At 35.9% G+C, this 144,179-nt stretch overlaps 3 protein-coding genes and 2 long non-coding RNA genes across 5 annotated transcripts; 2 read left to right on the forward strand and 3 right to left on the reverse strand.

Annotated features, from left to right (window-relative positions):
• Positions 1–33,841: 33,841 nt before the first annotated feature.
• On the reverse strand, positions 33,842–34,787 carry LOC114292803 (uncharacterized). Its single transcript, XR_003639852.2, has 2 exons — positions 34,624–34,787; positions 33,842–34,498 (listed from the first exon to the last, which is right to left on the reverse strand). It is a non-coding gene; the product is annotated as an uncharacterized LOC114292803 (long non-coding RNA).
• Positions 34,788–42,945: 8,158 nt separating this feature from the next.
• Positions 42,946–52,268, forward strand: CRK (ARP2/3 complex 16 kDa subunit (p16-Arc)). The gene is made up of 4 exons (XM_028236818.2): positions 42,946–43,145; positions 43,238–43,310; positions 43,397–43,497; positions 51,993–52,268. The coding sequence occupies exons 1-4, from the start codon at positions 43,057–43,059 to the stop codon at positions 52,126–52,128; spliced, it is 399 nt and encodes a 132-aa protein (XP_028092619.1). The 5' UTR covers positions 42,946–43,056; the 3' UTR covers positions 52,129–52,268.
• Positions 52,269–57,401: 5,133 nt separating this feature from the next.
• On the reverse strand, positions 57,402–84,133 carry LOC114292815 (uncharacterized). The gene is given in 3 exon segments (XM_082913314.1): positions 57,402–58,221; positions 58,273–59,073; positions 83,373–84,133. Coding segments are annotated over 3 exon segments (2,382 nt in total).
• Positions 80,896–82,980, forward strand: LOC114292810 (uncharacterized). The gene is made up of 2 exons (XR_014362212.1): positions 80,896–80,936; positions 82,602–82,980. It is a non-coding gene; the product is annotated as an uncharacterized LOC114292810 (long non-coding RNA).
• A 4,308-nt stretch (positions 84,134–88,441) lies between the features above and the next one.
• LOC114292807 (homeobox-leucine zipper protein HAT4-like) lies at positions 88,442–92,080 on the reverse strand. Its single transcript, XM_082916452.1, has 4 exons — positions 91,752–92,080; positions 90,826–91,133; positions 90,116–90,195; positions 88,442–88,966 (listed from the first exon to the last, which is right to left on the reverse strand). Exons 1-4 carry the CDS (start codon positions 91,915–91,917, stop codon positions 88,615–88,617), a joined length of 906 nt encoding a protein of 301 aa, XP_082772578.1. The 5' UTR covers positions 91,918–92,080; the 3' UTR covers positions 88,442–88,614.
• Positions 92,081–144,179: the final 52,099 nt, after the last annotated feature.

Here is a 144,179-nt window from a genome sequence, read left to right on the forward strand (position 1 = left end):
AATATATGTTATCTAGACCCATGTTGAGGGGAAAAATTGACAAATGGATACTAGCTTTATCAGAATTTCATTTAGAATATGTCCCCCAAAAGGCAGTAAAAGGACAAGTTTTAGCTAATTTTTTGGTAGGCCATCCATGTCAAACGAAAAGCCAAGAAATAATGGAACTTGGTATGGTTAGTGTTGAACCATGGCAAATGTGGTTCGATGGGTCAAAAGCTAATGGTCTAACTAGAATTGGTGTAGTAATTAAGTCGCCACAAGGGGTAGAAACCACACATGGTTTCAGAGTGGATGAAATTACTTGTGTCCAATAATCAAGCTAAATATGAAGCCTTAATAATGGGACTGGAAATACTTATTGGATTACAAGCTCATGCAGTTGATATATTTGGAGATTCTTAATTGGTAGTTAACCAAGTGAAGGAGATTTTCAAATGTCAAAGTGTAAGCATGTTACCATACTATATTGTTGTATTGCATTTGCTGTCTCAATTTCAGATGGAAAATATAACTTATGTCTCCAGATTCTTGAATAGTACAGCAAATGATGTGGCTCAGAAAGTTTCGAATTTCAAGAGAAGAGACAACACTCAAAGGAACATAAGCCAAACAACATATCAGAAGGTAATACTACCTTTAAATAAAAGGAATATGGTCTTAGAAGTCAATCATAATGACTTACAAGAACAAGATTGGAGGCATCCAATAATGCAGTATCTGGTTGGCCCATCTTCGAAAGCCAGCAGAAAAATTAAATTGCAATCTGTGCAATACATAATGTATGGTAATGCTTTTTACAAAAGGGAGGCAGATGGGTTATTGTTGGAATGTTTAGGTCCAAAGGAAGCATTGATAGCTATGGTTGAGGTTCCTGAAGGCATCTGTGGTGCTCATCAGCCTGGTGTGAAAATGAGATAGCTGCTTCAAAGACACTCCTACTATTGGGCGACTATGCTTAAAGACTGCATAGAATATGCTAGAGGTTGCCAGGCATGCCAAAAGCATGGCACAATAAGGCACGTGCCCATAACTGACCTGCATGCAGTTGTGAAGCCTTGGCCATTTAAAGGATGAGCCATGGATATGATGGGAAAAATACACCCACCCTCTTCGAAGCATCGTTGTTTCATCTTAGTGGCCACAGATTATTTCAGTAAATGGGTTGAAGCTAAGCCATATAAGGCTGTAGACCGGATCAAAGTTATTGGATTCACTAAAGATCTGATCCACAGATTTGGCATCCTACAAACTATAACTGTCGATAATGAGACTATATTTGATGGGAAAATGGTAAAGTCTTTTGTGGCAGAGTTTGGAATTAGCCTTGTTAATTCTACCCCCTATTATGCATAAGCCAATGGTCAAGCTGAATCATCCAATAAGTCTTTGAAGAAAGGAATACAGAAAGTTGTGGAAGACAATCCTAGAGATTGGCATAAGTTGTTGTTGGATGTATTGTGGGCTGATAAGACTTCTCCAAGGTCGAGTATAGGGATCACTCCTTATGCCTTAGTATATGGGCATGATGTGGTGTTACCTGTGGAGATTAATGTTAAGTCTTTGAGGGTAAGATGCCAAGATCAGTTAGATCTTGAGTAATACCATCAAAGTATGTGTTTAGAATTAGAAAGTATAGATGAAGCTAGAATTCTAGCATTAAATAGTATTCTTTTCCAAAAGAAGAAAGCAGCCAAAAATTACAATAAGAAGGTCAAGCACATTAGCTTTGATGAAGGTGATTTGGTATGGAAGACAATACTCCCAATTGGGATTAAAAGCTACAAGTTTGGCAAATGGTCACCTAACTAGGAAGGACCCTATCAAGTTCATAGAGTCTTGCCTTTGGGAGCATATCATTTGAAAATTTTGAATGGATATGTACATCCCAAGATGATTAATGGCAGGTATTTGAAGCTTTATTTTCCAACCATATGGGAAACACAAATGATAGAATAAATGCTAAGTAAAAGAACATAAAAACACTCAAATGATGAATAAGAATTTTATTTCATAATAAGTTAAGTACATGTAGCCATAGATTGGCCCAAAAGTCAGTACAGTGTTTTAATTGTTCTTTTACAATAGATACTCTATTCTTGAGAGATGGGAACAACTGAATGGCTGTAGTCATCTCTTGCTTTCGATCAGCCAGCTCTTGATTAGTGATCTGCAGCTTGGTGGCAGTTCGATCCAAAGCCTGATTGACTGCTAATAATTCTTCTTCAAGTTGAGCCTTCTTTTCCAACAATTGAGCTTGAAATTGAGAGACAGAAGAATGTTGCTCTTTCAGTTCTGACACTTCAGCATGTATTTTAGAAACAAAACTCTGATCTCTCAACAATTTCTCCTCTGCAGCCTTGGCAGTATGACAGATGTTGATGTAGAAATCAATGGTGGCTGCTGCCTGAGATAAATGACTTGAAACAGTCATGCCGGACAATCTTGCAGCACTGGAGGAAGCCATTTTTTATTATAGGCCTCTGTAAGGCTTCAAAAGGAATCCTCAAAAAGGATGTTAGCAACTCCAAGCAGCTGTCTAAGTCTATTGGAGGCAAGAAAGTCTTACCACTGGAGGAAGAGCTTTAAAAAATTTCTAATAAAGAATCAGCTAGAATTAATGGCTCAGTCTCACTACTATCTATTGGAGAGGAGGAATGTATGTCAAAGAGACTAGCTAACCTAGCCTCGAAGATGTCCACTTCATCCACAGACATGGAGGGTGTAGAAAGAGCGCTGGTAGAAGGAAGAAATGATTGCATAGGAATAGGAAGAGAAGGTAGAGTATCCTTAGCAGTCTCTATAGTTTTGGCTACTAGTAGGTTGAGGGAAGAGGGACTGGAGCTAGGCAAAGATAATGGACCGTGAGTTGGAGAGTTACCGGTACCCTTTCTATAGGAATCAACAATCATTAAAGATGAAGTAACAGCTGGAATTTCCTTAGGAGGGGAAGGAGAAGCAAGGTTTAAAGGGAAATCAAATTGAGAAGAATTGAAAGATAAATGAGGGAAGTATGGAGTTAAGCCAAAAAAAAGAGAAGCAGGAATACTTGGCCTCAAGAAGGGTATGGAAAATATAGGGCAAGGAAGTGGGAGAATTATTTGAATGGGCTTCACATCTTGAGGTTGTTCAACTGAAACTGAAACTGAAGGAATCCTTATTGGAAGAATAGGCAAAGTAGTTGTTGCTGCAAAAGAAGAAATACAAAACAATGTCAAGCCTCAATATTGAGAATTTGAGAAAGATGAATAGAAGTACGAAGGAGCTTACTGGTTTCAGAAGTAGTGGCTATGATTGGGAAGCTGCGAAGAGTATAGTATCCAGCAGCTTGTTGTTTTCTTGCAACCTCTTTCTAGAGTGCATCAGTAGCGACGGCTTCATCCCTGAGCATTTGTTGTTGCTTCCGTTTCTCAGCCCTTTGGAATACAATAAGCTTTTTGGAATGCTCTGCTTGCACTGCTTTAGTAGATGTTTCGTGGATGGGATCTCCAGTGAAATCAGCAAGAGAGACAGTCATCTTTTTTCTTCTTTTTAAGGGTGTTTCTTGCTCTTGTTTTGCCTCTTCTCCTTTTTCTTCTTTTGCTACCTGAACCCCAGGTGCCTCCTCTTCAGGGTCAAGTAAAAGCTTTCTTTTCTTTTGTTGTTGTTTTCTCTTGAGAAGATTTAAAGCTTGGACCTTTTGGGGAGAATCTCCCTGTGAGGCACCCGCACCAGCTACACCAAAAGAAGAACTAAAAGTAAGGCTAAAAGCATTATAAAGAAGAAGAAGAGAAAAGAAACAAGGGTACATACCTTTTTTCGAGGCAGTTCGAGTAACTCTAGGAGGAGTTGAGGCAATAGGAATAGGCTTTATAATGACAGGTGCAAGAACTGTGGTAGCAGGAGTAGTGGAAGAAGTAACAATTCCAGCCTCTTTCGATTTGGGTTGAGGTACGTCCAGTACCATTAACAGGTCTTGGGGAGGAATGGCCAAGTGTACCTCCATATTGGTCACCCACCAGTTCTGGCACCTTTTCAATATGTTACTTTGAGGAATGAAAAGGAAGTACTCAAAGTCAATATAGTCCTGGATGAATTTAAAAGTTGCTTCTTCTAATCTGGATCTTCAAACCTTTAAGTCCCTACTGGTAAGACTTAAATTGGTCTGGCTGCAGAGAGGTATTTGGACCCCTTGTGAGAGGCCAAATTGCCTAGCAAATTGAGCAGGACAATAGGGCTCAACAATGCATTTGTAAGCTCTGGGGTTCATAGTCCCAATGAATAACTCTCTAGGGATCAGAATGGAAGCCCATATGTTCTTGTGCTGGGGTAAAGAGCAGAACCTATCACTCAGAAAGGTCTTCAACCAGGATGAGCCAATGTTGGTAGGTTCGAAGGGATGGAAGTTGTGGGAAGAAAGGGATATTGGAAGTTGGTGGAAGAAGGAAAAGTAAAAAGTGAAGGTGGAATGGTAGAGTAAAACATTGGCAAACCTCATGCCATGGGTAGTAGGGTTTGGCTCTAAAAACTTTAGGCATTTAGATTGAAGCTTAGTAAAATATGCAAAAAGCCAAAGCTGAAGTATCCAAAATGGACCTCCTTGATTGGCATCCAAGGGTTTCTCACAGAAAAGGGAACAAGCTCTATATACATGACCTAAGACATATGGAGCTAAGGCCACCTTTCTGTGTAAGACAAGGGCTTTGGCAAAAGGGGCAAATTCAGGCATGATCCTCTGAGAAGAGGTGCAGAAAAGGAATTTGCAAAGCTAATATAATATGAAAGAAAAGAATTCCCTATCAGTCACAAGGCCCTCCCTTTTATTCTCAACCTTGACAAAGTCACTATAGGATGAGTTAAGAGAGGGGAGGGAAAAAGGGGTTTGTAGGTCAGGATAATCTGGTCCAATGGGGGTTCCAGTGGGGGAAAATCCTAATAAATGGCAGATATCAAGAACAGTAAGGGTCATTATCCTATATCTGAATTGAAAGAAATTGAAAGCGGAATTCCAAAAGCAAAGGGCAGCAGGTATTAAGAAAGGGTCCTTTGAAATAGTGAACCTGGATAATTGGAGAGTGTCGAAAAGGTAGAGCTCTTGAAGGTCCAGAGTCCTATCAGGGACAACCCGATCATACCACTCTTGCCACTATAGTCTCACTGTGGGCCATCAGCAATTGGGGGGGTTCCTCCTCCAACTTTCCCAATCAATACCACTTTCGTAAAGGAGACAATGGTCCTCTAGACGTGGATATAGAGCTGGAAGCTTAGTAGGAATCTCCTTGAAGATGGGCCCAAGCACGTACTCTTGCTACTCATGATGACGATGAATGAAGATGCGTCCGTCAATGACGCTTTTCTCACCAGCCTTGTACTTCTCACACTCTGCGTCAATAATCTTTTTCAAGGTCACAGACGGACTCGCACGCTCCACGACTGGTATTTTCAAAGAAGGAGAAACCATTGATAGAGAGTTTTCTCAGAAGACGAAGTCGGGAAAAAGAGTAGAGGAAAAAGAAGGTCAGTAGAGATGAAGGGTTAAGGTGAATTCAAAGCACGAAATAAAAGGGTTTTAAAACTTTTGTGTCTGAAAAAATATACCCAGTCGTGTTGCACGAATGAAATTCACAAAGAAGTACTAAAGCTACGGATACGAAAAGTTTCTTTCTATATTGATAATCATGGAGGGAAACACATCTCAAATACTGATGTCAGCTTCGAAATAAAATATTTGGCTTTAAAGCCAAATTTTGGCGCCAAAATGAAATGACAAACGGCTTCGAATGTCGAAAGCTTACTTCGAAGCACATTCCATGCCTTACGGTGAAAAAGTGTTTAGATATTTGTTTACTTCAAAAGGATTAAGAACCTGTTTATTGGTTTCTAAATGAGTAAAATCCTTCGAAGCAAAAATTGAAATACTTTTCAGTTAGAAATTGTTTCAAACCAATAGTTGGTTTGATAGTATATAGAAGAGATTACTTTTTCGAAATAAAACGGTGCAGTGCTTAGCAGAGGTTTCCATTCTTTGGAAAATATAGACTGATTGTTTGAAACAAAATTGATTTGAAAGTCCTTGGTTGTGTTAACCATATGATAGGGAATTGGATATAATCAAATCAAGTTTCGAAGAGCAAAATTGGCGAATTTCGAGCTCTGATTCTAAAGGGAAACCGGTAAAAGTTGTTAATTACACTCCATAAGTTGGAAAAGCTCAAGTTGGTTTCTTCAGTATTGCCGCTGATAATGATCGAATTGAGACTTGAAGGATGAAATTATTGACTTCGAAGCCCTAAGATTGTTTGACTTCGACAAAAAGGGTAAAATCAGACCATACCAAATAAAAAGGAAACATCTTAGCCCTATTAAAATAAGAGCAATTACCTCATAGGCCTTCTTTGGCTACATATTCAAGCTCATAAAAATAAGGAACAAAATAAATGACAAGGTCATGAAATTTGCTCCAACTGTGGTCAATGAACTTATTTTTTTTCTTTGTTCTATCTTCTATTTTCTCCAGGCTGGGATTCTGAAGTTGATATGCTCTGACTTGATAAAAAAGTTTCTCAGCCTTTATTTCGAATTTTGTTTCCTTCAACCCTTGTTCCATCTCATCCATGTCCAAGTCATCCCAGTATGTAGAGTCTTTATTCTTGAAATCATTATATTCATCGATGAGGTTCTCTGCTTCATACTGGGTATGAACTCGACGGGCTGAGATTTGATCCAAGGATTGAATGGTGGCCACAGAAATATGGTGCCAATGAAGAAGTAATGGGAGCTGATCTAAAAACATTTGAAGCTCTGCTTGGGCAATAGGGTTGAGGACATGACCTCGGGTCATAACATCACAAGCCCATCGAAAGTTCTTGAGGGAAACATCGTCCTCAAGAACATTGAAGGGCAAATGAGAGAAGGCCGTAAGCAGAAGATGGGCTTGCTATCGTTGATGTTTGGTAGGTGGAGATGGAGGATGATAGAAGGGGAGAAACTGGTCCTCAAAGAGAGTAAGTCTCAGTTCCTCCATTCAGTGAGGGTTTTGCAGAAGAGGAGGCACAGGAGCTTCCATCTCAAAAGAATGAGGAAATTGAGGGTTGTTAACAATGCCAAGCCAGTCAGAAGAGCAAAGTTTAGCTCTTTGAGCTAAGAATGACGGGCTGTATCCTTGGGCCTCTTCTGGACGAGGGGTGGCTTGAACTATCTTCGTAGGCATAGAAAACATGTACCATGCTACAAATAATTTATATTCTAAACAGCGTCGGTGGTCAATGGGTACATGTGGGTAAACCACTGAACTCCGAGCAAAGAGAGGGAAAGTTAGAGGATCAACGAATTCGACAAAATGATAATTGATTCGTTCTCTTAACTTAGACTCCTCAGGTTCTGGCCAGCTTCTCTAACCAGAAGCCCCAGAAAAAGAAGAAGCGACAGCTTCATCCCACGCAAAAGGTTTTGGGTCAGAAGAAGAGCCTCCAATATCTATGTTTGCAAAATTTTGGGTTAAGGAATTGTGAATAACAGGTTCGTAATCCAAAGGTTGATAATTTGCAAAAGCTTTCGTGACTTGAATATAAGAAGGTGCGTAAAGGTGGCTAATCGATACATGAAGATTCTTTCGAGGACGAACAGCATTATCAAACAACTCTTCATATGCTTGATCGAGGTAGGAAAAGGTCTGCTTGGCCATAAGGGCTGAACTAGTCTTTTCGAATACTGAGATAGTGGAAGTGTTCAAGGGTTAGAAGAGAATTTAATGCAAATGTTTCATTAAGGAATGACGGTTGCATATCTAAAAAATGCAGAGCCCATACACGTTTTAAGACGTGGGTAAAATACCTTGCTCCACTAATATCACCAAGTATTAGGTATATTAGTGTGGGGGATAATGTTGGCTACATATTTTGTACAAGCCAATCACAGTTCGGCACGTGGCAGAATAAGGGCAGTACAGGAAACCAATTCAAATCTTCAATCATAATCACGCACGTGGTAGTCAGCATTGGTGTTATAGATCTGCGTAACACTAAATCAGCAAAGAGATGCAAGATGACGTGGCCTTAACGGTTACTCACATATTTAAATTCAAAATCAGGAGGGAAGCCTAACTGCATATGACATAGTGGAGCTAATTGCAATGAAGCATAATCAGTGATCATGGAGAGATGGTTTGACAGTTAGAAGTCTATTTCGACGGTTGTCATTAAGAAGTATAAATAGCAGAGAAGGCCTGGAAAAACCCCCAGACTTAGATCTAAAAAACCAATTTTATTCTACTTTATTTCCTTTCCAGTTTTACATTTCTTGTTATTTACATTTCTGTACTTCAAATTCCTGCACTGTATTTCGTTCATAAGAGTAGTTTTCAAGTAGCTTGTTGCTGTAAACCTCTATGAGGGTGATTTGGATCTTTGTAAGTCTTTTATTTTGCTTAATGAAATACTACAATTGTTCTTCATTTAATCATTGTTTGCTTAATTCTCCTAAACAAAGCTACCAGTAAAAGTCCTCTTCATTGAGGCTGAAAGAACTAAAACACAATCGTCTGATAATTGGTTGGCAATTAATATTCTGTAAGGACTGATTGATCCTTGCTGGCACGCTCATAATTACAAAAATAACCTTCGAAAGCCAAAAAGCCAACAATCTTACTCTTGATCACAGATCCACCCCATAAAAAAACAGCTTGGATCTTGTCTAACTCTTTAGCAACTCCTTCAGGCATCTTAAATAGTGAGAGACAATATACTGGGAGGCTAGACAAAACTGTTTTGATGAGAGTAAGTCTCCCAGCAAGGGATAATAACCTTCTTTTCCAACTAGCCAACTTTACTTTAACTCTATCTACAATAGGCTTCCAAGTTTTCAATCTTCTTGGAGTAGCCCCAAGAGGCATCCTAAGGTACTTAAATGGAAGCTTTTGACACTTACAATTCAACCTACCAGCAATTGTAGCCAGCAAGTCATCTTGTACCCCGATGCCAGAAATCACACTCTTGTGATAATTGATCCGGAGCCTAGAAATCATTTCAAAGCATCGAAGAATCCTCTTGATATTCACCACTTCCCCCCATTCTGCCTCACAAAAAATAATAGAATCATTAGCAAACTAAAGATGAGACACTGAGATTTTGTTAGCCCCAAGAACAGCACTTTTGAATAAATTTAACTCCCTAGCCTTGGTCAACAAGATGTTAAGACACTCAGCTACCATATTGAAAAGGAAAGGGGAGAGATGATCCCCTTACCTAAGGCCTCGAGATGGACTAAACTCTAATGTGGAGGAACCATTCACAAGAACTGAAACTCGAATATTCGAGATACACTCCTGCACCCAAGACAGCCACTTTACTCCAAAACCAAAATTCTTCATCATAGAGAGCAAAAAGGAGCAATTAACAGAATCATAGGCCTTTTCGAAATCAAGTTTCAGAATAATACCACGTCATTTGGTTTTCTTCCACCAGTCAACAATTTCATTTGTAATTAAAATCCCATCGATGATACTTTTACCTCCCACAAACGCTGACTGCTTTTCACTAATTATTCTAGGCATCACCATCTTTAGTCGGTTAGCCAAAACCTTAGTACACAGACCCAATTAAACTTATAGGTCGGTAATCCCCAAGACTAATAGGACTATCTTTCCTAGGCACTAAAGTAATAAAAGGACTGTTTATACCACCCACCAATTTACCATACTGGTGAAAATCTTTTATAAACTAAAGAACCTCTTTCTTTACAACCTTCCAACATTTCTGAAAAAATAACATATTAAATCCATCTGGCCCCGGAGCTTTATTCCCATCACAGCTTCTCACTGCAGCTCAAATTTCTGCCTCATAAAATTCTGCTTCAATGTAGTCCGCCACTATTGCACTGCCAATAGATTTAAAACTACCCACCAATTTTGGCCTAGAACTCCACACTTCAGTGAAATGAGCTTTGAAAAAATTAACCACTTCATGTTTAACTCAGACTGGCTCATCATATACAATTTCATTAAAATTCAAGGAGCTAATGGCATTTCTATTTTGCCTGCAACTTGCCATGACATGGAAAAATCTGGTATTTTTATCCCCTTTGTGCGCCCAGTTTAGCCTTGATTTTTGAAGTCAAATCTATTCTTGCATCTTACTCAATTTCCACACCTCATCTCTGATTTCCTTTCAACTTAATTTCTCCACATTAGATAGCTCTCTGGTTTCAATTATCAAATCAAATTCATGTAATTTCTCCTCAGCACGCTGCAGCTTCACATGTATAGCTCCAAACACTTCGCTGTTCCATCTCTTCAAAGCTTGTTTAACATGTTGGAGTTTCTTAAGCATTATAAACCCACCCCACCCAGTGATTTGTGACTCTTCCCACACCTCCCTTACCACTTTAGAAAAGGTAGGATGAATAATCCAAGCATTCAAAAATCTGAATGGTTTAGGGCCCTAATCCCTTTCATCTTCCATTAGCAAAATTGGGCAATGATCAGATACAATTTTTGGCAACCCCCACAATTTAATATTGAAACTTTCAATCCATTCAAGGTCCAACAAAGCCTGTCAATTCTACTCCATATCGCACCCTCCTGTGCATTATACCATGTAAGTTTTCTTCCAATCATTGGGATATCTGTGAGCTCACAAGAATCAATAAAGGCATTGAACTCTCTCATTCCCCTATCCCTTCTTGACGCACCTATACGCTCACTAATCAGTCTAATTTCACTGAAATCCCCTCTTAGACACCAAGGGCTAGGAAAATTGCTTCTAAGCTGTTTAATAATTTTCCACAACCTCCCCCTCTTACTTACATCAGTAGGAGCATACACATTCATCAAAACACAATTAAAGGAATGATAAAGAGTACCTTCCAGAAGAAGAAAATTCCTGCTGCCACAACACTCTTTTAATTGAAAAAACTCAGGATTCCAGACACAAATTATGCCACCTGCACTACCTTGTGATCCAACCTCTATGTATTCAAACCGAGCACTTCCCCAGATAGATCTAATATCCCATTCTGATAACAGCGATCTATTTGATTCTTGCAGGAAAAGCATCCCAATTTTTCTTTCCTTTACTAATTTCTTGATTTTACCCCTCTTCTCTGGCCGACCCAACCCTCTAATATTCCACAAAAGTATCTTCATTAGAACAGTTAACCACACTAGAGAGCACCTTCAGACTAGCTTACCCAGATGCACCAATTCTAGCCCCCACTTTTTCTTTGTGCTGTTATTCAAGCTCTACAATACGATTAACAATACTTGCTTCATCTTGCTCAAACTCCACCCCAAGTAATTTACCCATACGCAGAGTTGCTTGCGCTTCATTTAGAATCAGAGCATCACTTCTAGACTCGTTATTACTTCGGTTAGTTAACGATTTGGACAAAGCTGCTGAAGCCGATTTGAACAAAGCCTATTTTTGGGAATTTATTCTTGCTAAGGACTCATTCTGCCCTTTTCTCCTTGAAAATATTGGTAGCTTCAAACTTCTTTGATTTTTCCGAGCCTTCTTACGAGCTGAGGAATCAGCTTTCAAAATAAACTGACATGAATCATTAAAATGGAGTTTGTGGTACACAACTGAACCGTCTACTAAGGTGGACTAGAAATAAACTAGATTAAAAAAGAAATTTTGGATCATGCAATTCTCCTTTCAAATTTAAGTTGGATGGTGATTGTTTTTTTGGTTGTTTTTTTTGTTTTGTTTTGTTTTGTTTTTTTTTTTTAACTTCATTTAAAGCAAAGAAAGAGAACTAGAGCTTTGAATGGACTAAACCAGGTGTTAAAACGAACTTAAATTTGTTCATACACTTAAGAAAGTGGTGTGTGACTTTTTTAGACATATTTTACCTCAGAAGCTGTTGAAATTGAACAAATGCAAAATTTGGTTTGTCCAAAAATGTGAGCCACATATAAAAAAGAAGCGGGCTTGCTTTTGGTCCATGTTTTGTGGGCTCATCATGGGTCTGTCTTGATAATTCAAACTATTCAAATTGTAAAATCTATCGAGTAGAACTATCCAAAAATTTAATTTAATCAAACTTCAACAACTACTTGGTCGAAAATATGAATGAAAAATGTAATTTTAGAAAGATCGGGAATGGAAAATGTAATTTTAAAAATATACCCATTTCTTTTTTCTTTTTTTTTATATAAATATAAATTGATGATGTGATTAAGAGACCCTATAATAACAATAATAAAAATCAGAGTTGAGTAGGGTAGTGAGTTGTTTATGTATTAAAATTTTTGCATCCATAAGTAGTGTGCTAAAACACTAGATAAAACCAAAATTTGGTAAGGTTTTTCTTAATAAAACCATCTCTGTCATTTCTTTTGTCAAATTATAATAAATTTTTGAGTTAAATTTTACACAAGGTTCGATAATTACCAAATGTTCTCATTCTCAATCTTTTTTTTTTTTTGATCAGCAAACAAAGGACTATATTGATAATAAACACAGTTACATCAAACAAGGTTGCATGCAAAAGCATCAGAGCAAAGCAAATTAATCCCAACAAATTAGGCACCAATAAGCTACCTCAAACAAACTGTGAGCATAACAACAAGTTGGTGAGAAGCCCACTAAAAGAACCAACCAAAACAAAGAAACAAGAGAACCACAACAACAACAGAGTGAAGACATACAGACGGATAGATAGCAGCAGCAAAACAAAGAGCAACAGCAAAACAAAAAGCAATAGCAAAATAAGAACAGAAACAGAGTGAAGACAGCAAAAACCCACAGGGGCAAACCAAAATACGCACACCCAATCCCCGGATGTTCATCACATAGTTCTCATTCTCATTCTCAAGCTTAAAAAACAAGATGTTCATATTTGCTTCATTGGACTGAATTACATGAGGCTATTAATTCCGAGATTAATAGTCAGAGGAATATTATCCTTTAAGAGTACATATCTTAATATTCCACGTTTGGAATGCTCTTAAATTGGGAGGGGCAATTAGTAGAATTTTATCCTATCCTCTCCTATCCTATCCTATCCTCTCCTCTCCTATCCTATCCCATGTTTGTTTGGAGTTATATGACATGATACAAAGTGCATGATGTCTATAATTTGATAATATTTTATCAGTCTTTTAACTGCTAACCAAAACTCCTTTAATTCCCCCATTATGTATCCCATCCTCACCCATGAGATTTAATAATCTCAGGTTAGGAAATTGCAAAGTCCACAATAATATTGGCCTAATCTATCCCAAAAAAAAAACTTCAAAGTCCATACGTGCAACATTAAGACCTAAAATGTATTGGTTGAAAATTATATTTACTTATAAGCCTTTTTTTTTTCAATTGGCAAAAATAAAGCTTTATTGATGAAAAAAGCAATATACATGCAAAAATACATCAACAAAGCAAAGAAGTGCGCTTAGCATCATAGTTAACCTCAACAATCCCAACTAGGTTGGCATCGCAAAAGAAGCAAAATCATTTGCTAGCATTTGACTCAGATTGGTGAGAAACCAATCAAAGCAACCAACAAAAGAAAGAACAAAAAAAAAAAAAAAAGAACAAGAGCACCAATACATTAGCAGCTCATATCAGCAGCACACACCAGCAACACCTTTACCTTATACATCAATACACCTAAGTTCTTTCTGCCCAAAACATCATCTCATCCCAAGTCTCACCTAACCATCAACCTTATAAACAAAAACCTAACCTTAGACACAATCTTTAACCACAAAACAGCAACAACATCATCATATTTCAGCAAAGCATCACACAACACCGACAACACAGAATATAGCAACATCCAATCTTTGAGCCAATCAGCTAAACATAACAACCAGAAGCTTTGCCAAGCAGAGCATTTGATTCAGGTCTCATAAGGGATTCACACCATTTATAGACTTGTAAGTGAAGAACCCATCTAATTTATATTAAGATCTACCCTTTTATTTTTTTATTTTTATATCAGATGTGAGACTCTACATTTATAGATGAGGGGTACCTTCTGTATAGCAAGATTTGTTGTGCGGCCAAACGGGTGCCTCTTTAGAGCCCTTTCAAATTTTCTTTTATTTTGTTTTATTTTGTTTTTTTTTAAATTTTTTTAGATCTAGCTTAAAATGACTCTTTTATTTTTATTTTTATTTTTTATTTTTAAAGTATTGTTAGAGACTTCTAAAATGTTATTTCTAAATTATTCACACTGACGTAATAAATAATTTTGTTTTAATTGATTGATTCCTAAACAAATCAACAATAACGTTCAATATTTCAAGTCATTTTAATTATATTTAGTGGTGAAATTTTGTGTAAAACATCAATGTTGTACCCATTTAGGAGGGAAAAAAAATGTTTATGACATAAATATCACCTTTGAATATATCTATAATGATGTGGACTAAAACATTTCAGTTGTTAATTAACAATCAACCAAAGCACAAATATCTGCCACGTGTGAGTAATTTAGAAATAATTTTTTTTTTAAAGTTTTTTAAGGAAAACAAAAATAAAACAAAAAAATAAAAGAAAAGTAAGACGCCAAGGTGTTGCCTTTTTTGCCCAACAGCAAACAAGCAAAAAAATAACAAAAGAAATTTAAAATAAATGTAAAATATATAATCCTAATTATATGTTTGTTTTGTATTATTATTTGTAAGATTAAAAAATTCAGCGATTTAGTTGGATAGACTTAAAGATGATTAAGACTCAATTGAATTACTTGAATTATTACAGAGTTCAGTATCTATTTCTACAAGAATTAGCTCAGCTAACCTAACCATAACTAACAACTAACTAATGAACTTAACTATAGTTAAGTACTAACAAACTATCTATAACTAACTAACTAATCTGCACGTGTATGTGGCAGTCGTAACTGTGGCTGAGATTGCAGCAGCTTATGTTTAGAGTTGGCAGATGAAGACTTAGTGTAGAAAATATCAGTTTCTCATTTCTTGAAAATATCAGTGATCCTTGATCACTTATTTATACAACCTCTCATATACAACAGATATGTATCTAATAACCTAACTAACTAATCTAACTGTTTTACATGTGTTAATAGCTTAATAACTAGTAACAGATTGTCTAACAGATTCTCTAACCACCATAGGTGTAGTTAGTAAAGCAGTTGAGCTGCATGGTAAACTTGAATTGATAGAACTCTTCGTCTTGAACTGATTGAACTGAGGACTAAACTAATGAGGTGCAGGTGCAGGTGCAAGTTCTGAACTAGAGCTGAGCTGAGTAGGTAACTCTACAGAGTTAGTATCCTTAACATCCCCTTGCAAGTGAATGGGGGAAGAAGGACACAGCATGAGCTTGGTTTTAAGATACAAAAATCGAAAAATAGACAGAGGCTTAGTGAAGATGCCAGCTAGCTGATCAATGGTAGGAATGTACTGAAGAATCAGTTTTTTAGCCAGAACTTGATCACGTACGAAATGGCAATACACTTCAATGTGTTTAGAGTGTGAATGCAAAATAGGGTTGGAGGCTAATGCAATTGCAGAAACATTATCACACCAAAGTGTAGGAAGCACATGAGAGACAATAGATAAATCGTGAAGAAGCATACCAATCCAAGCTAACTCAGCTGCTGTATGAGCAAGAGACCCGTACTCTGCCTCAGTAGAAGATCTGGAAACGGTTGGTTGCTTTTCAGCTGACCAAGAGACGAGATTACTACCCAGAAAAATGCAGTAGCCTGAAGTGGATTTATGGTCAATGATATCTCTAGCCCAGTTTGAATCAGAGAATGCATGAACATCAAAGGAACTAGGGGAATAAGATGGACCATGTGTGATAACCCTGTTCCGTATTATGCTAATTAATCTTAATTATGATTGTGATTATGTGTTTGATATGATTTTGTGCACCACTTATATGAATATATGTGGTTTTGAATTTCTATCTGTTCATCGTAGGAAAATCTGTTTGATTATCTGCTTTAGAATTTAAATTGAAGTCCTTATCAGCCACAGAAACCGAAATTGACTACGCCATTGTAATTGGCGTAATGTTTAGAACGTACAGTGAAATTTAATTGAAAATTGATTTGGATCAGATTAATTAGATTAAATTAATAGGTTAGTGCTCAATTATTTAATATTAATGAAATGTGTTGAGAGAGGACTTGTATAAGGGGCTCTATTACACTTTTATTTCATTTGTTTGAGCTGAAAGCTGAAAATCACTCTAAAGAGAGTGAGTGAGGGTCGGTTAGAGAGAGAGAGGGAGCTCAAGTTGATGAATTGCTCAAGAAGCTTGAAGATTTTGGAGTGTAACTCAAGAATTAACCATAGTTTGGAAGATTTAAGCCTCTAGGTGAGTAAATTCATGGATTTTAGTTTGTAACTTTGTCAATTCAAAGTTGAATGGTGATCAAGAACATGAATTGAATTAATTGTGATGAAAATGAGTTGGTTTTGATAAATTGGAAGTCAATATACACATGCATGTAGGAATTGCCATGAATTTGTATGTTTGAGCTTGAAATACATGATCCATGTTGAATCTTTGATTGAAGTTCATGCTTTTGATCATCTCTTCATCCTTTAAATTGAGAATGAGAGCTATATCTCACATGCATGTACAATTCATAAGAGTATGAGTTTTGAACACATGAAATTGTTATGTTGGAAATAAGTTTGGTGTAATTTGGGACATGCATGTGATTAATTCATGAAATTGAGCTTCATAATGTAATGAATTTGGTATTAGATCATGTTATTAAATGTATATGTGAAGTTTGAGTCATAATATGCAAGATATGTTGATTTGAATGTAAGTTTGAAGCTCAAGAACAATTCTAGATTTTCCAGAATCTAGCATGTCCGCTCGACCGGGGAAGGCGCCGCTCGAGCGGGAAATACGAGCTCCCAGAACTTTTTTACAGACATGATGTCCACTCGAGCGGGGAAGTTCACGCCCGAGCGGGGAGCTATGTAGAATGATCTTTAGCTCAAGCGTCTGAGTTCACGCTCGAGCGTAAAAATGAGGCAACCAGTACTTTTGCAGACCTAATGGGTCCGCTCAAGCGGGGACCCCTGTTTCTGGAATTTTGTAAATGTATTTTGTGTTTCATTTTCCGTTCTTTTTCATTTTTAAGTACTCTTAGGCATGCATTGAGCAATATGAATGAATTAAAAGAATAAGAAAGAAGCCTAAGAAGGATGTATGAATTAAGAACGGATTGAATCGTTTGTGACCCATATGTATTATATAATGTGTAGGGTCGATCTCAAGGGTGAATCCACTGGCAGATCACTGTGAATAATATCTTAATAAAGACATCTGAAGTATGTTAATTGTCCAATTGCTTACTTCTATGTAAGTCTTATAAGTTCGTTAATTTTGAATGGTGGACAAATGTTTTCTATGCCTAATGGTTGGGCCAAAGGCCAGTCTAACACGAATGAAAGAATGGTTGGGCCAAAGGCCAGTCTGACATGAACAAAAGAATGGTTGGGCCAAAGGCCAGTCTGACATGAATGATAGTCTGACTCAAATGATAGTCTGACATGAATGAATGGACCCGAGGCCGTATGACACGAATGGATGGGCCAGAGGCCGTATGACATGAATGAATGGGCCAGAGGCCGTATGACATGAATGATTGGGCCAGAGGCCGTCGGATACAAATGAATTGGGCCCGAGGCCGTTTGATGTGTTTGGAACTGCAGTCATTTGACCTATGTACATATATATATACTAGATAGAAATATGAACTGGGCCCAAGGTCGTCTGTTGTATATCGTTCTAACATATCTTCTTTATTCGATATTATTCACTAGGCTTTCACTCACGCTCATTCATGTGTTTGTAGGTGAGCCAAGGGAGGTCCAAACCCAACCCCGGTGAAGTCTGTGTGGAAGGTCAAGTTTTGGAGAGTCAGCCTAAACGTCTCACGCGTGAGACTTACCTTCGACTCTTTTTATTCTTTTGTCGTAATCTTCTTATGTTGGCGAAAATTTTGGAATACCTGTGTATATAAGTTTTGGTTAGGCTGACTTAGTCTTGAATGATCCTGTATGTACAGTTTTTATGTTAACTTCCCTTTTGATATGAGTTATTAATGGATACTTATGTGAAATGTTATGATGTGCATATAAGTACAACTCTATGGACAAAGTTTTAAATTTGCTTCCGTTTGGCCCCTTTACTCTGATGAGTTTTATCTTATGTGGTTTGAGGCCGTAGGTAATCCCTTGATTACTGGCCGGTTATGGCCTTAACCCATAGGGACGGGTTCGGGTCGTGATAGAGTGGTATCAGAGCACGAGTTAATAACTCACACACTTGTCCAAATGAGCAATAAGCGTCTAGAAAAGATCTAGGATGCATTCATGTGATAAGTATGAATCTGAAAGCATCAAGAATACGCTTAAATGTTTAATGTGAACGATTATGTGTTATAAGTTTGTGATTTGCTTACATTGCAAATTATTTGAATATGTATGTTGTTTAGTATATGCATACCTGTGAATCTTTTATATAAAGTATAATGCAAGTCTAATCAGATAGTGAAAACAAGAGGTGATGAGATAGAGGAGTCCTCTACTGCCAGAATGGATAGAATGGAAAGATTGATTCAGGAAATGGCAGAAACATTGAGGCAACAACAGTGGCAGCAGCCACATCCTCCACCTCCACCTCCGGCACCACCCGTGCCAGACTTACTGAATGATGACCGAATAATAGCTCTCACCAAAGAGTTTAAGAAGATAAAACCGCCACAGTTCTATGGTGGATTAGATCTGTTGAAAGCCGAAGCATGGGTCCTCGGTATCGAAAAGTTATTTGAAGTGTTCCCTTGTTCGGAGACACAGAAAGTGCTTCTAGCCACCTTTATGCTAGAAGATGAAGCAAGAAGATGGTGTATGTTAATGCGTGAAAATCATAAAGATGTTAACTGGATGAAATTTCTGGAAGTTTTCTATGATAAGTACTTCCCTCAATGTGTCCGTGACAGGAAAGTGTCAGAGTTCATGGAACTTAGGCAAGACAGTATAACTGTAGCGGAGTATGAGGCCAAATTCACTGAATTGGCCAGGTTTGCACCACATGTGATCGATACTGATTATAAGAAAGCGAAGCATTTTGAAGGTGGGCTTCGAATCGACATTTTAGAAAGGGTGAATGTCTTAAAGCTGGAAACCTACATTGAGGTGCTAGACAGGGCCATAATATCATAAGCTAATATAGCTAGACAAACTAAACCAACAACCGACTGGAAAGGTAGTAAGAGACAAGGTTTCTTTTCGAAGAAGAAATTTTCGAAGAAGCAAAACACGGGCTCCTCAAATACTTCGAATTCTTCTCGAGATACATCCCCAATATGTAATATTTGTAGTAAAAGGCATCGTGGGGTTTGTTACCATGTGTCAGGAGCCTGTTTTAAATGTAGTAAACAAGGGCATATGGCCAAAGATTGTAATCAGAACAATGGGCAGCTAACTGCTAGCTCAACTGCATCAATCCCAAAAAAAAGGAAATACTATGAGATCTACTACCACCGGAGATGTCGTGAGGCAAGGGAGAGTTTTTGCGCTTGTTCTGGGCGATACACGGAATGCTAACGCAGTTGTCTCAGGTACTATTTCTATATGTAATCAGGATGCTTTTGTGTTAATTGACTCCGGATCAACACACTCTTTCATAACATATGCATTTGCATCTAGACTGAGTAGACCTCTAGAATTATTACCATATCTGTTATGTGTATCTGCTCCATCTAGGGAATTTGTATTGTGTGAATCTATATACCGGTTTTGTGACATGCGTATTAAGAATGTTATCCTATATGTAGATTTGTTACCCTTGAACTTTAGACATTTCGATATAATTTTGGGCATGGATTGGTTAACCAAATATTGTGCCACCATTGATTGTGTGACAAAACGGATTGTATTTAAACCACCAGAACATAAAGAGATTGTGTTTGTGGGTAATGGGGGTAGTGCCTCCACCTTATTTGATATCTGCAATGAAAGCATGTAAATTAATCTGGAAAGGGTGCCAGGGTTATTTATGTTGTGTGTTATCTGAACAATTTGTGAATGTTGAATTGAATAGTATCCCTATTGTTAGAGAATTTCCAGATGTGTTTCCCAATGAATTACCAAGGAAATTGGCAGACAGGGAGATAGAGTTTTCGATTGAGATTATGCCAGGCACCCAGCCTATTTCTAAAACTCCCTGCAGAATGGCTACTGCTGAAATGAAAGAACTGAAAGAACAGCTGCAAGACTTGCTTGACAAAGGGTTTATCCGACCTAGCACTTCACTATGGGGTGCATCGGTGTTATTTGTGAAAAAGAAGGATGGGACCTTGCGCCTGTGTATTGACTATAGAGAACTGAACAAGGTGACAATAAAAAATAAATATCCTTTACCTCGAATTGATGACTTATTTGACCAGTTATAGGGATCATAGGTGTTCTCCAAAATTGATTTGAGATCTGGGTACCACCAGTTAAAAGTGAAGGTAGAAGATGTTGAGAAAACAGCATTTAGAATGAGGTATGGTCATTTTGAGTTTCTTGTTATGCCATTTGGAGTGACTAATGCACCTGTAGCATTTATGGACCTAATGAACCGTATCTTTAAGACCTATCTTGATGAATTTATTGTTGTTTTTATTGATGACATTTTGATATACTCCAAGAATAGACTTGAACATGAACAACATCTGAGGACTGTGTTACAGATACTTAGAGAAAAGAAGTTATTTGCTAAACTAAAGAAATGTGAATTCTGGTTAGATGAAGTCATGTTTCTAGGGCATGTGATCAACAAGGAGGGGATTTCAGTGGACCCACAGAAAATAGAAGAAATTGTGAATTGGCCTACACCGACGAATGTAACAGAAGTCCGGAGCTTCATGGGCTTAGCCGGGTATTACAGGAGGTTTGTGAAAGATTTTTCGAAAATAGTTGTGCCTCTTACCCAACTGACACGCAAAGGGCAACCATTTGAATGGAATGACGAAAGGGAAACTGCCTTTTAAGAACTAAAAACGAGACTGACTACTGCACCAGTATTGACATTGCCATCAAGTACAAAAAACTTTGTAATTTTCAGTGATGCATCTTATAAAGGTTTGGGTTATGTGTTAATGCAGAATGGGTGAGTGATTGCTTGTGCCTCCCGACAGTTAGAGTTGACCGCAGTTGTATTCACTTTGAAAATTTGGCGGCACTATTTGTATGGGACAAAGTGTGAAATCTACATGGATCACAAAAGTCTGAAATACTTCTTTACCCAGAAGGAGCTGAATATGCGACAGAGGAGATGGCTTGAACTGATAAAAGACTATGATCTTGAAATCCAGTATCACCCTGGGAAAGCTAATACAGTTGTTGATGCCTTGAGCAGAAAATCAATGGGCAATTTGGCTTGTTTGCTTACTGAAAAGAAAGAGATCTTGCAAGATTTTCAGAAGTCTGAGATTGAAGTGGTATTGTGTGAACAGGGCGGATTGATAGTCGCTATTTCAGCCGAACCGACAATCATTGATGAGATTAAACAGAAACACAAAGAGGATGAGTTCCTCAACAAAGTGATTGATGAATTTGAGACAAGTCTGAAAGCAGAGTTCAGCATTGAAAGCGAAGTGTTGAGATTTCGGGACCGAATGTGTGTTGCAGATATTTCGGAACTAAAGAAAAGAGTTTTAGATGAAGCCCATAAATCAGTGTTTGCTATGCATCTGGGCAATAACAAAATGTATTGGGATTTGAAACAAAGCTATTGGTGGCCTAAAATGAAGAAAGAAATTGCAGAATATGTGTCAAAGTGCCTTCAATGTCAGCAAGTTAAAGCTGAACATCAGAAACCAGGCGGTCTACTTCAACCCCTCCCTATTCCTGAATAGAAGTGGGAACATGTGACTATGGATTTTGTTGTTGGTCTACCCCGAACACCTCGAGGTATGGATTCTATTTGGGTTGTAGTTGATAGACTGACAAAGTCTGCACATTTTCTACCAGTTAGAACTACATTTAATGCTTATAGATTGGCTACAATATATGTTGATGAGATTGTCCGTTTACACGGAGTTCCGATAACTATTGTGTCGGATAGAGATCCAAAATTTGTATCTAGATTGTGGAAGAGTTTGCAGGAAGCTATGGGGACAGAATTAAGGTTTAGTACCGCATTCCACCCACAGACAGATGGGCAATTAGAACGAACTATACAGACGTTAGAAGATATGCTCAGAATGTGTGCCTTGGATTTTCAATGGAGTTGGGAAGATCATTTGCCACTTGCAGAGTTTGCATACAATAACAGCTTCCACTCCAGCATTGGTATGGCACCATACGAGGCTTTGTATGGTAGAAGGTGTAGATCACCAATTTGTTGGACAGAAGTCGGGGATAAAGCTTTACTTCGGCCTGAAATTGTGCAAGACACTTCTAAGAAAATCAAAACCATTCAGCAAAGGCTCAAAATAGCACGGGACCGACAAAAGAATTATGTAGACATTCGAAGAAGACCTCTTAAGTATGAGGTCAGTGACCACGTATTTATCCGGGTGAATCCGATGAAAGGCCAAGTCAGGTTTGGAAAGAAGGGTAAGTTGTCGCCCCGTTACATTGGGCTGTTCCAAATTCTAGAAAGGCTTGGCCTAGTTGCTTATAGAGTTGCTTTGCCACCGGGATTCGAACAAATCCATAATGTGTTTCATGTGTTGATGTTAAGGGGTTATCTCTGAGACCCGTTTCATGTGATTAATTATCATCGGGTAGCTCTGAATGAAAATATGGAGTACGCCGAATAGCCGGAACGAATCATTGACCGGCAAGTGAAACAATTGAGAAGCAAGTCCATCCCAATGGTGAAAGTGGAATGGAAAGAACACTATGGGACGGATGCCACATGGGAAAAATAGGAGGAAATGCGACTACGCTATCCACATTTGTTTCCCAACGAAGGTAAAATAAGTTTGAAGGACCAAACTTCCTAAAGGGGGGACGACTGTGATAACCTTGTTCCGTATTATGCTAATTAATCTTAATTATGATTGTGATTATGTGTTTGATATGATTTTGTGCGCCACTTATATGAATATATGTGGTTTTGAATTTCTATCTGTTTATCGTAGGAAAATTTGTTTGATTATCTGCTTTACAATTTAAATTGAAGGCCTTATCGGCCACAGAAATCGAAATTAACTACGCCATTGTGATTGGTGTAATTTTTAGAACTTACGGTGAAATTTAATTGAAAATTGATTTGGATCAGATTAAATTAATGGGTTAGTGCTCAATTATTTAATATTAATGAAATGTGTTGAGAGAGGACTTGTATAAGGGGCTCTATTACACTTTTATTTCATTTGTTTGAGCTCAAAGCTGAAAATCACTCTAAAGAGAGGGAGTGAGGGTCGGTTAGAGAGAGAGAGGGAGCTCAAGTTGATGAATTGCTCAAGAAGCTTGAAGATTTTGGAGTGTAACTCAAGAATTAACCATAGTTTGGAAGATTTAAGCCTCTAGGTGAGTAAATTCATGGATTTTAGTTTGTAACTTTGTCAATTCAAAGTTGAATGGTGATCAAGAACATGAATTGAATTGATTGTGATGAAAATGAGTTGTTTTTGATAAATTGAAAGTCAATATACACATGCATGTAGGAATTGCCATGAATTTGTATGTTTGAGCTTGAAATACATGATCCATGTTGAATCTTTGATTGAAGTTCATGCTTTTGATCATCTCTTCATCCTTTAAATTGAGAATGAGAGCTATATCTCACATGCATGTACAATTCATAAGAGTATGAGTTTTGAACACATGAAATTGTTATGTTGGAAATAAGTTCGGTGTAATTTGGGACATGCATGTGATTAATTCATGAAATTGAGCTTCATAATGTAATGAATTTGGTATTGGATCATGTTAGTAAATGTATATGTGAAGTTTGAGTCATAATATGCAAGATATGTTGATTTGAATGTAAGTTTGAAGCTCAAGAATAATTCTAGATCTTTCAAAATCTAGCATGTCCGCTCGACCGGGGAAGGCACCGCTTGAGTGGGAAATACGAGCTCCCAAAACTTTTTTGCAGGCATAATATCCGTTCGAGCGGGGAAGTTCACACTCTAGCGAGGAGCTATGTAGAATGACCTTCAGCTCGAGCGTCCGAGTTCACGCTCGAGCGTAAAAATGAGGCAACCAGTACTTTTGTAGACCTAATGGGTCCGCTCGAGCGGGGAACCCCGTTTCTAGAATTTTGTAAATGTATTTTGTGTTTTATTTTCCGTTCTCTTTCACTTCTAAATACTCTTAGGCATGCATTGAGCATTATGATTGAATTAAAAGAATAAGAAAGAAGCCTAAGAAGGATGTATGAATTAAGAACGGATTGAATCGTTTATGACCCATATGTATTATGTAATGTGTAGGGTCGAGCTCAAGAGTGAATCCACCGGCAGATCACTGTGAATAATATCTTAATAAAGACATCTGAAGTATGTTAATTGTCCAATTGCTTACTTCTATGTAAGTCTTATAAGTTCGTTAATTTTGAATGGTGGACAAATGTTTGTTATGCCTGATGGTTGGGCCAAAGGCCAGTCTGACACGAATGAAAGAATGATTGGGCCAAAGGCCAGTCTGACAGGAACGAAAGAATAGTTGGGCCAAAGGCCAGTCTGACACGAATGAAAGAATGGTTGGGCCAAAGGCCAGTCTGACACGAATGAAAGAATGGTTGGGCCAAAGGCCAGTCTGACATGAATGAAAGAATGGTTGGGCCAAAGACCAATCTGACATGAATGAAAGAATGGTTGGGCCAAAGGCCACTCTGACATGAATGATAGTCTGACATGAATGAATGGATCCGAGGCCGTATGACACGAATGGATGAGCCAGAGGTCGTATGACATGAATGAATGGGTCAGAGGCCATATGACATGAATGATTGGGCCAAAGGCCGTCGAACGAGAACGGTTGGGCCAAAGGCCGTCGGATACAAATGAATTGGGCCAAAGGCCAGTCTGACATGAATGAAAGAATGGTTGGGCCAAAGACCAGTCTGGCATGAATGAAAGAATGATTGGGCCAAACGTCTTATGCACGAGACTTACCTTCGCCTCTTTTTGTTCTTTTGTCGTAATCTTCTTATGTTGGCGAAAATGTTGGAATACCTGTGTATATAAGTTTTGGTTAGGCTGACTTAGTCTTGAATGATCCTGTATGTACAATTTTTATGTTAACTTCCCTTTTGATATGAGTTATTAACGGATACTTATGTGAAATGTTATGATGTGCATATAAGCACAGCTCTATGGACAAAGTTTTAAATTTGCTTCGGTTTGGCCTATTTACTATGATGAGTTTTATCTTATGTGGTTTGAGGCCGTAGCTAATCCCTTGATTACTGGCCGATTATGGCCTTAACCCATAGGGGCGGGTTCGGGTTGTGACACCATGAGTAAGAGTGCCTTTGACAAAATGAAGCAACCTCTTCACAGCAGTAAAATGACCAACTGTGGGTGAATGCATATGTTGGCAAGATTGATTTACTGCTAAGGAAAAGTCAGGGCGAGTAATGGTTAGGTACTGAAGAGCTCCAACCAGACTACAATAAAGAGCAGGATCAGAAAACAAATGATGAGCATTTGATGGAAGAGTTGGTTTGACAGAGATAGGAGATGAGCACGACTTACAGTCTGCTAGTCCTGTTTTTTTGAGAATGTCTTGAGCATATTTGGTTTGAGCTAAAACATAGCCTGAAGCAGTGGTGGTGATAGAAATACCAAGAAAGTAAGAAAGGCTCCTCAGTTCTTTCATGGAAAAAGCTGTGTGCATATGAAAGATAAAGGGACTGAATATGAGAATCATTATTTCCTGTAATCAATATATCATCAACATAGACTAAAAGAATAGTAATATTTGTGCCTAATTTCTGAATAAACAAGGAAGAGTCACACTTGCTATTGTAAAATCCTTGAGAGGGCAGATATGTTGAAAAAGTTGAGTACCAGGCTCTGGGGGCCTGTTTTAGACCATAGAAAGCTTTTTGTAGATGGCAGACATGGTGAGGATGAGCTGAATTAACAAACCTAGGTGGCTGGAGCATAAACACCTCTTCTTCTAGTATACCGTGCAAAAAAGCATTAGATATATCTAACTGTTTCAAGGGCCAGCCATGATGAAGAGCCAAGCAAATCAAAATTCTGATAGTGGAAAGTTTTGCCATTGGGCTAAAAGTTTCTTGAAAATCAACCCCTTCTTGTTGAAGATAACCCTTGGCAACAAGTTGAGCCTTATGCCTAGCAATAATACCATCTGAATTTCTTTTAACTCAAAATACCCACTTGCAACCAATAGCATTTTTAGCTGGAGGCAAAGAAACCAATGACCAAGTCTTTTGCTTATGGAAGGCATCAATTTCATCTGTCATTGCTTTATGCCAAATAGGAGAATTGAAGGGCTTCCTTATATGAAGAAGGTTCAAGGGACAGAAGGCTGTTGAGAATTAGTATGAATCAAACAATGTGAAGAAGACTTGGATCGAGTAACCATAGGATGGACATTAGAGGAAGAAGAAGGAATAAGAGGCAAATTAATGGAAATAGAGGACATGGGAATGGATGCAGGTGCAAGAGAAGAATTAGAAGGTGCAACTGGTGGTGGAGAAGAAATAAGAGAAGGAAAATGAAAAGAAATAACAGTAGCCTGATTGGAAGTAGGACTGCTAGAATTAGGAACATCAGCAGAAATAGGAGCAGCACCTGCAGTAGCCTGATTGGAAGTAGGACTGCTAGAATTAGGAGCAGCAGTAGAAATAGAGGGAGAAACAGATGGAGACAGGTTAGAAAAAGAAAAATTAGATGTAGGAAGATTAGATGAAGACACAGCAGACCAAAAGAAAGACTGGAGCTGAGGTAAAGAAAGAACATAATCAGAGAAAGAAGATGCAGCAAAAGGAAAAACAATTTCATTAAAAATGACATGTCTTGAAAGATAGAATTTTCCATTAGCAATGTCAAAACATCTGTAACCTTTAGCAAAATGATGATAACCAAGAAATACACAAGGAAGAGATTTAGGATGTAGCTTATGAGAGGAGTATTGTGGAAGCCAAGGATAACAAAGACAACCAAACACCTTAAGAAATGAATAATCAAGAACTTGACGAAACAAGATCTCAAATGGAGATTTATGATTTAACTGAGTGGAAGGAAGTCTGTTAATCAAGTGAGTGGCTGTAGCTATGGCCTCAAACCAAAATTTGAGAGGCACAGAAGAGTGATGAAGTAAAGAGACAGCAGTCTCTGTGATATGTCTATGCTTTCTCTCAGCTGTGCCATTTTGTGGTGGAGTGTAAGGACAAGAATGTTGATGGACAATACCATGAGTTGAAATAAAAATTTTCATTTTAGCATTACAATACTCAGTACCACCATCAGTTCGAAGAATTTTCAAAATAGTCTCAAATTGTTTCTCAGCATAGGCTTTAAACTCTAAGAATTTATCATACACTTCACTTTTGTAAGTCAATGGATATAACCAAGTGAACTTACTGAATTCATCAACAAAAAGAACATAATACTTGAAAGTAGAGGAAGAATGGAAAGGGCCCCATACATCACTATGAATGAGTGAAAGGGGCTTATTTGCAGTGCTATTTGACAAATGAAAAGGAAGCCTATGGCTTTTAGCAACACAACAATCTACACAATCTAAACTATCATATTGAAGAGATTTCAGCTTCAAATGTGGCTTAAGATGATGAAACTTTAAGGATGAAGGATGGCCCAATCGATTATGCCACAGAGCAGCAGATTCAGAATTAGCCTTAGTTAGGTAAGCATGAGAATCAGATGGAAATGAAGTAGATGGATGACGTTGGTAAAGACCATGAATGTTAGTTCCCTTGTGAAGAACCTTCTTGGTAACTTTGTCCTGAATCACAAAGTTAGAATCATCAAAAATGATAACGCAATGATTATCTTGAGCTAGTTTTTGGACTGAAACCAAATTGGAGGCAATTGAAAGCGAATGCAGAATATTATTGAGGCAGAAAGAATAGTCAGGAGTAAGTAAAATGCCATTACCAGTATGAGTAATAGGCACTGAACTTTCATCTCCAATAGTAACCTGATTTGGTCCTTGATATGGTTGATAGCATATGAGATTAGACAAGTCATTAGTAATATGGTCAGTGGCAGCAGAGTCCAAATACCATGGACTTGGAAAAAACAGATGAAGATGTATCATTAGATGAGGCTACAAAAGCTCTAGATGGAGAATTAGACATAGGATGTGAATCCTGATTCTGAGGAGAAGGCTGAGACTGATAGTAAGAATTCATTCTATGCCAACAATCAAGAGCCAAGTGACCAAAACGTCCACAAATCTGACAAATCAGATTAGACTGAGAATGAGAAGAAAATCTTCCTCTACCTCTAGGAGAAGTGATGGATCTGCCAGTACCAGAACTAGTGCTAAATCTGCCATTGCCTTCATAAAATCTGCTTTCTTTGTTATTCCGAAAAGAATTGCGACCGCTGGAATAGCCAAAATTATGACCTCTGGTTTGAAATGGAGTAGAAGATTGTGGTGAAAAATTGTGCTTGATTGAGGAAAAAGCAAATGTTGGCTCTGACAACTTCCTAGTCTTTGCATCCATATGAATCGCTTCAGAACACAGAAGAGAAGACAATTCTTCCATAGAAATAGTATCAGATCTAGCTCTAATTGTAGTTTTAAATGCATCAAACTCATCTAACAGACCATTCAAAATTAGCAAAACAAGATCCTCATCATCAATAACTACTGATGCAAGAGCCAATTGATTAACAATCTGTTAAATCTTTGAGAGATAAGCCTCCATGGAGTCAAATTTCTTAACAACAGAGTTCAACTTATTCTTGAGTTGATGTACATGAGATCGGGAAAGTGAAGTGAACTTCTTATTGAGTGCAGACCATACCTCAGCATAGTGATGGAACTGAAGAACAATGGAATAAATGGAAGGAGATAACGTTGCAGTGAGACAATTTAAGAGATGTGCATCGATTAAACTCCATTGAAGAAACTTTGGATTTTTAGATTCAACAGCAGAGTCATTAACAACTTTAGATGAAGGACAAGGGATTGTACCATCAACATATCCTAAAAGATTCGTAGTACGAAGCATGTTGGAGATCTGACTCTTCCAAATGATGAAGTTTGTTGAATCTAACTTTACAGTAACAAAAGAAGACAGATTCGAAATGAGAAGAGTTAAATTTGATGGAATGGAAAATGAAAGAGATAAAGAAGTAGCCATTGTTATCTTGCTCGTTAGAGCTAAGTAAGCTCTGATACCATGTAGAAAATATCAGTTTCTCATTTCTTGAAAATATCAGTGATCCTTGATCACTTATTTATACAACCTCTCATATACAATAGATATGTATCTAATAACCTAACTAACTAATCTAACTGTTTTACACGTGTGTTAACAGCTTAACAACTAGTAACAGATTGTCTAACAGATTCTCTAACCACCATAGGTGTAGATAGTAGAGCAGTTGAGTTGCATGGTAAACTTGAACTGATAGAACTCTTCTTCTTGAACTGATTGAGCTAAGGACTAAACTGATGAGGTGCAGGTTCTGAACTAGAGCTGAGCTGAGTAAGTAACTCTACAGAGTTAGTATCCTTAACACTCTGGTTACTCAGATGACTTAGCAAGCTATGATGGCTGAGGTGGTTTATCAAGAACGTCTATCAAAATCTAATCTAGATAACAAAAGTTACAATCAAATAATGGAATGTGAATATCATGAATTAATAATCTTAATCATATCCTATAATTTGCATAATCAAACATGCTCTAAACAAACACAGTCCATAGAGGTTATTAATTTATATGTTTTGAAAAACAAATTTGAGTCCACCTCATGCTTTTTATAATTTGATTTGAATCCTAATTTATGCCCACTCCAAACTTCTAGTACTTACTGGCAAAGATACTAATGCTTACTGATTCAGACTCCTAGACTTGTAATCTTGTCATTTGACAAGAAGTTACATTGTCTAACTCTCTCTTTGGATCAATTATTTGAGTGTATAAATTTGCGAAGTAAAAAAGAAAAAGGGAAAAATCAATAAAAAAAATAGGTGTAGCTTTTATTCCACTCAATTTCTTTTTTATCCATAATTAATTATAAAAATATTTTTTTATTTAAATTCTTAATTCAAGCACAGTTTAAATCACCTCTCTTTAACAATATTGTAAATATACCAACAAACATAATAACAAGACATAATATCAGTTAATATGTTTGTTGATATATTTGTTATTGATTGATTTTGTTGTTGTTGTTGTTTTTTTAATATTCTTAAAAGAAAATGTTATATATAATTGAATTTTTATATCATTTTCTTACCATTAGATACAAAGACATGAATCTATGTGTATTTATTTCTGTAGACCCCATTACGTTTGTGTTTAACAAAAAAAATTCTAACCAAATACTTATAAATTATAATCATAATTAATAATGGGTATCATATTTTTAAATGAAAAGAACATTTATGCCATATCATTCTATATAATAATTTTATACAATTTTTACAAACTACACCTTTTTATGATCAGCTATGTTATGTTTGACTAATACATGATATCCAAAATGTGATTGTTATGTTTTTTGGGTTAAACATGTAAATAGTTAAAATTTGCGTATTATGTCATTTTGGTCTCCAATATTTGGAAGTGTCAATTTAGTCCTCAGCCTATTAATTTGTTTACTAATAATTCCTACTTGTGCTTCCATCTACGATTGATAATAAAAGTAAGCGTATTTTTGTCAAAATACACTTACCAAAATAAGAAAAAATAGTCACTAAAATACGTATTTTTTTTCATTTTGATCTTTGATATTGCAAATTGTGTCAATTTAATTTCCATCTTATTCAATGACATAGTGGTTTGATGAAGATATCAATAGACGGAAATGGAGGTAGGAATTATTTAGTGAAAAATTAATAGATTGGAGAGGAAATTGACACATTTTGCGGAGACCAAAATTACACAAAAAAAAAAAAAAAACCTTACAGATCATTTGTCTATTTTTAATTATTATTATTATTATTTTTTTTTATTATTATTATTTTTTTTAAGTTATTCCCCTATAAGATGAATCTTGATTACTGTATCATTGTCATTATAGACCTACTTGTCTTGCACTTTTGAACTTGGTAATTAGTTCGATCTTTCTAAGTTGTCTGAGTCTTATTGCATTAGCTCTCATATATTGACCAAAACCATTCCAACAACAAGCATATATGTATATATATATATTACACACATTCACCATGATTAAGATGACGTAAGTTAACCAACCTGAATCACCACTTGACATTTCTAGTAATTATCAACCATATTTCAAGGTTTTGAGTAGTGGCATTCGGAGACAAATTGGTATTGATTGCAGGATAATATTATTGGGTAATATTAATTAATATGTATGAAATGATTTAGCCTATTGTGATACTTTTGCACCTCCCTTTTCTTTATTGATGTAATTCGCTTTGTACTTTGTACTTATTTATTCCATCAATAAAATTCTTTTTTTGCCGATCAAAAAAAATATATATATGTATGAAATGATACAATTGTGACGTTTTAAAAACTATCAGCCGCGCATGTGCACACACAAAAAATAGGGTTTTATAGTAGACATACCAGTCGTGAATCATGAATCGGCTATGAACCGATAAGTATAATAATCCAACTAATCCGCAAGCAAATTTTCATTATCACGGGTATAGTATACCAAGGTTTATTGATCAATATTTTAAAATATTATTATACGCTCTAAGTGATAAAAGAGTCTATTTAATAGAGCAGAGTAGACTAAAAAAAAAATTGTTTATATTCCATAGATGATCTGCAGCTAATCTAAATCTATGCTGTTGGAATAAGGAAATTAGTCATGATATATCATTGATCATCACACAGAGCTTGCATTGATATAAATTCTAGCTATCATTTCATCACTTATTCATTACAAATTCATTATCAATAATTAACAGATCAGGAAAATATGAATTGGGCTCAGTTATTTGGATGATTGGAAAATTAATGGTTATAACCAATATTATTAATTCTTCAAAAGTGATGTTCTTTGAACCAATCATAATCTTTATTAAGATAGGTAAGACTCCATTTCTTAGAACCCTACATGAGAATTTCTGTCATACAGCTGGAGTAGAAAAACACCCAAATCTTTATTTTTTACTCCTGAAGCCAATTATATCACCTTTACTTGCTAATATAGCAGTCTTGGATTACTGTGATTGTAATGAACCCTAGCCTTATTGCTAAAGTTGAATACCCATATCATTGGGTAATAAATAATTTAATTTTTAATTAAATTTAAAAATTAAATTATTTTTAAGTGTGATGTTTGGAGCGGCTTAGGTGTGATGTTTGTAGTTTCAAAAATAGCAGGTGGGTGGTAGCTTGCTTATGGAACAGCATAGGTGTGTAGCTTAGGCGTGGCAACAAAGGCCTGGAGTGCAACAACATTGGGAGTGCAGCAGATGTTTAAATTTTTTGGGTTACCACCGTGGGTGTTAGAATAGGTTATCTTAGTAGTTTGGGTGTTTTGGTGGATTGATTTTGTGGAATCATGTATTTTATTTTTTTTTTGTTAAGTCCTTCTTAACGTTTTTTTGTTTAAAAAAAAAAAAAAAAATCGTGAGGCGAAGGGGTTGGTTGTATGATTGTGAGTAGCAGTAGTAGGGGTATTTTGTACCTTCCGAATCTCTCTCAGTGTTTCTCATCTTCCTGTACCTTTAATTTCATGTTGATTAATGAAATTTTTCTTTGCTGATCAAAAAAAAAAAAAAAAAATTTAATTTTTAGTATGGGACCATTAATGGTAAGATATAGACTAACCAAGAAGCTTGAATTCCTTTATATGGTTATGAAAGTCTGTGATACTAAGATTTTTTTAGCTTTTGAAGATTCCATTTACGGCCATTAATTATATGTAATATTCTAACATCATTAGCAAATCAAGGTGGGAGAGATCTTCAGGCTTGAAGACACATCTACAAAAGTTTCATATAGGATGATCATATAAATAAACAATCCAATTAATCAAGATATACAATATGAAGATCGTATTTATACAATTTTGTACTTCTTGATAAATATAATATGTTTCATTATCCTAAGTGGTTATTTTGTTCTGGGCGATGAAGAACTTGTCATGCAAAAACTTTAATCTCTCTCTGTCTCTCCAGCTCAACATATGAGCTAGGGTTTGTGAAATTCACCAAATATTTTTTTTGAAACAGCCAAAGAGGAAATTTATTGATAATAATCAAGAAAAAACATTGACAAAATCAATAAAAAGACAGAGAACAGTTGGTACGGCACCAACCCAGAAGAAAGCATAGAACAATTAAACTCCCCTAACACCATACAAGCAGCCCCGAACAGAACCATCCCATGACAGATGCAACCAGCCCTGCATATTACAGATGTACAACCCCAACTCCATCCCAGCAGCAGCCCAGAGCAACTTTAATGTTAAAGATCAACAACATCCCAGAACAGCAACCCATAACAGAACCCAAAACAGAACCAGATCAATATCAGCAGCCCAAAACAGATCTACTCCCCAAAGTCAATCTTATTTGCCTCAGATTGGTCAAAAAGTCTTGTACAGAGAAATGAAAATCCTTGAATCTTTGTTTCAGCCACAGTGAAATTCACCAAATATATGAGTGACTAGTTGTCACTGTAAGCCTTTTAGCTAGCATAAAAGCAAGCACAAACCATGCCAGCCATGGTTGTTTTATTTAAGATGTGTATAAAACAAAAGCATACTTAGCAGCTTTCAAGAAATGACTCCATTCATGAAGCAAACCTAGCATAAAAACAAGCACACAAACCATACCATACACATGCATGGTTGTTTTATTTAAAATTATACATAATACAAAGCATACTCGGCCTATAAGCCATGACATCCGTCAACAAAGACGGAACACACAACATACAAACTGACACTTTCAATTTTGTGAAACTCTCATGTGTCGGTGCCTTACATACTTCATGGCTAGACTTTTCATGTTGGTTCCACTTTATTATTTCACACGATTTTTACAGAAATTCCATTCACCATCAAGTTTGCTGGTAACATTAGCTAGGGACACGGATTACTAGTTTGGCTCACTTTTTTTGGGCACTCTGGACGATTCTCAACATCGTAACCATGGTGAGTATCAGAATATGGACCAGAATGTCCGAGTTTACCAAAGCTATTGTTTGTATCACCGTCGCTGCTATCTGCATCCTCATTAGTATTATCAGTATTTTCTTCAGCTACTTTGGTTCCGTCTATAGTACTCTTATCACTGGAACCAACATTAACCTTTCGGCTCCAATTTGCATCACGTAGAAGCTGACGATCTGCCTTGGTGAGCCTTTTTGCATTGGCAGCTTGCAAAGCTCCAACGACCACAACTAGGGTTACAAAGAGTAGTAGCGAGGTCTTCATGATCAAAAGTAGCTCATCGCCAACCCTAAAAGAAGCTTAGATATGTAGTTAGAAAAATCAGTTCAAATAATTAAGCTAACAAACCAAGACTAGGAACTTACATCACAATCAAAAAATTACAAAAACCAAAAGTAGGTTTACAAAACTTACTGCTTTTATTGCTGTGAAAAGTTGATGAAAGAAGGGATTATTAGGGTTTGCATTATATAGATGATGATTAAGGCCACACTGTATTAAGCATTATTTAGTGGGAAAGCACTTGAAAACAAGAGTGCGGTGGGGGTCTGTGCCTTGGCACCATTAATGGACAGGGTAGTGAAAGTAATCATGATTAGGATTGATATTAAGAATTTAATAATGCTGAGTTTCAATTATCTAATAATTAAATGTGGACTGTGTTTCCATGGTAGGGTTCAAAATGGGTGTGCCATGTAATTTTTTTGTTTTCATACGTGAAATAATTACATAATACAGTTCTTGTCACTTCATTGAGCTTATGGAGTTTAATTTGAGCAAAAATTAACAACGACAACTAGCTCTTGGTAAAATTGTGGAATACAATTTTTTTTTTTTTTTTCACTTCATTAAACTTACTTATCTATTGAGATCGGAAAAAATAAAAATGTGCAAGCTAACTTTGTTGGTAAAGTTTTGGCAGTATGAGAAACTTGGGATTGAATCTTCTAATCATTGTTACATGCCCCATCACCATTTAGAAAACAAAGAGAGGGGAAAAAAAAGGGACTATTGCACAAAATTTAAGATAAAATGAGTGCAGAAAGATTAATTAACTACTAAAAAGGGTTTTTTTTTTTTTTTGCGACAGCTAACTGCTATCGAAACTTTATTAAATTTGTGTGGCAAAATTTATTTGTGATGAGAGATTCGTCACAAATGATAATTTTGCCAATGATTATACTTCTTATCACAAAAAATCATTTTGTGCAACAATACAATCACAAAATAATAATAATAATTCACACAAGAGCCAAATACAGTAGTGTTGATTATGATCTTAGTCAAGAGTGTGTTTTTTTTTTTTTTTCAGTAATTTTGGACATAGTAACATTGCACTATAAAAGGGGAGAAAGGGGGGATGGTGCAAGAGTATTCTGTTAATTAACTATCTTTGCATGCAATTACAGCACAGTTTTTGACCATGCCACCACTCAATTTTCACTCTTTGGAAAGGTTGACAAATCACTCATTAGATTGGTGTGTTTCTATGACATATCTAAGTACTATGTTAGTAAACAAAATGATGAAAGGAGAAATGATATACAAACTGATCACAACATTTACCAAATTTTTTAATCTCAATTGACTTGCCTCATCATTTTTCAGTTTAAAAAAGATAAAAATAAAATAAAATAAAATAAATTTTAAAAAAAAAAAAAAAAACAAGTGCCATACAAGCACTTTTCATGTGGCAGCTACTATTAAAGCCTCTGATTAATGCCTATACGTGTTGAGCTTATTTGGCGTGGTTTTTTTTTTTTTTTTTTTAAATAAATTAGAAGTTAGAAGCACTCAAGAAATCAGTTTTTTAGAGACAAATTTATTTCATCTTTAAAAGTGTAATATTTGTTAGGAAAAACTTCAACCAATTAATTTTCTCTGTCCCGAAATTTGTCACAAATGGCTCGTCCAGAAAAGTCAAAAAATGACTTTTAAAGACCAAATTTTGCATTTGTCACTATAAATAGATTTTTAGAGACAAAAATATGTAGTTGCAAAAAGTTTGAATTTTGAGACAACCAAAATTTGTCTCTAAAAGTCTAATAACAGCCCAGGGCAAAAGAAGTAGTTATGGAGACAAAAAAATAATTTTTGAGACGGCACAAATTAGGCCTTGTTTGGCAAGTGGCTATTTTAGCCAAAAAATAAAAAAGTCACTAAAAAAACCAAAAAGCTAACAACTTATACCAAAAAGTCAAAGATTTCATTTTCTCTCTACCTTTTACACATTTTTTCGTAAAAAGTCAAAAAGTCATCCCAAACATATTAGTTTTTTTTACATCATATTTTAACCAAAAAGTCAAAAAGTTACTAAAAAAGCCTGTTCCCAAACGAGGCCTTAGTCTCTAAAAGTTTTAGTTTTTGGGACAAGTGAAAGTGGTGGCTAAAAGTTTTAGTTTTGCGTGGTCTGTAAATGTTATAATTTTTTTGAGACAACTAAAATTGGTCTTTAAAAGTTTGATAATTTTTTTTTTTTTTGTAGCTTTTTGATTTTGTAACAATTACTCTAAAAATACTAGTTTGAACATCAGCTTACATTCCTTTTTTTGATTTCTTAACAACCAAACATAAAATATCAAACATATCATCAGACCATCTGTTTATCTCCAATTAAAATTCAACCAAACAAAATAAAGAAGAAAAATGCTCATCACATTCAAAGAATCTTAATCAAAAGATATTTCAATGACAAACAAATACCATGCTCTAATTCATTAGTACGTAATATATGGATTGTATATCATAAATTGATAGAGATTTCAAAAGTATTATTTCCAATTTATAAGGCTAGTGCCATAAACATTACTTGTAGCATTCAACTATTCAATAAACAGATTGTAAATTGGAGTTATATCTACCTACAGAACAAAACAACACATCACATCTTCTTCTCAAGGGTTTCGTTGAAATGTCATTCAAAATCTCGCAAAGAGCTCTCAAGCCTTCAAATCGACGCAAGCTTGCAGAACCTACATAAAACTGAGATCTTAGAACAAACTTTTTTCATTCAAGGAAAGCTATGTGTTGTGTTTGATGCTAAGCTATGTATTAGTTACATTTCTAAACAACCCTTGAATCAAAGTGCACATTTAAATTTCAATCTGCCAAATCATAACCACAACATTTGCAAGACAATAAGACAAAGTAAATCAAATATAATCAGACAATTCACATATGTACTAAACTAAACCACATTACAAACTTCATTTTCCATTTCTGAACACAACCCTTTTATATTTATTATCTATTCCAAGTTCCTGTACTCATTCCATATGCAACAATCATAATTCACACCCATTAACCAAAACATTAAATCGTTATATCTCTGTGCAACTATGCTTGTTTTGGTATGACTAAGAGATAAATTGCAAATACATCACAAACGCACAATAAATAAACTCTGTTGCCATCAAAAAATCAGATTAAAAAAATTCATCCCAAATAAAGGCTAAATGAATCTTAATCATTAATTTGAAATTCTAAAACTTTTCTAAATTTTTTATTCTGAAATTGTGGCATTATTGCCTATTTTATATGTAATTGTAATTCGAAGTACATAATATAAAGTGACTTTGTAATTGTATGAAGGATATACCCTGCTTGTCCTCTGCCTCTTATTAACATACCTGTTTAGAAGTTGAGGGTATATATATCATATATTTCTGCACTACATATGTACTTATGCATGTGTATTAATAGACAGTATATATATATATATATGGATATATATATGTCATATATTTCTACACTACATATATACTTAAGAATATATATTAATAGACAGTATATATATCTGATGGTATATATATCATATATTTCTGCACTGCAACAAACTACAGAATGTCTTGCTTTTTCGTAAGACATGATTATGCAGCAAAAAATGACGTTGTCCCGTGCAACAAGTTTTCTTCCAATAATGCAAGAATTGGTGAGATGCATCCTTATTACATGAAGGACAAGCCAATTTCCCTTTGGTGCTCCAACCGGATAGGTTACCATATGCAGGGAAATCGTTCATGGTCTATAACAATGCGACACATAATTGAAAATTCTAGCCATTTGATGCATCATATGTCTCTACCCCTACCTCTTATAACTCCTTTAACTCATCTATCAATGGCTGTAAAAATAAATCAATGTCAAACCCAGGAGCCCTACACCCAGGAATAAGCAAAGGCATCATAAAAAATGGATCCTTCATACATTTCCTTGTGACACTTCATATCAGTAGCCGTCTTCCTTGATATGAATAGCCTTTGTAGTCTTGGTTTTAAAGGAAAGTATTGTAGAACCCTGTGAGGGATCTTTTTACCTGTGCCTTTACCTTTACGAACTTTGAATCTTGGCGCTTTGCAAGTAGGACACTCATCTTCATTTTCGTACTCCTTCCAAAAAAGTACGCAATCACTTTTGCATATATGTATTTTTGATAGTCGAGGCCCAAATCTCGAATTATTTGTTTAGTCTCATTGTAAGAGCATGGAAGCATTTCACCAATGGGAAGTGCCTCCTTCAACAATTCTAGTAACATCGTGAGTGATTTGTTGCTCCATCTATTAAATATCTTTAGATGTAACAACTTAACCATGAATGATAGTTTGGAGAATCGTTGGCAATCTAGATACAAATCTTGCTCCACATCTCTCATTAATCTTGCAAATTTATTTGTTTACCCGCCACAACTACTAGGTAAGTCAGGATTACGACTATTAGATGCTTCTCCTACATAACCAAATGTGGTTGCTCCACTTCGTATATCATGAATAATTTCTTGCACCTCAGTATTTGGGCTATTTGACTTCTCTGTTACATTATTAAGATATTCGTCATTTTCATTTTGTGAGTCATTATGGTCATTTAATTCAAAACCTTCCCCATGATACACCCACCTAGTGTAACTTGTAACCACCCCATATGCATACAAATGAATTTCAACTTCCTCTATGGTTTTTTGAATATGATTGTTGCATCTATAACATGGATACCAAATCTTATTTGTCCCTGGTTTCATATGATCACGAGCAAACATGATAAATTCCCTTACCCCATCAATGTACTGAGATGACCTTCTATTATGAAGTTGCATCTAACTCCTATCTGTGGTGAAAAAGAACTAAAGAAGAAAAGAAGAGAAAGAAAGAGAGAAAGAGAGAGAGAGAGAGAGAGAGAGAGAGAGAGAGAAGAAGAAGAAGAAGAAGAAGAAGAAGAAGAAGGAAAAAAAAAAAGGGTAAAAGCTTAAAAAATAGGATATACTAAAAATAGGAAATAATGTACTTAATAAAATAAAAAATCAAATTTCTAAGAAAGTGATGAAAGAATGAAATCCATGGACTTATTTGGTTGGATTTGAAATCCATATGTCATGTGATCAACCGAGTGGGGCGCAAGGATTGTAAGATCAGATTTCAAATCTACTTCATTTGAAATCCTTAAGATAAAAAACAGAGCCTTAAACTATTTAACAAAGATTATAAATGTACTCACATAATCATCAATTTATACAGATTCTACAAAATTCTAATCAAATTCAGAATAAAATAAAATAAAAAAGCACAAAACAACAAAATTTATAAGAGCAACAAAATAATATGTTCGAAATTGTAAAATTTTCCAATAATTCAAACCTAAGGAATCTAATTATTCAAGCAATAGCAAAAAAATAACTTAATCAAAAGCCACACACAAAAAAAATAAAGAAGAAGAAGAAGAAGAAGAGATAGAATAAACATACCGACTTACTGAAACAAATCTCCTTAGCTTTTTCTATAACCCTAGCAGTAATCTTCTTCAGATCCGCTTCGACGTAGGCCAAAACATCAATAGCCCCTGCAATTCAGAAGAAGAAAAAAATATATCAAAACAATCAATTCACTACATGAATCTGTATATATGGAGGATTGAAATAAGATAATACCCTCGGGGATGAAATTATTGTCGAGATCAGAAGCAATCAACGAGATCCGTAGAGAAGAACCATTGCATTTGCAAGAGAAAAAGAAATTAGGGATTTGAGTGAGAGAGAGAGAGAGAGAGAGAGAGAGAGAGTGAGTGAGTGATCGATCTATCACAATTTCGATCAAGCTATCTGTCCTGACTATTGAGTTCAAAAATGAATATATAAAATAACATAATGTATGATTTGGGTTTATTAGGGACCAACAAAAATTGTAGGTAAAAGCGGCTGATCCTTTTTCAACCAAATAGTCTTGTTTAAATTCCTTCATTTCATCCTTAAAGTATAATTTTTGTAGACAAATTATTTTTGTTCCTAAAAATTTGTCTTTAAAACCTTAATTTCTTGTATTGCTTTTCAACAATTAATTTTTTTTAACTTAAGACTGTATTTGATTGGAAGATTTGATAAAAGAAATGGAAAAAGAAAAAGGAAACGCAATCTCACTTTTTATTTGGTTATAAAAAAAAAATACAGGAAAAAAGAAAGTTATGGGAAATGCAATCTTACTTTTTGACTTTTTGGTTCAGACTCTTTATAAATTTTCCAACCAAACACATACTGCAAAAAATTAAGGTTTCAGAGACAAGGATTTAGGGACAAAATTATTTTTTAGGAACCAAATATTTTTGTTGCTAAAATTGTCATTATTATATTTTTAGCAACAAAAATTGGATATTAGTAATGAATTATTATCCTTTTTGGGATCAAATTTTTTGTCTCAAAAAATAAATCATTTTGAGACTAGGTTATTTTGTTCTTAAAAACCTATTTATTAGTGACATTTTCAAAATTGTCGCCGAAAGCCTTATTTTTGGCTTTCTGGGACAACCTTCTAGCTACTATCATCTCGACGATAGAAATTGATTCTTAAATATCTTTTGTAACAAAATTTTCACTTTTAGAGACCAAAAAATTTGAATTTTAAAACTTTTATATGTTGTAGTGACAGTCTAACTGCTTCATAAATTTATTATATTTTAATTTTAACGAATGCATTGGAGTTGCTCTAACTATCTCTGTTTGGAATATCACTTTGGGCTAAAATAGTCATATATAATAAAATTGTCTATTTTAGCTAAATAAGACAAAATATCACATTCAATCCATAATTATTTCATTTTTTTTCTCACAAAAGTCAAAAAAGCTAAAAAACCTATCCCAAACAAGACTTTTTAGTACACCCAAAAAAAATAAAAAGATAAAAAATATGTACTTATTAATACATCCCAAACTTGGTCTCACCCCAAAAAAGTCAAAAAGCCAAAAAGTCAAAAACCAACCCAGAGTTGGACATGGGACCAAGAAATATCCACTGGCCAAGAATATTGGACCAGCCACAAGGGCTCAGCCCAATTAGATGGGCTCAAGCCTAATAAAGCAGTCATTTTAAGCCTCCCATTTTGGAAGGTTCCAAATTCCAACTCTCCTTATCTGCAGTAAGACCTATGAAAGTGCAAAAAATATAAAAACAAAAATAAAAAAATTATTACAGAAAAAATAAAAAGTTAGCAGTGAAAATTGCTAAAAAGTAATTGCCAAGCAAGTTTGGGATCAATTTTTAAAAATCTTGTATTTTAATTTTTTTTTTAGTGATTTTTTTAATTTGTGTTAATTCTTTTTTTTTTATAGAAAATTTTAAAGGATCTAAAATTTAAAAAATAAAAAGCTAAATTTATTTTTTTGCTTTTCTTTCTAATCTTTAGAAATATTATTTTTTAATCTATTTAGTCGGGCGCTACCTATAAAAATATTATTTTTAAAAAAAATTTACTATAAACAAAAAAATTATTACGAAAAATTAATTAGTCAAAAATTTACCACTTTCTTTATAATTTTTGTACCTTTTTTCCGTATAAAATTAAAAAAAAATGATTAAAATGGCTAATTCCTAAACAAAAATGAAAGAATTTGGGGAGTTATTTTATTTTTATTTTTTTAAAACTAAAATAGGTAAAAAGTCATTTTTTTTATACAGGTTTTTCTATAAAAACTAAAAAATAACTAAAATAGTGAATTTAAAACTAGCAAACACTTTGAACCGAATTCAGGGATGCTACCGTGACTAGTTATTTTGGGGAGTTAGTTAAAAGTTATTTTTTTAATTTTTTTGATTTTATTTTTAAAAAAATGTGTAAAAAATATATGGTGATGTGATTCAAAATTGATTAAAAGTTGACTTTTGACTTTTAGGCCTCGTTTGGGAACAGGCTAATTTAATAACTTTTTGGCTATTTGGCTAAAAAGGTAGGTAAAAAAAATTTGTATGTTTGGGATGACTTTTTAGTTAATTACGAAAAGATGTGCAAAAAGTAGAGAGAAAAGAGAATCTTTGACTTTTTGGTATGGGTTGTTGGCTTTTAGGCTAATTCAGTAACTTTTTGACTAATTGACTAAAATAGCCTCTTGCCAAACGAGGCCTAATCAAATTCTCAAATTGAGCCCAAGTTATAGCAGCGATGTGTGGTGTCCTAGTAAGGATTTTTTTCTAAGTGTTTTTTCCTTATAATGCGAACCATTGATGTTGTAGAGTTTGTTGAATAGATTCTCTGTGCAAAAAATTAAATTAATTGAAAATTTATACTCTTATAATAATAGCATATTTGTTTTTTAAAAAATAAACAATTAATATAATCTTGATAATTTTTTTAAAACAATTTGAATCTAATTATAAAATTATTAATTTCAGATTAACTTAATTTTTTTTATTATAAAATTATTAATTTCAGATTAACTTAATTTTTTTTATTTATATAACAAACCTTATAAATTCAAATCATTAAAAAAATTAAAAGCAGATTCCTGCTGTATCCCCAAATTCGTTAGAACCCGCTAACCTGACATCAAGTCTGCAAGACTGTAGTAGCTGGAGAGAGAGAGAGAGAGAGAGAATGGCAGGGCATGAGGAAGCAGACAATGCAGAAGCCATAATCACCAGAATCGAGCACAAGTCTCGCAAGATCGAGAGCTTACTCAAACAGTAAACCCTCCAATTTCCATTTCTACACATTCACACACACATATTCATATGGAAAACCCTAAATTCGATCTGGGTTTTGTGTGTTTTGTTAGGTATAAACCAGTGGAAGCTCTCAAGACAGCTCTCGAAGGCTCGCCTCCCAAGACCAGAGACGAAAGATGCAAGGTTAATTACTTTTTTTTTTTTTTGATTTTTTTGTGATTTGAAATTTGAGAAAATCTGATTTGGGTTCTGGGTTTTTTTGTTTTCAGTCAGCGAATTGGATTGTGGTTCATAGGGCACTTATGGCTATCAAAGATGTGGATGGGATGTTCTCTTCTCTTGATCCTGAGTACTATGATATTCTCATGAAGTAAGTCCCTTGAATTTCTATTTGCCTTTTACATTAGAATGATTGTAAATTGTAATTGAATTGTTTCCAATTTGAGGACAATGAGTTGCTGATCTTGCCCCTCAACTTTCTATAAAAAGATAATTTCATTGCAAACAACACAAAAGAAATAAATCATATTACTAATTCATTGTATGCCAAGAAACTAATAGTGACATTTCCTGAACTTGGGTTCACTTGCAAGAGGTTATTGGGTAGATGAATTTTGCTACTTTTTGCATCCTCTATTGACTCATTTCTTAAAGCAATTTGAGGATTCATTTTATAATCATAAGAAAAGATGTTATCATTTCCCAGAAGATCTTCTATGTGCAAGTGAAGCAAATTTGTGGGGATTAGTTGTATTGTTTCTAACCAAATAGGTTAATTTAGGTTGAAGGCTCCAAATGTGTCCTGGCTGAGGGCACTACTTGTTGCAAATTGGGTATGACAGTCTGGGTCTGTGTTTTAAGGAGAGCTATTTACAGGGTTGATACAGGAGACATCTCTGCATTCATTCTTTCATCCACTGATTGGTAGAGGACTCTAGCTTGTAAGTCATGGAACTTGCAAAATAAACCAAAATAATTTGGGTCCACCCCAGCTCACATTACAACCCAAAACTACATAAAATGTACGTTAATAGTGAACTTAAAAAAAAAGCATATATGCCCCTGATGACAGATGAGAAAACTTGTCTCTATAGATTAATCAAAGGAGTACAAATATATAAGTGCTAATAGAATGAAACCCTAACAACCTAAAGGTCTAAACTAACCTTAATGAATAATATAAACTACAATAAGTCACACCCCCCTCAAACTGAGAATGCGAGCGCAGAAAGTATCGAAAGTTTGCCAAGAAGAAAACGAAAACGGACAACAGTGTGAGTCTTCGTAAAAAAATGGGCCAACTGAAGAGAAGAGGGAACAAACGGGAGAGTAATAGTGCTAGCCTGAAGATGTTGTCTGACAAAGTGACAATCTATTTCAACATGCTTGGTCCGCTCATGGAAGACTGAATTATGGGCAATCTGGACAGCACTCTGATTATCACAATACAACGGAGTTAGATCAGAAAGAGAGACACCCATATCAAAAAGAAGCCATCGAAGCAAAACAATCTCGGAAGTAGCATGAGCCATGGCACGATACTCAGCCTCAGCGGTGGAACGAGCAACAACAGACTGTTTCTTACTCTTCCAGGATATGAGAGAATCGCCGAAGAAAACACAAAGACCAGAAGTAGATTTGTGATCAGAGATGTCACCGCCCAATCAACGTTAGTATAGGCATGAAGAGTCAAGTCCGAAGAGGCAGATAACAGCAAACATTGCAACAAAGTACCACGAAGGTAGCGCAAAGTACGAAGTAAGGAAGCCAAGTGTGTGGAACGAGGAGCAGAAACAAACTGACTGAGAATGTGCACAACATAAGAGATATTCGGACGAATAATGGTGAGATAAACAAGGAACCCAACCAACTCGCAATACAAAGTGGGATCCTCAAGAGGAACGCCATCAGAAGTAGAAAACTTAGCATGCAACGCAAGAGGAGTGTCGACAATTTTCTCATTAGTGAGATTGGCACGAGAAAGAATATTACGAGCATATTTAGTCTGAGAGAGAAGATACCCAATAGGAGAAGTAGCAACCTCAATACAAAAAAAATACCAAAGAGACCCAAAATCCTTCAACTCGAACTCCTGAAACAACTAATGCTTAATCTCCTCAATAATACTATAATCAGAGCCAGTGATGATCATATCATCCACATATAAGAGAAGGAGAACAAGGCCAACAGAAGTGCGCCGAACAAAGATAGTACAATCATGATGACTAGGGCGAAACCAAGCTGAAGTGCAACAGAGTGAAATCGCTCGTACCAAGCATAAGGAGACTGTTTGAGACTATATAGAGCACGGCAAAGACGACAAACAACACCAGGAGGGTGAGAGAGACCTGGTGGAGGGTGCATATACACTTCTTCAGCAAAATGCCCATTCAGAAAAGCATTTTTGACATTTAGTTGAAACAAAGGCCAATGATTGGCAGCGACAATAGAGATAAGAGTGCGAACAGTAGTCATCTTGGCAACGGGGGCAAAAGTCTCATCGTAATCAATCCCATACTTCTGGGAAAAGCCCTGGACAACCAAACGAGCTTTATACCGTTCCAAAGACCCATCAGAAAGGGTTTTGACCTTATAGACTCATTTACAGCCTACAATATTCTTGTCAGCAGGTATTGGAACCAAATCCCAAGTCTGAGTGTTAGCCGAAGCAGTTAACTCGTCGTTCATGGCAGCAATACAATTGGGATCATGACAAGCTTCCTTGTAGGACCTGGGCTCAAAATATGTATGAAGACAAGAAAGAAAAGACTGATAGGAAAGGGAAAAACATGTATTACCAAAACTATACCAGTTCGGCGGATGACGGTCTCGTTTTGGAAAGCAATGTGCAGGAGGAGTGGGATCCAAAGAAACAACTGGAGGGACAGTAGAGCTAGAGATAGGCAAGCTCGGGAATGCTTTGCAGCGCTGATAAACAAGAAGAGAAGCAAGGGAAGTGAGAGTTGGAGAGGAAGTAGTTGGTGAGATATCAAAAGTGCTAGTAAGTGGCAAAGTAAAAACCTCAACGTCAGAAACAAACTCATTAGGAGAAACATCAGGAGGAAATGGGTCAACATGTACCCATTTATCCTTAGTAATAGGGACAGGGGTGGAAGGTATAGTGTAGTAGGGTAGTTTTTCTAAAAAGGTGACATGCCTAGACATATATAGCTTTTTGGTGGTAGGATCATAGCACCGATAATTTTTCTAATTAATGTCATATCCTAAAACGACACATAGGACATAACGAAACAAAGCTTAGAGTGCGCCCGTTTAGGAAGGAGCACAAAGCATGCAGAACCAAAAATACGAAGAAGAGAATAATTAGGAATAACACCAAAAAGACGCTAATACGGAGATAAGTCTGAGAGAAGAGGAGTAGACATCCGATTGAGAAGATATGCAACATTGAGCACAGCTTCTCCCCAGAAAACAGAAGGGACAAAAGACGAGAACAACAAAGAGCGACTTGTATCAAGGAGATGGCGAATTTGCGTTCAGCTCGACCATTTTGTACAGGAGTGTCAGAACACGAAGACTGATGAATAGTGTCATGAGTAGCTAAATATTCCTCAAACTCAGACAAGTAATACTCACTCCCCAAATCAGAATGAAGAACTTTAATGGTGGTAGAGAACTGAGTGTGAATCATAGAGTGAAAATTAGAATATATTTTGTAAAAATCAGATTTTCGAGTTATCAAATAAACCCAAGTAAACCGACTATAATCATCTACAAAAGAAACATAATATTGCGAACCACCTTTGGTAACTATAGGGGAAGGACCCCAAATATCAGTATGAACCAATTTAAAAGGAGAAGATGAAATAGAACTACTTTTATTAAAAGGAAAAGCATACATTTTAGCTAGTTTACAACCACGACACTCAGAAATATCATTAATGGAAAAATTGCCTAAATGTACAGACCGAATTAACATCCTCAACCGATCACTCGACAAATGACCTAACCTATAATGCCAAATATAAAACAAAGAGGACTTATTGTTTAAACAAAAAGAAAACAATGCAGTAAAAGACATTTTTGGAGGAACATGCAAGTTGTCCAAGATATATAGTTCCCCAACTCTACGCCTGATCCCAATCTGCCTCTTGGATACCTGATCTTGCACAACACAATGAGAAAAAGAGAAAACAATATTAAAACCGGAATCAGATAATTGACTAATAGAAATAAGACTGAGTGAGAGGTGAGGCACATAAAATACAGGAGAAAGAGACAAATGGGAAGAGGAAATAGAACCAATAAAGTGTACAGGCATAGAAGAACCATTAGCGGTAGCAATAGTGATAGAAGGAGAGACACAATTACCGAGGAGGGATGCAAACAGGGGTCATATGATGTGAATAACCAGAATAAACGATCCACAAAGTGTCGATATTACCCGAAGAGGATGAACCAGACAAACCTAACTGAGTGGTAGTTATAGCGGAGGCCTGGGACGAAAGATTTGGATTGGCCACCATGAAAGACTTGAATTGCTCAAACATAGACTGCATATTGGAAGATGGATCATTCTCAGAAACTGGTGCAGAAAAGGTGGCAGATGAGTGAGATCTTGAAAATGTCGGCTTAGCAAATGGTGGACCAGATGAACGACTCTTGGGCTGCAAAAGTTTAGGGCATGTATGTTTCCAATGGCCTTTCTGATGACAGAAGCTGCACTCATCCATGGAAACCCGAGACTTGGGCTTACCAGTAATCTGAAATAAAGGAGAAGATACGGTGGGCAAGAGTGGAGAAGTGGCAAAAACTGACTGAGAAGCAGGAGCACCATGAGCCACCTTAAATCAAGTTTCTTCCGCAATAAGTTCACGGGCAGCACCATTCACAGAAGGCAAGGGAGACCGATGAAGAATAGCTCTCTGAAGTAGCTCAAATTGATCACGAAGGGCCATAAGAAATTGAACAAGATGTTGCTTCTCCCGATACTTGGTATAACTATCAAGTAATTGCAAATCTAATGGTTCTATCAAGGCAAGCTGATCCCAATAAGTAGTCATCTCATTGTAGAACTCCTGAATGGACTTATCCTTCTGACTATCATTGCGAATAGACATCTCAAGTTCATATTGTTTTGCAAAGTTAGACTCAAGGGATATAGTTTTCTAGTAGTCTCAAACTTGTTTAGAAGTAAAATACTTGGAAAAATTCATACTAATGGTAGTTGGAACTGAATTATGAAACCCAATAAGAATTTGTGCATTTTTCTTATCTCATTTAGCAACATCGACCTTAGTTTCTTGGGATTTCATAGGTCTAATAGTCACATCAATAATATAGTTCCAAATGCCTTTACCCATTATAAAATTTTTCATTACATGAGACCAATAGGAGTAATTGGTACCATCTAACTTAGCAATGATAGCTTGCAATTTATCATCAGCCATAATACTATAATTAAGCAACACAGTAGAATCAAAGCAGAGTCACTATTAAATAACCAGAGTTGCTATTGCTATAATTAAAGAACCAGTGAGGTCAAACTTATAATAACCAAAGTTGTGACCCAATCACCCTCAAATTGCAATCAGAGAGAGAACCAAGGCAAAGCAAAGAGAGAGAGAGAGAGACAAAAACTGAACCTAAACCCAGAGGGCGAAGTCGATTTCAGATACCAGGTTTGGAGCAAGGTCGAGCACAAGGTTAGACTTTACTTTGATCATGCGAACTAGAGGGAGATACAGATTACCAATCAGAGTCACATAGAATCGATCAAACCAGAGGTACCAGTTGACGGGTCGAGCTTTGAAGTGCGACGAAGAGAACAGAGAACCCCCGGCGAAGGCCTTGCAAAGAGAGAGAAAGGGACTGCAATTGTCGATGCTTTCTGCGAAAGGTATGCTAACGTCTGTAACTTGGCTTTGATACTATGATAACATATGAGAAAACTTGTCTCTATAGATTAATCAAAGGAGTACAAATATATAAGCCCTAATAGAATGAAACCCTAACAACCTGAAGGACTAAACTATTCTTCATGAATAATATAAACTACAATAATTCACAACCCCACCCAAGACTAGCAACTACGCACCCCATTTTGTAGAAATAAGGTTGACTTCTCTCACTATGTATGTGTGAGTGTGAGTGTGCTTGCACGCTTCCCATTGCCATATGCGCATGGTTGGGAGCATATATGTTCACTTGCTGCCTCGTTATCGCGAGACAATTTTAGGGGATTGTTTCCTCATGACACCTGTTCACACCCAGATATTCCATGCTTTTAGTATTCGTTCCTCAAGAGAAGGCTCTACGTCTGAGATGATATTTTGTTAATCAAAGTATTTGTATTCCGCAAGTTACTTTAGAATTCCTGTTAATAGAATGTAAAGAATTTTATTAGCATCACCATAGGTGGTGAACTTGAGTCAGAAACTTTTAGGCTACCTTGTAATAGAATGTTCCTGAATATTGCTCTAGTGATGGGCTTTACTTCCTCGCATGTGTCCCGTTTTTTTCTTTGTTCCTCTATTATGGTAAATGTTTTATAGTTTCTTCTAAGATGTAGAAGGTTTTGTTCTGCTGCACCAGTTTGCTTTTATGTTGTAGAGGAACTGATGGAAAATATTGTTGTGGGTTGTTGGAAAAAAAGAATGTTAACAAAGGAAGAGAAGCTGGATGAGAGGAAGGAGATGACAAAATTGCCCTTATTATCTATATTATTTATGTCACCAATTATATTACTTAGGCTGTATTTGATTGCGGTTTTGTTAAAACATCATTGGTTGTTTGGTCCTCGAATGGGGAGTGCTTAGAAGGGCTGCACCCATACCCTTTTTGATTAAATATCTGTCAGTCAACCTTTTTATGTTTGGTCTTATCACATTGTATTGGATTATGAGCTATGGTGTTGTTGCCTGTTTCGTTGTGTTATCATTTTCTATTTCCTGTTTTTATTTTGGAAAACACATACTACTGATCTCATACTAATTTCCACTCCAATATAAATATCCTTAATCACTCCACTATATCTTTTTAAGCCCTCCACATACTCTTTGAAGATAACACCTAAAATTTTTCTTCTTTTCTTTTCTTTTAAGTAATACTAGTTTTTCCGTCAAAGTTAATAAACATCATATGCAGGTCTTTGTTCTTTTTCTTTAAATTTTACTAATTGCCTAAGTTGGAAGATCACATTCATCAAAGCATTCTTTTCGTGATCCACTGTGAACAATAGCACTTAACTTCTCTAGGATGAACTGTAACAAGCAATTAATGACTTTGGGGTCCCAGTGGATCCACCATGTTGGTGAATGTGAACAGCGCACACAAACAATGACTTTGAAGGAATTGAAGGTAGTAAATGAATACATTTAAGGATAAATCTCAGAAGTGTTAGTTGAAGATATGTGACAGAATCTTATGAAAGGAATATTTTTTTTCTCACCCAGTAAGTCTTGCTTATTGGATGAAAATCTGTAAGAACAACTCCAGTCTTGAATTTTTGTACTTCAAATCTCAAGCAATTTATGAGAGGTAATTATTATTCAGGGTCACAATGGATTCTCTGTTGTTCAACATGAGCATAGCTCACGTAGCCAAGGATTTTAAGAGGGACTATTAATAGTGAGTGGATAGATTTAGGCCTCGTTTGGGAACATGCTATTTTACTAATTTTTTGGCTTTTTACGAAAGGATGTATAGAAAAGTAGAGAGAGTAAAGTAACAACTTATAGTGACTTTTTGACTAAAATATTAAGCATCTCACAAACATGTCTTAGTTGTACCGGTACATAATATGATGGCATTTGGTTAATTGGATAAAACTCCAGGAGAACAACTTCACTACAACGTTGTTTTAGGAAATGCATAAAATCACAGTGATTCTTAGGAGGTTACCATTTTTATCTCTTCCTCACCATTTTGTTTGTTTTGATGGTCAATCTCATGTCCATAATTATGATGATTCAGAATGCAGAAATTATATTTATACACAAGAAATTTAAGAATCCTTGTGTGTGTAGTATTGGCTGTGGGTTCTGAATTGGACCAAATGGCTTATTGCAGCTATAGCCTCCCTCCCCAACCCAACCCCTCATGGAAGGAAAAATAATAGTTAGCCCTGGGCGAAGGACCATAAATATGACAAGTAGATTTTTTTTCAGTTTCATAGTTGTTTCTAGATAAAACCTAAAGTGTTAATCTTTTTGCCACTCCACTGGGCAATACATCAAACAAAGAGTGGAAGTATTTGGAAGATTGAACTTTCTGCTCTGGGCTAAAGAGGATTCTCATCTAATAACTTTTACTTGTTTCTGATTCTTCATTGCAACAGTGTCATTTGAACATAGTTTCTCAAGGTGTGAGTCTTTGCTTTGGGGGGATACCAGGCATTAACTTGATTAACATAATCTAGAAGCTGAGTACGTAAAATGTGAGCTATTTGCACAGGAAGAGGTAAAGTCATAGCTACCTATACAAGCATTGGATCTTTCAAAACTTCCTACTTTTTCTCTTCCTATCACATTTTCTCAACGTTCTGTAACCTCTTACATGGAAATAGTGTCAGAGTAGAAAATTCTATCAGGCTTGACATTAAATAGGAGTTTAGAAAGAAACATAAATTGACACATTTTTATCCTATCCTATCCTCAATCATGTCCTACTAAGAATTTATGCTTCGAAGCTGCATCAATGTGATCTTCTATCTAAAGTTTTTCATCTTCATAAGATATATAGATGGAATTAACCATTGGTTAATATATCCAAAGCCATTCCGTCATGATTGAAGAAATTGCTATGGATCCAATAAAATATTTATGTTTCAAAGTAGTTACCATTTTGCTAATTTACAAATTGTTTGACAAATTAACAGCTTGAGCTTCTTGTTGTAATCCTTAGGTACTTGTATAGAGGCTTGTCTACTGGAGATCGCCCCACATGTGACCAATGTCTACGGATTCATGAAAAGCTGACAGAGAGAGCTGGATTAGGTTGCATACTACGTTCACTCGCAGACACAGTGAATACTGTTTGATTCTTATCACTCATTGTACAATAAATCAGTTGTTTGTTATCCTTTCAACATGAATGCCAAAATTTGCTGCAACATAAAATGTCAATGACTTTGTTACAAAATTTGTGGAAAATACTTGTCAAGAGGCTTTCAGATTTTCATTCCAAAGGCCTAACTTGCATAGATCATGCAAGAATACACATTAATCCCCTACTATTCTGCATTAGTTATGGATGAATTGACTAGACATTGTACAAGATGAGGTACCATTGTGCATGCTATTTGCGGATAATATTGTCTTACTGGATGAAATAAAATTAGGGGTAAACGCTGTAATCAAGAGGTTTTAAGATAAGTAAGATTGACACTGAATATATGAAATGTAACTTCTTTTTTCTTTTTCTTTTTTTGTTTGTTTAGAAAAATGAAATGTAACTTTAGTATGGAAGGACGGAGACTTTGGTATTGATTGTAATTAAGGCAAGACGAACTAAATGGAGGAACGCATCGGGTGACACATTAGCAAATTAGAAAATTATTCTAATTAAATGTAGTTAAGGTGAGGATGTTAAGATGGATATTTGGTAAATCTAAGAGATATAGGATTAGGAATAAGTAAATTGATAGTAGAGGTAGTACTTATAAGAAAAGATGAGGGACAATATTATAATGTTAACTTGGTTGATGTAATCAAAGAAAATCATGTTAACTATCCTCATTGAAGATAATACTTGGGAATGAGGGTGACCAATATTATGGTTTAACTTTCCATTTTGATTTTGGATTTCACTATGTTGGAGCCCTAATTTTGCAGAATTCACTATTATAAGTTAATACACAAATGTGATGTTCACTCTATTTCCTTATTTTTATTCTCATTTTTATTCAATATCTCATTAATTTTCACAAATTCACTCACAATAATATAGTAAGAGCATCTCTAATGGTAAATGCTATTATAGCATTGTCATTGTTATAATTTGGCAATGAATAGTAGCAAATTGTTAACTTATAGCAATGGTGCTCCAATGGTAATTTATCATTTTAGCAAATTTCAACCAACTTTCCTTCTAATTTTGCAAATGTTATTTGGATATAGGTTTTTTAGTGATTTTTTTGGTCATCTTCTCGATGGACCAATTTTTGCATTTTTCCTCTATGCATTTGCTAAAATGGTATGAGAAGATGAACAAAAATTGGAGGGAGGGAGGGAAATAATTGCTTTGTTGCACTTCATGGACATGAATAACAGCTTCAAAAGCTTGTGTCAAATTTTGACACAAGGTTTCGCATTTTTCAAATTTAGTAGCTGCTATATCTTACCATTGGAGCGCATTGCTCTGCTACAATTGCCAAATTATGGCAATAGCAGCTCCAATGGCTTGCCATTGGAAATGCTCTAAGAAGTTGGGTTTTATATGATTAAGCATATGACAAATAAAAAATTAACGATAATCACGCCATATTACTGTCAGTCAAATTAAAGAAATTTTTTTTACAGATCTTAAACATTTTTTCATATCTAAATAAGCAGTAATATAAAATGGTGTGAAAATTCTAATCACATAGGGATTGTTTTGATATAACTTATTTTGCTGCTTATGACTCTTTTTTTGGGTTAGTTAAATTTTCTTGTAAAAGTCTGTATTAAATTGTTTTATAAATGCTTATAAGTTATTAAGCCTAAAAAAAAATTGATTATTTAAAAATTGAAAAATAGCCATTTTTTGACTTTTTGTTTTTATTATTAATTTTTGATTTATTAAGCTGTATTAGATATAGGGTAAAGTGCCATTAAATCCCAAATTAAGGAATGTTGAACCATTTAATTTTGTCTTTTTTTTTTATGGACCGATTAGTCCCAGTTTAAAATTAAAGACCTTTGAGCCCATGATTTAAAATTAAAGACCTTTGAGCCCATGATTTCAGCGCGTGAATAGAAAATTGTGAGAGTAAATATGGGTTTTACGTTATGTTAAATTTACCAAAATGGTCAAAAGCGTACTATAGTGTTTTTTGCTTGCCCTCCTACGCGATCAAAACGGAAACGGTGAAGATGGAAAGTTCTCGATTTTGATTCCGATGTTATAGCAATGATAGACACTCAATTTCTTTGAATATTGTTTAATTTGATAATGTTAATGTTCATTCCCAAATTAACATTCCATTTTCCCCCCTCCCAAACCCTAGATTGCTAAAAACCCTCTTCTGGCAATACATTACGGTCATTGTGATGTTGGGTCCTTTTGCCATTTTTGTCCAGTGGTTGACAGTGAAGACCACAGCTAAACATTGTCAGCGTCGGTGTTTATTGCTGGCACCCATCGCGACAAGTACGTATTTTGTTGATTTTTTTTTTGTTTTTTCTTTTCGTTACGGAATGGTAAAATGTATATGTGAAGTTATATTCTGAAGCTTGTTTCGATGTGATTATGCGTTATTGTAATGTTGGATTGTACATTGTATGTTACTTTGTAATGTTAGATTTTACGTTGTTGTAATGGCAGGGTGGGAATCAAGTTATATTAAGGGATGGCCAAGTAGTGGCCTTTATAATGTGGTGTTAATTGTGATAATGTATCTGGGTGTGTTATTTAAACTTGGGGTAGTTGCAACAGGGTGTTTGTTATGATTGGGTTGTTTGTGTTGGTCTTGTTGTTTGTGTGTTAATGTGGATGAGGGACTCCTGCCTGTGAGGGTGTGTTTTTGAGTGTTAGGATCTAATGGTTTTGACACTGAAAGTGTTATTTTTTTGGTAATGTTTTTGCCGAACATGTTTGTAAGGTGTATGAAGTAATTTTTGATGTCTTTTGTTGAAAGAAACCACACAGCACGTCAATCGCATAAACTCAGAATTGAACAACACCACCCAAACACTCATGTATAATCCTAAAGCAATCCACACCAAATTCATGTTAGAAAAATAAAATATCAACTGGGAAACGTTAAAAACTCTCAAAACAGTTCATGCAATCCCCTCATAAAAAAAACAGTAATGTTATAACATTGCCATACCTACATACAACAAAAAAAAAAATCAAAATGAAATCACAAATAAAGGTAAAGAAGTAAATTTCAAACTCAATAAATCAAATAAAGGGTGTTTTGAAAAGATGGTAAAAAGTTGATTTTTAACTTTTTACCAAACTTTTTGACTTTTTTAGAAAATAATTTAGGAAGATGGTTAAAAGTTGTTTTTGGCTTTTTTGATTAATATTTATTTATGATATCACATCACAATAAAATAACCAAACTACTTTACCCAATTCAAAAAATTTACATTTTCACTCATGTATAACCTTAAATAATATAAATGATATAACTGTAATTTTATATATACCTTTTTTTAACTTGCCAAATGATTCCATAAATAAAAAAAATCATCTAACTTTTTTAGTCCCCAAACTCCAAACACAGCTTTTAACTCAACTTGTCAAAAGACCACCAAATATAACATATCAAAAATAAAAAAGGCTAATTAATTTAACAAAAATATGTTTAAAATTAAGGGATGGTTTGGAATAATCTAAATAAGTGTACTTTTGAACTTTTTACAAAATATAAATTAAATATAAATTGAATTTGAAATGATATATTAAAGAAATAATATAACTTAAATAAGATAATTTGATTTAAATAAAATAACAACTTTTTAACTTTTTAAAATTATAACAACCAACACCTCAATAGAGCAACACTTTCCATACGGGGACTAAAATATTTTTGTAGGGAGAGAGAGAAAGAAGTTGTCGGTCCTGGGAGGGCGGAATCCAACCAAGGGGTGGGGGCAAAGAGGTAGCAATGCAATGATGTCTGTGAGAGGCTAAATTATAGGTACCATTTCAGGCTATGAATGGCATCTTCTGAGCCCTAACTGGCATTCTAGGTCACACTTTGACCTGCAGCCTACCCCAGCTGAGCCATTTGTTTGTTAAAAATATTTGGAAGTTTAAATTAGAGCGGCCATTAATAATGTGGTAATGCAATAATGTATGTTGTGCCTTGTGTTTTTTTTTTTTTTTTTAATTTTTTCCTCACTAGTGGTAGATTTAGAACTCCTTATTTAAAGTTATAAATCATTACTGTTATTTGTTTGACAAATTATTCCATACTCCCAACATTTAATGGCCCAAGAATCTTAAAGCTTCATTTAGTGTTGATTAATATAATTAATTTTTTTTGTGTTGAGATTTTTTGTCTAGTTTTTTTAGTCTTTTTTGGTTTAAATTTTTAATTTTTTTTTAATTTTTGTGAAAGAAAAATATAATAATTATGCGTTGGATATGATATTTTGTCTTATTAACTTATTTAATCTATTTTGTTATTTTGTACCTTTTTTTTAATCCCAAAATAATAGTCAAACCAGGCTAAGAAAGACACTAGTTTAGTTTGAAAGTCTATCAATTTTTTTTGAAAAATGCTATAGACTCTAAATTTTTTATCAAATATCTCGTATGGGTATGAAATTTACAAAATTTACATGTGTGTGGGTCTCATATCTATGTAAGAGATTTGATAAAAAAATTTGATAAATTATTTCAAATCCCTAGCATAACTCAATTTTTTTATGCAATTTCTAATTATATTTTATTAAATAAAAAGAATTTAAAAAAATCAATTATTTAAAATTTTTAATTATTATTTTTCAACTTGTGGTGAGTTGCATTGGATCCTATATTCTTAACACATGACTACTTTAAAAAGAGTATCTCTAATGATTTATCATTGGAGTTACTATTGCCATAATTTGACAGCTGAAGAAGAAAAGTGTGCTCCAATGATTGGTTATGGCAACTATCATAACTGCTAACTCATCAAGCAAAACATCCCTTCCTCCCAGCAAAACATCCCTCCCTCCCTCCCACCTACCCACCCACCCACCATTTTTGCATGACCAAACATAGAAACTGGTGTGTTCAGGACGATTGACCAGACAACTGGGCAGTCATCTAAATACACCAGTTTCTATATTAGTTATGCCAAAATAACATCTGACCATTAAAGCACCATTACTGTAATTATATTATTCATTGTCAAATTAAAGTAATGACAATGCTATTATAACCAGGGGCGGATGCAGGATTTCTTAATTGGAGGGGCCAAATTAATATTATAAATGTGGACTTAAATAATAAATAAATAAATAAATATCCACTAGTTATAACCATTTATGAAGCAACAAAGATTAAAATTCTTTGTATATTAACACCATGATATAACAAAAAATGTGTTACAAAATGACTATATCTTGTCTCCTTTACTGTAAAACTAACAAAAAGGCACATAATTTCCTATCAAAGTTGTGCTCGACGATGCTTCAGAGAATAGAAATCATCTATAATCATTTCTGAGCTAAAATTTTCTGCGATTTCTTTCTCAATGTAAACAACCAAACAATCTGTAAGAAATCCATCTTCCATTTTGTTGCGAAGGCTAGTTTTTACAATATTCATTGCTGAAAATGCCCTTTCTGTAGTAGCGGTTGAAACAGGAAGTGTCAATATGAGAAGAATCAATCTATGAACCAAATGGTAAGTTTTTGACTTTCCTGTTTCAACTAACCCCCGGCATAGTTCAGAAATTGTGGAGAGATTTTGTAAATCCGGATGATGGGGCACATCAAGCTCAAAGTGTTGCAATTGAAATTTCAAATGAATTCTTTCTTGCTCTGTGAAATCTTGAGGATAGAATTTCTCAACAAGAGTGCAAATATCATCAATTTTTAATGAATTATATGCACTCTTAGGATCCAAACTTAAGCTAAGATTAAGGAGCTCCATTGCTTGCTCACTAAACCGATGATTTAGTTCCTGTAACTGAGAGTCGATTGCAACAGTAAAGATATCTATTCGATAGTGATACGCGATTGTTATGTGATTTTGTTGAATACGAGGTGGACCTCGACTTGCACTGTATCGAGCACTTATGTTAGGTATTTCAATCTCATATCGTTCACAAAATAATTTTACTTCCCCAACGAGACTGTCCCAACCATCTTTTCTCAACTTTTGAATAAGTGCTTTTGTAGTTGCAACTAAATGCATAGCATTTGAGATGTCTTGGGTTTTTTGCTGCAAAGCTTGACAAAGAATATCAGCTCTACCCATAATTTCCCTCATTAAATGCATAATAAAAACAAACTCAAAGGATGAAATCATATCATACGCTGTATCGGCATCCCCACGTTGAGAATAAGTGGATCCATCATTGACTACGTTTTTAAGAACTGCACAAGTTGCGCCAAACATCTTTATTAAACTACATATTGATTTAAAATGTGAGCTCCATCTAGTATCTCCAGCTTGTTGCAAAGTGCCAATTTGATTTGCCCCTCTTCCAGTCTCAAGTTCATCAATGGAAATCAAGTATGCAATTTCAGTAGCTTGAACGTCATGTAGTTCATCATTACGCTTGCAAGATGCACCAACAATATTAACAATGAAAGTTAACTTAGAAAAGAACTTATGAACTAGGATTACCTCTCATGATGCCGCAACTAGTGCTAATTATAGTCGATGAACCCAACAATGTACATAATATGCATAGGGACATTCATTTAGAAATAAAGCCTGTAATCCATTCCACTCGCCACGCATATTACTAGCACCATCATATCCTTGTCCACGAATGTTTTGAACATCAAGACTATTTCTACAAAGGACATTAGCTATTTCCAACTTAAGAGTCAAGGAAGTAGTATCTTTAACATGTACAAGATCGAAGAAACGCTCCCTTACAAAACCAACTTGGTCAACAAATCTCAAAACAATAGCCATTTGCTCCTTTTTGGACTTATCTCGAGCTTCATCTACAATTATGCAAAACTTCGAATCCGCAAGTTCTTCACGAATCTTATTTCGCACCATACTTGATAAAATATGTAAGATTTCTTTTTGGATGGTTGGCGAAGTATATTTGGCATTTTTAGGGGCATTCAAGACAACATCAGCAACTTTTTCATTGTACACTACAACAAAAACTTGCTATAACCACGTTTTTTAGACAACGTTTTTCTGAAAAACGTTGTGGAAGAGGTAAAGTAAGATTAAAAGACACGCGTTATCCTCTTATGAACATGTGTTCCACAGCGTTATCCTCAATTTCTCTTTCCGTTTATCGTTTTCTCTCTTAATTTGTCTCTATAGTTCTCTCTCTTCTTCCTAGATCTAGGGTTTTCTTTGTCTCCTCATGCTCCTTGAGAGATTCACCTGGGTTGATTCCGATTACTTATTCAGATCTAACTCTAAATCCATCGATTCTTGCATCGATTTGGTTAAAATTTCTTGACGGTTTTTTGTTTTTCTTGATTCTGATTTTGATGATTTTGCAGAGGAAGATGGTTCGGTTGAGTTGCACAAATCGGCGGAGTCACGAGACCGGGAAGGGAAGAAGGACCAAGATCCTCAGGAGAGTCCTTTTTGCCTCTATTTTCATTCTCTCTGCATGGCAAGAGTAAGCTTCTTTTTTTTTTTTTTTTTGCGCTTCTTCTTCTTCGCTCTGTTTTATCAGATCTGCTATGTTCTAACTCTTCTCTTATTATGTATGAGTAATTCGTTTGATGTTCTTCATTGATATGGACTTATTGGTGAGAAGATGTTAGGGTTTTGTTGCTGCTTTTAGTGAATTTTTTGGTTGCAGTGCTTGTGGCCTTGGATTTGAAAAGTTTGAGATTTGCCTTGGTAGAACATTTGATAAAATATTTGGGGTCCCTAGCATTTTTCTTTGACAAATGGCCTTAGGATGCCAATAGAGGGTCTTGCATAATAATTATTATTTCATCTTGTCTTTCATATGTTGTACATTTATCATCCCATCTCTTTAATGATTTGTAGAGCTCTGGGAAATCTTCAGTGTTGGAGAGTGTTGTTGGAAAGGATTTTTGCCTCGTATATCTGGTAATAATTGTGATACCCTTCTACTGTAGTGTAGACACCCCATTTTTGACCGACCTTAAGACTCAGACGTCACCAATTGAGCGCTTGGTGATGTTGCATATCGTGCTCGTTCAGAAGTTTCAGAGCCGCGGCCGTGAGCCCTGCCTTCGGATTTCCGAACCCTCTTCTGTGCCTTGTCTCGGTTTGCGAACCAGACTCGGTTTTCTCTGTTTCTTTTCCTGAGGGGAGGGAGAGGTCCCGTAGACCATCTCTCAGTGGCCGTGGGCTACATTTGGTGGCCGCAGGCCATTTTGCTCATTTCGGAGCCCGGTTCCCGGTTTTCGGAGCTACCAGGCCGTGTGCCTCGGTTCGGGACCGCTTAACCATCTCCGTTTGCTGTAAAATTTGGCATACCTCCTATTTACTCCCTTTTGAGGGACACTAGGGTCTGAGAAACCCACTTCATGGCCGAATGCCACTTTCGGTGCTTAACAGCCCATTTCCGGGACCCCGAACTGCGCGTTTTGGCCCCCGAACATTCGTCTTGCAACGGTTTTCGTTCATTTTTGGCAGGTACCTCTGTTTTATCACTGGGAAGGCCGTACAAGGGTGGGAGGCCAGTAATTGTTGCAGCAACCAGTTATATATCCTCCGACGCCCTCCGATGCCCGTTTTTCACACTTCCGGGTTAATGTTGAACACCTTGGGGCCACTTTCTTGAACTTTGGACCACATATTTGTGATGTACACACTTGGGAGGATCCTAAAAGTTAGTGGCCGGCCAGTAATGTTGCTTGACCCTTTTGAACCCCTCCTTCCGAGCCAATGTTGAATACCTTGGAGCTATTTTCTTCAACCCCAAACCACATATTTGTGATGTACACACATGGGAGGACCCTAAACGTTTATGGCCGGCCATTAATTCCATTTGGACCTTTTGAACCCCTCCTCAAAATGGCTTGTTCTCTCTCCTGTTTTAGAGTTTCCAAATTCGAACCACAGGGTTGTGAAGAGGAGACCTGGGAGGCCACCTTTTTGTGGTGGCCGGCCACTATTTCAACTTGACCCTTTTGACCCCTAGCCGGCCGGCTAGGGGAGGTGGCCGGCCGGCCACCTACAACAAAAATACTTGGCCGGCCTTAATCCATGCAATATTCATTTTACAGCTGTACAGCTGTTTCCCCCAGAAAATATCTATATCCGGGGGATATTTTGTGGGGGAACAAGAGGCTCATTTTGGCTCCACTTTGGCTAGAGTCTTCTCTCCCTCTCTTGCATTTTTTTCTGGCCTCCCAACTCAAGAAAAGGGGTTACAAGGATTGGTTGGAGCATATACATACATACCACCCAATTTCCTTCAAATTTTGGGCTCCATTTCTTCATCATCTTCAAGCTCTACCACCACCCCTCCATTCCAGCAGCAAGAGGAGGAATTCTAGCAGCTTAAAGTCATCAAAGTTGGTCCAAGAAGCAACAAAAACATTGGTCTTCAAGGGTGAGTAGCATTTCCCCCTTTTTTGTCCATTTCTTGCACCTTTTGTAAGCCATACGTGCTTATTGATTTGAGCTCCGACCAAAACTGAAAAGGTCATTTTTTTGAGCTCATTTTCTTGTTTCATTAAGGGCTCAACTCGGTTTGAGCCCTCCATATTGCACTTGCTTCAATATCCTCCTTGAATGCCATTTTCTTGCATGCTTTGGCAGCCTATCATGATTCTGTTTTTGGTCTTTTTACAGGCTTAGAAATAGTCTTATTTTGACCTTATTAACATGTTTCATTAAGGGTCTTTGGCTGTTTGGTGAATGCTTTGCATACTTTGTGTTATAGCCACCTTTTGAGCCTCATTTTGCATTGCATTTTTAGCATGTTTGTATACTGTTTTGGAGTTTTTACAGTTCTGTAAATATGCTTATTTTTGGTCCCTCTTCAATGTTGTAGAAGGGAATTTTTCAGTTTGGGCTTTGTATATACCACTTGCCTCTTTGGCCACCTTTTGGCCCTTTTTCTTGCATAAAAGCTTAGCCATACCTATGTTTGTTTTTGGGGTTTTTGAAGTTCTGCAAAGTGGCTTATTTTTTGCCCCTGTTCAATGTTGTTGAAGGGCCCTAACCTATTTGGAGTTAGCAGCTGTGAGTTGCTTCATAATCTCATGTTTAGGGCCACTTTTGCATGCCATTGTTGCCCTATCCTTGCTTGCTGTTTGGCCATGATTTGTACTGGAAAAATGCTTATTTTGAGGCTGCCTTGCTTCTGTCTTTTCACCTCGTGTACCAATTATGCATGCTTTGTATAGCTGTAGTTCATTCTATGCGCCTAATTTTGCATTTCGGGAGAGATTCCATGCATCGGGTGTGTTTTCGCCTCATTTCAGGGCTGTTTTTCCCCACATTTCATTGCTGAAAATCCATTAGCATGTTTGCACGCCATTTCATGTCATTTGCATTGCGTATGCCATTGCCTTGGTTTGCGTGCCCGTGTGCACGCATTTCGAGGTACTCCATTTTCATCTATCGGCCTCTTATGTGAGTGTGGCTGAGGCTCTCTCATGTTAGTATAAGTCCATGTTGCATTTTATATGCCATTTTAGCCATATTGCATTGCATATGCCATTGTCTCGGTTTGCGTGCCCGTGTGCACGCATTTCGAGGCACTTCATTTTCATCCATCGGCCTCTTATGTGAGTGTGGCTGAGGCTCTCTCATGTTAGTGTAAGCCCATATCATATTTCTATGTCATTTGCATTGCGTATGTCATTTTCTCGGTTTGCGTGCCCGTGTGCACGCATTTCAAGGCATCTCATTTTCATAGCATTGTGCATGCTAGGCTGTATCTTAGTTGCATGTCATGCATATTGCATCGTGTTCGGGATAGGAGTTAGCCCGGGCACGGGAAACGAGGCGCATTTCGCACTCCGAGTGACGGAACGTATCTCAATTCCCCAGTCGCCGACACTCCGGATCATCCATGATGGAGTTAGGTCTTGTTGTGTTTACACGTGCATTCATTCTATATTAAGTTGCACATTTCGACTCCTCGGCCATCATGCATCGATATGCGTGATTGGTGGCACGAGGATCGAGGCATGCATATATCTGTGAAAATACATTGCTATGCCCCTTTCCTGCTCTCTGTTGCAGCAAAATGAAGAGTCAACAGCTTTTCGGAGCTTGGCACGCTTTTCAAGAATAACTGCTAAACAGAGGCTAATTGGGGCATCCCAGTGGATTTCCGCACAAGGCAACCCAGACATGCATCATTCATCAGAAGCAAGGCAGTCCTTGGCTTGCACGCCAATTTTACAGTTTTTCTTAGTTAATTTATTAATTAATTAGGAATTTGTATATTATTTGGACTGTAATATTTGGACTGTAATATTCTTTTATTCGGGACTGTATATTTATTCGGACCCTCTGCGCGAGGGCATAACTGTAATAAGTGTACGTGTGTGCGTTGTATGTCTTCCAACCCCACGTCTTTCTCCCTTTTATTTATCCGCTTATGATGGTTAGATTAGGGCATATTTCAATTAGCATACAGTATGACAGCATGTTTGCATCATTCATCTGTTTTGCATGCACCGGGCTCGGCGCATCATACTAACCGCATTGTACTTTCAATTCCAAATTAAATACATGATAGTTGTAGCATTTCACATGCCATGTTTAGAATAGCCGAGCCTGCTATAGTTGCATTTTGCATATGTTGCATTAGGCATTTCTGTATGTTTAGGACCATGCATGATTTCTAACATAGTTTCTGTTTTGGCTTGGAGTACTCGGTAAGTTTTATGCTTTAGCATCCTTGCATGCGTGTGAGTGACTGCCATGAATAGCATGCTTACCATGAGGCTATTTGCTTATGTGATATAACTGCCTGAATGCCTGTGGGTGAAGGTTGGGTTATTTGGATTGGAACAAATCATCAAATGTGTGTTTTAAGCCCACTAGATAGTGGCAAAAATCATGTTTTCTAAGCCCACCTGAGGGTGGCAAATCCACGTCTTAGCCTACCTGCGAGTAGCATCATCAAACCATTTTCAAATAAAATAAACATGAAATGTTTTGTTCCAATTTGGGCGACCCAGTCTATACTTATATGCTGTGTACATCACATAGTAACCTAGGCTAATAACCGGAATAAGAACACACAAAGTTTTCAAAAATAGAAATCATGGTTAGTAGAGGCTGATCTTTGATCGGGCGAGCGGGGGTGCTCACGAAGTGACCTTCCCCAATCGTACCCAAGTTCCCGAGCCGAGGCAACTTTGGTGATGACGGACACGTGGCCTTTGGCACCGAGTCAGGGTTTCCTAAATTTCCCATAAAAAAAAATATTTAGGTGGCGACTCTGTATCTAGCAAAGCAGTCCATGTTTGGCACTTCTTTCAAAAATCTATTTTCTCAAAACGATTTGCCGGATTTGGAGTCTTTGGTTCAGACTTAGAACCGTGACTACAAATCAAGTCCGAGCTGTAGCGAGGTCCCCCGCGGGCTTGTTACAGTTTCTGGCGACTCCACTGGGGATTTAGAGAACTTGACTCGAACTCATGATATCTTGTTTTGATTACACTTGTGTGTTTCTTTGCATTGCATTTGCATTGGTGCGCCTAGGACACCGTGTTTGCCATCTGCTATTCCTGAACGGTTTGCCGGAGGCTTGTCTTGTCAAGGCATGACCATAAGGCTGACCGGTTGTGGGCTCTGCCAGTATGGGAACACAAACCCCGGTTTTACCAGGGCACCCTCTTTGACTATTCGACCTACTGCATATTCGGATCCCTAGTGACCATTCCAAACTAGGACAGGTTGCTTACCCGTTTATAGGTTGTTTGAAACCGCTGTGTGTGTAGTGAAACCCTAGTTCCTGACAAAATAGGACAAGGAAACCCTACCCCTTCATAGGGGTGTTTTGGCTCTCACTTATCTGTTATGTGCTTTAGAGTGCGTCTCTACAGGAATGCATGTATCAGTGTATGAGTTTGGACATCAGGCCTGCGGGCACCAGTTTGCGAATTTGGGCATTATGCCTGCGGGCATTACTATCAGTATTTGGGAGTCAGCTTTACCCGTGGGTATCAGACTCAGTTTAGGGCAGAATTTTGGGACAGAATTCAGTAGAGAGCACACTCGTTCAACTAGGCTCATATCTGTTCAGGTGAAATTCGGCTGAGGTGCTGTCAGTTTTCTCTTTTGCTAGGTAGTCTTGGAACTATCGCTTCAGAAGGCTCCGATATCCCCCGAGGTTCATCGAATTTGTGCTGATAGACTTTGTCAGGTCAGAGATTCAGTTCAAGGGTAATCAGTGTTCTTTCGCTGAGGCAAGGTAAAGAAAAGCCGGTCAGGGCTCATCTGTTCATCTAATCCGTCAGTCGCCAGTCACATCACCTTTGTTCGGACTCAGCAGACCGTGATGGCACAAGGTTCGGAAGAATTTGCGGCCGTGACAGCAGCGCTAAATCGGGGAACTGCCATGCAAGCTGAGACCAGTGTTGAAACGCAGCGCCCATCTGGGGCATCTGCCTCACATCCAGCTTTGGGACCCCAGCCGAACTTTGACCCAATTCCGCCAGTTGAAGATTTGCAGTGTCTGAATCCTCAAGAAGGGTTGGCTCAAGCTCAGGTGCCCAGAACCCTAGTGCAGCCTAATGAGAGAACTCAACCCTTTCATGTTGATGAGTTCAATCTGAATACAGTGAAAATTGCAAACCTTGAGAAGCAATTCAAAAAGGCACAGGGCCTTAACTCCATTCCTGGCATTGAGGATGGGCACATCGAGGCTTCCATCCGGCTCCCAGACAGATTCAAAATGCCATATATCGACCGTTTCGACGGGTCTGGAGATCCAATGATACATATCTGACTTTTCTTAGATGTCCTGAAGCCGATGGGTCTGACTAAGCCACAGAAACTCTCTCTGTATGGAAGAACCCTGTCGGGTGTAGCAACTACTTGGTATACCAAATTGGAGGATACAGTGAAGCAAAACTGGGAAGAACTGGCTGAGGCCTTTGTCGATCAGTATTCCTACAATACCCTAGTTGAAATGACCATCCAAGAGCTTGAAGCAACCCGCCAGAACCCAACAGAGCCTTTTGTGGAATTCGTTGCAAGGTGGAGAGCAAAGGCAGCACAAATGACAGATCGTCGCCCTTCTGAGAAGGATCAAGTGCAGATGATGGTCCGAAACCTCGAGCATGATATGTTGCAAAAGTTGATAGTTGCTCCACTATTCACTTTCAAACGTTTGCATGAACTGGGGGTTCAAGTCGAGAATGCGTTCAACAGCGGGATCATTCCCAGGACAAGGGAACTGACAAGGAAGGTGATTTCAGGGAGTACCAACGCTGGTAGTAGCGCTATTCCCAAACCCACCGAAATCAATACAGTCGCCACAGCCGACCCTTTTGCCAAACCAGGCCTACAAACAGCTGGCCCAGCCCGAGCTCAAGGCAGAACTTTCACCCCCCTCTATATGAGCCTGACTAGCACACTAAAAGCCTTGATAGAAAAAGGGCATCTCAAACCCCTCGATCCTCAACCTCTTCCCGACCCACTCCCAGTCAGACATAACCCCGCCAAGTACTGTGTGTACCATCAGCAGCGCGGACATGGCACCGACCGTTGCTACCGCCTTCGTCATGAGGTCCAAAATCTCATTGACAACCGGACGATAACTCCACCTTCAGACCCCAATGACCAAACATCTCCTGCCTACCTCAATCTCATCCACATACTGCCATCTACCTATGACCCCAGCATATACATCACCCCGGCCCATCTACCCAAGCCTGAGGTGTTTATCCCAGAAAGCATGGACTTATGCATGATGGGTACATCTGAACCCCAATCACCTCAAACCCGTGAGCCCACTACTTTTGAGCTAAAGAGAATGATCGATGATCTTCAAAGAACTGTGACAGATTTTGCCTCCGGGACATTGGCTCCGTCATCAACCGCATCACATACCAGGGAGTTCATGTCAAAAGGCCCCCCAGTCTTGGAACGGGCTGTATTTGAGAAATGCCAATCCCTTGGCAAAGTGGAGGCAGACGGTAGGAACAAGGTAGGGGCGGGCATTGGTCCCCACGAACATCTTATGTTGGCTGTTGAGGCTTTGAGGGCCGAAGGACTAAACAAACAGCAAGTGCTTACAGTGGTTGCAAAAACTGTGGATGACACTTTCGCCACTCAAGTTGGGGGCAGTTCGAATCAAGGGGCAAGCCGGGAGAAAGGTCATCATACTAGAGACGATCCTACTAGCTCTAATCATCCACTCAGAAGAGATCAGCAAACCCAGTCAGCGCCTGCCAATCCCTTTGCTGGTGCGCCCAGTAAAAATCCACAAGCCTTGAAGTACCAACCCCGAGGTCGGAGGGTCTTCCATGCCCTCTATATGCCTTTGTCCAAAGCTCTCCAAATCCTTGTTGGACAAGGCCACCTCAAACCCCTTGAGCCTCGGCCTCTCCCGAACCCTCTTCCAGCTACACATGATACTACCCAGTACTGCGCGTACCATCAACAAACTGGCCATACTACCAACGCTTGCTTCCGTCTTCGCCATGAAGTACAGGATCTATTTGACAATGGGGTCATCCCCGCACCAAGTCCTGCAAAGTCTATCGGCACTTGATCAGTGAACTTGTAGGGGATAATGTAATGTGATCGAGGGATGAACCACCTGCGGGCGGCGTTCAGTTTATTTCAGATATGGTGTATGGCACGCACTGTTTTGAGCATTTGTGAATGCTAGTTTTTGTACTGTCTGACTTCGGTATTGGGTCAGTCTTGTTATTTTGTACAGAGTCAGTCTTTTCTTACTGAGTCAGTAGGGTCTGTCTTGTTGTATCGAGTCAGTTCTGTTGTACAGAAGTCGGATATCATTATTTTGTTTTGCGTCTGTCTTTTCGCTTCCTTGTGAGTCTGTTTCTGCCTTGGAGCCAGTTGTACCAACAGATTTGAATGAAACAGCAGTGGTTTTTCATGCTTTGTGCTTACTTCTGCTTTGTGCCAGTTGTGCTAGAAAGTTTGAATGAAATAGCAGTACTTTTCGCCTACTCTTCTGCACCCCAAAATCATTTCATTGACCTAAGTTTTTCAAAGTTTTTGAACACTGCGGTGAAAACGAAGAGGAAGGGATTCCTCGGGTTTTGCAAAATTTTGATCACTTGAGAGAAAGAGAGGCATGCTAAGCCCTTAATGATTGAGATCATGCTTGTTAGCGTGAGTACTGGGAAGGATCTTGGCTTGATCCAGATTGGTTCTACACTATCTTCAGCGCGAGCGATTTGTCGCTTTCTTAAAAATTTTCAAAAACAAAATGTTTTGCGCGGTCCTGCGAAGACTTGTGTGGAATCGCTCTTGAGATTGTGCAGCTTAGGATCGCTCTCAGCCTCGAGACTCGAGCCCTTGCTTTCAAACCTTGGGCCCATTTAGAACGTTCAACGGTCAACTACAATGTGAGGCCTGTGTGGCCAGATTCAAAGCAGCCCTCGAACAAGAGGCAAGGAAATCGGGTCAAGAAGATCAGGTCTCATCAGAAGAAGTTTACGAAGCTAGAACAGCAGCCATTCTCCTGGATTCAGATGACTTCGGGATCTCAAAACCATTTGACATGGACTTGTTATACTTTTACCCCTTGAGAGGCTCGCTGGGCCGAAAACCCGGAAGGGCGACCCAGGCAAAAGTTAGAGCAAGAAAAAGAACAAAAAGAACAAAGAAAAGAAAAATGCAAAGAATGAAAAAAAAAAAAGAGAAGAGAAAAAGAAGAAAAATGAAGAAAATGAAAGAAGAAAAAGAAGCAAAAAAGAATGAAAAGATACAAAAATTGAAAAAAGAAGAACAAAGCTCGCAAGGTCGAAAACCCGCAACGGGCGCCTTGGCAAAAGTTAGAGCCTAAAAAGGAGAGGTTAATACCCGAGTGTACCTTAACCCCGAACTACGTGAGGCTTGATTCCCATCTTTGGGATATGTAGGCAACTTCATTCTGAAGTCCAGTCGTAAAACACTTCAAATTTGATTGTGTCCATGCGATGGTTTTGGTCATCTTTGTCTTCTCTGTATCTGAGAGTCTGGTTGCGTTCGTCGCTCTGAGGACTGCCCACAAAGTGCTGCGGTGCCATCCAAACAAGGGGCAACTTTCCGTTGCCACTCGATGCGTCGCGGTGCCGTTCAAACAAGGGGCAACTTTCCGTTGCCACTCGATGCGTCGCGGTGCCGTTCAAATAAGGGGCAACTTTCCGTTGCCATGCAGTTCCCCTCAAGCAAGGGGCAATTTTCCTTTGGATCCGAGGTTGTGCATCTCGAGAGTAGGTTCCGTGCTCATTGAGCAGTGGTCGTTTGCAAAAATAGTTTTTGAGAATTTTTACTGAGGTTGACTAATCTTCTTGAAAAGTACTCCATTTTTCAAAACTAGACCATTTCTTGGACCCAAAAGAGGAAAATTTTCAGTGCTCACAGCCTAATTTGCATGATTTTAAATCAGAAAATCGAACAAGCGCGTTAATCTAACTCTCATATTGGTCAAAATTGTTTTAAAAACAAAAAAAAATGGTCAAAATGATGAACTAAGGGCACAGTTGAGTCAGACTTCCTGACTTTCCCATTGTCAACATACATGCCAAGAAGGGCACTCTACCTGCCAGAATAGGGCACAACTGAAGTTAACAACGAAGGGCAGAAAGCTCTCTCATCCTCCAAGCAGCGAGGTATCAAGCCGAGTGCGAAGCACGAATTGGAATGGATCGAGATGCTCCATTCCCTCATCCGGCGCATCGACAGATATCACCGAAGGAAATAGCCGCGAGCTGATTATGTTGGGTGTGAGCCCGCAACTTCCTGTTCATCCGTCAACCACCCAGGGAAGGGATGAAAAATGAGAAATTGAAAAATAGAGAGATGTGCGATGAGAGAAAAAGTGAGAAAAGGGCTTTTTAAGAAAAATAGAGCTTGAGGGCCGAGTGATGTGAGGATCACAAATGAGAGAGGGTGGGGAACAATACCCGGTGAAACAGGCTCCCTGTGCACGTCTGAGTGTCGTGTCTTTTTGTTTTATCTCGATTCTTGTTTTGAGTCGTTTCGAGTGTTACTCGATGTGTCTAGGTTGCGTGCCTTTTATTTCCTTGTTGAGTTGTCTTGCTGTGTTCAGTCGTAGGCTCGATACCCGGTCAAAAGCTCATTTATCAATTCAAAAATAAAATCGTTTTGCGCTCCGAGTGCCGTGCCGTTCTCCACATCTGTGCAAAACAAGATTCATTCTTTCATAAAACCGCAGGGTTCAGCCCAGGTCATGTCAGAACAGCAAAACAAGGACCTATCTGAAGCTATATAAGTTCCGGACTACGAAGCAAAAGAAAATAGGGAGAATTTTGAGCATCTGAGTATGTTTCACCTTCAGAAAATTCTGAGATTGCATTCCATATGTACCTCTTCAGGCCTTGCCAGTACCCTGAAGAATGAGTGTGCCTCTACTCCAAGCTTAAGCATGCTTCAAGTCAGAACGGCAATTAAAGCAGCAGCAGCAGATGTTATCTCTCGCCAATATGAACAGGGTGTGCCCTTTTTGAGCTGAGTGTGTTGCAAAGTCCTCTAAGAGGTAAATCAGAGGCACCAGAGTATATATTTGATGCTCCTCTACTACATAGAATGTGAACTTTCATATACACTGTTGTTGCATGCGTGCCGCACATCGTTATGATTCATGCATAGAATATGCTTGCTTTCGATTCTGCATAGAATTTGCTTTCAATATTGCATAGAATATGCTCCTATTTCTTGCATAGAAAATGCTCATATCTTTTGCATAGAAAATGCACTCTTCCATACTTGCATAGAAAATGCACCTCATTTGCATAGAACATGCATTCACTCGCACTATCTTGTGCACTTACACTTTGTATCTCACTAGCACTGTTTAGTGCATTTCAAAATCAATCGCGCTGTTTAGCGTATCGCACTATTTTGTGCATTGCATTTCAATCGCGCTGTTTAGCGTATCGCACTGTTTAGTGCATTTCAAAATCAATCGCGCTGTTTAGCGTATCGCACTGTTTAGTGCATTTCAAATCAATCGCGCTGTTTAGCGTATCGCACTGTCTTGTGCATTTCAAATCATTTGCGCTATTTTGCGCATCGCACTGTTTTGTGCAGTTTACATTCGCGCTATTTTGCGCATTGCACTATTTTGTGCAGTTTATCATTCGCGTTATTTTGCGCACCTTCATCGCACTGTCTTGTGCATTTCAAATCAATCGCGCTGTTTAGCGTATCGCACTGTCTTGTGCATTTCAAAATCACTCGCGCTATTTTGCACATCGCACTATTTTGTGCAGTTTATCATTCGCGCTATTTTGCGCACCTCAATCGCACTGTTTTGTGCAGTTTATCATTCGCGCTATTTTGCGCACCTCAATCGCACTATTTTGTGCAGTTTACATTCGCGCTATTTTTGCGCATCGCACTGTTTTGTGCGGTTTATCAATCACGCTGTTTTGCGCATCACACTGTTTTGTGCAGTTTACATTCCGCACTGTCTTGTGCATTTCAAATCACTCACGCTTTCTTGCGCATTGCACTGTTTTGTGCACCTTACTTGCATTTTGCATGCATTCCATCGCGCTATCTTGCGCATCTCACCTGTACTTGTTAGTGCATTGTATCGCGCTATCTTGCGCGCCTTATCTGTATCGCACTGTTTTGTGCATTCACCTTGCTCGTACTGTTTTGTACACCTTTAGCATCGCACTATTTTGTGCATCTGTTTAGCACTGTTTTGTGCATTCACTCTGCATCGCACTGTTTTGTGCACTCCCTGGTCTAGGAGACCTTAAATCCTCCGGTCTACGGAGACCTTAAATCCTGCATATTTATTCGCACTGTCTTGTGCACTCGCCGGTCTAGGAGACCTTAAATCCTCTAAAGGTGCAATTCCTTTGGTGTTTGTCATGCCCGAACGACTTCTGGTGGTTTGGTATAGCCACCTGCCTGTGTTTGCGGTGAGTGCCTAGGAGACCAACTGCGACGGTGGAAACTAGAGTTCAAATGGCCGATGCCTAGAACGTAAAGGTTCCAGATTTCCGAGACTAAAGTCTGGTTTAAATACCCAGAGGCGTGTCCTCGGCTTGAAATCTGTATGGAAGCCCCATAGGTTGAGATAGCATGTATGCACCTCAATTCTGGATACGGAACCAACCTAGTCTGTCACCCCGTTGGAGAATAGGGAAAACTGCGACCATAGTCAGGGAGAAAAGTAGTACCTGTGGTTCAACCAAGAAGAAGCGAAAGATCCCCAGCAGCATGAGGTAAGTCATTGCCAATTGCCCCTGTAAGGTACCTTTACCTCTTAGCCATTACATTGCATTTTAGCCACTACATTACAGTGCATTGCATGAATCCTCAATTTTCAAAAATCGGCTTCGCGTAGCGTATAAGTCCAACTTTCAAAACCGGCTTCGCGTGGCGTATAAGTCCAATCTTCAAAATATTTCTGCATATCATTTGCATTTTGCCCCTGCCTACGGGCACATCTCTGTTTATCTTGTACGTTTGTCTAAGTCTTCGGCCTTGTCAAAAATTGGTCGTTTCTGGGCTTTGACATTCACTCCCGTCACTTATGACTTTGGAGTTCTGTCAAAGAGGGGCAACTGTAGACACCCTATTTTTGACCGACCTTAAGACTCAGACGTCACCAATTGAGTGCTTGGTGATGTTGCATATCGTGCTCGTTCAGAAGTTTCAGAGTCGCGGCCGTGAGCCCTGCCTCCGGATTTCCGAACCCTCTTCTGTGCCTTGTCTCGGTTTGCGAACCAGACTCGATTTTCTCTGTTTCTTTTCCTGAGGGGAGGGAGAGGTCCCGTAGACCATCTCTCAGTGGCCGTGGGCTACATTTGGTGGCCGCAGGCCATTTTGTTCATTTCGGAGCCCGGTTCCCGGTTTTCGGAGCTACCAGGCCGTGTGCCTCGGTTCGGGATCGCTTAACCATCTCCGTTTGCTGTAAAATTTGGCATACCTCCTATTTACTCCCTTTTGAGGGACACTAGGGTCTGAGAAACCCACTTCATGGCCGAATGCCACTTTCGGTGCTTAACAGCCCATTTCCGGGACCCCGAACTGCGCGTTTTGGCCCCCGAACATTCGTCTTGCAACGGTTTTCGTTCATTTTTGGCAGGTACCTCTGTTTTATCACTGGGAAGGCCGTAGAAGGGTGGGAGGCCAGTAATTGTTGCAGCAACCAGTTATATATCCTCCGACGCCCTCCGATGCCCGTTTTTCACACTTCCAGGCTAATGTTGAACACCTTGGGGCCACTTTCTTGAACTTTGGACCACATATTTGTGATGTACACACTTGGGAGGATCCTAAAAGTTAGTGGCCGGCCAGTAATGTTGCTTGACTCTTTTGAACCCCTCCTTCCGAGCCAATGTTGAATACCTTGGAGCCATTTTCTTCAACCCCAAACCACATATTTGTGATGTACACACATGGGAGGACCCTAAAAGTTTATGGCCGGCCATTAATTCCATTTGGACCTTTTGAACCCCTCCTCAAAATGGCTTGTTCTCTCTCCTGTTTTAGAGTTTCCAAATTCGAACCACAGGGTTGTGAAGAGGAAACCTGGGAGGCCACCTTTTTGTGGTGGCCGGCCACTATTTCAACTTGACCCTTTTGACCCCTAGCCGGCCGGTTAGGGGAGGTGGCCGGCCGGCCACCTGCAACAAAAATACTTGGCCGGCCTTAATCCATGCAATATTCACTTTACAGCTGTACAGCTGTTTCCCCCAGAAAATATCTATATCCGGGGGATATTTTGTGGGGGAACAAGAGGCTCATTTTAGCTCCACTTTGGCTAGAGTCTTCTCTCCCTCTCTTGCATTTTTTGCTGGCCTCCCAACTCAAGAAAAGGGGTTACAAGGATTGGTTGGAGCATATACATACATACCACCCCATTTCCTTCAAATTTTGGGCTCCATTTCTTCATCATCTTCAAGCTCTACCACCACCCCTCCATTCCAGCAGCAAGGGGAGGAATTCCAGCAGCTTAAAGTCATCAAAGTTGGTCCAAGAAGCAACAAAAACATTGGTCTTCAAGGGTGAGTAGCATTTCCCCCTTTTTTGTCCATTTCTTGCACCTTTTGTAAGCCATACGTGCTTATTGATTTGAGCTCCGACCAAAACTGAAAAGGTCATTTTTTTGAGCTCATTTTCTTGTTTCATTAAGGGCTCAACTCGGTTTGAGCCCTCCATATTGCACTTGCTTCAATATCCTCCTTGAATGCCATTTTCTTGCATGCTTTGGAAGCCTATCATGCTTCTGTTTTTGGTCTTTTTACAGGCTTAGAAATAGTCTTATTTTGACCTTATTAACATGTTTCATTAAGGGTCTTTGGCTGTTTGGTGAATGCTTTGCATACTTTGTGTTATAGCCACCTTTTGAGCCTCATTTTGCATTGCATTTTTAGCATGTTTGTATACTGTTTTGGAGTTTTTACAGTTCTGTAAATATGCTTATTTTTGGTCCCTCTTCAATGTTGTAGAAGGGAATTTTTCAGTTTGGGCTTTGTATATACCACTTGCCTCTTTGGCCACCTTTTGGCCCTTTTTCTTGCATAAAAGCTTAGCCATACCTATGTTTGTTTTTGGGGTTTTTGAAGTTCTGCAAAGTGGCTTATTTTTTGCCCCTGTTCAATGTTGTTGAAGGGCCCTAACCTATTTGGAGTTAGCAGCTGTGAGTTGCTTCATAATCTCATGTTTAGGGCCACTTTTGCATGCCATTGTTGCCCTATCCTTGCTTGCTGTTTGGCCATGATTTGTACTGGAAAAATGCTTATTTTGAGGCTGCCTTGCTTCTGTCTTTTCACCTCGTGTACCAATTATGCATGCTTTGTATAGCTATAGTTCATTCTATGCGCCTAATTTTGCATTTTGGGAGAGATTCCATGCATCGGGTGTGTTTTCGCCTCATTTCAGGGCTGTTTTCCCCCACATTTCATTGCTGAAAATCCATTAGCATGTTTGCACGCCATTTCATGTCATTTGCATTGCGTATGCCATTGCCTCGGTTTGCGTGCCCGTGTGCACGCATTTCGAGGCACTCCATTTTCATCTATCGGCCTCTTATGTGAGTGTGGCTGAGGCTCTCTCATGTTAGTATAAGTCCATGTTGCATTCTATATGCCATTTTAGCCATATTGCATTGCATATGCCATTGCCTCGATTTGCGTGCCCGTGTGCACGCATTTCGAGGAACTTCATTTTCATCCATCGGCCTCTTATGTGAGTGTGGCTGAGGCTCTCTCATGTTAGTGTAAGCCCATATCATATTTCTATGTCATTTGCATTGCGTATGTCATTTTCTCGGTTTGCGTGCCCGTGTGCACGCATTTCAAGGCATCTCATTTTCATAGCATTGTGCATGCTAGGCTATATCTTAGTTGCATGTCATGCATGTCATGCATATTGCATCGTGTTCGGGATAGGAGTTAGCCCGGGCACGGGAAACGAGGCGTATTTCGTACTCCGAGTGACGGAACGTATCTCAATTCCCCAGTCGTCGACACTCCGGATCATCCATGATGGAGTTAGGTCTTGTTGTGTTTACACGTGCATTCATTCTATATTAAGTTGCACATTTCGACTCCTCGGCCATCATGCATCGATATGCGTGATTGGTGGCACGAGGATCGAGGCATACATATATCTGTGAAAATACATTGCTATGCCCCTTTCCTGCTCTCTATTGCAGCAAAATGAAGAGTCAACAACTTTTCGGAGCTCGGCACGCTTTTCAAGAATAACTGCTAAACAGAGGCTAATTGGGGCATCCCAGTGGATTTCCGCGCAAGGCAACCCAGACATGCATCATTCATCAGAAGCAAGGCAGTCCCTGGCTTGCACACCAGTTTTATAGTTTTTCTTAGTTAATTTATTTATTAATTAGGAATTTGTATATTATTTGGACTGTAATATTTGGACTGTAATATTCTTTTATTCGGGACTGTATATTTATTCGGACCCTCTGCGCGAGGGCATAACTGTAATAAGTGTGCGTGTGTGCGTTGTATGTCTTCCAACCCCACGTCTTTCTCCCTTTTATTTATCCGCTTATGATGGTTAGATTAGGGCATATTTCAATTAGCATACAGTATGACAGCATGTTTACATCATTCATCTGTTTTGCATGCACCGGGCTCGGCGCATCATACTAACCGCATTGTACTTTCAATTCCAAATTGAATACATGATAGTTGTAGCATTTCACATGCCATGTTTAGAATAGCCGAGCCTGCTATAGTTGCATTTTGCATATGTTGCATTAGGCATTTCTGTATGTTTAGGACCATGCATGATTTCTAACATAGTTTCTGTTTTGGCTTGGAGTACTCGGTAAGTTTTATGCTTTAGCATCCTTGCATGCGTGTGAGTGACTGCCATGAATAGCATGCTTACCATGAGGCTATTTGCTTATGTGATATAACTGCCTGAATGCCTGTGGGTGAAGGTTGGGTTATTTGGATTAGAACAAATCATCAAATGTGTGTTTTAAGCCCACTAGATAGTGGCAAAAATCATGTTTTCTAAGCCCACCTAAGGGTGGCAAATCCACGTCTTAGCCTACCTGCGAGTAGCATTATCAAACCATTTTCAAATAAAATAAACATGAAATGTTTTGTTCCAATTCGGGCGACCCAGTCTATACTTATATGCTGTGTGCATCACATAGTAACCTAGGCTAATAACCGGAATAACAACACACAAAGTTTTCAAAAATAGAAATCATGGTTAGTAGAGGCCGATCTTTGATCGGGCGAGCGGGGGTGCTCACGAAGTGACCTTCCCCAATCGTACCCAAGTTCCCGAGCAGAGGCAACTTTGGTGATGACGGACACGTGGCCTTTGGCACCGAGTCAGGGTTTCCTAAATTTCCCATAAAAAAAAATATTTAGGTGGCGACTCTGTATCTGGCAAAGCAGTCCATGTTTGGCACTTCTTTCAAAAATCTGTTTTCTCAAAACGATTTGCCGGATTTGGACTCTTTGGTTCAGACTTAGAACCGTGACTACAAATCGAGTCTGAGCTGTAGCGAGGTCCCCCGCGGGCTTGTTACATGTAGTATGTGAATTGGTCCCTAATACGTATGTGATTACATGTTTTGATGTGACTTGTGTGCCATTATGTGAATGTATATGATTTTGAATTTCTATCTGTTCGCCGTAGGAATATCTGTTTGAATAATCTGCTTTGAAAATTAAATTGAGGGCCTTATCGGCCACAGAACTCGAAATTGATTACGCCATCGTAATTGGCATAATTTTTAGAGTCTACGGTGAAATTTAATTAGAAATTGATTCGGGTTAGATTAAATCGATTAAATTGATGAATAATGCCAAATTACTTTACTATTATTATTATATTGTGAGTGGGGATTTATGTATAGGCATGTTACACTCAATTCCCTTCTTTTAACTTCATTTGGGCTGATCAACTCTCTAGAGAGAGGCAAGGCCGGCTGTTAGAGTGAGAGAGGAGAGAATTGTACAAATTTGGCCTAAAGCTTGGGAATCTTGGAGATTTAGCTCAAGAATTTACTAGAGCTTAGGAGATCAAAACTTCTAGGTGAGTAATCCTTGGAGTATAGTTTGTTATTTTGTGTGTTCAAGCTAATTTGGTGATCAAGAGTAAGGTTAAAATGAAATTGGGTTGTATTTGTTGAATTGAAGCTTAATATGTGCATGCATGTAGGAAATCACCTTGATATTGCATGTTTGAGCACAAATGTGTATAATCCATGTGAAATGTTAAAGGAAACTCATGTCTTGATCACCATTGTGTAACCTAAGTTGAGAGTGTGGCTAATTCATCACATGCATGTACAAATTGAGAAGATATGAGCTTGAATGCATGAGTTGTCATGTTGGTGTTGAGTTTGACATATTTTGGGACATGCATGTAGATAAATCAAGAAATTGAGCTCTATAATGTTATAATCTTGCATTAGTACCATGTTGATATGATTATATTGAGATTTGAGCCATTGCGAGCAAGTATTGTGGCTTGAAAACTGAATTGGAGCTCAAGAACACATTCTGGGTTTTCCAGAATTTTGAAGTCCGCTCGAGCGGGGCAATGGCCGCTCGAGCGGGAAATACGTGCTCCAAGTAAATTTTTCTGCAGACCTTGATGTCCGCTCGAGCGGGTAAGTCCACGCTCGAGCGAGGAGCTATGTAGGATGGACTTCCGCTCGAGCGTCCGAGGTCACACTCGAGCGTAAAAATGATACATCCAGAACTTTTTGCAGACATGGCTTACGCTCGAGCGGGTAAGTCCACGCTCGAGCGGAGAGCCATGTAAAGAGGCCTTATGCTCGAGCGCCGAATCGAACGCTCGAGCGTAAATTTCCCATATCCAGTACTTTTACAGGCCTCAGGGGTCCGCTCGAGCGGGTAAGTCCACGCTCGAGCGGGGACCTTGTTTTCTGAAATTTTATGCATGCATTCTGTGATTCGTTTTCCGTTCTCTTTCACTCGTAAACACTCTTAGGCATATGCTAAGCATTGTAAATGAGTTAATGAGATAAGAACAAAGCCTAAAGAGGAATATGTGAATTAAGGAACGGATTGAATTGTTAGTGACCCTTTTGTGTTCATGAAATGTGTAGGGTCAAGCTCCAGGGCAAATCCACAAGCCAATCACTGTGAATAATATCAATATTTGAAAGTTTGTCAATGTCCAATTGTTATTCCCTTATAAGCCTTATGAATTTGCTAATTGGGATCGTGGACAAAAGTCTAATACGAACAAATGAATGGACCGAAGGCCGTTTTGATACAAATGAATGGGCCGAAGGCCGTTTTGACACAAATGAATGGGCCGAAGGCCGTTTTGATATAAATGAATGGACCGAAGGCCGTTTTGATATAAATGAATGGGCCGAAAGCCGTTCTGATACAAATGAATGGGCCGAAGGCTGTTTTGACACAAATGAATGGGCCAAAAGCCGTTTTGACAAGAATGAATGGGCCGAAGGCCGTTTTGATAAGAATGAATGGGCCGAAGGCCGTTTTGACGTAAATGGAAATCTGATTGGGCCAAAGGCCAGTATGTTTGGGACTACTGTCATTTGATTTGAATTTTGTATAAGTGTATATATATTAAGCAGAAATATGCATTGGGCCCAAGGCCGTTCGGAGCATGTTGTTCTTCATATAGCTTATGTAATTTATGTATTCGATATTATTCACTGAGCTATCGCTCATGCTCATTCATGTGTTTGTAGGTGAGCCGAGGGAAGTCCAAACCCAGCCCCAGTGAAGTCTGCCAGGAACAACATGAGTTTTGAGAAAGTCAGCCTTGTGTCTCACGCACGAGACCTATCCTTGCCATTTTGTTATGTAACTATATTTTGTCCTGCTGGCAAGGACTTTATGTATATTTGTAAATAGTCTGTCATGGGTTGACTTAGTTGGATGATCCTGTTTGAAAAGAATTTTATGGTACTGTACTTTTGACGTGGGTTATTAACGTATATGAGTATGGTTTGTCTTGAAATGCATATAAGTACGGCTCTATGGACAAAATTTTTGATTATTGCTTCCGTTCGGCCCCCTTTACTCTGTTGGGTTATGTCTATTTTGGTTTGAGGCCGTAAGTAATCTCAGGATTACTGGTCGGTTACGTCCTTAACCCATAGGGGGCGGGTTCGGGTCGTGACAATAATGCTTCCACATTTTTTCTAATGTTACAACATGGTTGTAGTATATATAATTTAAGATTTTCATTAACTTATAAAATCCTTTGAACTCTAGAAGTAATTTGAAACTATTATATGTAGGAATTGTTACCAGACATCCTCTTGTCCTACAACTTCATAGGATTGATGAAGGAAGAGAATATGCAGAATTCATTCACCTTCCAAAAAAGAAGTTTACTGATTTGGGTATATTTCTCGTCGCAGAAGTGACATTTTTCTAGAAAATAACTTGTGTTGTTGCTACCCAGTCATGATTATTCTTTTTCTCTTGTTAAATAGCCTTGTATTTAGTGTTTACCTTGATTTTAGCAAGAGGTATTTCAAGCTAATGCCAGTCAGTATATCATCTTTGTCTAGATTTAGTCCTAATGATTGATATGCATTTTTTTGGTATTTCTGATCTTGTATATGTACCATTGATTTTCTATCTTTTAGATCTCAAATGCTAAATCCTTGGTTGTATCTTGTGCAGCTGCTGTGATGAAGGAGATCGCTGATGAGACTGATTGAAAGACTGGCCGTTCAAAACAAATTTCAACTGTTCAATTTATCTTAGTTTATATTCCCCCAGTGGTGAGAAAGAGCATTGCTTGCCACACTATCTTACTCTTTCTGCACTTGACTTTTTCCCCTTGATTTATTAAAATGAAGTTTATTTACATGTCGGTCGACCACACCTGATCGGCACACAAGACTTAGCTTGATTTTGGTATTAAGCTTTTGTCAACCCTGTTTTCTGATTCACAATTTGGACTAAAAAAATAGTTGGTTATTAAAAGTTGTGCTCCATTTACTAAATTTGTTTGATATTGAAGTTAGGGCTTTAACAAATTGTTATGCACTTCTAAGCTATTATCTCTCCTTTAATAGTTATCAAATGACTGCAGTATGTGCATCAAAACCTCCCTTTTGCTTTGCTCTTCTTTCCATTATTCTCTTGCACAGAATGTGGCATTTACCTTGGATTTTCTTTTAGTTGCTAAATGTGGTATTTATAATTTCTTCATTTCATTATTATGTTTGTGTGGCTTTGCAGTTGTGAACCTGACACTAATTGATCTTCCTGGGCTTACAAAAGTAGCTATTGGTGAGATAGCAAATCTCAATGTTTGTATGTCTTTTCTTGTTATTATTCTGATTGTTTTGATCATTATGGCCAATCTGAAAGCATTGTGCAAGACATTGAGAATATGGTCCGGTCCTATATTGAGAAGGTAATTACTATTCAGATTCTGATTTTGTTTGCTTATGGGGATTACCTAACTCAATGAAAATATTTACTTAGATTTTTCTGAATCTCGTGTATGTTTTGGGAAACGCTGCAATTCTCCAAGAGAATTTAGTGAAGCTCAAAAGTTGTAGCAATAATGTGAAAATTTACTGTTTATGATCTTGGTAAAGTTCAACATGTCAAGTAACTAAGTTTACCTTTAATTTTAATAAATAAGATTTCCAGTTCAGAATTCTATCTGTACATTCTTCTATATCGGAAACCTGTTACGTAACCATCTAAAATTGTCTTCCTGAACCAATATATTGTGAACATTCATGTTGTTTAAATGTGGGTGTGTATATATATAATTATTTGACTCATGTTGATAATGAATGTCTAATTGCTTAGGTTCTCTTACACGAGTTTGCTTTGTTACCAGTTTGAGGTATTGTTTTCCCTTCATCCAACTCCAGCAGTTTGTGGGTTTCCTACAGAAGAGGCACTTGTTCTAATTGCAGAAACTGGTATATGTATATTGCTATATCATTTTTGTTCTCCAATCTGTGTTTTATGGCTTGTTTACATCCACATGAAATTTTTAAGATGGGACATAATTCAATTCTTGGCTAAAGTTGAACAAGAAAGGAATCAATGATCTAAAGAAAGTATACATACTTATCTTGCCTAGACGGAATCATATATCACGATTTACACTTCCTTGTAAAGCTTATGTGTTTACTGTCCATTAGTGCGACTCGTCTAATTTGAAGTACATATAGCAGTGATAAAAATTGTACTATTAGTGAATTCAATCTTTACTCTAGAACACTAGATTTAGCCTAACTAACATTGGTCATATTATCGTCCTTATGGTTTTGGTTTCACTTCCTGATGTTTTTTGGCAAAAGACCTCTGGTTTATTTTGAGTAATGATGCTTAATTCCTAACTGATACAGCGGAAGATGGACTTGTATCAAGTCATAGACAGAGAAATTTAAAGTGGTTTCTAAATTTTTACTACACATTATATATATTTTAGCCGTGGTTGCTAAATCTCTCTCTCTCTGTTTTTTGTGTATACTGTTATATATATATATATATATATATATGCTGTTAGAATTGCAATATTACTTGGGATTTGCTCTTTATTTTAAATTCAAGTTTATTTTATTTTAGTTTATTTATTTATTTTTGGTTTCAAAGGAATTGGAAGTGATTGAAGTTTTTCTAATTGGAATGGTGTTGTGTTCATCATTGATTTGAAATATAAGAATAATATGCTCTGAGTTCATCACTGATGCCACTCCGATTGTTAAGGACAAACTTTGATACTTTAATTCTGAATAATTTGAGTGTTATCTTTCTCTTTATTCTCCAAATGGGAGTTCTTCTTAGTGGGGAGAATTGATGAAGATCATTAAGGCAGCAATATATACGTAGTGTTGGTGTATGAATTTTATTAGATTTTGGCATAATTGAAGTTATTAAGAATTTTTGTACCCCCCTCTCTCTCTCTCTCTCTCTCTCTCTCTCTCTCTCGCTCACTCGCTCGCTCTCGAATCTCAGATGTGAGGGTCTGGAGGCGAGTGATTATTTGGGCTTAATGAATGAACCTGTTATATGATTATTTGGGCTTATTCATGCTATTTGTTCTTGTCAAATGCAGGTTCACATATCAAAGAAAGGAAAGAAGAAGAAAAAGTAGATATGACAAACTCAATGAAAAAAGGCCGCTGGAGAAATTCTGTTTTGGAGCAACAATTAAAGCATTGTCTTAGGAGTTTTTGAGTTGTTTTGGGAAAAGATTGAAAGCTGGGAGAGGGGGTGGGATGGAAACCTTATGTTTGGGTCCCATATTAGTGACAGGTTGATGTAGTTGCATCTCTATTGATGGCTAATAAGAGGGAGCCTCGCCAAGCCCATAACTATTGGAAAAGGTGCTTCATATATGTGTGTGTATTTGATGCACACTACTCTTACATGTAACCTGACATATTCTATTTTTCTACATGATGAATAGAAATGTAGCCTTTAGTTTTATGTTCTTTGATTGGAAGATGACATTCAAACAGAAATTCTTTAGGAGGCCAAACTGCTATTCATTTATGTTTGGTATTCTAGTTTTGCCAAATAAAAAAAAAAAGAAAAGAAAAAGAAAAAGTGGCGTTTTTTAAAAAACGCTACTAAATGACGTCATTATGAATGACGTCATCCGTTAGTTTGTGACGGAAGTTGAAACAGATGTCAAAGATTTTGCGGCGTTTTCAAAAACGCCGTCTAATATTTTTAGCGACGTTTTTCAAATGTTGCAAAGCTATTGTGGCGGCCGTATCAGCGACGAAAATATTAAACGTCACTGTAACTTTTTATGGCGTTTTTCAAGCTTTTAGCGGCATTTTAAAAATGTCGCTAAAACTCCAATTTCCTGTAGTGGTATGTGGCTAAAAACTTTATCAACTCAAGAAAGTTACCTCGATTTTTTGAATTGGGACGTTGTTCATGGCCTCTAAAAGCACAACCTTGAGAAGTTAGCCAACGAACACTGTCTATTGACGCCTTTAGTCGCAAACGATTATTCATAATCTGTTCAGAAGATTGCCTATCCATAACCTTATCAATATGTTGGGATTGCTTCATCAAAATATCACAACATTTCACGGCATTATTATGAGTTGAACGCTGATCCTTACCCATATGGCATAGAAAGGCACAATTAATTCCATCATTCACTTTCTTCCAATTTCGAAATCCATCAATAGTGAATGCATTAGCTCCAAGCCGACCAGTTGATTTTTTACTAAAAAGATAGCATGGTAGGCAATATGCAGCATCTTTTGAAGGAGAGTACTCTAACCAATGAAATATATTGAACCAAGATGATTGAAATCGACGAGGATGATTTATAGACCCAGGCGGAGGATATTTTGAAAGAAGAAACTGATATGGTCCTGCCTTGATATAAGCCCTTTGAGTTTCATCTTGTTGATTAGTTGGATAATCCCATATTTGAGAACGTATCCCAGGATCACGCTCTAAGGAAGAAGTGTCTACATCTTGACATTCAACTCGTGGATTTTTTGAAGGATGTTGATCAGGAATTGAAGTCTCAATATTAGAGTTCAAGTTAGGCACATCAGATGTTGAATTATCAACACTCTTTCTTTTAAAGAATGTATCAATTGTTTTTAGCTTCCCCATGACATGAACACATTTAAGCTTCTGATAACCTGAAAATTTTATTTATACATTATTTTTTTTATGAATCTAAACTTTTGATAACTTCAAATTTTATTTATATTACAAGCACATATCATCTTTAAAAATATACAAAACATTAAATAAATTCAAACATAAAATATACAATTTATATAAATAGATTAAAATTAACAAACATAAAAATAGGGAGACTTACCTTCTATTGAGAAAAAAAGGAGAAATACTGATGATAGTGATAAGTGAGAACATGTCCAAAAGCTGGGAGTCATCTTCTCTACTAATCATAAGGAAAAAACCAAAATAAAAATGAATATCTCATTCTCTATTTATTAACTAAATATTTTAATTTTAAAATAAATTAATAAAAACAAAGTGAGTTCATGAGTTATTGAATGTTACCTTTCTTTGTCAATTGCTTTCTAAAAGGTGGGTTTTGCCGTTAAGAATTATTGGTTCTCTTAGTTCATAGCAGAAAAAAAAGAAGAGAAAACCCTTTCAAATAAAAGCTCTATTTTTTTTTTTTTTTAACTGAGATGTTTGCTTGTTTGTTAAAGCTCCAAACTTCCTCTACAAGCTTGACATCCCATCCCACCACGTGACTCACTTGTGAGTTGTAACTTGTATCACATGACTTTTATTTGTTTTTTAGTTTTTTTTATTCACAGATATTTGTTTGTATCATTGGATGAGGTGGGGCCAATCTTTGAAATGGGAGGAAAAGAAGACCAAAGGTGAATACAAATAAGGGGGGACCACTGTTAAGAGATTAAATAAAAAATATATATTTAACATATATATATGTATGATTTTTGTTGACTTTGTAGGGGGCCGGGACCCCTCCTTCCCTCCGCCACTGATTATAACATTTGTCATTGGAAATACTCACAGTTAAAAGTCAATTTTTTAGCTTTTCGAATTTTTTAGATTACATCACTTTTGTACTATTTTATGTATTTTTTTGAATTTTTTTTTAAAAAAAAGTTGAGAAATTCCCATATGGCCAACAATCTCACAATTCTATGAGTTATACAATCACTTATATCTATTGTTGAATGCAAGTAACACGTGTAATTGTAATCGTGTAAATACATAATTTCATGAGTATACAATGGTTTTATTTTTAGTGTAATTTATTAAAATTATGTTAAGTGTTTATTACAAATTTATCCTTTATAACTTACGATACAAAAGTAATTTACAAAAACAAAAAATGACTAATTATTTGAAAATTAGAAGGTGTGATTTTGATTTTAATTTTAATTTTTTAACTATCAATTGTTAAACTAATATTTTCAATAATATTTTTTAATAACTAGCAAAAACAAATATTTTTAATGCAATAATCTTATAATGACAATTTAAGAGTGATTTAAATCCCTAAACAGGATCAATTAACTAGTTTAAGAATTTAAATCATCCTTAAACTACCATTTCAATATAATCTAGAGATTTTTAATTTTTAATTTTTAATTTTGAAAAATTTACACCAAATAGATTCAAGACTATTTTAGAAAGATAGTTAAAAATCATCTTTTAATTTTTGATCTATTTTAAATCATATCATCTCTCATATTTTTTATATATTTTTATAATAAAAAAAATAAAAAATCAGCTTTAACTATTTTTGCAAAATAGGCCTCAATAATACATAATGATTCAATTATGTGGACAGTAACCAACAATGATGTCCTTAAGATACGGGCACAGAGTCGCAGACTTTTCCATGCCTAACTCTGCCCACACAACAAAAAAATAAAAATAAAAATAAAAATAAAAATAAATAAATAAATTACAAATACACCTTCTAAAATTTATTTAAAAATACAAATATTCTTTTATTAAAAAATTACAAATATTTCTTTATTAAAAATTTTTATTTAATAGAATTAGATAAAAAAATGAAATTCATAATTGTTTTCTTATACAATAATAAAATTTTCTAAATTATTAATTGAAACAAATTTTTAACATCATTAAAAATTGTTAATTGACTTGATGATTTATTAATAAAATGGGTGATTTGTTATGAAATTAAAAATCTCAGGGGTGGAATGTAATTTTCAAAACCACAGAGGGTGATTCGTATTTTAATCAAACCTCAGGAGTGTATTTGTAATTTGCCTAAAAAAAATGAATTCATTCATAAAATTTTAAAATATAGAATAATTTATAAATACACTCTTGAAATTTGATTAAAATATTAATTATTTTTTATAATTTTAGAAATTACATTTTACCTCTCAAGATTTTTAATTTTATAATAAATTGTCATTTTATTAATAAATTATGAAGTCAATTAACAGTTTTTAATGATATTACAAATATGTTTTAATTAATAATTTAGGTAATTTTATCATTATATAGGAGAGCATTTATAAATTTTATTTTTTTAGTTAATTATGTTAAATAAAACATTCTGACAATGGAATATTTATAATTTTCCAAATAATAGAAGACAATATATATTTTAAGCAAATTTTAGGAGGTTTATTTGTAATTTATCCTAAAATATATGAACAAACACATTATAATTAGTTTAAAATAGTGAGTTTTATATATTTAAGCTATGTTTGGTTTTGACTTTTGGGTTAAAAAAGCACCAAAGATAAAATTGACTACATAAGACAATAAGATAAAATATATATCCAAATTATAATCATTATACTTTTTCTCTCACAAAATTTTAAAAAGTCAAAAACAAAAATTAAACGATACTAAAAAATCAAAAAATAAAAAAAAATTAGGTTATTTTTGCTCTTCCCAAACGAAGACTAATTTCATTTAAATTTATGAAATCTATTATTTTTTACTAATAAAGAAATGGGTAAATTACACTAACTTTTCCTGTGGTTTGAAAAACAATTATAGTAAATCTCATAATTTTGATATAATTATATTTATATCTTTTTTAGTAAGATTAAATTAATCGAAACTATTTTAAATATTGCAAAATTTTAAAAATAAACAATATAAAATATATATTTTCGTGTAAAAAATATGATAATATTATTATTTTTTTACTCTATATAACTAACAAAATTAATAATGAAAATGATTTTAAGTTATTACAAAATTAGAATCACAAGTAAATTTAATATAATTATGTTGAAATTTTAATACTTACTATGTATATTTTAAATTTTAAAAAATATTCGTATAATTTATTCTAAAAAAATTATGTTCTTTTAATAAAAATAAAATTTAAAAGTGTACTCATCATTTGAGAGAACACAACTTGAGTACCCAAATCATTAATACATGCAAACACGCAAAAAAGCAGCAATCAAACACTTTTTGAAAGTAAACAAAACCATTCTTGTTCTTTTATATGATTAAGATTAATGTTCTCCTTACATTACAAAAGCCCTAAATACTCAGAGATTGTCCCCTCCACTCCCCACACTAAATCTCACTTTTATCCAACATAATCATTCACATACTCAAACAAATACAGAGATCACTTGCAATCATTCACCCATTCTACTCATCATTTATATATCTATAGATATAAAACACAACCTTTCCCTCTCTGCTTGGATCACCTTTATGCTGTGTTTGGTTAAAAAATTTAAAGAGAAATTTAAAAAAGAAAACAAAAAAATTAAGTGAAATATGAATAAAATATATCTACATTTCATCTAATTTTTCCTTCTCTTTTTCTTTTTCAAATCCTTCCAAAACTCCCCCAATCAAACACAGTATTACGGCCCCTAACTCCATATTTATGCAAATACTAAAGCCACCAAAGGTATGGGACAAGAGATGACACTTTTTTTTCTTTCTCCTTTTCATTTTACAAAAATTCTAGAAACAAGAAAATCTCTCTACCTTTCAAAAAAGCATGGACAAATCAAACCCCAACCTCCACCATATATATATATATATATATTTGGATCAAAAAAACCTTGATTCTAATTTTTTAAGGTTTAATTTTACTTTTATCTTTTAAATTATTATCAATTTTTTTTCTTTCTATTTTGCCTTTAAATTATCAATTTTATGTATTTAGTCCAAGAGTTTTTCATTTCAGTTAATGAGGCCCAATTGGAAACATTTATCCAAATTTAAATAGTTAATGAGCAAAAATGTCATTTCAAAATTTTAACAAATGGACTATAAACCAAATATTTATTTTTCTTAGTCACTATTTTGAAGTAAACAAGGGATAAGAAAATGGGTGTTTAGTTGTTTAATTATATAAGTTAGCCTATCTAAATTGTAAATTACTTTTTTGCCAATTAAATTAAGTTTCCACCATTACTGATTTAGACAGTCTCCAACTGGATCATATAAATTTAAAATCAGAAGCTCTAGGAACTAAATATATGAAATTGATAGTTTACCAATGAAACAAAGAAATAAGAAAAAATGACAATTGTTTAAGAGATAAAAGTAAAAATAATCATTTTTTTATGATCTCGCTCTTGAACAAAGAGGATAATTACAATCAAGGACAGGGGAGATCATGTGGCCTGGGTGTTATGGTTGTTGAAGGGCCAGGATTTGATGGGAATGGATCTTTGAGGTCGGAGATCGACCGGTTTGAAGTGGCGGGCAATGGCGGTGGTGGTTGTAGTGGATGCGGTGGGAGCGGGAGCGGTAGCAGAGGATGATTTTGGGAGGACAGCCACGCGCTCACATGAAGGGCACATAGTGAGGGTGGTGGGAGGGTTCATCTGCATGTAGGATTGTGGGGAAAGTTTCAGTGCTCTCAGCTCATTCACCTCCTTCTGCAATCGCCTATTCTCCTCTGTTAGATTTTCACAGCATCTCTTTAGGTACTCACAATCCACCTCTGTTTGCTTCAACTTTGTCCTGAAATTAATGAGACAACTCTTTCAAGTATATATTAAAAAAGGGGCAACATTGTTGATGAATCACTTGAATTTGTTCATTTCTTTTTCCTTTTCAATTTAACAACAAATTTTAACTTGAGTTTAGAATTTTTTGAAATTTAGATGATGAGGAATTAGGTCTTGTTTGGAAACTACATATTTTAGTCAAAAAGTTATTATAAATTGTCACATCATTCTCTCTACTTTTCTGTACATCTTTTCATAAAAAATCAAAAATTAGTAAAATAGCTTGTTCTTAAACGAATACACAAACCTTTCCCAATTCCTTTTTTTTATTATTTAAAATTAGAATACTTTTGAAATGTACAAATTTATTAAACATGTTTCTTATTTTCTCATAAAGAATTTTAGAGAACTAAAAAATTACTACGGTTAAAAAAAATACAAAAGTGTGCATGTAAAAATCAATATGTGATTCCCACCACATTTATAATTAATCTAAATCACACATTGATTTTTTCTATACCACTTATCATGCACATAGCATTATTGTTATTATTATTACTATTACTATTATTTTATTTTTTTTTCCCTATGTTTTCAAGCATATATAGCTTTACTCATTTTCTAGACATATATGATTAATGGACTGTTATACCAAGATATTAGATCACTTACGTTAATAATAATTTGTAACTTTTTAAATTTATTTAAAACTCTAAAATACATATCGACAATAGAGCCTCATATTTATAATTTTTGAGGATATCTTAAATATTTAGACAATAAAAAAAGTTATGCGACAACTTATTTAATCATACAAATTTAATTTCTTTTATTACGTTGCACCAAACAGATTTATAATTTATTTTAAATCTTTTAACTAATAATTTAAAAATTATAATCATAAAAATTAATTTACAAGTAATACAAAATCAACCCATAATTATGGGATCATAATAATATTTATGTGCATTAAATTCAAGTATGGAATGAATTGGAGACTTTCAGTTAAAGTTTTTAAAGTCAAATGACATTAAATTCCAATTACAAAATTTACTCCACCTTTAACTAGATTCACAAAATAGATCAATAAATAAAAACCACTTTTTAATATTTGTCAATTATATGCCAATAATACCCGTCAATTAATATAAAATTATCTCACCTTGCCCTTCTGTTTTGAAACCACACTTCTACTTGTCTCGGCAGCAGTTTCAGCTGCTTAGCCAAAGCCACCTTTTGCTTCTGAAAAACACCAAAAAACAAAAAATCACATTAAGGTGTTTGGTGCGGAAAATTATTAGGTATGTTTCTAAGGGAAATTATTTAATGTTTCTGGAGTATCATATGTATATACTCCTTAATCAATCACCATTCAATGTGTTCTTTCATGTTTTTAATCACTAATACAATATTTCACCTACTTATCTTTTTCACCAATCACAATGTTATAAAATATCACGTGTTTATATTTCGAAATTACTATACTCTTTCACTGATTATCATTTGTCACGTCATATATATTTCTCAATCTAATACAAAAGCATAATATCTCATATTCTTCATTAATCATAATATTATGAGGTATCATGTGATCGCATATCCGAAATACTCAATAATCACCCGTTTGGTCACCCATTTGGTGCAGATTAAAATAAGCTCCTTATAACTTAATTTAGTTTAGAAATTTCTCTCAAATTGTTCACTACCGTTTATGTTCATAAGACAAAAATAAGGAAGAACGGATGCTTTTGAATTTTGTTTCATGATTACCCACTTTTAATTTATAATAAGTTACACCAAACAGTCCAAAAACACCAGACTCAACCCAGAAAGCCCTGAATTCAACCCAAAAATTACGAGAATGCCACTTACAGGATTGAGAGTGTTGTGCTCCTTGAAGGTTTCTTCCAGCACCGCCGCCTGCTCCTTCGATAGCCTCAGCTTCTTCCTCGCCATCTCCCCGCCGTCGTCCTCCTCGCTTCCTCCGCCACCGTGAGAAGTTCCCCATCCCCTCTCTCCTCCGCCGCAGCCGCCGTCGTTTTCCTCTCTCTCGCTCCTCTTACCGCTCACGCTCGACACCGTGCTGTTCGGCGACGACACACCCACCTCCTCCTCACACTCTGCCGCCGTAGACGGCGGCCGGAGGTTCACATCGATTCCCCGGAAGTAAGATCTCGTGTCTGCGTTCCAAACCCACATCGCATTTAATCCAAATATAATTATATAAAATAAAAAAAAAAAACCATATGGCTAATCTCACTTTTATCCCTTATCACAATTTTTTTTTTTTTTTTAACTTCATCCATAAATTATCTATTTACTCCCTAAAATTCTTTTCCATTGTTGGTCTTTCGTGTGATTTAATCAGAGACAATTTTACAAATCAGTAATTATTTAAGTCTAATTTGATTGGTAAAATAATAATTTTATAATTTAAACAATTTAAATCATATATATGAGTATAGTTTATTCAAAATAATAGTAAAAAAATTAGTAATTTTAACTGTTATTGATTTATATAATAATAAAGGAGTACGTACAAAATGAGACACACATATTTTACAATGAATGAGTAGATCTCATTCTGTGTTTGGTCTCGCTGTTTTATATTACATTTACATGAACGAAATTAAAAACTTCATACACAAAATTGATAGTTTAAAAATAAAAATTAATTAGGGGTTAAAATTGAAATCAATCCTAAATTAAAAATAAAATAAAATAACAATTCATTTCAAGAAAACAAAAACAAGATCATGAATCCATAGATATAGATATATCCAGAGAGAAGGATGTACCAGAAGAGGAATGAAATGAATCAAGGAGAGAGGAGGGCTTGTGGTGGCTGCGGTTGTGGTGGTGTTGAAACATGGAGTGTATAGTCAAAGGGAAAGGTGGAGGAAGATTCTCTGGGCATTTCAAGCTCAAGCTCAGCTCTAACCCATCATCATCTTTCTCACCCATCTTCACTCTCTCTCTCTAAAAAAACACACCCTTTCTCTCTATGTGATTCCTCTGGGTATGGAATGGAATCTGAGTGAGTGAAAAATGGGTACAACAAAAGAAGGGAGAGAAATGGGTAAGGGGGGTTACAGCTTTTCTTTGGACATGTTGCAGTGCAGAGTCTGATAGAATAGTGCGCATATATATATAAAGAAGAAGGTGTGGTGGTCACAAATTTTATGATTTAAATAGTTTAAAATTATCAAAATAATATGATTTTGTGTCGTTTTACACTTAAAATAATATCGTTTTAAATGTTTTGAATCATTTAAACTATAGAATTTGTGATCACTTAGCATTGCTGTATATATAAGCCCCACTTGAGATGTCATCTCGGTCAAACTAGTTATATAGAATAAAATAGATAATTTTAAGTAAATAGAATAAAATATTACATTATATTTATAATTATTTTATTTTTTATAAAAATTAAAAATTTATTTTAAATAAAATTTTTTAATTCTAAAATAAAACAATTAATAAATTAAAAAATCAATTCATATCCCAAACGAATTTATGGTTATATATGTGAGAAGAAAAAAAAAATTAGACAGAGAAAGGGAGTGTGTGGGGAGTGGTGCATGTTCAATCATGCTTGTGTCAGAGTGCCCTATTGGCTCAATCATGATGATGGTATCGGCTTTTGCTTTTTTGCTTAGCTTTGCATGAGCATTGCTTTACCTTGGTTTGAGTTAATCTCTTAACCATGGTCAATTACTTTTTTTCTTTTTCGTTTTTTTATTTTTGGTGAGAACTGTGATATATATTAAAGGATATCTTTTTGCCATTTTATATCTTGGGTAATGGTTAAATATTATTATTATTTTTAATTATTATGTCTAAACAAGAAATTAAATATGAATATTCACATAATTTATGATATAAAGTGGGGTAAAAAAATTAATATATTTTTTAAAAAACTTTATTTTAGTGAAAAAAATTAAATATTTGGACTTTTTAGATGATAACAAATAAACTTTTCAACCATCATCCTCATCAAACTCTAAAATTTTAAAAAATTAATGTTTCAGTTTATTTGACTAAAAATATTTATAAAATTATGGAAGTGTAAACTCCGTTTTGTGTAAAAAAAACATAGAAAGATTGCACTCCTAAAAAATTCTCAACGTTTGATAAGTTTTCAATAATTTCTTCTAAAACTTATTTACTTATGAAATTTTAAAATTTAAAAATAAAATTTGATAATATTAACAAAAAAAATTGGGTACAAAGCATCTAAGCCAACTTTTAACTGTGAGTTAAACTTTTTAACAGTGGTTAGTGAATTTATTATAACAGAGTTAAACTCTTAACCATGGTTAGTGACTTTAGATTTTGTAACCGAGTGGTATCTATTTTTTCAACCCTGGGCTTCGAAGTCATGTCTCATAAAAAGGAAGCTTTTCAGCTCGTTGACCGTTGACCGAACTCTCATTTTGTGTGTATACTAACCCACGCGCTTCTTCTCACGCGCCGAACATTCACGAACTTGGCTTTGGAAACAGACGATGGAGGAGCGCGTGTCGCACGTGAGGCTGACACTGAAACTCAAAAAATTAATTAATTAATTAAGACTAACTACACTTTACATCCTTAAAATTTGTTTTTCTTACTTTGATTTTTCATATTTTTAATTTTTTTAAATTTACTCTTATATATAATTTATATCCAAAATTAGATTAAAAATTGACGGACTTGGAGTAGGTGTTATGCCTTATGGCATAATACGTGTGTTGTGAGGCTCGTCGGGAGTGTCTCAAATCTATTTTTATTATCTAAATTATTCATATTATAAGATTTGTCAAATAAATTATACATAAAAAAAAATTCAATTGGACATCTATAATCTCATAATAAGATCACATTTGTTTTAAACAAAAATAAACGGTTAGTATAATTTTAATAATTTTTTAAAAAAATAATTAAGGTTGATCACGAGATTATGCATGCCCGATTAACCTAAATTTTTTAATGAATAATATAATTAACAAGTCTTATAATATGAACGATTCAGATTATCAAAAAATACTTAGGATACACCTCCACAGGACCTTACAACATGGATGTTGTGCCACAACACCAACTCCAAAAATGACACATCGACAACCCACGTGCATAAATTTTTTTATTATATATAACTCATATATTTGACACAAATCTAAACTAGAGTAATATTTTTTTTATATTATGTGATAGTTAACATTACATTTTCTATCTAATTTTAAATAAAAATTAACTTTAGGAATAATCTTTTTTTAAAAAATGAAATGTGAGAGATCAAAGCAAGAAAAATAAATTTTAAGGATTGAAATGATAAAATGACCAAATATAAATAGGTAAAGTGTAATTTACGTATAAATTAATTAAATAAATTTTGAGGTTTAATCAAGAAGTTAATTTGGTGTGATTTAAAGAAGAGGTTACATATAATCTTAATTCGGTTTTAAGGAAACCGTGTGGATTTGTAAATTTTAATGCACATTTATGGTTCCATAAATGCCCTTGGGTTTAGGTAGAGAATTCAAAGGAGTTACTAATTAATTGGCTAGTCAAAATAATCTTCCAATGTTAATTATGGCTCATGAGTGTAGCGAATGTTTTACATTAATAGCAATAATTAGAGTGGATTGATTGAGATTTGAAAAATGAGGACATATCTTAACAATGTTTAAAAACATTGATCCAGCTAGTCCACAGTTCAAGTTCAAAATCTGCGCCAGAAAAGTTGTTTTTGCTATGCTCCTTTTTTTTACTATTTAAATCATCCATTCTTGTAAGATTTAGCGCATATGATTTATGAAAAAAATTTAAATCAATCTGATAATTATAACTTTTACTTTTTATCACGTTTGGTTTCGAAAAATTAAGTAGTCTATTTTTGAAAACACAATTATTATTTATTTTTTGGAGACAAATGTAATAAAATAAAAAGGTTACAGTTATGGTATCAATCTAATTTTTTTTTTTATAGGTGATATACATGTATGGTCCTATAAAATGAACATTTTGAATTATCAAATCGAGACTTGTGGCCCCATAGACCTGGACAACACCTCCAATTCAGATTTTAAATTAGAGGTAAATGTTCTTCACTTATTTTTATGTAGAATATATAATATTTCTAATATATATTTGTTGGCTACATATTTTGTAAAAAGCCAATTACAATTCAACACGTGGCAGAGTAAGGGCTATACGGGAAAAATGTTTAAGTCTTCGATCATGATCGTACACGTGGCAGTTAATATTGGTTATTGCGTGGTCTGAGTAGCATTAGATCAGTAAAGAGATGCAAGGTGACGTGACTTCAATGGTTATTCACATTCAAATTCAAATATAGGAGGAAAGCTTAACTACAAGTAATGGCGTAGTGGAGCTAATCGTGGGGCAACATGTTCAGCGATTATGGAGGAACAGTTCGACGGTTGGAAATGCAGTTCGATGGTCATCCTTGAGTAGTATAAATAGCAGAGAAGGTCCCAGAAAAAAGGACCGAGACTCAGATGTAAAAATCAATCTTATTTTACTTATTTTCTTTTCTAGTTTTACATTTCCAGTCTTACATTTCCTGTTCTTTAAATTCCTGTTCTTTACATTTCCTGTACTTTGAATTCCCGCACCGCACTTCATTCATAGGAGTAGTTTCAAGTAGATTGTTGCTGTAAACCTCTACGAGGCTGAGTTTAGATCATTGTAAGTTTTTTATCTTAATGAAATACTTCAGTTGTTCGTCATTTGATTGTTATTTTGCTTAAATTTTCCTAAATCAAGTTACCAGTGAAAGTCCTCTTCATTAAGGCTGAAAGAACTACAACACAATCGTCTGATAATTGGTTGGCAATTAAAATTCTGTAAGGACTGATTGATCCTTGCTGGCACGCTCGCAATTACAAATATAACCTTCGAAAGCCAAAAAGCTAACAATATTCTAAGGAAAATCATTATTCAATAGTTTCAAAGCATGGTGACATAAAATTTTTGGATGGTTAGAGCAGTGGTCATGGACTAATTAGAACCTATTTGACGTAATTTGATTGGATAGATGGAATATAATGTATATTTCGTTAATCTCTTTTGCATGATTTCATTTGTAGAAAGTATCACATACATATCTCATAGTGATTTCTTAAAACTCTTAAATAATTTATCAAAAAACAATATATGTAAGTCAAATTCAAACTCAAAACAACTAACGTGTTGAATTTGAATTGGGTAATAGTACAGTGGATTCTTATCAAACTGGACATATCTAAGTGAATTTCAACTTGGATTTCGACTTAAAAATCATTAGTTCAATTTTATTAGCACTCATCTCTTTATGCTTTGGCAACAATTTGAAAAAAATTTGGTTGTTCGTTATTTTTATACTCTCATATCTTAAAAATAAAAATAAAAAATTTGAAATTCGAAGTAGAGTAAAAGTATAAAAATAACATCAAAATTCAATGTGTAGAACATGTAAATAGCGTTAACTGAATAATTTGATAAATAAGAGTTTACTAAAATGAAATATGAAAAATAATCGATCTCAAAGCCAAGCCCACGGGCTATGTCAAGCCGAACCAAAGCCCAACCAATGGCTTGGAGGGCTTGGCTTTTGCCAGACCTTCAGTTTCAAAAAAAAAAAAATGGCATCGGCGGGCTTTAAAGCCCTACTCAAGAGCATTCGAGTCTAGGTTGGCCCAAGCCCGATCCCTTGGGTGTTGGGCTAAATGTGATGGTGGAGTGCATCCTAATTAGAACTTATATTTGAGATTATCAAAATTTATACAATAATTCTAACGAATAACCAAAAGAAAAATAAATTATGCAATAATTCTAGGTAATCAAAAAGTTACTTACAATTTTACTCAAAAATAATTTTGGATTCAAATTCAAATTATGGAGCCACTACATAAAAATCGAATTTGAATCACACATTATAGTAAAATTCTCAATATTTAGAAGCATTAAAACTTAGATTCAGAGACACATTCAATCTATTAATGAGTCTTAACTAAACCGTAGTTAAATGAAGTTATTTAAGTAGTTTATTTTTCTAAAGAAGTACCACTTCGACAGCCTACGCCCCTCCTTGAGTTATTCGATCATGCAATATTGAATACAAATAGCCAAATGCATTTTGACCCAATTATAGCTCTCAATCATTTCGTGGCACCAAGCATGTCTCATATTGTGATAAATCGTAAACTCAGAAATTTTGGATGTGTTTAGTTTGATTTTGGAAGATAAATTTTTTAAAAAGATTTTGGAGAGAGAGTTTATAAATTTTTTGGTTTGTTTGATTGTATATTTTGAAACAGTAATGATTTAGAACTCTAAATAATGAGCTTTAAATCCACCACTAATGAGGTAGATAATGAAAAAAAAAAAAAGGCACAGCACACATTGTCACATCATTAGTGGTAGCTCTAATTAGTGGTCTCAAATATTATTGATTTTGAAAATAGTTTTGGAGTATAGAAGTTTGGGATAAATTGATAATTTTGTTGTAATTGAGTAGATGTGTGTGAAAGAAAAGTGATTGAAAAGAAGAGATGAGAGAGAAAACATGATTGATTGATGTGTAGGAGAGAGAAAGTGAGGGGTTGTTTGGAATGATCTAAATAAGTGCATTTTTTGACTTTTTATGAAATATGGATTGGGTTTAGGTTGGATTTGAAGTGATGTGTTGGAAAGGTGATGTGATTTAAATAAAATAATATGACTTAAATACGATAGTAACTTTTTAACTTTTTTTAAACATGCCAAACCAATCCTGATTTTGGAAAAAAATTTCCAAAATCACAAACCAAACAAGACCTTGAAATTTTTTTTTCAAAATTTGTTTCTCAAAAACAAACCAAGCAAGATCTTTATGTTTGGCTATTTTCAATGTTGCCACCTAATCCTAATTGACATATGTACTTCTAGTGATTGTGCATATTTCAAGTTTACTCTAGAAGGATGGTCTAATTGAGGATAAAATAAAAAATATAAAAATTTAACAATTAGTTTGGATTGAGTGATTCAGAGAGAAAAGAAACGAAGAGGAATTGATTTCTTTTGGTTTCAATTACTTGTTTGGTTTGCTAAAGAGGAGAGAAATAAGGAGAAATTGATTTCTCTTACAATTCATTTTTTTATTCACTTGGTTTAGGATGTCTTAAAAAAGTGTACTTTTTGTCTTTTTACGAAAAGATGTGCAAAAAAGTAGAGAGATGATGTGATAGAAAAAAAATAAAAAGATGAATTATATAGGTTTTGCCAAACCTAGCTTAAAATTGGAGAGGTTGGGAGAGGGAAAAAAACAAATGATTACAATTTTTATATAATACTAAAATTATCCATCCAGTTACTAAAGAAATAAAAAAACACATAAGGATAACTTATAAGAGATTCCTTTCTTTTCTTTTATGTAACAAGATTGAAAAAAAATTACAATCATTTTTTTTTTAAATTTTTTTCTTCTAGATAGCTTGTAGGAAAATTGCCTATAAATAATAGATGACAAGGCCACATATCATAGATAGCTGTGACATTGATGACACAAATGTGTGCTAAATGGGAAATGTTAGTGATCTATAATTTAATCTTTAAAATTTATTTATAATGATGTAGAAATGAGATAGTGAGACTATATAATTGAGTGCCTGACAAAGAAAAAGTTGACGCCTATAATTACATTATTATGGGTTAAATAAAGAAAAACTCTTTTAGCCTATCAAACATTTTTCCCCCAATGTAATTCTTGTGAGTTTGTTTGGGAAGTGGATTGACTTTTTAGCTTTTTGACTATTTTAGTCTCGGGTTAAAAAATTTCATTTGGGATAATTTTTTTTATTTTTTAATTTTTTGTGAGAGAAATAATGTAATGATTATGAGTTGGATGTGATATTTTATTTTATTAAACTAAAAAATCTATTTTATTTTTTTATGACGAAAATAATTTTAAACCCGACCCAATCCAACCTAATGCAAGTTGCCAAAATGAAGGCAAATTGTGATGCCAAAAAAGGAAAATTTATCTGCACACTTGATGATCATGAAACTTTGACTTAGGCATGTATTTGTTACACTTGCCTCATCTGACATAATTTTGTGACATACGTACTTAAAAAAATTCTGACTTTGCTTCTTATTGGAGTAACTGAAAACTAACGGGATATTTGTAACCAACATTCGAAATATTATATTAAATATATTTTGATATTTTAATTCTTTAGACATTATTAAAAAATAAGTGTATAATATTACACGTTTTATAATAAAAGTTAAGGATGAATTAAATTCATTTCAAATATAGTTCAATTATATTAAGTTTAAATTTGCACTGCATTCTATTTTTAGGTAATTTTCAAACTCTTTTACCGACTCTTTTTTTTGAATTGCCTAACTTTTTTCATTTTGTTTTTTCAAACCGACCCATGACAAAGATGATCAAACAAGTACTGTTTGGTGAAAACTTTTTGAAATTGGAAAGTTGATAAGAAAAAATCTCAAAGCTAAAAGCATGTATTCTCATGTTTTAGATAATCAATTTTTTTTAAAACTTATTTAAGCTATATTTCCCTCCAAAAATATAAGAAGAAACAATACCAAATACTTCTAACACATCGTTTCAGAAAAAAAAAAAAAAAAAAAAAAAATACTTATAACACAAACTCCCAAGTAAAAAGAGACAAACTCCACAAAACTGCCCCCAAACAAGCCACGAAAATGTTGAAAATGAGAGAGCTTTTCATAAACTTCAAACTTCGTAGTGGTTAGGAATTGACCCTTCCGAATTAAGATTGATGAGATATGAAATAACAAATAAGGAAGAAAAAATGAATTAAACAAATCACATACACAAGAATACAAGAATTTATGTGGTTCACCTTATAATAGGGCTACGCCACGGTTGCTGTGATTTTTACTATGATCAGAAAAATACAACTCTTTTAACTTAAAAGCGGCACCTCCTCGTTGATTTATAAGTATAGAATTAGGGTTATACGGAAGCAATATGGGAATTATGAAAGTACACAAAAAATTTTGGCCGGGGGTAAACCCCTCTAGACCCCCCTCCCCCTTGGGAGGAGGCCCCCCAAAGCCCGCATTAGACCCAATGTTTGAGTGAACAGTACTTATTAGGGTCCACCGACCCAACAATATTGGTAAGAATGGACAACTTGTTAATATATATGCAATTAATATTTGAAAGGAATGAGTAAATTACTAGTGTTTCACCCGTGCTATACACAGGTTGTGTTTACAATTATTTATATATATATATATATATAAATTGTGATTTTTAATTTTTTTTTGCTCACAGAAAAAAGAATATAACAAATACAGCATATCTTCAATCAATTATTTTATATTTATTTTTATTCAAAATTTAAAAATAATGTACATGCAAAATTTATAACTAAATTAAGGAAAAATTTATTCATAATGACAATTTTTTTACTTCTATATAAATGTTTAAAAAAATAATCCTGAAAAAGGTAGTCAATATAAATATTATACATTAAGTAAAAAAATGTGGTTAGCAATTATGTTTACATAAATTTACTATAGTTTTAATTTCAAATTAAAAAAAAAAACTATTTTAAAAGCATTTTATTAGTTAGTACCAAATAAAATTTTCTTAGAAAAAAGGAAAGTTATAAAATTTTGTTGCAAATTTTCAAATGTTTATTGTTAAACATTCTATTCTACTTGCTTGCTTGCTTTAGAAGTTTTGATTTTTGATCTTTGATCTTTGCTCCACATTCATCGTATTGTTTTATTTATATTTTTTCTTCTTACTTGATTTTCGCATGATACTTCTTTCATAATGCATCTTTGAGCGTATCATTGAAAACAACATACACTTAAAATGTACAAAATTACAATATATAGAAAAAAAAAAAAAAGTAAGCAATTGCTAAAACTAAAACTACTTTAAGAAAAAATTAACAATAAAAACAAAAAATGAAGTTGTTTGAAATAGAAACTGATTTATTTATTTATTTATTTATTTATTAATTTTTAAAAATAAACTTTTAAAGAAAACAAAGAAAATTATATAAAAAAGTACATAAGCTAAACATAAAATATAAATACAAAAAATAAATGAATTATTGGATTTTCAAGAAGTGAGACTCACAAACAAATTTTGTAAAATCTTGTCTATTCATATACTTTTTTTGGTATGTTTTTTGTACTTTTAATCCGGAGAATGACATTGAAATAGTTTGCATTGCTTGCATTAGATCCATCTAATAGTTTCAGCAAACATAAATGCAATAAATTTCATAACACAAAACACAAACAATTGTGAGACAAAATATTTAAAAAAAAATGAAAGTAACGTTCAATGATGATGTAGAAGCATACCTAACGTTTTAATTAGAGGTATAACCAGATAAATCGCTATAGAAGCGGAAGACAACCTTTATTTTTCATCACAACAATTATATAACTCAATATATAATTTTAATGTCTCTCATTCTTCCACACGTCTAATTTTCTATCAATATTAGAATGAATGTATGAACCAAAAAATGAGAATATTTCAGAAGACAAAGAGATGTGATTTGAGACCTTTCAATTGTTGAATTCTATTAATTAATAGTTATTGCGTCAATGGTCGGGCTTCTAATATTTGTTAGCCATTAAAGCTAAATTCTTTGGTTTCATCTATATTCACTTGATAATTTGAGAGTAGACACATGTCAAGCCTTTACACAAATACTTGGCACATTTTTTGAGCATTATTAATGAAATACACAGTGTAATTTTTCCTTCGCAATTGCAACTTGTTATTTTTTAATAAGAATTATATTTGTTTTAGATAATTTTTAAATATAGAAATTATTTTTTTTAAATTTTAATGAAATGCATAGTGTAATTTATTTTTCTTTTCTTTTTTTTTTCTTTTTCTGCAATTGCAACATATTATTTTTTAATTAAAATTTATGTTTGTTTTAGATTTTTTTTGATATACAAATCATTTTTACAGTGTAATTTTTTTTTTCTCTTTTTTCGCAATTACAACATGTTATTTTTTTAATAAGATTTTATATTTGTTTTAAATATTTTTTAATATACAAATTATTTTTTTTAAGTTTTTTATAAAAATAATTTAACAATCCCATCACTAACCATAGCGTATGAGAAAAGTTGAAAATAATGTAACAACAAGTTTGGTAGAAGTCAAAAAGGCTTATAGGTTGGGACAAATCAATAAATGTTGTGATTTTTTTTAAATTAAAAAATTAAGATTGAGATATTAAAACTCTTATAAGGCTTGTAGATCCCCATTTTTCTTATATAATATATAGATTTTGTTTTTCCATAAATTAAATAGAATCATTAATCATGAGATAATTGATGAGGATTTCAATAAATGCAAATCATTAATGGAAAAATTAATGAGAATCCATCCATGCCATCAAGCCTTCTTCTATATTAACAAAAGAAAGAGTCTAGTAACTCTGAAACTGATAGTTGAATCGGACATAACTCTCTTATATAAGTTAGGTCTTTATGTAAAAGAATTGTGTCTGATTCTATGACTAATTTATGTATAAATAAAAAAATTGCTAATTAATATATAAGGTCGCTTTGTGATCTTTGTAAAGTTGGGGCAAAATAGTATTTTTACTTCTAATCTCATAAGATTAACTATCAAAAAGCCCAACCTCCTATGGAAATGCTAATTGGGATTACTAATAACCACCATTGCGAGGATTCATATAGTCCCATGTGACTGCTAATTATAGGTCATTTTTTTCCTATCAAATATAATTTACTTGGGGGTTCACAATTCAAACATGCCTCAATACATTGGGAAAGATTTAGTCTCTCCAACAATCATATCGGCATTGGTACGTGTTGTTACAATTCAAACATGTCTTGATTCATTGGGAAAGATTTAGGCTCTGTAACAATCATATTGGCATTGGTACATGTTGTTGACTGAAAATTGAATGCAAAATCCTCTACCATTTTTTAAGACTACATTGCAATTTGCATTGCAAACATCACAATTAGAAGCATTGGCTACAAGTATACCAATAACCTTTTTGCAAGTTCTTGAAATTGAACCACCACAATGGTACCAACATAAACACTGCTTGTTAGGGTTTTCCTCCAAGCCATTGCAAGAAGTCCTTGATTGTTCTTGTGGATTAGGATGCATTGAATTGCATCCTTTAGGGCAAACATGATCACCACATGTCCCCAAGAATTCAGAGCATTCTTCACACTTTACCATAGGCACCATTGTCTGGACTGCATCACAAACATTTGGAGAAAGAATATGTTGGTAAACAAAACCATCAAATAAGCGCCTGCTGTACAGCAGGCACTGCTGTGCGGTAAAACGGCACCATTTTGTGCGTTTTGTTTTTTTTTTTTTTTTTAACATAATATTTCTTTGTTTTGTGTTTTTTGTTAGTTTCTGGTTTGAGCACACCTGTCAACATTACATTGCTTTAAGAAAAATTAACAAAAATAATAAGGGTAAATTATTTTTTAAAAAAAAAATCTCAAAATTTGGTCTTTATAACAAAATAAATTATGGGTTTTTAATTTTATTAATTTAAACTTTAATTTTTTATTTGTTTTTAATTTAAACTATTGACTTATTTTCGTTAGGTAAATTGATAGAAAATGATATTTTAAACATTTTATGTATATCTATATTGAGTTTAATGACTAAAAAAAAAATTTGTAAGTTTTACATAACAAAATAGATGAATTGTTGAGATTAAAAACAAATCAAAATTTTAAAGTTTATTTTGATAAAATTAAAAATTCATAATTTATTTTATTACAAAGATCACTCTCTGAGATTTTTTTTTTATTTTTTATAATTTCTTCAAATAATAATAATAATAACAACAACAACAACAACAACAACAACAACAACAACAACAATAATATTGTACTCATTCAGACAAATCAATAAATATAAAAAAAAAAAATCATAAAACCCTTAAAAAATTACTGTTAAATTTACTTGCAACGATGTGTATTATTACATATTATTTATTGATTTGTTAAAAAATCAACCAATATATTCTAATAAATATCAATGTCAAATAAAATATAACTAGTCTCCTTTAATTTTTAAAAACATTAAAAATATAATACTCAATAAACAATAAATTTCAATTCGCGAATTTTCAAAAATAAAATAAAAAATATGCTAGTAGATATTTCTCCTTATTACAATAAATGTTTATAAAGATTTGTAAAGTTTTGTTTTGTTTTGTTTCAAACCAAAAAACAAAACAATAAAAAAATAATGGAAGGAGAAGAAACTGTGTCGTTTGGCACGCACAGCACACCCTGCTGTGCTTAGAGCACAGCAGGTACCCCTGTCCCAATAAGAGTATGTTTGGATGGGATGATTTGGTGAAAAATGATATGAAATGAAGTGAAAGAGAATTGTTTCTCATGTTTGGTTGTAAATTAAGTGAGAGAGAACTCTCTGATAAATACATATCATCAAAATAATAATAATAAATAAATAAAAAAGAGGCAACATTTTGGATGGAAAATATTCCCACCACTAAAAGAAAAGAAAAAAAAAAGGAGGTTTTTTACGATGCCAAAAAATATTGTTACTAAAAAATTACTTTCCATGATAAATGAGATCCTCCACCAAATTTTTCATCCACAATTTGTTTTTCAAGTCTGTCTAATTTAGAAGAATTTTTAAAGTAAAAAGAAAAATAAAATACAAAAAAGTTCATTAATTTTTTTTTTAAAAAAAAAGGCAAAAAAAGTCAATCCCACCTAGCCAAGCCATAAAAAAATAGATTCGAAAAAAAAAATTAGATAGAAATGAGTTTTTTGTTTTTTTTTTAGCTTCTTGCCTTTCGTGGTTTTTTTTTTTCAATTTTTTATTAATTTTCAGATCCTTCTAATCTAGTAAAATCTAAAAGTAAAAGTTATTAAAAATATTTTTTAAGAGGTTCACTAAAGACCCCCCCCAAAAAAAAAAACCTAAAAAAATAATTGTCAAGCCCAATTTAACCCTTAAAATAATTGCACATTCTTTATGACATATTTTTTTTTATTATTATTATAAAAAATGTACAATAAATTCAAAATTATTGACAAATACTCTAAAGACACTCGTTAGTACAAATCTTTTTCTAAAACCAATCAATGAATCAAACAAACCATATTATATATATATACATATATATATAACCCTATATGGAGCATATGGAGGACCAAACGTCTCTTCCAATATGGAGCATATGCATAATGTATTTCATGTTTAAATGTTTTGGGATTATCTCCGGGATCCTTTTCATGTCATTGAGCCTACTCATATTCTTTTGAGTGATGATTATACTTATAAGGATCGACCAACTCATATTGTTAACCGTCGGATCAAAAGATTAAAGAACAATGACAATCCATTAGTGAAGGTGAATTGGCAAAACCACGGTGGAATTTATGCGAATTGGGAAAGGGAAGATGATATGAAGAAAAGATAACCGGACCTCTTTCCATTAGATCCCGTGTTCTTCCCAAAGGAAGATAATTAAGTTTAGAGGATCAAACGCCCTAAGGGGGAGAGAATGTGACGACCACCTCCCTAATTAATGAAGTTAATTACATGATTTGCATTAATTATGTATTTTTGTGCTATTATATGCCATGTGTGAAATGAATTGTGATATTGTAAAGAGATATGGTTAGGATATGAAGTGAAGGCATATTTTAAGTCAGAAAATGCTTATAATTTGAACATATCTTTTCAAGGTTATTACTCACAGTTGGCTTCTTGAATCACGTGGTTAGAGTACGGCATATGACCTACATAAACACATTCAAGCACAACATCTCAAAACATGTTTAATTCATTCAGTTGGTTCTTACACCCCATTTGATTCAGTTCATTCGTTACTTATTCGTTTGGTTGTTTCTATTCGTTCTTTAATTTCTTTCGTGTTCATGATATGCATATGCATGTGAAATATACTTGAAAACCATGCAAATGAAGGCCCGGAAGTTAGAAAAATGGAAAGAAAACAAAACTGAGATCAGTCTGAAAATCACACGTATAGGAGCATTGGTCGCACGTGCGGAGCCTCCACCATACATGTGCTCCGCACGCGCAATTAAAACAGTGTTGGAGCTTTTATGTGTCATGTTTTCCTCACGTGCAGGGCTCTAGACCGCACATGCGGTGCTGGGTTTGCACAAGTCCGAAAATTGCTCTTTGTTTTGAACCGCATCCTTTTCAAAATCAACCTTCAATTCCATGCATTTCAACCCAAAAATTCATAAAAAAACAACCTTGAATTTTGGTTTCCAACATCAAACACAAATCATAAGTTTGAATCAACACTCAAATTTCCAATCAAAGAGCAAAATCTTGAATTTAAAGTGTAAAATCACCAAAATATGCATCCATGAGTTCCAATCCAAAATCTTTGAAATTTTCTCTTCAATTTCCATAGACCATGCAAGAAATCAAGTGTATGAAGAAGATTTTCACGACATTATGCCATGCATGTCAAAATTATAAACTAGTTACTTGATTCCTTGCCTTAGTTATTCACATAGGTTCAATATATTTTCATACCTTATAAACTTCTCAATTAAGCATGTTTTCACCTCAATTCAACTTAGATTCCATAATCTTATGAATACAATAATTTAAATTCATGAAAGTAGAAGAGATTCCCTACCTTTAATTGTTAAATCTTGAAAATTTGCTCCAAATTCCCTTGCTCTTCTTCTTCTCCTTCTTGAGCTCTCTCTCTCTCTCTCTCTCTCTCTCTCTCTCTCTCTCTCTCTCTTTCTTTCTAGAGCTCTCTCAAGATGTATATCATTAAGTCTCTACAAAGTCCACTAAGCTTCATTTTCCTACTTAATTTGTTGAATAGTTTAAGAAGCTTAATCACCCATTAATTGTCCCTAAGCCTTGCTTAATCATAAGTTTAAGTTAAATTAAATCAAACTCACTTAAACAATTCCCATTATAATTTAATCTAACTAAATTAAAATTAATTGTACCAATGTGGATTAGGCTCTAATCACCTATTCCAAACATTTAATTTCCCTATAAATTACTAATTCAGACAGGTTCACTTCATATCCTAACCATATCTGTTCACAATATCATAATTCATTTCACACGTGGCACATAATAGCACACAAACACATAATCAATGCAAATCATATAAATAACTTCATTAATCAAGGAGGTGGTTGTCATAATTATGTCTTCCATATCTCAATGCTTCGAGATTATTTGAGGATTCGCTACATGTTATTGACCTAACTCACGTGTTTTTAAAAGATGATTATACTTATGAAGAACAACCAATCCAAATTGTTAATCGCCGAATCAAATGATTGAGAAACAAAAAGATTTCGTTGATGAAAGTTGATTAGCAACAACATGGAGGGACATATGTGACTTGGAAAATAGAAGAAGATATGATGAAAAGATATCCAGATTTGTTTCCATTGAATCCTATGTTCTTCCAAAATGAAGGTAACTTACAATTTGGAGGACTAAACTCGTTGTGCGGATGCTGTACCATATCTAGGTCTTCTTCTGTGAACGAGATCATTGGCCCCCGATGTCTCTCCATTCAGGGCTTCTTCTATTGGAATTGGTAGATATGTTGTAGATGCCTTACCCTCTGTGTCTCTTATTGGATCTCATTCGCATTGACCTTCATGCGGATCACGTTGATAACCCGTGGTCCATCTGCTTGTGGTAGCGGGGGTGCCGACACCTAGACCAGCCTTGCATGTTCTTCCCGTGTCTTTACTTCGTCTATCAAGTCTCTCAAGTGTCCCTGCCTGACTAGATCCTCTATGTGTTATTTCAGAGCTAGGTACTCTTATGTTATGTGCATGTTCTTATCATTTAGGCACAATTCTTCCTGGGATTCCTGCCCATGTACTTACCTAGGATTTTCTGCGGTGCCCTGAAGTATGGCTGATTTTTATTCTTTCTAAGACCCTGTAAATGGAGATCTTAAAATCAGTGCTTACGGCCTGCATAGTGTTCAATCCTAGTTCCAACTTGTCGACGCCAATATTTTCTTGGCTGCGCTTTGGTGAGTCGTTTCTCTTCTCCTACTTCACTATACTCGTCTTTTTTGCTTTCATGTCTTTCCCTGCCCTTGCGCACTTCTCAATCCTTGCCATAAGGTCTTCCATGTTCTTTGGAAGGGTCTTTGCAAGGGATTATCAAAGCGGGTAATCATTCTCCAAGCCATTGTTGAAAGACATGACTGCAAGTTCCTAGTTACAAGTCGAGATCCAGTTGTAAACCTCGTAATACTTCTTAGCATAATCTCTAAGGATTTCGTCATCGCTAATTTTCAAAGCCAATAGGAAATCAATCATCAATGGCTGTTCGTAACAAATCTGGCCATAAACATTTCAGCCAGGCCATCCCAATTCTTGATACATCCCTTCGAAAATTTGTGGAACTAATCCAATGCTATCTCTACAAATGTCGAAGGGAACACCTTGCATAACAACTGCTCATTCCAACTCCACAGAGACATTGCATTCAAATACAAACTAACATGGAAGTTTGGGTCTAACTTACCATCATAAATCTGGAATCTCGGTATGCTGAATCTCTTTGGTGCCTTGAACGCATCCAACTCCACCGAAAGTGGTGTTCTCGGCTGGGCGATGGACATGATCTCGACATCCTATCTCTTCCTCTAGAGGTAGTCTCTCAAATCTTCATTCGTCCGTCCAGGAGCTCTACAATCTGTCGATTTCAACCACTTCAGCACGCTACTATCTGTGTTGAGATGCATCTTTTTGGACTTCTCTACGTCTATTACACGTTAAAGCAGAGGCCTTGCTCATTGACTTGCCAAGATCCTGTAATTTGGTTTCTCTTGGTCTTCGAGGTTCTCTAGGACTCTTCCCGTCGTGATTTTGTGCGCCCCGACTTTCTGTGATCGCCGATGCAAATTCCTTTGCCTTTTCTCATGTTGTGGGACGATTGGCACTGTAGTTAGTCTTTTCTTCTGGGCATAGGCGTTTCCTACTAGGGTCAGTGTTTTTAGTAAAGGCAACGCTGGCTGCATCACCTTGCTCTGCATCATGAAGTTCACCATGGTCTGTAAGTCCGTTAACTTGTTCATTTAGTCCTTTAGCTCGTCATCTCTTCTTAGGCATCTTTCTTTCCAGGCCTAGTAGTCACTCTCGTTGTAATATTCTTCTCGATTGCCTCTTCTCGAGCCATTACGGCCCCTTGCAGCATTGTTTGCCTCCAGATTTACTTATCACACTTCTTCGTCATTATTTTCTTCTCCAGCGTTTGGATCTACGTACTCTTCTTCTTCACTGTGTATGTCGTCCCCAACTCTCACCTCCTGTCCAGTGTTGACCATCTATTCTATACTAAGTTTCCACAGACGATGCCAAATTGTAAGTGTTGATTTCTGATCTCATAACCAAACAGGAAACTTAGCTGCAGAGCACGCGACATAATAGATTAAATTGAGCACTTATACACAAGATAAGAATACCATGGTGGCTCATCCACCTGGGGGCACTCCGATGTTTGAGTCAGTCGTTTATCACACAAGATATTAGCTCAAATAATAGTGCATAAGTAAAAGTAAACCTTAGACCCACGGAGGTGCCTTATTTTTATAGCCAATAATGCCCTCGTCTCCTAGAAGTCTCATTTCATAATACTCAAGCACAATACTTATCTTGGACTCTTAGATGTGGATGAACTACTTAAGAGCCTCATCCTTATTCGAACTAAGCTCATTGCTCATCTAGGACTCTTGTCCCCTATCCAAATATCTCGAGATTCCGGTATTACCGCACTATATCTCAGCAATACCATAATCACCTCAACAATTTGGCTCGTCCACGTGAAACCTTGGCTAACACCTTAGCCATATCTCCGCCATGTGACACGACCCTAAAAGTACATCCCCACAATAGGGATTGGATTTTTTTGTCACGCCCCACTTTTTATATCAACGGATACCATTACCAAATCCTTCATTATAACATAACTTTAGAGATCACACGCAGAAATTTAATACATTAACTACTAATATATGAAATGAATGCAACATGAGATAAAAATAAATAAATTGCCCGTAGGCTTACATCTTTTAAATTAAAAGAAAGAGTTTAACCTTTTTACATCAATGGCATTCTGCCTACAAATAAAATGCCCTGCAGCCAACACATAAAGAAGATCCTCGATCTTGAAACCCTTCTCGACGTTACCTGAAAATGGATTAGCAACGTGGGATGAACATAAAATCCAGTAGGGATCCCAATATGATCCTAAACAATAATAACATACAGATAGCTATGATCATGAATGTTTTAGATCATATCATATATATAATGTGACAGTTTATACAGAAATATACTTATATAGGAACTTTTCTCAAAATCATTCATTTCGTTCAACAATATAAGCATTTTACTTTTCTTTCATGATGTTACCCTTTTCAAAATTCATATGATAATAACAAGTTCCTGATAACAATGTCACAAAACCCATTACGTTTCTCTCACTTTCCGAACGTACACCTAATTTGCCTTTTTGAAACATGTTCACAAGTATCCAATGTCTTTCACATTATTCACAATCTCAATACAGTACTTACGTCCGTTTCTAATACATTCATGTCTTTACATAAATACACTCAGTACAAAGGGAAAACAACAAGCAACCAATAACTATCTACTCAACAAATGAGACAACTCGGCCTTCCAGAACCATAACCATTATAACCCATAATATACACAAATATACTGAGACAATAATGATAAACAAGTTTTGCTCTACCTGCCTTAAGCACGGTAAGCCGAGGATACACTTTTCCATAACAAAATGCCAAGCCAAGGATACATCTTTCTATAACGAAATGCATTTTTATCAAACACCGGCTGAAAGGTAATGCTACCTCTGTCAAGTTCTCCAAGCGTTAGCTGGAAGGTACTGGTACCTCTCATTCTAAGCGCGACTAGTTCTCCAAGCGCTAGCTGGAGGGTAATGGTACCTCTCATTCGAAGCGCAAGCACATTCCTAACCATCTCAACATACTAGGATGCATAATAACATAAGTGTAATACATACACGATATTATTCAACACAACAATGCCATCCTCCACCGATGACCAAGGACAAAACCTCTAAGTAAAGGTATTAAATACTCGTAAGACAACAATCCAATTCTCGTAAGACTTTCTGTCCAATAAAAGTGATAATATGTAAAGGTTCCAAAATCCGACCTCAAGTTCATTATCAATTTACAAAGGGTGATGATTTCATTTTCTTTCAAAAAGATCACTTTTCTTTATTTTCTAATCCACACAACTCCAACCATTTTCTAATAATTCATTCTCGTCATTTTACAAAACCAAAACCAAAACCAAATCCGTCCTCTTTATTTTACAAAACCAATTCCATTGGTACCAAAATCATAACTCAACTCAACTTCACGTGATTAGTCTAAAACAATACCAACACCGTGGTCACTTCTCCTTTTATTTTCTTTTGATATAAACACAATTATACAACCCATATTAGCAAAATATAAAGATTATTCAACTTCATCCCTTTTAAATCCATTGTATCAATAATATTAAATTAGGGTTTTCCTCCTTTTTAAATCCATTAAATCAATAATATTAAATTAGGACTTTCCTCCCTCTCTTCACAAACATAATAAATCATTTCCCAAATAACCCAATAACAAACAACTTAACAACTCCAATCACAAATATCAAACTCTAGAATCCCCTTTTATGGCTTTCAAGAAAATTCATAATGAATATGGTTTTTATGCAATAAAAGCTACCACATATCTATCTATAGATGAAGTATTGGAAAGGAGCAAAGAAATCCCTATCTCTTGAAGCGAACAGAAAACAACCTAAAAATCATCGGTGACGAAACCACGAACTAATTGAATCAATAAAAAGCCATTGACAAGATCTACAATCTTTCTCAAAGGACCATGGTGAAAAGATCACTCTAGGTGAGTAGATCTAGAGATCTAGGTGCAAAAAGTCAAGTTTTAGAGAGAGAATAGAGAAATCACAGTTTAAGATGAAAGGTGGAAAAAAGTAATGAGAGGAAAGTGGTTTTGGTCTATTTATAATAGTACAATATTTCCCTAAAGTCAAATAAAAAAGACAAGTCCAAAACCCCCAAAAGTAGAGCCCATTCGAACCCTAAAATTCTGAAAAAAAACACGTAGGGGTTGACCCTTCGGGCAGGGGGGTCGACCTTTCAGGTAGAAAAGACAATCTGGCAACAAACAAGGGGCTGGACCCTTAGACAAGAGGGGGTCGACCCTAATTTCTAGCAACTAACACACATAATCTGCAATATAAGAGGGTCAACCTTCTCCAGACTGGTGTCGACCCTATATTCCAGCAACACTTCTAAGAACTTCACCAACAGGTAAGTGCCGACCCTTAGGAAGACTGGTGTCGACCCTAGAATAAAATTTCTAAGTCTCCAAGAAACTTTTAACGAAAACAAGTGCGAACAACCAAACCCAACAAATTTAAATTGATTTTTACTCATCCAAAACCAAGATATAACAACACCAAAGATCTCCAAAATAAAATAAAGGATTCAAATACACTTCCCAAAAGTTTTAAAAGGGTACAAGTGCTATATTTTTTGTCCTTAATCCTTATGTTTCTCTATTTTAAAATATTTATGATCGTTAAATTATATTTTGAACTTTTTGTATTTTAAAATTGTTATATAATTTCATAACTTGCAAATGTTTTGAGATAAAAATACACAAGTTTGGCTAACCTAAAAAAGTACACTTATTTCATTTTTTTATCTTTTTTGAGTCACATCAATCAACATCTCATCTCTACTTTTTTTACACATAATATAAAAAAAGTCAAAAAGTATACTTATTTAGTCTTCCCAAACTTAGTCTTAATAAAAGAGGATCTTTAACTTATTTAAAATGAAAGAATAAGAAAAAGAGGACGAACATATGTATTCAATTGTTCTCAAAAAGTTTCATAAAATCATATAAAACTCCAACCCCCCCCCCCCCCCCCCCCCCACAAATAAAAGGAATATATTTATAAAAAAAAAAAACTTTCAAGTGGTGTTTAGATTTTGAATTTGGGAAGAGATCTATCGGTAAAGAGAATGGAGAAGACAAGCGACATTTTTGCATTTTCTATTTTATTCACTTTTTTTCCTTTTTTTTAATAACAAATTCTTTCACAAATCTAAAATTCATGCGAAGTCTTGGTATTAAAAGATGCATTACTTAGATATCATAGAACTTGAACAAATCTACTTTTTAGTTCCAAATCTTGTTTGATCCTATTTAAAAGTGATCATCAATGACCATGAATTTAGGTGGGTATCTGACCAATTATGGTAAGTGATTGGGTTTTAGAAATTGAAAAAAGAAAAAAAAAGAATAGAAGGGTCTAGATATAATTAATGGACAATCCATTAATGCCTTCATACCCTTTGTTTTTCAAAATTTATAATAATTAGTGTAATGTAATGATATATAAATAAAGTTATTTCTTTCTATCTTTTCATTTTCAATTAAGGCCTCGTTTATTTTTCGTCAATCCGAAGTGGACTGTGATAGATAAATAGTGAGCTTAACTCACGTTTGTTTTGTTTGTGGCCTCCAAATTGATAGTCCATTCGAATTAGGATAGGCCTTGGGCGAGCAGATTGTTAGTTTGGGCGAAGAGGTGGTATTATAAAAATAGTCCGCCGACTTAGTGAGTTGTCGGTCGTCCGCCTTCTAGCCAGTCAACCGGTCAACTACATTTTTTTTAATTTTATTTTACATGTTAGGCATTTTTTTTTTTTTTTTGAACATTAATGTTTAATGATTTTATAATTTTTGTTAAGTGAAAATCATAATTTTATTTGTTTTATTATTTTATATTTATTTTATATAAAAATAATATAACAATCCTCCTACTGACAACTATCATCAAAATAAACATAATTTTACTAACCCCCTCACTATCAATCCATTTATTAACAATTCTCTTACTACTAATCTTCTCACTGTCAATTCTCTCCATTCTACCTCTAAAAACAAACGAAGCCTAAAAGTCTTATCAATATCTTCATATTTAAAAATGTCACTGACACAATATTTTAGATGCACTAAGTATAAATTTTCTGTTTACAAACCATTGTCACACTAATTAATGTTTAAATTAAAGAAGATTCACACCATAAGGGTTATAGTCTTTCTAAAAATGGAAAGATTATGGTACACACCTTTTAAAGGGTGTACATTATATACACTTTATAATTAAATAAAAAAATAATATAATTTCATACTTTTTAAGTTGTAATTTAAAAAAATCATAAACAAATATCACATAAGATATAACTAAAGATTTTATAAATCATAACTAAAGAAGAAAATTAGTTATAATTAAAGAAAAAAGACATAATTAAAAGTGCATAAAGAATATGTATAATAAAATTTTCCTTCAAAATATCTTTACATTAATTCAACATCCAAATACAACTTTAAATGCTATACTTGTATAACAAAGGTCGATAAATTCATCTTTTAAAAATAAATAAATAAATAATTTGCCAACTATATTAAGAGTAAAGTTACATGAACCATGGTTTTGAAAATTGGATTGGATCGGTCAATTCGACCGATTGAACGTCAATCGGTTGGGGTTTCAATTCGGATATACCCCTAAACCATTCCAACCTAAAAACCGGCCTATTTAGAGAGATCCGGAAAAATCGGTGGTTGGACCGTCGAACCAGGTGACCTGGGAATGGGTCAAGCGAACCGACCGAGTTGAAAAAATAAAAAATTTTGATTTTATATATATATAAGAAAAATTCAATTATAAATTCTCTTTCAAGAGTCTCTCTTATGAGGAATCCCTTTGAGAGTTTGAAATTATTGTAAAAGTCTCTACTTATTTATAAGAAAAGCGTAAATTACAAATACACCCCCCGAGATTTGATTAAAATATGAATCACTCCCGTGATTTTGAAAATTACATTCTACCCCCTGAGGTTTCTAATTTCATAATAAATCACCCCTTTTATTAATAAATCATCAAGTCAATTAACAGTTTTGAATGATGTTAAAAATATGTTTCAATCAATAAGTTAGGTAATTTTATTATTGTATAAGAGAACAATTAGGAGTTTCAATTTTTTAGTTAATTCTGTTAAATAAAAAATTCTAATAAGGGGGTATTTGTAATTTTTCAAATTACAGGAAGCAATCTATATTTCAAGCAAACCTCAGGGGGTGTATTTGCAATTTACCCATAAGAAAAAAATTCTTCAAAAAAAAAACTCAAAAAATTTATGTGAGATTCAATCAAATTTATTAAAGAGAGACTTGAAAATTTGATATCCCTCTAAAATTTTTATTCTTTTTTCAATTAAATTATTTGAATTAAAATCATATGGAGGGAATATTAAATATTTGGTTTCCTGTTCTAAAATTAAAATTAATAATATTTTAAAATACATTATTATATTTTTTAGTAAAAAGAATATTAGGAGAAATATTTAAGATAATTTAATATTTTTAATATTTTTAATTTATAATTTTATTACTTATATTTTTATTTAAATATAACTTTAATATATTTATAACGTTATGGTTCGATTTCGATTCAACTGGATAGTTGAACTGATAATCCGTTTATTCAATCATTTTTTCGATGCACTCACCGATCCGATTTTTAAAATATTAACATAAACACTAATGGCTATTTGGGGAACACCAAAATTGACTCTTATGGCCAAATCTAATTGGTCCTAAATTTTTAAGTATTTAATAAATACATTTTAAAAGTGTGTGGATACAATTTATGTAGTGCCTCTAATATTATTGTTATAAAAAAATATTAAAAAAATTATTTAAGGAAAGTTGATTGATCAATTTTTTGTAAGTGTGGGTGGATTCTCTTTCATCCATGTTAGTCAACTAGACTTCAATCCAATCCTGGTTTATAGGAGTTTACTATGGACTTCACTTTCAGTCTATTTTTTAAGTCTATATGTAGCTCATGTACACACATAAAAAATAAATAAATCGAATTGATTCAGTAACAATAGTCACATAATTTTATTATTTTAAAAATAATTTTTTTTTTCTCGAAAAGAAATATAATAAAATCATATGAATACGATTATCAAATTAATCTAATTACTTTTATATACAATCTAAACACAAGAATTTAAACAAAATAAATCGTCGAAGTAAGGACTCGTAGTCGGCAACAAGTTAAGCTAAACCATTCCGTACATTGGCATTTTGGGTATAGTTTATGTGAACTGCATATAGTTTACAATTTATTTTATTTTGAGAATGTGTCAAATTATTTACCACAATTTTTTTTTATCGCTTATTAATAAAAAAAAAAACAAGTTAAATAATTTGTTTTTTAAAAATTAATCACTTTGCTTAGTTTGGAGTTTTCAAAAATAGTTTTATAAATTTTCAATTCATACTTTTGTACTTTTAGGCCAAGTTTGGCAAGTTGCCAAAAAGTCAAAAAGTCAAAAAATTACTCAAAAAGTTAAAAAGTTATCACTATTCACCAAAAGTCAAAAATTACGGCTGCACAACTCTCAATTCTAATTTTTCCCTACACACTAATTTATATAATTTTTTAATACACATTTTTCCATAAAAAGTCAAAAAATTAATCCAAACATCCATATTTTTTTCCTCAATTTTTTAGTCCAAAAAGACAAAAAGTACACTTATTTAAGACACCCCAAACAACCCATTAGTGATTTATTGAATACTATCAATTTTCAAATCCACTTCATCTTAATATACTTAAAAAGTACAAAAGTTATACAAAAATCTTTAAAAAATTCATTAAATACAATAAAATATAAAAATATACTAAATTTTTATTTTTATTATTATTTGTATTTGATAATTTTTAAAAAAAAATTATTAATAGGGTAAAATACACTAACCTCCCCTAAGTTTTGCCTTAATTATAAGGACCTCACTTGTAGTTTCAAAACTTACACTGATCTCCTTTACATTTGACACTAATATACAAAAACCCCCTTCGGGTCAAAAGAGCCTTAACGACGTTAACTTGACAGTAAAATTAATCATAATACCCTTTAATCCATTGTCTTCCATAAAGATCTAACACACTTTGTATCATCAGCATCTTCCTCACTCTACTACCCATTTCTGCCATTGTCTTCTTCACACTCTCTTTCCAAACGTCTCTAATAAAAAACCAAAAACCCAAACCAACAATAACCTCTCTTATACACACCCAAATCGCTAATGAAATTGCACTTCAAAAGCTTAATGCCAATCAAACACACACATACACAGAGTATTAAAGAATTCAAATTGGCAGTGCATACATAGATAATTTGACAATTGATTCAAGGGTTTAAGTAAGGAATCAGATATGTAAAGTGTGAGAAAGGAAAAAGGATATAGAGAACAAGTATGTTGGAGTGTGGATCGAAAGGACATGACTTGGCCTTCGAGCTCTTTTCAGAGTGTTGTTTTGATTAAGCCTTAATCACAATTGTTCTGTGCTTGGCAAGAACAAGTCCATGGCTCTCTCTCTCTCTCTCTACTCAATCAGAATTGTTCTGTGTTTGGCAAGAACATGTCCAACACAAATAAAATTCGGTGCAAAGGTTCAAGACCATAACAAATCGAGATTGAAGTTCCAATTGACATGAGATCTGTTCGTAATCTAGTCGAGAACTCCACCGCCTTCTCACTTGCCTGAGCCTCACATCTCCTCATCATACTCAACCACTACTACGATCTCTCTGTTTCTCTCTCACTCTTTCTACAACAGTCACAATCGCCATGATCGTCATCGCGATCCGTCATCACTGCAACCCTCGCGATCAGATCGCGACCACCGTGACACCAAGCTCTTCAGATCTAGGGTTTTTGGTAGTGGTGGCGGAGATGGATGAGCTGAGAGAGAGAGAGAGAGAGAGAGGAGTTCGGTATGGGGAGGAGTTTGGTATGGTGGTGGCGGCACTGGGCAAAGGTTTTGAAAAGGGAGGCATTGGGGTAGTAGAGGATGACAGGGAGAAAGAGTTAGAGCACAGAGAGAGAGTGAGAGGGAAGAAATGTATAGTGATAGATATATGTGGGGGGATATATATATATATATGTATTGGGAGGTAAGGGTAGTATTGGAATTTGAAGAATAATTTTGGATGACATCAGTCAAATCTGTTTGAATTTGGACGGGTAGGTAATAGAAGGGGTTATTTGTATATTAGTTTCAAAAGTAAGGGAGGTCTGTGTAATTTTTGAAACTGTAGGGGAGTCCCTGTAATTAAGGTAAACCTCAAGAGAGGTTAGTGTAATTTACCCTTATTAATATTATACTTTTTAGGGTAAAGCACCATTAAATCCCAAATTTGAAAATGTTAAACCCTTTAGTCTTATGTTTTTTTTAAAAGACTGATAAGTCCTATTTCAATGTTAAAGACTTTACTGCCCAAGATTTATGCATGTAGGTTTGAAATAATGAGGGTAAATATGGGTTTATGTTGATGTTAAATTTACTAAACTGTCCAACAACAAAAAGTAGTGTTCTGTTGTTGTCTCTCCTGCTTGATCAAAACTGTGACAGTAAAGATGGAAGGTTTTGGATTTTGATTCCGATTTTGTATCGATTAACTGACGTGATTTTTTGGGAATCGTGTTCAGTTTGGTAATGTTGATATTAATCCCCCAAATTAACGTTAGTGTACCTCCCAAAACCACCTTTATAGTAATACTTTGTGGTGTTCGTGACGTTAGGTGTGATAACCATTTCGTCCATGCATTAGCGATGAATACGATATCTATACAATATTGACGCCGAAGATCGTTGCGGAAACACATGGCAACAAGTGTGTAGTATATGGTTTTCTGCTGTATGTATTGGTTTTTTGGATATGGATTGGTGAAAATGTACGTGGTATGTTGTATTTTCCCGTCGATTGTCGGTCTTGTATTTGCCGATGTGGTGATGTTACAGTGCAGGTCGAATATGGGTTTGTGTCAATAGCAGTGCGAGAAATCGAGTATTGTTTAGTGTTTGATTTTGTTGTAACCTTCATTATGTTGTAGCTTTGTGATAACGTACATTGGTGTGTTATTGTGATTAATCCATTTTGGGGTAGGTTGGGGGGAGGGGGCTCTGTTATGATGTTGTCGGTTTGTGAATGTTTGATGAATACGAAATACCGCGTTCGTGTGCCCAAACGTATACAACAATAACACTGCAAAGTCCATGCCTGTAAAAAAAAAGGCATTAAACAACAAACATGCCACACACATATTTATGAATGTACGACTGTGCATGCTTAGCCTATGTTAATCCAATCGACCGAATGTCACCTATTCATTATCCGGTTACAATGCCACCAAGAGTCAATGTTGAATCCCCAAAAAAAACCAAACATTGGCATAGACTTCTACTCCATTGCCATATGTTAAAAATTGTAACACTATCACGACTAAATAATACGACATAAAAATGAAACATCAAGAAGGAAAAGTGAAAGAAAAGTCCCCACCATCCGCAAACACATGTATACATACCCACAAACATCATAACCATCATAAAACTAGAAACCCAGATTATGAAGAAAAAAAAAAAAAACATGTAAGACAACTTAGAATCACAATATCATGCATGTATGTATGTATGGTAATGAAGGTGTATTGTCAAAATCATGTATTTAATGGGTCTTGTGTGGGTGATAGTGTTAATGTGTTGGTGTTTTTTTTATTGTCCAGTTCACTGCTAATCTGAAATGTACACTACATTCATGTTTGGTTGTGTGTGATTACATGCACATCCACATTGGGAAGTATCCCACTTGTAGTGTGGTATGAAATAACAACAACATCAGCCCCAAAAATCACTCTACGCAACTTGAATAATAAAAATTAGACACATAACATCATACCTTAATAAACCCATCCAAACATCAATCACAAAATCAAACAAAAAAAATAAAATAAAATAACAACCAACAACAACACCACGATTCCACATCAACCCCCTAACATCAAATGGTTAAACATCACTAACTCCACAAATCACTACACGCAATCCTCCACAAAAATTTGAAAAATTAACAACATACCATAACCAACTGTACGGGGAGCAAATATTCAGGCAAGCCCATACTCCTTTCTTCCAAGCTCCTGTCTGTCCGATCGTCCTGCGAGCACAACGACCGTGAGCTACCCATCGGTGTGTGGCCAGAAAACCCCTCCGACGATCAAGTCAGAACACACACAGGGATAGAGAGAGAGAGAAGGGAGTTGAGTGTAAGTATTTCTCTTGCTAAATGTTCATCTGTCTCAGCATGGGAGGCGCAGACATGCTTATATACCTTCTGCGCCCCAAAATCTACTCCCATTAGTTTCTCGACGCGTGATGCTACTATCCCATCTGCCAGCACAAATCCAGCAATCACCATCTAACCAAACTGTCAGGATATCTTGGCGAAGCTCGGCAAGCCAGCGAAACCTCTTCGGTCTCTCATGACCACGCTGCGCGGCATACCTGAATGAACCATCCCCGAGCTCCTGATCAGCCGAGCTCAACTACATTCCGGCAAGCTGAGCTCGAGGCAGGTCGAGCTGGTTAGCCGTCGGCCTTCCTGCCGAGCTAACACATGGACCGTGAAATTCAGTGAGGCAGGCAGACATCTCGGCCGATCTCCTAGTAGACTGGCTTCTGCACCAACAGCCCAAGCAGCTCGGCCCCACATGCCCCTGCCTTAACCGAGCAAAACCTTGGACAGGCCTAAGCTACCACGACCCAAATGTGTTCGGCCCATTACTTGCTCGGCTATTATCACGGCCCAATCCTGCTCATAAATCTCCCTCACAATTGCCCCTTAATTCTGTCCGCATTTGCGTGACCAGAATTACATTACAAGGCCGGGCTAGACTTTTTGCTCGGTTGGTCACTTTGCTCGGTCTGGAAACCCCCGAAGAAGGCGAGCAAGGTCCGCTCCGCGACTTCCTTCTTGGCGAGCAAGATCAGCTCAGGAAGGAACTCTATGGTCGATGAACAAGGTTCGCTCCGCGACTTCCTTCTTAACGAGCAAGATCAGCTTGGCAAGGAACTCCAAAGAAGGCGAGCAAGGTCCGCTCTGCGACTTCCTTCTTGGCGAGCAAGATCAGCTCGGCAAAGAACTCCAAAGAAGGCGAGCAAGGTCCGCCCCACAACTTCCTTTTTAGCGAGCAAGATCTGCTCGGCAAGGAACTCCAAAGAAGACGGGCAAGGTCCGCTCCGCGACTTCCTTTTTTGCGAGCAAGATCAGCTCGGCAAGAAACTCCAAAGAAGGCGAGCAAGGTCCGCTCCATGACTTCCCTCTTGGCGAGCAAGATCAGCTTGGCAAGGAACTCCAAAGAAGGCGAGCAAGGTTCGCTCCGCGACTTCCTTCTTGGCGAGCAAGATCAGCTCGGCAAGGAACTCCAAAGAAGGCGAGCAAGGTCCGCCCCGTGACTTCCTTCTTGGCGAACAAGATCAGCTCGGCAAGGAACTCCAAGGTCGGGGAGCAAGGTCTGCTCCGCAACTTCCTTCTTGGCAAGCAAGATCAGCTCGGCAAGGAACTCCAAAGAATGCTAGCAAGGTCTGCTCCGCGACTTCCTTCTTGGCGAGCAAGATCAACTCGGCAAGGAACTCCAAAGAATGCGAGCAAGGTCCGCTCCGCGACTTCCTTCTTGGCGAGCAAGATCAGCTCAGCAAGAAACTCCAAAGAAGGCGAGCAAGGTCCGCTCCGCGACTTCCTTCTTGGCGAGCAAGATCAGCTCGGCAAGGAACTCCAAAGAAGGCGAGCAAAGTCCGCTCCGCAACTTCCTTCTTGGCAAGCAAGATCAGCTCGGCAAGGAACTCCAAAGAAGGCGAGCAAGGGCCGCTCCGCGACTTCCTTCTTGGCAAGCAAGATCAGCTCAGCAAGGAACTCCAAGGTCGGCGAGCAAGGTCCGCTCCGCGACTTCCTTCTTGGCGAGCAAGATCAGCTCGGCAAGGAACTCCAAAGAAGGCGAGCAAGGTCGGCTCTGCGACTTCTTTCTTGGCGAGCAAGATCAGCTCAGCAAGGAACTCCAAGGTCGGCGAGCAAGGTCCGCTCCGCGACTTCCTTTTTGGCGAGCAAGATCAGCTCGGCAAGAAACTCCAAAGAAGGCGAGCAAGGACCGCTCCGTGACTTCCTTCTTGGCGAGCAAGATCAGCTCAGCAAGGAACTCAAAAGAAGGCGAGCAAGGTCCGCTCCGCGACTTCCTTCTTGGCGAGCAAGATCTGCTCGGCAAGGAACTCAAAAGAAGGCGAGCAAGGTTCGCTCCGCGACTTCCTTCTTGGCGAGCAAGATCAGCTCGGCAAGGAACTCCAAAGAAGGCGAGCAAGGTCCGCTCTTGCGACTTCCTTCTTGGCGAGCAAGATCTGCTCGGCAAGGAACTCAAAAGAAGGCGAGCAAGGTCCGCTCCGCGACTTCCTTCTTGGCGAGCAAGATCAGCTCGGCAAGGAACTCCAAGGTCGGCGACTTGCTTTTTGGCGAGCAAGATCAGCTCGGCAAAGAATTCCGAGATCGGTGAGCAAGGTCAGCTCAGCGACTTTCTTTCCATCAAAATGATTGTTAATTGCCTCTTTTTCTCGGCCTTCTGACTGACGTCTTCCAAAACCAAACTCCCTAGATCTCTTCTATGGTTGTTTGCACGGTTGGCTTCCCTTATTCAAATTCTCTTCTTGCTGGCCATCCAGAAACATCATCTAGTGATAGAGCGGATTCATGGACTCCGTCAGAAGGCAACCGATGCCGCCTGCCAGGTTAAGCACTTTCAAACCGAGCTGGGCTGATCAACACCTTCTCTGGAGATTGCAAATACTGACAACTCGGCTGATACCACAGTTGAGCAAATCATCAACTCATTCAACCGGAGTAAATCATCTCGGTTGAAACCTCTGAGTTGAGCAAATCATCAACTCATTCAGCCGGAGTAAAATATCTCGGTTGAAACCTCTGAGTTGATCAAATCATCAACTCATTCAGCCGGAGTAAATCATCTCGGTTGAAACCTCTGATTTGAGCAAATCATCAACTCATTCAGCCGGAGTAAAACATCTCGGCTGAAACCTCTGAGTTGAGCAAATCATTAACTCATTCAGCCGGAGTAAATCATCTCGGTTGAAATCTCTAAGTTGAGCAAATCATCAACTCATTCACCGGAATAAATCATCTCGGTTGAAACCACTGAGTTGAGGAAATCATCAACTCATTTACCGGAGTAAATCATCTCGGTTGAAACCTCTGAGTTGAGCAAATCATCAACTCATTCAGCCGGAGTAAATCATCTTGGCTTTTAGAGGTGTTTACTTCGCGTGCACTACATTGTTTTAAATACAACAAAGTTCCACGACAAAAGTAATTCACTTTTATTATATTGACAAAAAGAGTATTACATTCAGAAGTGTAGGAGGAACAAGTCCTTCCCAGTTTGCCGCTAGCTTGCCTTAAAACCCAGTCGCCCACTTTAAACGGTCTGGGGTGCACTGTTTTGTCGTATTTCCTGGACAGTTCTTGTCGGTATGTGGCCACGTGGATCAAAGTTTTCTCTCTGCGTTGGTGCCCACGTCCTCAAGGACACTTTGGTCGTCCGGACCCTCGATCATTTGCACGAAGCCTTTGGCAGCTCGGCTCTCGTTCTCGGCGACAAAACACTGATTCGACATGACTTGATCGCCCCAAATCTCCTCAACTTCCTCCATAACCGAGGGGAACCTCATAACTTGGTGGAAGGTTGATCGTGGCGACGTCTACCCCGGTTTCGATGATTTGGTCCACGGTCAGATTCCCCAGGGCGATCATTTGGTCGGTTAGACTCTTGTCCGACCGCGTGTACCTTGCCAGCCGCCCTTTTATCTGTTGCCACCGGCCCTGCCTTCGCGGTGGACACCGCTGCATCATCCTCTACTCGGATGTGCTCATTGATGCACTGCATTAATTGCCCCATGGATGTCGGCTGGTTCATTATAAGTGAGTCCCTCAGCCTATGTCCGACCAGGAAACCGCGCTTATATTAGGTGATTGCCAAGTTGATCGGGTAATCTAGTATCTCGTTGAAGGTTTCCCAGTACCTGGAGTTGTATGCCTTGAGAGTGTCACTCGACTCCATCTTGACACTAAGAAGGTGGTCCACTTCCTTTGGCGTTTTAGTGTTGGTCTTGAAACGAGTCACAAAGGCTTCGGCCAACTGCTGCCACTTTTCAACGCTTCCCTCCGGCAGCCTCTCAAACCATTTCAAGCCCAGTTCACCCAAGCTCGACGGGAATATTAAGTACATAAGAGCGTCATTTAGCCTATGTCCCGCCATGACCTATCGGAAGTGGCTTACATGCATATATGGATCGGTCTTCCTGTCGTAGAGCGTGAACTTTGGTTGGTGGAAGCCCGCCGGAAGCGGTGTCGTCTTTATCTCCACGGAGAAAGGAGTAGCGCTCAGCCTCACCAAGTCTGTGTCTAAAAGGAGAGGCGCAACTAGGCGGGGTGGAGGCATTCCGACCTCTTCACTGGCGTGTCCCCATAGGATAGCCGCTAGAATGCCGGCACTCTCTGAGCTTCCCATCGGTGAGCCCGTTCCTTCAAGACTACCCGCAAATCCTCTGAACGAGCTGAGTAGGAATACCTCGACATCGTCGCCGGACGTGAGGGTTGATAGGTGCTGTCTTGCGTGCTGGACCTCTGTACGTGTGCGTCGGAATCTCTAACCTTGTAACTTCTGGTGATAGAAATGGATGGAGTGTGCCGCTGGCTTTGACTGCCTGAACGGCGGGGTTGGATGCGCTCACTGTGGTCTCCCACTCCAGCTACACCCTTCCCATTGACATGCCTCTTAAGATCCTCTATCTCCGCCGCCATTCTCCGGATGACGGCGTCTTGGTCCCTCAGCTTGTGCTCCAAACGTCTGGCGTGCGATTCTCTCCGCCATCGGTGACCATCTAGACTTCGAGAATGACCAAAGCTTCTCCCGCGCTTATCTCGCGCGTCTCTTGAATGTCCTCCCGGGGATGTCTCCAAGTTTGCCATTGGAGGAATGGCGGGATGTCCTTCTCTCTGTCTGTCTGACTCCGGGGTAACTCCGTTGATGGCGAACAACGGAATCTCGTCGTTGTTCGCCATGGACGGCGATCAGACAAGCCTGGAACACAAGGTTTTGTCTTTCAAAGTTTCCCACAGATGGCGCCAATTGTACGGGAAACAAATATTCAGGCAAGCCCGTACTCCTTTCTTCTAAGCTCCTGTCTGTCCGATCGTCTTGCGAGCACAATGGCGGTGAGCTACCCGGCAGTGTGTGGCCAGAAAATCCCTCCGACGATCAAGTCAGAACACACACAGGGATAGAGAGAGAGAAGGGAGTTGAGTGTAAGTATTTCTTTTACCAAATGTTCATCTGTCTCAGCATGGGGGGCGCAGACATGCTTATATACCTTCTGCGCCCCAAATCTACTCTCATTAGTCTCTCGACGCGTGGTGCTACTATCCCATCTACCAGCACAAATCCAGCAATCACCATCTAACCAAACTGTCAGGATATCTTGGCGGAGCTCGGAAGGCCAGCGAAACCTCCTCGGTCTCTCATGACCATGCTGCGCAGCATACCTGAATGAACCATTTCCCGAGCTCCTGATCAGCCGAGCTCAACTGCATTCCGGCAAGCCGAGCTCGAGGCAAGTCGAGCTGGTTAGCCGTCGGCCTTCTTGCAGAGCTAACGCATGGACCGTGGAATTCAGCGAGGCAGGCAGACGTCTCGGCCGATCTCCTAGTAGACCGGCTTCCGCACCAACAGCCCAAGCAGGTCGGTCCCACATGCCCCTGCCTTAACCGAGCAAAACCTTGGACAGGCCCAAGCTACCACGGCCCAAATGTCTTCGGCCCATTACTTGCCCAGCTATTATCACGGCCCAATCTTGCTCATAAATCTCCCTCACACCAACCAACCCAAACATCAGGAAAAAAACCACAACCAAAATCACACTCAAGGGTAAATAAGTAAACTCCACAATATACCATAAATAAAAAAACCTAATTGGTTTGAAAGAAACTTCTAGGATTAAATGGAGTAACATTTTCCCAAATGAGATTTTTAGGTAATTTCCTACTTTTTAAGTGTATCAAGATTAGGTGTATCCAAAAAATGAAATAAAATAATTGCATAAAATATTTTAAAAATTCACTAAAAAAAAAAAAAAAGAGCATAAACCAAGTAAGGGGATTTATTTGAAAGTTGAGATAATAATATTTTTTACTTTTACTGTTTAATTATCAAATTTTAATTTAGGAAAAATTAATGAAACATTTCTCTTCAACTTTGTGTAATAGGAGAGGTTCAAGATACTTTTTTTATTAGCTAAAGTCCCTCAATATTTTCACAAAAAAAATTCGACTAAAAAAAATTTTGCCCAACTCAAAGAAATTTCAAAATTTCTATAGTATAATCACAGAAATTTTAAAAAATTCTCTGCAAAAATTGAAATTTCTCTGGGTCGGGAAAAATTTCTCTTAGTCAAATTTCTTTGTAAAAATATTAAAGGTCCTTAACTACTATTAAAATATTGTATGTTCTTTATATTATAAAATTTTAATACTAGAGACCATAAAAAAATTCCGCTTTAATTTATAATAAAATATCATTTGGGAACAAACTATTTTAGTAATTTTTAATTTTTTTTTTTACTAAAATATGAAGAAGTTTTTTTTACTATGTTTTGGATCTTTTTTATTTTTTTACGAAAAATGTGAAAAAAATAGGAAGAAAATAAAATTTTTGACTTTTTTTTTTGTAAGTAATTTGTTGACTTTTGACTTTTCAATGATTTTTTAATTTTTAGACCAAAAAATAGGATTGCCAAACGAGGCTGGCTCTTTTGACAATATCATAAATAAGTAGTTTATTAACTTGTTTAAGTCACATAATTTCTTTACTTTTTTACATGGCCTTTTATAATAAACAAAAAAAAAAAAAATTTAAACCTTATCCAAACAACACTCACCAATTTCGTTTGGGATGTCGGTTGACTTTTGAACTTTATAACTATTTTAGTCTTAAGTTAAAAAGTCTCGTTTAGAATGTATTTTTTAATTTTTTTTACTTTTATAAAAAAATAAAATAATTATAATTTAAATATAATATTTTACTTAATTAATTATTTATTTTATTTTATCTTTTTATAACTGTTTTAGTTCCAAAACAACGCAAACCATTGGCCCTGTTTGGTACAGCTTAATTTCAGCTTATTTCAGCTTTCAGCTTAATTTAAGCTATTTTGATGTGTTTGGTTTAGCTTATAGCTTATAGATTATAGCTTTGTGGAAGTCAGAAAACAGCTTATTCTTTAAGTGGGGCAGGAGATGCTTTAAGAATAAGCTGGAAATCAGCTTAAGCTGAAAGTTATAAGTTATAAGCTGTTTAGGCATAAGCTATAAGCACTTTCCCACAGCTCTACCAAACAGGGCCATTATGCCAAACGAGTGGTTCGACAAGAGAGAACCCACCTATTTTTTCAATATTACCAAACGGTCCCATTGTTTGCTAAAAATTGTCCAAACAAGAAAAGTGAGAAAGAGAGATGAGAGGGAGAGAGAAAAGGAGTCACGTGGTGGAGATGGATGGAATCACGTGACGAAGCATCTAAATGTTTTGTACACGTGGCAGAGGGGGGTCCAATGGGAGATGAGAAAACCCCGTGCGTGTGTGTGGACAATTGCCCCCCACTTTACCCAACACTCCACCTCTGTTACAATCATTGGATACTCTCTCTCTCTCTGCCGTTATGGAACCAAAATAAAGTCACGTTTTTGTTAAAATATTTAAAAATATAAGTAACAAAAACGTAACAAAATTGGTTTGAAAAGTGTCAAAAACATAAGTATGAAATTATAAATTAAGACTTATAATAAAAAAATAAAAAAATAAATTTCTTATATTGGATAAAGATATTTTGGTCATTTTAATTTGATTTGACATTATAAATAAATATTAAATTAAAAAGTCAAAAATCAATTTTTTACTAACTTTCCAAATCACTTTTCAAAAGCTAAAAAGCTTGGTAAAAAATCAAAAGTCAACTTTTTACTAACTTTCCAAAACACTCCTCTCTCTCTCTCTCTCTGTGCTCCTTCTATCGTTTGTTTTACGAATGCTATTAAGCCTTCGTTTAGAATATAGGTTAATTTTTTAATTTTTTTTTGACTTTTTTAATTTAGGGTTAAAAAACTTTGTTTAAGGTAGACTTTTTAATTTTTTTGACTTTTATAAGAGAAAAAATAAAATAATTATGATATAAATGTGACATTTTATCTTATTAAATTAAAAATCTATTTTATCTTTTTGTAACTAAAATAATCCGAACTCAACTCAACTCAACTCAGCCCAAATTTTTATGCCAAACGAACACTAAATTACATCTTATCCTTTGTATATTTGACCATTATCTCACCTTCATCTTTAAATTTTTTATTTTTATTTTACTTTAACCTTTTCATATTTTAAATATTTTTAATTTACTCTTGAAATTAATTTCTATTTAAAATTAAACAAAAACCATCACATTAATAGTCACGTGATATAAAAATATTTTATTATATATTATGTGACAAAAATTTAAATCTTAATATAATAATATAAGGAAAATCACACTGTTGGTCACTCTAATTTAAGCAAAATTTTATTTTGGTTCTTGTAGTACCAATTTAAACAATTCGGTTCTTCACTTTTAATTTTATTACAATGTAGTCACTCTGACGTATATTGTTAACATTTTAAATAAAAAAATATTACATGCAAAATTAAAAAAACTAAAGTGAAATTCAAAATAAACTATAAAGACCACCAAGTTTCCCATTAATGATCCCTATAGTTTGTTTTGAATTTCACTTTGATCATTTTAATTTTTACATATAGTATTTGTTTTTGGTTCTAAATTATAATGGTAACTGATGAAAGGATCACATTGTAACAAAATTAAAAGTCTATTGACCAAATTATTCAAACTGAAAAAAAAAAAAAAAAAAAAAAAAAAAATAATTTGAAGCATGAGCGGTCAAAGTGGGATAAAAAAAATTTATGGACCAAAGTAAAAAAAAAAAAAAAAAAAAAAATCCACATATAAAAGGAGCAAAGTATAATTTACCCAATTATTAAAACATTAATGGATAGATTACCGTAAACCCATTAAACTATGAATTATTTGTGCTTTGATCTCCTAAATTTTAAAACTTAACAGTTAATCACTTCAAATTATTATTTTGTTAAACTTAACATTTTTTGTTGGAATTCTGTTCGAAATTTACGCAAAATCAGGCACATGACACACTTGTTAAGACAATATGCTCTTATTTGGTGAGACAAAAGAACAAAAAAAAAAAAATGAAAGTAAAATGTATATTAAATCACCCAAAAAAAAATATTATTGTCCTAAAAAAATTAATAAGTGTATCATGTGCTAAACACATAACCTAATTCCGCATAAATTGTTAACATAATCTTAACGGTATGTATTAAATGTAACAAGATAATATATTTTGAAATAGTTAATTGTTGAGTTTTGAAATCCAAAGCGTGAAATACAAATTAATCATATTTTAACGGTGTTTACTATAATTTACCCTACATTAATTTTAGTAGACCACATGACCAAATATTAAATCTTCCGTTGTTCCTCTATGTTCCAACATAAAATTGTGAGTCTTATTCCCTCCACTAATTGCAACACTTATGGGCACTATTTGGCTATGTCTTAGGACTACTAAGTAACTTCTTTTATTTGATACAATACTCCTCATTTTCGTAACGAGTTGAGTTTCTCCAATGTTTAAAATTAAACTTGAGAGTACTTGAAGAGCCTGTAAGGCTCACAAAGAGTCTCATTTCAATAATCTAAATCGTTTATTTTGTAAGAACTATAAAGTGTATTATCCATAAAAAAAAATTAAGTCGATATAATAGTCATAACCTTTTATTTCATTACATTTGTCTCATAAAAAATAGACGTCAGGTATGTTTTTAAAAATAGATAATGTATTTTTTGAAGATAAATAAGGTCAGATCGACTTAATTTTTTTTTACATGGATGATATAAACAAAAGACTCAACAAAATAAGCAGTTCAGATCATTGAAATAAGACTCGTAGTGAGCTCAATAACGCCCTCAAATTCTCTCAAGTTCAAATTTTAAACTTGAAAGAAAATTAACTCATTTGTAATTATTCTCCTAGCAAATAACACTCTCAAAAATAAATCTATAAATAAAAAGGATGGTTTTACTAACAAGTGTCCATAAGACACAATAAAAAAAAAAACAAAATATTTATAGAATACAATGCATTTTTTTTTATTAATTTCACTATATTTTAAATAAAATAATACATATTTTTGTATATTTTTGTATATTTTCAACAGGCTTTTTACACATTTTTCAATACTTCATCTGCCTTAAAATATTAGTCTCTTATTTTATTTTTTATTGTCTCAAAATATTAGTCTCTTTTCAAAAATTAAAAACTAAAAATATGATTTTTCTATTTTTTTCTTCTTTTAAATTCATTAACAACACAAAAAGTATAATTATAATAATTGATATCCTCAAAAATGTATTATCAAAGAGTGATTTTAGAAAATTAGTAAGATTCCTTGAAATGGACTATTATTTTAATAATAATGCTATAGACTCCCAAAAAAATATAACGTCACAACCTCACTCATTTAGGATTGATCTAGAAAAGAAAGAAAAAAATAATAATAATAAAAATATATAATTAATCTATGTCATTTTAGAGGTCATGATCCTCAACTTTGAAAGTCACAAGTATTTTTTTATTTTTATTTTAAAACAGAGAAAATATTAAACTATGCTCATTGTGCACTTCTCACTTGTCAACATTTGCATAAAGGGAAAGGTTTAAAAAGAAGAATCTAAAACAAAACCAAAGTGGTGGTGAGGGGTGATCACGTGGGGAGGCATGTGTTGGAATGCGGAATACTTATCGGAGTTCACGTGCATAGCCCCCAATTCTAATGCCCCAGCCACGTGTCAATGCTTGGGGAAGTGATAGGACACGTGTCGTTATCCTACCTTTACAGCATCTCTCCATTTACCTTTTGTCTCCCGTTGACGTGACACACCCAATCTTATTTCTTTCATCCCCAGCCTCTAATATTTAGGATATGGCAAAGTTTGAAAAGTCCAAAAAAAAAAAAATAAAAAAAATAAAAAAATAAAATAAAAATAAAAATTAAGAAATTAAAAAGTTACTTAAAAATTAAAAAATTACATTATTCATTAAGGTCATGTTTGATTGACAAGATTAATAGTGAAGTATTAATAATTCTATTAAATTAATATGGTATTTATTATCCAATTGGATTAATATTCATTGGATTAATAATCCCACCCCTACCCCATTACTAATAATCCTACAAATTTGCTGGATTAGTTATCCATTGGATTAATAATCCTAAACCAAAATGTTAAAACAAACATAGGATAATTAGGCCCACGGATTAATAATCCCAATCCCATGCTCTAATCCACCCAATCAAACATGCCATAAAAGTTAAAAATTACGACTGTACAACTCTCAATTCTAATTTTTTTCTGCATATTAATTTATATAATTTTTTAATACACATTTTTCTATAAAAAATTAAAAAGTTAACTCAAACAATTTTTTCCTCAACTTTTTAGTCTAAAAAGATAAAAAGTACATTTATTTAGGACACCCCAAACAACTCTTAAATTTAGTGGTTGTTTGGAAAATGTTAAATTAGTATACTTTTAAACTTTTTATAAAAAAAAATGTAAAATATGAGTTGGATTTGAAATGATGTGATAGATAGACAATGTGATTCAAATAAGAAAGGATGTGATTCAAATAACATTATTGTGACTTAAATAAGATGATGTGCTAAAATAGTATGTGTTATTTTAGCCCATGCCAAACAACTACTTAATTTATATATCATTACAATTTTTATGATTTCAATTACTTAATTTGATCATAAATTTATGATTTTATTCTAATTTAATCAAATTAATTACAATTTTTACTATTTTTTTCATAAAAAATACACACATAAATTACGTGTATCATATTTTTAAAGAAAAAAAATATAAACTTTCTCAACACATTGAGTTAATCAAATTATTTTTCATTCAAAACACTATAAACTTTATTATTTTGACTAAATTAACATAAAATCTAAAATTAATTATCAAAATTAAAGTACTCAAAAATGCTAGAAATCTTAAAAATTTTACTAAAATTTCAACCAAATGTCTCACATGAGTGTGAGACTTACATGGTATGGGTCCCACACTCATGTGAGACATTTGGTAAAAATTTTGTTAGAACTTTTAAGGTCTCTAGTATTATTCTAAACTAATTGAAAGTGTAGGGACTAAAATGACGAAAGGGACAAAATATAAGGACTACTAGTGTAATTTACCCTAATATTTATGTTAAGATTATGGGCAAATTACGTTGATAATCTCTGTATTTTGATCTTTGTTATATTTCAGTCTTTGCAATTTCAATTTACTCGATTTTGACACTAAACTTATGGTTTTGTCGCAATCTAGTCAAATTGTTTACAGTTATTTACATTTTTTAACGAACAATATGCACATAAGTGAAGCTCGACTTTTTCGCGGCCCCTTTCGGAAGCTCGAAATAAGCTCTACAGTTCAGACTTCCGCGGTTCTGAATCTAGTTTCACAAGTGCAATGTGAAATTGATAAACACCAAAGAGTCAAAATCCGGCAAATCTTTTGGAAAATTGATTTTGAATCAAATTGTCAAAAATGGACTATTTTGCCAGACACAAAGTCGCCATTTAAATATTTTATTTTGAAAAAATTTAAGAAACTCATGACTGTGCCAAAGGCCACGTGTCTATCATCATCAAAATTATCTCGGCTCAGGAACTTAGGTACGAGAGGGGAAGGTCATGAATTGAGCACCCCTACTTGCCCGATCAAAGATCGGCCTCTACTAATTATGATATGATTTTTATCAACATTATATGCTCTTGCTCCGATTTATTGGGCTAGCATTACTATGTGATGCGCACACACACAAGTATAGACTTAATCGCAAGAATTGGAATATTTTGATTCATGTTTGTTTTAAAAATTGTTTCGAAATATGTACCACTTGAAAAAGTGATCGCATATGAACATTACTCAAATTATTTCAATTCAAGCAATAAGCCTTCATCTACAAGTATTCAAGCAGTTTATCAATTAAGCATTTAGCCTCATGGCAAGCATGCTAGACATGGCAACATTCACATACATGCAGCATGCTAAAACAAGTAAAGGCTCACCTAGTACTCCAAGTCAAGATAAACAAGAGTTAGAAAAAATACATGATTCCTAACTTATGCAATTATGACTAATGCAACACATACAATTTGCAATTACTAGGTTCGGCTACTAATATGGCATATGAGTTGACCCCCTGTGCCTTTTTGAACAACTTTTTTAGCTTGTTGACTTTAAGTGCGGTTGGATCAACCTCGAATTCGAACGGTGCCTCGGTTTGATACATCGGGGCTCTGGAAGTTTGTGCCGGGATGGGTTCTGTTTGGACTGGGAAAACTGGAACATCGTGAGTTTGTGGATCTTCAGCAGTGGCAACATTAGCTGTGGTACCGGCATAGGGATAACCGCAGTGGGTACATGTGATGCAGAGGCCGCTGCTGGCTGCGATTGCTATTGTTGTAGCCTAGTTATAACCTCGGCCGGACGGGTCGTAACCTCGGCTTGATGGGTCGCGTCATGCTGGAAGGAGTCAACTGTTTGCTGTAGATAGAGGAATAATTCCTTCAGATTTGTCGGAGGTTGAGCCATAATAGGGGTATGCCCGAGATGAGCTGAACAAAGGTAATCTAACTGGTAAATGTCGAAACAGTGGAATTAGTGAACCCTGTATGGCCATCCTTCGTCTCGCCACTGGCGAAAGTGAAGCAAAAACTAGTTGCCTCTGAACTAAATTTCCGACCTGATAAAGTCTATCGATTTGAGTCCAGAGCACTTAGAGGATATCAGAGCCTTTTGAAGCTACAGTTCCAGGCCTAACTTGCAAAAGAGAAAACAGACAGCACCTCAGCCCAATTTCACTAGAATAGATACGATCACAGTTGAATGAATGTACTCCCCATTGCATTCTGTCCCAAAATAAATACCAACTGTGCAATTGATATGCATGTTCCTGTACAGTTTCACTATAAAGCACATACCAGTTAAAGAGACCCAAAACACCCCTATGAGGGGGTAGGATTACCCTGTCCTAGTTTCGTCAGGAACTAGGTTTCACTATTCAAGCAAAGTGGTTTCACGCAATCCTGCATTCGGGTAAGCACCCTATCCTAGTTTGGAACAGCCTCTATGGCTTTCGACATGCAACTAGGCCAACTGGTCAAAAGGGGACCTCAGCAAGACTACCTAATATACCTCTCGCACCTAACGCCGAGAAGTGAAAGGAGGATCAAACGGTACAGCGGTAGCCCAAATCCAAGGGTTATGTTCCCATCGTGGCAAAGCCCACGACCAATCAGCCTTTTGGCAAGCTTTTAGACAAGCCTTCAGCAAACCGTCCAGGAATAGCAGATGGCAAACACAATGACTTAGGCGCACCAATACAAATGCAATGCAAAGAAACATAGATAAAATTTCATATCATGAATTTCAAGTCAAGTTCTCTAAATTCCCCAACAGAGTCAGCAGAAACTGTAGCTCGACTTTTTCGCGCCCCCTTTCAGAAGCTCAAAATAAGCCCTACAATTCGAACATCTAATCTCACAAGTGCAATATGTAATTGATAAACACCAAAGAGTCTAAATCCAACAAATCTTTTGGAAAATCGATTTTGAATCAAATTGCCAAAAATGGACTACTTTGCTAGACACAGAGTCGCCAACTAAATATTTTATTTTGGAAAAATTTAGGAAATCCATGACTTGTGCCAAAGGCCACGTGTCCGTCATCACCAAAGTGGCCTCGGCTCGGGAACTTAGGTACGAGAGGGGAAGGTCATGAATTGAGCACCCCAGCTCGCCCGATCAAAGATTGGCCTCTACTAATCATGATATGATTTTTATCAACATTACATGTTCTTGTTCTGATTTATTAGACTAGCATTACTATGTGATGCGTGCACACACACAAGTATAGATTAAATCGCAAGGATTGGAACATTTTGATTCATGTTTGATTTGAAAGTTGTTTCGAAATATATACCACTTGAAAAAGTGATCACATATGAACATTACTCAAATTATTCCAATTCAAGCAATAAACCTTCATCCACAGGTGTGGGCTCGCCTTTTTCCGTACGCCCACCTTTCGGAAAGGGTTTGAAAAGAAAGGCCCTCACAATTCGAACTCTACCTGTGGTTCTGAATCTAGTCTCACAAGTGCAATGTGAAACTGATAAACACCAAAAAGTCCAATCCGGCAAATCATTTTGGAAAATTGATTTGAATCAATAATGCCAAAATTGGACTGCTTTGCTAGATTACAAAGTCGCCACCTAAATATTTTATTTTTGAAAAAATTTAGGAAACCCTGACTCGTGCCAAAGGCCACGTGTCCGTCATCACCAAAGTTGTCTCGGCTCGGGAACTTAGGTACGAGAGGGGAAGGTCCTCAAATGAGCACCCCTGCTCACCCCGATCAAAAGATCAGCCTCTACTAATCATGATATGATGTTGTATAAACCTCATGTGTTCTTGTTTCGGTTATTAACCTAACATTACTATGTGACGCACAGAAGCAAGTATAGACTAAGATTACAAGAATTGGAACAACTCAACTCATGTTTGTTTTCGAAAATGGTTTGAATTTGCCACCCTCAAGTGGGCTTAAAAATACAGATTTGCCACCAAACATAATGGGCTTAAAACATGATTTTGTCACTTCGCAAAGTGGGCTTAAAACACACATTCGTTGAATTGTTCCAATTCAAACAACAAGCTTTCATCCACAGGCATTCATACAGTTTAAAGTAAGCACATAGTTTAATGGCAAGCATGCGAAACATAGCAATATGGCAATCACACTCATGCAAGTATGCTAAAGCATAAAACTTGCCGAGTACTCCAAGCCAAAACAAAAGCTAGTTAGAAAAATGCATGATCCTAACTATACAAATGGCCTAATGCAACACATGCAAAGAATGCGACTAAATAGGCGCGGCTACTTAATCATGGTATTTGCAACACTTTGCTAGCATGCTTTGAAACACGTATCAAAGAAGTATTGAAATGACGATACAGTTTGAATGATGCGCCGAGCCTCAGTACATGCAAGACAAATGAATGGATGCAAACATGCGAGCATAAGGTATGCTAATTAAAACATGTCCCTAATCTAACCATCGAAAGCGATTAAATAAAAGGGAGAAAGATGTGGGGTTGGAAGACATGCACACACGCACGCACGCACACTTATTACAACATTATGCCCTCACGAAGGTGGGTCCGAATGAATAAGAGCTAAGCTAATCTAAGCTAAGCTAATCAAACTAATCTAATTAATCTAATTAGACTAATTATTACAAAACAAAATAAAGAAATAACTAAGCAAAGCTACTTAATTATTGCAACAATCAATGCAAATTAACTAAGTAATTAACATATTAAACTATGCCGCCACTACTTTGCTTCGGGACGTAGAAGATACATGTACGAGGTTCTTGCCCCAAAAAGCCCCTCGTTTTGCTCTTGAAAGGCTCTGTTTGCAGGGTAGAGCACACTCCAAAAACTTTCTACTCCACCTTACCAAAAACTTGCTGAGGATTGCACCAGTGGCCTGTCGGCCATTAATGGTTGCTGCCGGCCATCTGCAAGCCAAAAGTGTGCCTGGCCGACCAAAAATGAGACACTGCCGACCACTAGTGAGGCACTGCCGACCACTGGTGCTCTGAGTCACCACACTGCAACAGAGCACAAACAAAGAAAAATAAAGGTTTTTCCAGTGCTTTATTTGTACTGTGCCTCTCCTTATCATCTCAAATCCTGTAAAGAGGGGCACACTTAGATCTAAAACCACCAACCAAGTATCTTCGATGCATGATGGTCAAAGAACCAAGGAGTACAATTTCATTGTATGCAAAAACAAGACTCAAGGCCACCACCTTATCATGTGTGATCAAAGGCAATGGAGATCAAGGAGATTGGCTCATTTCATCACTTTGAGTATGAAATGCTCCAATCTTCCTTGTATTCAATATAACGTCCGATTGAACATATGCAATGCAACACAACATGCTTATCTTGCTCAAGTTTTACTTGTTACTTTTGTTTACTCATTTTAAGTTACCAACTCATTCTTTAATTGATTTAGTCCATTGGTGAGAGTCCTCTAATGGAAAGAGGGCTTAAACCACAAGTACCTCGAGCATGAAAGAGGCCTTATGTTGTTGGTAATGAACTCCCGAAGGAATTAAACCATTAGGCATGAGGGTCTCAATTCCACACCCAAGCCAACAAGGGGTTCAAAGTCACTTTCAAAACAAATGAAAGAGTGAAGAATATAGGGAGATTGCAGAGATTTCAGTGCTGAAATGGAGTGCAAAATGACACTAAAACATGCAAGCAACTCATGTAATTCATGTTTAAAAGCCGAAAACATTAAGCTAGTGAAGGAGATTGCACCACAACCACACAATACAAGCCTCAAAGAACCAAACCAGCTCAAAACAGTAGCAAAATATGCAGAGATTAAGGTACAAAATGCTAGAAAATCATGCTCATATATTAAGTTATCTAGGCTTGCAAACAAGACACAAGGAGGGGAGGCTAACCCCTCCTATTTTGGAATTCAAAACATGGTTTTTGCCACTGAAAATCCTCTGAAATTCAGTGGTTAAAGGGGCAAAAAAAGTTGATTTGAAAGTGTTGGAAGATAGCACAAAAGCTTTAACAAACCAAAGAACAAAAGGGTAAACCACCCCTAACTCAAAAAGAACCTCAAACCACCATTTTTAAACCATAAAAGTAGAGATTCTAAGAGGTCAAAACGAGCCTTAAAATAGCATGTAAAGATGTCAAAACAAGTATTTAAATAAAGCTCAAAATACAAGTATTCTACCTCTTGAAGACAAGATGCAATTTAGGCACCAAAACCAAGCTAAACCAAGCCAAAGTCCTCTTCTAAAGCTCAAAGAGGGCCTCAAGTAACCTCAACTCCATGGTGATCAAGTTTGATCAAGGGTTCATGTGCAAGAGTGTAGAGGATTTAGGCTATAAGGCACAAAATATCAAGAGAGAGGGAATTTTTTTGTCTTCAAAATTTTCTAACCCCTCCACATGCAAGAGAGGGCTTCTAATATAGACAATGCAAAATCCCCTCATAAAGATCCAGCCACACACGTGTTGGAAGATGCTTCAATCTGTGCAAACAGCTGGCACAAAATATCAGAAAATATCTACTGATACACTGATGGCCGGCAGGCCAAGAAACATGGCCGGCAGTGCCCAAGGATGGCCAGCAAGCCATCAACAACATCATGCTAGAAGGACCTAGACATGGTCCAAAGATAAGACAAAAAGGATGCAAGGTTTGGAAAACTCAAACCTATGGCGCTCCACCGCGGACTTCGAGCGCTTGACGAGCAATCAAACTCATCATCGAATGTACCTGCAAGAACATCCAAGTATTGAGGACGGTAAAAAATGGGGTGTCTACAACAGGTATTCAAGTAATTTATCAATTAGGCATTTAGCCTCATGGCAACATTCACATACATGCGGTATGCTAAAACAAGTTAAGGCTCACTTAGTACTCCAAGCCAAGATAAACAAAAGTGTTAGAAAAAATGCGTGATTCCTAACTTATGCTATTATGACTAATGGCTAGATTAACATGCTAGATTAACTTAGAATAGCTAGATTAACATGCTAAAACATGGCACCAACTAGGCTAGTAAGCGAGACACAAGGAGAGGAGACTAATCCCTCCAAATTTGGACTTCAAAAAGCGTTTTTAGCCACTGAAATAACTCTGAAATTCAGTGTCTAAAAGCTCAAAAAAAAAGGTGACAACAAGGTGGGAAACACAAGGGTAAAGGCCTAGAGAACAAGGTTCAAAGAAGGGTGTTTAACCCCTCTACCTTTAATAGACTTAAACTACAAGCTTCAGCCCAAAAATACAAATGTTTTACAACCCAAAAATAGCAGAAAAATGTACTGGAATAAAGGTAAAAGTAGCTAAAATAATAAGCTAAAACATGGAGTAATTTAAGCTAGTAAACAAGCCAAAGGAGAGGTGGCCAACCCCTCCATTTTTGGGACTTTAAAACCACTTTTTTAGCCTCTAAAAACTTCTAAAAATCAGTGGTAAAAATCTCAAAAAAAGTTAATGAAGAGATGGGAAATACAAGTGTAAAGGCTTAGAGAACAAGGTTCAAAGAAGGGTGATTAACCCCTCTACCTTTAATAGCCTTAAACCACAAGCTTCAGCCCATAAAAGCAGTCCAAAAATACTTCAAAATCAACAAGAAAATATAGAAAAGAAGTAGTGCAAAGATGCTCAAAATTATACCTCTTGAAGAGGAATAACACTTTTGTTCACAAACTAACAAGTTCTCACTCTCAAAGGTTAAAATTTGGACTCAATAATCTCAACAAGGAGAGCTCCAATATTGGTTTAGGAAGTGTAGAGAGAAAGTGTATAGGTCTCAAGATAGAGATAGAGAGAGAATTTCAAGTTTTGGAACTTTTTGGAATTTTTTGTAACCTTAAACCATGAAGGAAGGTCCCCTTTATATAGAAAAATAGCCCCTTTGGTCAAAAATATCAAGCTTGGAATAGCTGGAGCTTTTGAGGGACAGTTAGCCAAAAACATCTAAGTTTTTCACCAGTGGCCGGCAAGCCAAAAGTGTGCATTGCCGACCACCTGCCGGCTATTGAAAATCTGCTTCCAGACCCGACTTCAAACAGGCATATCTCCCTCATCCTGACTCGGTTTTAGGTCATTCTTGAGTCTAAATTGAAGCCCCGAAAATCTAGTTTCCAATGGTGGTAGCCTTACATCTAAATTCAAAGTGTACAAAGAGATATGCCTATTTTAGTGAAGGTTGCTCATTTTTATCTTAAACGGATTGATGCCTAACTTCAAACGGCCATATCTCCCTCATCCGAACTCGGTTTTAGGAGCTTCTTGAGTCTAACTTCTGCCAAGGCCGCCCTTTCAGGTCTTCAACCTTGTGAGCTCTATTTTTCTTTTCTTTTTTCTTTCTTTTTCTTTTCTTTGCTTTTTGCTTTGTTTCTATTTTTTTCTTTTCTCTTCTTTTTCTTTTTCTTACTCTAACTTTTGCTTGGGTCGCTTTTCTGGGTTTTTGACCCAGTAAGCCTCTCAAGGATAGAAAAGTTTAACTTGTCCATGTTGATCGGTCGTAGGATCTCTAAGCCATCTGAATCCATAAGAATGGCTGTTGTTCACTGATGATGCAAGAGCCCATTCTATCGGGTCTGATTTTGCCCCTAGAGGTGTGGATAGAAACTCGATTGTCCTTTAGCAATAAATTTTCTTCTTTCAAATTTTGGGATTTGGCTTTCTTTCCGATCTTCATTGGCTTAAGAAATGACCCTGTTTTGACTTTTCAAGCACCTCTGACCTTTTTGCCCCTAGTTCACGGGCTTCTTCTAATCTAGCTATGCAAGCTTCCTTTGATCACATCTGATTTTATTGCCCCTAGTTCAAGGGCTGTTTCGAATCTGGCCATGTAAGCCTCACATTGTAATTGATTGTTTGAGCATTCTACATCAAGGGTCGAGTCTCGAGGCTGAGAGTGATCCTATGCTGTACAATCTCAAGATCAATTCCAGGCATATCTTCATGGGACCACGCAAAAATATTTTTTGAAATCTTTTAATAAAGCGACTAGTCGCTCGTGCCCTTTGAAGACAATGTAGAACCAATCTGGATCAAGCCAGGATCCTTCTGAGTACTCACATTAACATACATGATCTCATTTATTAAGGGCTTAGCACGCCTCTCTTTCTCTCAGTCGATCAAATTTTGCAAATCCCAAGGAATTCCTTCCTCTTTGTTTTCATCACAGTGTTGGAAACAATTTTGAAAAACTTTGGTCAATGCAATGATTTAAAGGCACAGAGAAGTAGGAGAAAAAGTACTGTCATTTCATTCAGATCTGCTGGCTCAACTAGCTCAATGGTAGAAACAAACGCAAAAGAAAGAATGTAAATGACAAACACAAAACAAGAAAGTGATGTCCGAGTTAACACCCTCGAAATCACCAACCTCCGACACAAAAAGACTAATTCAATACAACACAAAAAGACTAACTCAATACCCAAGTCCGAAAATAAAATAAACAGCATTTTTAAAGTGCTAAAATAGTGTGTGCTATCCACCACATCTGGAGTAAAATGAGTGCCATCAGAAGGTGGTTCATCCCCGATCAAATAATCACATTATCCCCCAAGTTCATCGATCCAGCGCCAATAGACTTTGTAGGACCTGGTGGCGTGATGACCTTATCGTCAATCAAATCTTGAACTTCATGGCGAAGATGAAAACAACCATCAGTGTTATAGCCAATTTGTTAATGGAAAGCACAGTACTTGGCAGCATTATACCTGGATGGAAGGGGATCAGGGAGCGGCCGAGGGTCAAAGGGTTTGACATGGCCTTGCCCTATAAGGATTTAAGGAGAGCTTTGGACAAGGTCATGTAAAAGGGATTGAAAGTGCGGTTACCAATCCTAACAGGATTGACATAGGGGTTAGCAAGTGTTGACTATGTTTGATGACCTCTTATGGGTGTAAGATTGTAGCTGAATGGGACATTTCTAGTACGGCAGCCTGTAGACACCCAATTTTTGACCGTCCTCAAGACTTGGACATCATTGCTTGTGCACTTGATGATTTTGACTGTATGTGCTCATTTTAGTACCCGAAGTCCTCGGCAAAATGCCCTATCTTTAAGCCTTTAAACCTTGTCTATTCTATGCCTTGTTTTGGACCAAAACCTTGGTGTTTCAAGCCTGAATCTTTTGGTGACCTGTCGACCACCACCATAGGTTGTCGTCCATGTCTTCTAGTTGTCGGCCATTGGTGTGGTCAGTTGGCCACCAATGTGTGTTGCAAATCTTTTATACCAGCTATGCCAGCTATTTGCACAGATGCATGTATCTACACCCACATGTAGGGCTGGATCTCCTTGTATAGAATTCATGTTTTCTATATATATGGGGTCTCCTCTCCCATTTTTGAGGGTTAGAAATTTTGGAATAAAAATCTCTCTCTCTCTCTCTCTCTCTCTCTCTACATTTTTCTCTCACTCTCTTGCAAATTTGTGCAAACTTGGCTACATACACTACACTTTTGCCTATACCACCTTAACCAAAGTTGATAATCTTTGAGCTGAGATTCCTTGAGGCCTTCTTGGAGCTCTTGAAGGTGGTTTTGGCTTGAATTGTTGCCTAAGGTTGATCTTTGCTTTAAAAGGTATAGTACTTGCCTTTTTAATTTGTTTTACATACTTGTTTTTCTATTTTCTTCCCACTGTTTTTGGGTTGTTTTTGGGCTATAAAAAAACTCTGTTTTGTGGGCTTAAGTTGGTGGTTTTAGGCCATTTGAGGTTAGGGGATGGTTCACCCTTCTTTATTCCTTGCTTATAAGGCCTTTCCACCATTGTTTCCCACTTTCAAACTATCTTTTTTCGGGTTGAACACTGAATTTCAGAGTAATTTTAGTAGTGAAAATCATGTTTTGAAGTCAAAATTTGGAGGGGTTAGCCTCCCCTCCTTGTGCCTTGTTTGCTAGCCTAGTTAGCTCTAGGTATTAGCTTATTTTTCTAGCCATTTCTAGTTTAATTCCAACATGTTTTATGCTCTATTTTGGACTATTGTAACTCTATTTTTGGCTGGTTGTTGCATTTGAGTCTTGTTTTGCATAGTTGTAGTGTAAGTGTCCTTACAAGCTTGTTGTTTTAGGCCTTTAGACACCACTTGTTTGAGTTGATTGCATTGTTTGTGTTTTTCTCACTTAATTTCAACAAGCATAATCTCTGCAACCTCCCTCATTTCTTGACTTTTTCATTTGCTTTGAGGGTTGTTTCAATCTTAGGATTGTTTAAGCTTAAGATTGAGGTCCATGCTTAATGGTTTAATCCTCTTTTAGGGGTTCATTACCAACGGCATGACACCTCTCTCTTGCCTTATACTATCCCTTGTTTGACACTTCCTTCTCTTTTAGAGGACTTACTCAGCAATGGACTTAATTAGTTAAGGAATGATTGGTAATCGAAAATGAGTAACTAAAATGTTGCAACTAAAATGGTGCAAGATAAGAATTTGCTTGTGTCTCAGTGTGTTCAATCGGACGTTAATTGAACACAAGGAAACTTGGGACATTTCATACTCAAAGTGATGAAATGGGCCAAGTTTCCAAGGTCACCATTGCCCTTGATCATGCATGATAGAGTGAAGGATCTTAGTCTTGTTTATGCATTTATTGAACTTGTACATCTTAGTTCTTTGGCCATCATGCAATGAAATTACTTGATTGATGGTTTGAGAGCTAAGTGTATCACTCATTTGAGATGTTTTGATGATAAGGAGGGATACACAGTACAAACAACCCTTGAGAAATGCACTGTCCTGCTCTATTTGCTCTTTATTGTAGCAAGGAAGTCCAAATCAGTGGTGGCCGACAGGCCATCATCAATAGCCGATCGACCACCAGCAGTGGCTGATCGGCTTCCCTGTAGGCCACCAGTGAAAATTCAGTAGTGTATTCCTGAGGTAGAACAGAATTGGTCTGGAAAAAGAAATCAGTGTAAGTGTCCTATTGAGTAATAGAGGCATGAAGGAGCATAACAGTGACTTTTTTGGTGGAAACCGCAATCATGCATGAGTTCCTCATCGATCCTTGGGATTCGTGTTATAATAGATTAGTGTTATGCTTGTGGCTTTTGTAATTAGATAGAATAGCTAATTCATATTGTGTTGTAATTATAATTAATTATCTAGAATAGTTGATTAATTCGGTTAGTGATAATTAGTTAGCTAGTTAATTAGTTTAAAGTTTTGTAATAATTAGTTAAAGCAGTTTAGCTTAGCTAGTTTATTCATTCGGGCCCTACTGCGTGAGGCGCAAATGTTATAATAACGTGTATGTCTTCCAAACCCACGTCTTTCTCCTTTTTATTTATCA

The sequence above is a fragment of the Camellia sinensis genome, chromosome 2 (genome assembly GCF_055761805.1).
Source record: "Camellia sinensis isolate YWXY chromosome 2, ASM5576180v1, whole genome shotgun sequence".
Lineage (NCBI taxonomy): Eukaryota > Viridiplantae > Streptophyta > Magnoliopsida > Ericales > Theaceae > Camellia > Camellia sinensis.

Bases quoted from the DNA above. Each gene is read 5' to 3' on its own strand.
- CRK (XM_028236818.2), top strand. From the start codon at position 43,057: ATGGCAGGGCATGAGGAAGCAGACAATGCAGAAGCCATAATCACCAGA. The intron at 43,146-43,237 runs GTAAACCCTCCA...GTGTTTTGTTAG, and splicing joins ATCGAGAGCTTACTCAAACA to GTATAAACCAGTGGAAGCTC. The intron at 43,311-43,396 runs GTTAATTACTTT...TTTTGTTTTCAG, and splicing joins CCAGAGACGAAAGATGCAAG to TCAGCGAATTGGATTGTGGT.
- LOC114292807 (XM_082916452.1), bottom strand. From the start codon at position 91,917: ATGGGTGAGAAAGATGATGATGGGTTAGAGCTGAGCTTGAGCTTGAAA. The intron at 90,196-90,825 runs GTAAGTGGCATT...GGTGTTTTTCAG, and splicing joins AGCACAACACTCTCAATCCT to AAGCAAAAGGTGGCTTTGGC. The intron at 88,967-90,115 runs GTGAGATAATTT...CATTAATTTCAG, and splicing joins TTTCAAAACAGAAGGGCAAG to GACAAAGTTGAAGCAAACAG.